The following is a 144179-nucleotide window of genomic DNA, read 5'->3' as shown; positions in this document are numbered from 1 at the left end:
AGCCTTAGAAGGATGCAGCCCCTAAATTCAGACCCAGCCTTTGTTTGTAGCTTTGGGGCTGTGACGACCACACTACAGCAAACAGCAACCGTAATTACATATTTTTTTCCGTTCTTGTTGTTCAACAGAGGAAAAACCTCCTTTATTTAAAACTAACTGACTGACTTCCTGGAATGAGCACAGAGACCTCGGCTGCCAGCTCATTACCATACAGCCACCAGGCAAACTGTCACGGTCACGGTGGAGCAAACACTAATCCGCAGGCTAGGGCTCATCTCAATATTAATAATCAATACTTTATTGATCCCCGTGGGGAAATTGTCTTTATGCCTCCCTCAACTTGTTCATAAGTTGTCTGTGAAGGGCAGCCACCCGTAGCAGCGCCCAGGGAGCTGGGGGTTAAGGGCCTAGCTCAAGGACCCACAGACATGCTGAGGCTGGGTTTGAACCAGCAACCTTATGATTACAGGCACACAGGCTTAGCCCACTGAGCCACAAGCTAACCCTTATTCTACTGAAAATTCATCAGAAAAGACCCCCACCCCAGATTTTTATGAGTCTTCTGCTGGGCAAGCACACCACTGTGAAACAACAGGAGGGGTGGTGGGGGGGGCAAGACTGAGGCAGGAGTGTCAGCACCAAGGGACACCGCCCAAAACTAGTAACCAAAAGATGCCACCCTGTTTCACTACTTTTACTTTTGCCATGATATCCCAAATGTTTGCCAGGACAACTGGAGGAAAAAGAAGCGTGCGGAGGAGACCGTGCTGAGAGCATCATCCTGCCATCAGTGTGGATGTGTGCATTCTGAGCGCCTGTCACATTAAGCCATTCCCCCAACACACACACACACACACACATGTAGGGTATACATATCCTTATGGGGACCGCTCATTCATTTCAATGGGATAAATGCTAACGCTAACTATGACAACCTTAACCCCTACCCTGCCCTAACCATAAGTAACCAAACAAAATACAAGAGTTTTTGCATTTTTAGTTTTTTCATAGCAGTCACCGATTTTTATAAAATAGAGTTTTCCCTTATGGGGACCAGGAAACCGGTCTCCATAAGGGGAAAAAACTGATATTTATCACGTTATGGGGACATTATGTCCCCATAAGGATAGGTAATACACTCACACTCACACTCACACTCACACTCACACTCACACTCACACTCACACTCACACTCACACTCACACTCACACTCACACTCACACACCTTCTGGAAAAAGAAAGTTAGTATTAGAAACCTGTAAAACACAGTTTTCCCCACTTCAGCAAGCCCATTAAAAATGAACAAGCAGATTAATAAATAAACAGATGCAGTCAGTCAGGGTGTAAAATCACACACTGCTCTTATATTTAACTACATGAGAAGAAAGTCTTGGCCATTCGAGCCAATTTCCAGCCTGGTGATCATTCAGCTCCAATGCCAGGCGCTCGGGGGCCGTGAATACACCGACAGCCGCTCGCACCCTCCCTGGGAGCGTCGGCGGGAATGTGACACGGAGGACACTGCGCTTTGCTCGAGTTCCCCATCGCATCCACTCAAGATACAACCACAGACTGATGTCACTGGTAAAGTGTAATCCTAATCAGCTGAAGTGTTTCAGTGCAAAAACAAAGAAAAATAATTTCCTGAAGATTTTAATAAAAAATCTGAACAGGCAAAGTGTTGGACAGCCCTAAGTAGGACATTGCTGTGACACTAATTCCCTGCAGTAACTTCCAGATACAGCAAATGCCTTAAAGTCTGCTACCCCTCTTCCCTTGTGCAGATACTGATGTCAGGTGTTTACACTAAACAAATACCCAAGTTTCGTGATCACTCAGAACACCATGCGCACAGAAACCCACCCATTGCAAAAATCGGGCTGAAAGGCTTCCGCCTCTCTCCAAGGCGAAAAAACATTTGGCTGGACACTTCCAATCACGTGGAGGAAGCCCAAATAAGCCGCTGAAAGGCTCTGCGTGAGACAAGTGTGGGTGTTTGTTTATTTTTTAAAAACAAAAACAGATTCATCTGCAGCTCCCTCCAAAGCCGATGGATGAGGTCGGGGGGGATTCCTCCCGCACTCAGGTGGTTGATTCCATGCGAAGAACCTTCATGGACTCGGAGATCATGGAACTGGTGTCGATTTGGCCGTAGATGCCCACCAGGAACACCTTGTGTAGTAGGATATCGGCGTGCTCTGTAGGCAGAAAGCCATAGAAATGCATAAAATATCACAGACATTTTATATGATGCTCACAGAAAGTCTTGGAATGCTTGCTTAATTCAGTAAAAATATTGCACATTTATTGGTTTTATAACAAAAATCTTTTTATTACCTTGTTTACAAAAATATATGTCACATTAGAAACAACCAGTTATTTTAAGTAAAACATTCAAGTAATAATCAATTGAAACCCAAATTATAGTTCTAAAAGAGCTGTTCCGAGTTAAAATGTTCATTGACAAGCAGACTCACTGGGTGCATTTTATTTAGTAACACCTTTGCAACAACATAAAACACCAAACATTAGTATTTAGTATCACTTTGGGAGCCAATGACTACAACTTCAATAATGTCAGGTAGATATGTGCAGATATTTAAATTGCTTTTCAATGGCCTTTTGTTATGAAACCAGCAAGTTTGCAACATTTTTAGAGAATTAAGCAAGCTTCCCAAGACTGAGAGCACTGAATATTTTATAGAGAAGAACACAGAGTCACATTGCAGGGGACACTGTTGCTACCCACTATGCTAACTAACATTCACGGGACACCCCTCTCCAGTGAACACCCCTCTCCAGTGAACACCCCTCTCCAGTGAACACCCCTCTCCAGTGAACACCCCTCTCCAGTGAATACCCCTCTCCAGTGAATACCCCTCTCCAGTGAACACCCCTCTGCAGTGAATACCTAAAGGTACCTTGACAGAGCAGCACGTATTCCGGAAGGTTCCTCAAGGCCGTGTTGACCACGTCAAAGTTGCCGCTGCCCATGCAGTACATGACGGTGGGCAGGAAATCGGTGGCCATGCTGAAGCAACAGAGGGAGAAGGGTCACGTCGCGGAGTGCTTGGCCGTCTCCACGGCGACAGGCCTACCTGGGGTTGCTCTGGATGCAGCGCAGTGCCAGGTTGAAGGCCATGTTGCGACACAGCTCCTCGGGGGACTGCATGAGCCTCTGCAGGTCGTTCTGCACAGACAGGACGGGTGGTCATCCATAGGGCTTCCCCCCCTAGCCCCCCAGGCTGAGTGGGCCTTACCGGAAAACGCCACTCTTACCGTGAAGTACTGGATTATCTCAGGGTTCCTCTTGGACTTCTCCTCCACTTCACTTAGGGCCTCCAGGACGTCTGCAACGAGAGTGGTGGTTTAGCGGGACGCCCCAGGGGCCCAGGAGAAGGGCACCTACACGGTGCGATCACACACGCGGCGAGACGGGCGTCACCTTCCACGGCTTCACCCATGGAGATCTTCTTCAGGTACTTGGTCATATCGGCGGCAGTAAGCGGGGCAGAGGCCGAGATGCTGACCAGGGGGAGGGATCCCGTGGGGGCGTCCTCTGAGGAAATAAAAACAGACCGTGAGTCCAAGAGCAAACAAAGCAGCTCGCTGGACTCCAACAGAGACTCCTCAGATCTTCAACAGTCACCGAGTCTGTAAAGACTCTGCAAGCAGTGAGCTAGAATGCTCCGCCAGTAACTCCCCCCGTCATTATACCGATCCACTGACTGCCCCCCCATTAGAGAAGATCATTAGAATGATCCACTGATTGCTCCCCCTATTAGAGAGGATCATTAGAACGATCCACTGATTGCTCCCCCTATTAGAGAAGATCATTAGAATGATCCACTGATTGCTCCCCCTATTAGAGAGGATCATTAGAACGATCCGCTGGCTGCTCCCCCTATTTCTGAGGATCATTAGAATGCTCCACTAGCCCCTCTAGAGTGAACCATAGGAACCATAGAAACTCCGGCTGCTGGGATAACACAAGTCTCTCCTCCTGTCATTCCCCACACACTCTTTTGTGCAAATTCATTTTCTAGCAGTAATTAAGTAAACAAATACAGTGAAAAACTAATTTACAGTGATCACGGTAATAGTGATGAACCGCTTTGCCTTGCTGTAGCTGGTCTGCTTCTGGCTTGCTACCTAAGGCTAAAAGAAAGTCATTTTCTCTCAATGACAAATATAGACTCAAACTTATGATAAACCGCCAAAAATAAGCCAACGAGATGCAGCAGCGAAACTACAATAAGCTGTATTTTATGTACAGTACTGTACTGTATTATATTGTGACTGAATTATACACAGTTAAGTAATTTAATTTATACAGTACTGTAATTTGAAAAGCATTTGAAACGACTGTGCTGCATTTTGAAATCAAAATTAAATAGCGACTCTGTCCATTTTACTTTATATTCATGTAATGAATATAAAAATTGTGATTAGATGCTAATCTGCCTGAGACAGAAAGAAGAGAATAAAATTGTTATAACGATCATCCACTTATAGAGATCAATTTCACCCAGAGAGATGTGATCACTATAAGCGGCTTCCACTGTTTACATTATTTTTGCACCTTGCAGCTACAGTCTGCCTACCATCACACACGGAGTTTTGAGGGCTCTGAGATGTTCTACCCACCTTCCCTGTCGTCAGCAGCGCTCTCCGAAGACCCCGCCTTCACAGGTAGCGTGAGGCCAGCAAGCAAAGACTTGAGCTGCACCAGGTCAGGGTTCTCAGAGGAGAGCCCCCTAATGGACACACAGAGAACACTCAATAATCCCCGCACATGCTAATCTTAACTTCCTACAGCGACTCAGTTGTTCCAAACCACACTACAGCAGTAGAACAGTCACTCCACAAGGTAGAAAATCAAGGCAAGAGGCTCAGAAGACTCACTGCAGAATGTCAGAGTGTTTCTGCAGGTAAGGCACAGCAGCACTGGCGTCGTGAGTGATGTACTTCTGAATGAACTGCACGAACTTGTTGACAAAGACAGACAGCAGCCTGGAATACTTCCGGAAGTTCTATGGAAACAGAAGAAAAATTTATTTCTGCGACCGTCTGGAAAGTGGAAGCAGGGCTAGCAGGATGCAGGAAACACGGATGACTGTGCAGTTCATGCAGAGGAGGCCAGTGGAACATAGGGACAGGAAAAGGAAATGGGAAGCATCCAAAAGCACTACTTCCTGTTTTGTGTTGATATGACATCACCTTTTCAGAGGGAATTTTTCTGTGAGCCTCTGAATCAGTGGCCCAAACGCCGGGCTTAAAGCACTCATCACTCACCTGCAGGACCTGAATGAAGGAGAGGAGGGAGTCCTGCAGCGCCTCCTGGTGTTCGGCACGGAAGACCAGCGGCTGCAGCAGGTCCAGGATGGCCAGCACGTCGCTGAAGAAGGTCAGGTTGTTCTGCTGCCGGAACTCCTGGAAGTTGAGGTGGATGCGCCCTCGCAGGAGGGCAGCAATCATGGGCAAGTGCCTGGAGAGTGGGGGGGGGGGGGCACGGCATGATGTTAGCAAAAACCAGGGCAGGATGGGATTTCACCATTGCAACATTTACTGCCAACAACTTTATACCAAAACTGCCAGCAAACATGGTACTAGAATATAATCAACAAAGCAAATTTGTTTAAGGTTTCCTTAATGATAATTTGCTTAATGATGTTTATACAGACACTATCCACCCTGAAAGCCATAGGGTGGACATTTACAGACACCGGGCCGGCACACCTGAGCAGAAGCACAGGGTGGGACACGGCCAGCTTCCTGCAGGCCAGGTTGGCATCCGACACGCGGTTCTCCGCTGATTTGGAGTCTCCAGAGTCAGCCAGCAGCGTGATCAGCCGGTGGACCAGCACGTCCAGCTGGAGAAGGGAGACAGAATGAGCTCCCTGACAGGGTGCGGGGATGGGGGAGTCGTAGGAGAGGGGAGGTCCGGGACCTTGCAGGTGCTGCCATCAGCCTGGCCCTCGCTGTTCAGGGTGCTGCTGGGCAGGGTGACGTGCTGGATGACTTCCGGGAAGTGAAGGTAGATCTGCAGCAGCAGACTCTGACACCTCTTACTCATCACGCTGAAAAGGCAGAGCACCGCTGTCAAAATATACTGAACACAGAGACCAGTCTATATGCTAATCATGCTAAAGACAGTGAAAACATCTGTCAAAATATACTGAACACAGAGACCAGTCTATATGCTAATCATGCTAAAGACAGTGAAAACATCTGTCAAAATATACTGAACACAGACCAGTCTATATGCTAATCATGCTAAAGACAGTGAAAACATCTGTCAAAATATACTGAACACAGAGACCAGTCTATATGCTAATCATGCTAAAGACAGTGAAAACATCTGTCAAAATATACTGAACACAGAGACCAGTCTATATGCTAATCATGCTAAAGACAGTGAAAACATCTGTCAAAATATACTGAACACAGAGACCAGTCTATATGCTAATCATGCTAAAGACAGTGAAAACATCTGTCAAAATATACTGAACACAGAGACCAGTCTATATGCTAATCATGCTAAAGACAGTGAAAACATCTGTCAAAATATACTGAACACAGAGACCAGTCTATATGCTAATCATGCTAGACAGTGAAAACATCTGTCAAAATATACTGAACACAGACCAGTCTATATGCTAATCATGCTAAAGACAGTGAAAACATCTGTCAAAATATACTGAACACAGACCAGTCTATATGCTAATCATGCTAAAGACAGTGAAAACATCTGTCAAAATAGCATCCACACCCGTCACACTGAACACAGGAATCAGCATCCACACCCAACATACTGAACCCAGAAATCATCATCTACAACAGTTTAACTGATAACGAACACTGAAATCAGTATCTACCCCAGGGGTGGACAATCTTACCCAGAAAGGGTCGCAGTGACTGCAGGTTTTCGCCGCATATCCCTAATTAGATTACTAATTAGAGGACTGATTGACTGAAGAGTCCTCACACCTGGGTTTCAACGACTGACTTAAAGGTTACCCCAAAAACCTGCATACACACCGGTCCTTTGCGGATAAAGTCGCCCACCTCTGATCTACACCATCACATTATGAGAGTAAATCTCTGTCGCCGAGAGCCGTGTGGGAGCAGAGACTCACGCCACGGGCGACCATGAGATTCCAACCTTAGCCGTGGGTGACCTTCTTAGTCTAACCCCAGGTAATGTGGAGGACCCCCCCCCCCCCGCCCTCACCCCTCACTAAAGCGTGTTGCCCAGCTCTCAGTGACCTTGCCATCGGGCTGCAGAGACAGGACTCGATATCCTCCTTATAACAGACAAGCCCGTAGTCATTCCACAGCTCCAGGACATTATAAACATAAAAGGTGCCAGATTCAAAAGAAGCAGCGGATTAGAGCAGAAGCACAAGCACAGAGACAGAGGGTAAATAACCGCCTTACCTGTCACCCCAGCTCTTGATGTAGTTGATGAGGTACTCGGACACCTTCTTGACGTTCTGCAGGCCCCCGTGGCAGCAGCTGTGGAGCAGGGGCAGCCGGGACTGGATGAGGGAGCAGGAGGCAGACTCGTGGCCCCCGGGGGCCTGAGCGCTCATCTCCGACTCACACAGGATCAGGTCCACCAGGCTGATGAGCTCGGGTGCCGTCAGGCGCAGCATGAACTTCTCCATGCGTTTCTGCGGAATTTGGGCAGGGTGAGGAGGGGGGCGCTAACCAGGAATCGCGGTGTCCCTGCTCTTTAAAAGCTATGGATTTACACGGTAACGCCAAAGGATTTACTGAGTCCCATAATTTGCCATTTAAACATCAAGGGAAAATTAATGATGCACCGCAAATGCAATTAGCCAGTATGATTTAACTACTGCTTGATAATCACGCTTGTACAAACTCCCCCACCCCAGCAACCGGAACTATGGCCTTCAGAGTCGACAGTAAAAGTGTAGCTCACTGGGTTAGGACACTATGCTTGTTATGGGAAGGTTGCTGGTTCAAATCCCATGGTCGGTGGAGTGATGTCACCTTTGGGCCCATGGGAAAGACTCATAACTTAATTGCTGGCTGACCCTGCTTTTCTTAATCACTTTAAACAAAACAAAAACTTAAATTTAATTTTTGGGGGAATTACAGAAATTCACGTTTTAACCTTTGTCATGGCACCGGGGTGAGCCAGTAGGGGGCGTACCTGAGGTGTTTTCTGGTCACGGCCCTGCCAGATCCGGGGGATGCGGCTGCAAGCCCACAGGAAGTCCAGGGCGGACATGGGATCTAACCTGAGGGACGGGATGGGCCACAGTGAGATAAAGGATGACCAAAGCTCATTTAATATCCTAGCCCAGTGTTTCCCAATCGGGTCCTCAGGGACCCACAGCTGGTCCACGTTTTTGCTCCCTCCAAGCTCCCTGTCAGACAGTCCACATTTTTGCTACCCGGGCACTGGGACGGTCTGAGAGGGAGCTCAGATGGAGCAAAAATATGGACTGTCTGTGGATCTCTGAGAACTGGAATGGGAAACACCAAGCACGAAGTCTGTAAGAGATACTTATACACATTAACAGCTGCTTTATGCTCCTCTCTGGCCCGGAACCAAACTGTGATCCTACCTCAGCTCCTTCTGCTTGCTGAGCAGGGCGCCGATGCATTGGTGTAGGGTGCTCCAGTTGGACTGGTGGGTCAGCAGGGCCAGGAGATAGGGCCTGTAGGATGGGCCCAGCCCCGCCTGGCTGCCCTTACCCTGCAACAGAAAGGCCAGGGGTCAGGTGCTCATCACACGTAACGTCCGTGGGAATCACACACGCACGGCGCCTCTCCCAGCGGAGTCACCTTGTTCAACGCGAAGAGCAGCTTCTGTTGAATATCTGGGCAGATGGAGGTGACCTCAGGGTCCAGCAGCTCCAGCCAATCGACCAGCAGCCCAGAAGCGGAGCCCGCCGTCGTCACCTCGGAGCTGCCAGACAGAGCAGGCACGTGGAAAAGCGCCTCATTCCAAAATACGCAACTTCCCTGGCTGCACGTCTACCTATCTGCCTATTTATAGCCCCCTACGAGAATTCTGCGCACCCAGTCAGACCACATGAAACGAAAAAAAAAATATGGAGGTTACATGATCTAAAAAAAGCTTCATGCTTTCAGTCCCAATGCTGATCATTGACAGAAACTTACAGGTGAAGCTGGTTGAACAGGAAATAGCCAAGAACAAATAAACATGCCAAAGAACAACCCCCCCCCTCGCCCCCCCCCCCCCAAAAAAAACCCAATGCTTGTTTTTCAGACTCTCAGCTTGAGATCATTGACCGATCCCACATCCAGGACCAAACATTTCAACAGACAGTGGCTGCCGTCCATCCAAAGTAAACACGCGCATTGGTGTCATTCCTGGCCCGCCAACGAGCTCAGAGCGCTTTCACATTAACAGGCAGATGGGGCCTCTAACTGAGGAGAACGTGGCTGTGTTCGGCCCAGAGACGCCTGCTTACTTGTTAGAGTCCACTTCCATTTTCACAGCACTCTCCTCGGTCTCCTGGAGGAGCATGGAGGTCACCATGGCGACAGGGCCCACCGTGCTGGCGGCTCCTGTTTCCATGCCGACAGTCATCAGTAAGGACAGAAGCTCCTCCAGGTAAGGGGACCTGGCCGCGATTAGCCCCTGCAACACTGAGGTGGACACAGCATTATGGGATGGAGCAAAACAAACAGCAGGTTTCCCAACACGGCGGAGGACTTTGGTGGGATAAATGATGAACTATTTCAAATGGACATGATTTCCCTAAATTCAAAACTGGCCAAAAATGATTAGGAATGATGCACATGTATGGCTCTTTACACCATTCTTACACAGATGGGATGCTTAACATGCAGGAAATGGGCGACAAATCCAGTGGTTTGCTGAAGCCAACTCCGTGGAATGGGCCGCAAACCTGTACAGGAGCAGCTAAGCTAGCGAGTGCATTCAGCAGAGTGAACCATGGTGGGCAAACACGGCAGCAGAACGCACCAACACCAGAGAGCTTCCAGCATGCCGCATTTCGACAACTGCCTGTCTATTTTTATCATGGAAATTCACAGTCATCTTTCATTGGTTTATCTCAGACATGTGACAGGAAGAGGAGGGCAGAAAAAAAAAAAAAAACAGCTACAGATACCTTTGCTGATGAGCTCGGGCTCCGCGTTGCAGGTGTCCCCAGCTCGCAGGGTGGCGATGACTGCCCGCACGGGCATGTCGGAGTCCCGGCGGTATGCCAGGGTCTCGGCCAGGTGCAGGAAGCCGGCGCGGGCTATGGGAAAAGAGCAGGCTATGGAGTCAGAATAGTGCCATATATACTTGTATGTGTACTTTCCAATTTGCACCCGTAAAATGAAATTTAGAATGGTTTTCAAGTACAAAACCTGTATTGCAAATCCAAGTCCTCTTGCAAATACCAACCTGCGAGTGCAAATTGACACTTGCGCACATAAATAATTTTGGCACTAACATGTACCATACATGTGCATCAGTGGTTTTATGATTGGCTAGAAAATGAATTAATTTGATTGGTGGCTATGCGAGCAAATATTTATCTGCAAAGCACTAGGCAAGTTAGTGCCAAAATTATGTGCGCAAGTGTGAATTTGCACTCGCAGGTTGGTATTTGCAAGAGGACTTGGATTTGCAATACAGGTTTTGTACTTGAAAACCATTCTATCTTTGTAAAAAATATTTTTATGAAGATGTTTGGTTTTGCATTTACAAAAAATATTGGCGTGTATTTGCAAAATGTTTTTCACGTTCATTCACAAATCTTCATATACAAGTACAGATCACGTGACGCATATTTCTGTTCAGTATTTTGCGAATTAAAATTGTGTTCAGTGCAAGAAAATTTCATTTTACGGGTGCAAATTGGAAAGTACACATACAAGTATATATGGCACTATTCTGACTCCATAGCAGGGGCTGTTAGGGAAAGCGGCATCGCAGCTGCTGGAGCAGCACTGCAGGACAGTTGGGAGTATCCAGGGAAAACACAAAAAGCCTGGCAGTGCCATCTAGTGGGAGGGGGGCACAGGTGTTACCCCCAGGAAAAAATAATCCCTTACAGGAAGTCTACAAAGGCAGGTGTTTCCTTAGGAAAGGTAAACAAAGTCTTCCTAGGCAGAAGGAAGATTGCAGAGTAATTCATTTGGTAAGGAAGATTAGGCAATATGTCTGCAGGACAGAATCCAGACCCCCCAAAGGGTGCCCCGGGCATGCAGCAAGCAGCCGGAATCTAAACAGTCTCTAAAGTACAAATAAGACTTGTAACTTGCGTAAAACGTAAGAGATAATATTCTGCCAAATGGTAATAAACAGTTTATGCTTTGTGCTCCATCAGTGGGAGCGTAGAGCGTATGGTCAGACTTCCACGGGGGAGAGGATACAGCTGGTGCAGACGACACTGACAGGGGATTGGCTGGGGGGGGGCAAGGGGGCGGGGCCACCTACCGTCGCAGAGGCGGTGCTTAGGGGAGAACTGCGTGGCGAAGGACTTGAGCACGGAGAGCAGAGGCCCAGCCTCCACCCCGGGGCTCTCCATCCAGGTGAGCATCTCCAGCACCGCCTTGAAGAAGACAGAGGAGAAGGCGACGTCCTGGGGCACACGGCGCTGGGGTGGGATGGGGGGGAGAGAGATCTCTGCATTATCTGTGTTGGTCACATGTCTGCGGGGGGGGTGGGGGGTCGGGGCCATATTACCTGGTACTGGTGAAGCAGCCGCAGAAGAGGGCAGGAGAGGGCATGTTCCCTGTGCATGGCAGCCACTAGGGGGCCGGCGTGGGCGGAGCCCAGGAGGCCCATGAGGGCCTGCAGCAGGTGGGAGGCCACGCCCCCAGGCTGGCATTGGCCCTGGCGAGCACGGGAAAGCTCCTGGCCCAGGGTCTGCTGAAGGGCCAGGGAGAGCTGGCGGGGGGGCGAGGCGGGCCGGCGGGGGGGCGAGGCAGGCCAGCGGGGGTCCACCTTGAGGGGGAAGAGCTGGAGAAAGCGGCGTGCTCACGTAAGGCCCACAGATCGGCGTGGTCACGCTCAGCTGAGAGGAATTCTCAGTAAATGGGGCTCCGGGTGATTAAGGGGCATGTGCGAATAATTAGGGGCATAAGAGTCACTGCTTCCAGTTAAAGCCGCTAGTATAAACAGGAAGTGAATTCCATCTCCATGCCTGAAGGACAGCAGAAAGTTTGCGAAATAACTAAAATAATCACGTTCTGGGGTAAGTGGTCTGAAAAGAATTCTGGGAAAAGTAATGGACCCACCAGAAATATTATTTTTTATATAGGTACCTGAAGTAGTATTGCAGTGAAGTCATCATCAAGACTGATCGCTGGAATTTTACTGGCTGCGCAGATCTTCACCGGGCCCTGAGCCGTCTCCACTGCAACCTTAGCGTGACTCAGATCAGTGGCATCTGGAAGAGTGACACGGTTAAGGAAACCCTGTCCGCGTGCTCATGAAACATGCAGCGCTTACACAGGCACGGGCTCTGGAAATCACATGCTTTCAGGAGCTGCACTGAGAAGCATCCAGAGAATAAGAGAAACACTGACCTCTGCTGGGCGGGACAGAGGCACTGAGCAAGCTGTGGAAAGTGTGCCCCCCGGTGGCCCCTCGCTCATGCTGCACCTCGACCAGATGAGCCATGTAATCTGAGAGGAGACACACCAGCAAATTTACACAACAAACACTGAGCTCCCCAGAAGCTAATCAGCTAGCAAAACAAAAGACACGAAAGCAACAGGGAAAAGGTAACAGGAATAGGGGGAGGCAATAAAGAAAAGCATTTATTTTCTTATTCTTTTATTTTTATTTGTATTTATTTTACTTTCTCGCTCAACATTCATTTTCCTATTTTTACAGATTTATTTTTTTAATCGCACACCAATAACTCCATAGGTAGCATACAGATTAAGGGCAGGAAATGTAGCCTGTAGGTTGTTGGTTCAAGCCCCAAAAAGAAAACGTGTTTGTATTTGTTCACTACATGAGTTTTGCTGCTAAGCAATGCAACAGCCAATGAAATATGAGCTGACAGATTCTGCCACTAACGGACCTAAACAGAGATCCCTCCGGATAGGCCAGTGACTTACTCTTGTCCATGATGTTCTGCTCCAGCGTCTGCGGGTCATGGGTCACGGCCTGGTCTAGGTACTGCAGCAGCTTGCTCATGCTGGACACGGGAATCCCGAAGGACTGAACAAACAGCAGCAGCTGCTGGGGCTCCAGGTCCTGCAGGGCTTTGAGGGCAGTGAGGGTCAGGCTTCCAACACGCCCCTGAAAACCTCAATACCACCCCCAACTCTGCCCCTCCTACCTGCGTCAACCAATCGGGAGACCTCCGACCGGATCATCCTCAGCTTCAGCCAATCAGGCAGCAGCAGGGCCTCCTCCGAGGTGTCCACCAGGAAGGCGGTGGGGAGGGGCTTCTTCTCAGGGAACCAGATGTCCAGAAGGTTGTGGAAATCGCTCTCCCCTAACAATCAACAGGGGGACTTAGCTTTGCAAATATGGAGCATCGAAACACGACTTCCGGTAGGGAAGATACCATTCTCACCCTTAGGGGGGCCCAGCGTCAGCAGGATGACCATGGCGTGGACCACCAGGATGTGCATGGTGGCCGTTTCCCCCGTGGTCCAGCGCAGGAACACCTGGTCCTGGGACTCCGACTGGTGGATGATGTGAGAAATGCAGGTGAGCACATGCCTGACCGTGCTGCAGAGTTACTCTGATCAGCTTTAGAGAGGCAGAGAATCTTACGGAGTTCAGCTAGGAAAGGTTGGTCACCACCCCAATGCATCCATCAATTACTCAATTACTGACAATTTCTAAACTAATAGCTCCTGAAGACACTGACGCTGGGGCCCGCCCACGTGGGCAAGGCTCCGAATGGGCTCCCTCACCCAGCTGTAAAGATCCTCCCCTTCCTTGGTCTTCCTCATCCTCCTGATGTAGGTGGAGAAGATGGACAGGAGGGCGGAGAGCACGGCGTCAGACTCGAGCCGGTACATGTGCTTGCAGAAGAGGCTGTTCATGATAGTGGAGCGCTCCACGATGAGCCGCGCCACGTCCTGAAGGCCCGGGTGGACGGAACAAGGGCGTTATTTCGGCGTCCAATAGCAGTGCTCACAGCGGGTCACATGTTCTTCATAACGCACCAATGGCTGGAGTATTGGAAGGTCATGACCTTTACCTCCGGAGGCATAACCCTGATGGGAGGAACGGCGGCAGGGCTTGGGGGTCACACTCACCAGGGCCAGGTCGTTGTGAACGGCCTGCTGCTCCACCGGTGAGTACTGGGACAGGTAGATGAGGTAAGCGCTTATGGTCTGGGGGTCCGTCTCCATGTGAATGGCCTGGGAGATGAGGTGCAGGCAATCGTGAAACACAGGGCACACTCAATGTGCAGCTCACCTCATCCATTCATCTACCCATCCATCCATCCACTCACCCATCCATCCATCCATCCATCCACCCACCACAGCGGCTCAGGGACCCGGGACACACCACACTGGCCGGGTTTTATTTACAAATCACTAAAACACGCATCCATCCTATAACTTTGTTCAGGGTTGTGGGGGGGCCTGGGGCCTATGGCAGGCAGTACAGGGCACATGCAGTCAAATAATACGGCCAATTCAGAAGCCAATTAGAATAACTGCATGGATACTAGAGTAGCTGAAGGTAACCCACCCAACCTGAGGAGAACATGCTAATAGGGCGCGGCAAGTAATCTAATGTATTTCAGTTGTGATTATTTTGTTTTGATAAATGGTGGAAGCCAAAGTCACGATATAATCATCATTGTCGCTTTGCAGTGATGCTCTGGTTTTATCTGGTGTCATAAACGCAATGCAGCCCTTTCCAGCCCATTTTCATTTGTCAAATTATATATTATATAATTTATTATATAATTATATATAATTCTGACAAATAAGTTGAATAAATTCACAATATTTTCATAGTTAGGAAGTAATCGCGTTCCATTATTGTGAAAGTATTGACCGAAATAATCAAGATTACGATTTTTGAGTAGCCCTACATGCTAACGACACACACACACACACACACACACACTGACACACACACACACACACACAGACCTGCTGCAGGGCGCTGGCGGCCATGGCCCTCACGCTCGCGAACAGCGGCAGTTTCGGCAGGTCTGTCAGCAGCCACTGGTAGCCCGGCAGCAGCTCGGCATCCCGCGAGTCGTCCTCCATGGGCTGCTCCCGCTCCTCGCCGTCCCGTTGGCCGCCCTCCGTCAGCACCAGCGACAGACCCTGCCGCGCACACCAGACATTGGTCAGCCGCTGACAGGGGGCAGGCCTCGTACGCCGGAAGTGCTCTCGCCACTCACACCTCGACGGCACCCTCTGCTGGCCCCCGGACGAAACGCACCTTCATGGCCAGCACCCTGGACGCAGCCTGTGGGGAGCTGAGGCGGCGCAGGAAGTACTCGAGCACCTCGCAGGTGGTCTGCTCGTCCGCCTTGGGGCCCAGGAGCAGGTCCTGGAGACGCAGGAGGAGCTGCCGCTGTTTCTGCTGCCGCTGGGGTGGGGAGGGGAGGGGGGGGGGGGATCGTTGCTACAGCTGTTACAGCTTTACTATTCAATTATATTGTACAGAGCGACAAGACGGATGCTTTAGCTATTAAGCGACGCCATATTGTTCTGCTAGCTGGGTGACACTTTTTAACCACTAGGTGGCGACATCATCTGATGGGAGGGGTCCCACACCTGTCTCTTCTTGGCTCTCTGCTCCTTGCTCTCTGCCTCGTCCTCGTCCTCGACGGGCGGCGACTCGTCGGCAGCGTCGTGCAGCAGGAACTCGCACAGGCACTGCACGGGCAGCACGTCCAAGGACCCCTCGCTGGACTGCACGAGGTCGGCCAGCCAGGGCATGGACTGCGACGAGGCCTGCGGGGAGCGGGAGGGAGTGAGCGCGCTCAGAAGGGACTCCGGGAAGGAGGGGATGGAAGGAGACTGCCGGCAGGACAGAAAGCCCCCCACTGCCCTACCTGTCTCTGGATGATGTTGAGCAGGAAGTCTGGGTTGCGGCTGCGGCAGAGCAGGTGGCCCAGGCGCAGGGACTGGTTGAGGCTCTTCACCTGTTCCTGGATGAGTGGCGGTGGCCTGCGAGGGGGCCCCCTACAGGCACGCACAGAAAGTGCACCAAATAAAAATACCGAACGTGGTATTCCCGCGAGGGTGACCTGAAACCTCAAAAATTGCATAAACGCTACTCCCGGGACGCCATGACGAGGCCTGCGGGTCACCGCACACCCTGGGGGGGGGGAAGGCAGACAGAACAGAATGTACCCAGCAGAACACAAAAATGAAGGAAGAAAAAAAACTAATAATTCTATCTTCAAAAACAAATGTTTACGCAACAGAACAGCAAGTTACTGAATTAATAGGATATCACCCCCAAACCTGAGAGCACACAAGGCCAGAAGAGGTCATTACGACAATGTGTGCTGGATCTTAACTGTGAAATCTAACCCCGTTTATTTAAAAGAATGGAGAATCAGGCTTCATACACGCGGGAGCTGGTTGCCTGGCAACACCTCCCTGCCCGGGTTGAATCTGGCGCCCCCTTACTGCGGGTCCAGGCTGGTCAGCTGCGACAGCAGCAGGCTGTTGCTCTCGGTGATGGTCTGCTTGGTGGACGCGGCTGCCAGGTGGCTCTCGAACGCCAGGATCTCCTGCTTCTCCCGCTGGGAGATCTGCAGCTCGCGGCTGATCATCTCCGTCTTGGTCTCCTCATCAGCCACCGTGCAGGGGGGGTAGGTATAATTGCTGTGTGGAGTGAGGGGGGAGCAGGTTGAGGGGCAGGACGCGTGGGAAGCAGGCCAGGCGGATTCAGAGGGTCCTTCCGCAGACCAAAGACATGTGGTTAGGCTTCTAGAAATTGCCTATGAGTGTGTGGCTACGCCCTGTAGATGACTGTGATGACCTACAGGGGGCGTCCCAGCCCTGAGCCCTGGAGACCCCAAGCAGGATAAGTGGATGGATGGATGGATGGATAAGTGTTTATGGGGTAAACAGAGAGAGGATGACACATGCAGCTGGGGATAAACACCGCGAGCTAACGTTGCGGTACCGTTATGTTACTATTGACTTACTTGGTCATGACCATCTCCATCAGCATCTTCAGGGTGGGATAGCCGTCCCAGGCAGCCATTCCTGCACGAAAGACGCACAGCACTGATGATTACAGTAAGAATCATAACAATCCCAAAAACAGGGCGACTCTAGTAGACTCTGGTCACTCCCTCCACATCCCGAGCGAATGGTACATCCCAGCCAAGCTCTTTGTTTAATACTAAAATACTTGTTTCAAAGGATTTTCAAATTAAATCTGTCAAACCCAATAATGATATTCTTCTTTTACAAAAGAACAGCCCAGAACTTTATTTAATTATGAAGCCATTGTATTTCACAATGCTGTACCCAGGGCCAAAATCAACACAGGGAGGGGCGGAGGGGCACCTTAAAGGCGCAGTTCATCCTAAAATTGGAAAAGATACGTTTTAGAGGGGCTTTGGTGCTCCCTATCCATCTAGATCATTCTGCTCGGAGATGCCTAGTTTTAGAGATATCGCTCGTAGAAATGTTGTATCACTGGGCAGAAGATATGAGCACTGAAGATATGGTTTGTGGAGTTCGGTAGAAAAAAAATAGTTCCTACATTAAGCTGCTCACAATAAAGTCTGTGGATTATCTTGAGTGACCACATCATGATATCTGGGAAGGGACATTGCCATTGAATTTTCCAAATGTATTTTTTGGCAGTTTAATCACCACAGAAAGAATGCCATTCAGTCCCATTATATTCAAGAGAAGACCGACATTTCTATGATCTCCAAAACTAGGCAACTCCCAGCAGAACAACCTAGATGGATAGATACCGCTAAAGCCCCTTCAGTTTTAAGGTGAACTGCCCCTTTAAACCTTCAGGCTATCTTCAAGTTTGAGACGAACAGAAACCCAACCCTGTGCCAGAAGCACCTGATGGAAACCCAGTGGGCGGAGCCTTACCTATCTTCTGGGGATTAAAGGCAGCCACCACAAGCAGGAGGAGCCAGGCTTTCCAGTACAGCGTCGAAATGGCCAGGTTCGGGGGCTGGTACCTTAAAGGAACAGGCAGGATCCACATGACCACACCCCCGAGCAGGAGTCCTGCCCCACACCACCGCACCGCACTGTGAGGACCTACCCTGCAGGCAGCTGGATGTTTTCTGGGTGGTGGTAGGTGCACAGGTTGAGTACAGCCTCGATTAGCTGGATCCTCTCCACCCTAAGCACCTCAAGATCTACAGGGACGGGACAGACACATTCGGGGCCTGAACTCTCACCTTGAACACAGTGTCTAATAGCGCTGCTTGTTGTACAGGATGGAGGAAGGGGGATAATAGAGTCATGTGACCAGGGGGAAGGACCGCGCACCGTCGGACTGCACGCCGGCGGCCCTCTTCACCAGGTGGTCTGCCAGCTCCATGGCGTCGGCGGGGCCTAGGGGCAGCTCTCGGGACAGGCCGATCACCAGGATGCGCATCAGCGTGTCCTCCAGCAGGGGCACCTCTGAGCAGAGGCGCAGGAAGAAGCTGCCGTGGAGAACCAGGTCAAGACGGTCAAAGGAGAACGACCATGCTTAGCCTGCAGCATGTCCTCAGATCACAGCACCCCTAGGGCACCCCGCCTCAGAATACCCCTTTGGGGTGGGGGGACTTAAAGCATCAAGGGGGTCTTACTTTCTGTCGCTCTCTGGGGGCCAGTTGTCCCACTTGTAGTAGGTCTCTGGCTGCTCTGTGAAGAGGACCTTGTGGAGACTGGGGAACAGAGATGGACGCACTTGATGGGTCAGAATCAGGGCCGGGGTCGGACCCTATGACTACCTGAGGCCGACCCTCCACTTTGCTGCACACCTACCAGTGGACGTAGTCCTTGGGGCCCACTTTGCTGATGGTGGGCACCACTGTGTGCAGCCACCACACTGCGTCCCTCTGGATGGCGGCTATCTGGTTCTGGAAGGAACGCAGCACCTCCAGATCTGCGGGAAGCAACATCCCGGTTAATGAAAAGCCACCTCGGGGAAGGTCTCGGACAAAGCCAGGTCACAGATCTGAAACAGGAATGATCACGACCTTCGACCTCTGGACCCACTGTGCCCTTTTGTCAGCAGACATTGAAGCTGTAGTGTTGCACTGTTTATTAGCACCTACGTCTTATTTGTGGATCTTTAAATCGGTCGTACACACAGTACTGTCCAAACGCTGTCTGTGGATGTGTTGCTACAGTGTTTCTATTCACAAAATACTGCGTAATGTGTGGTTATCCACTGATATTGCTAGCAATGGCTAACAATTAACTGGGCTAGAACTGGGGCCTGTTTCAGAAAGTAGGATTGCTTAAGCGGACTACTTGTCGGATTTAAGGTGATCTGGACTAAATGTAAGTGAATGAAGATAAAGGTAATTTAAGCTGGAGTAAATTAAATCTAACAAGTTTTCCGGCTAAGCAAGAAATCTTTCTTTTTGAAACGGGTTCCTGGTTTTGCTAAATGGCTTTCCGACTTGCTTTACTGGAACGCTGTTAACTTGTGTGTGATGTCATTCCCAGTTCCGAGTTCTGACCTCGGAGGTAAGTGGAACGCAGCATAATACCCATCAGCACCGAGGCAGACGGAAGCCAATGCTTACTCTTCTTCTCTCCTTTGTCCCAGGCGATGCCGGCCTCCTTGACCTGGGCGGTAATGCCCAGCATCATGGAGACTGTGAGGAGGTCCGTCACCTGGATGACAAAGCGCTCCTGTGGAAAGGGAGACCCAGATTACAGTAATGTCTGTAATATCTGCCCCTGCCCTGCGAACTACAGAGGAATACTATCGATGACTCTTAAGCCTCTTTCAGCTACACTCAGAAACACACAGATATTATAAATACACATTTTTAAGTTAAAATTGTTGCTTGCTTTATGTGTACATTCTCATTGTGCTGGGGACACGTCTTCTCAAACTTGATCAGGCAAAGATCAACCACCAAAGAAATGAGAGCCCAGTAAAAATGTGCTGTTACAGGTGTGTCTCTGGGGAGCGCCGTCTGCGCTGAGCAGAGCCGGCTTCACCTTAAACTCCATGTCTACATAGGAAGACTCCTTCCGCTCCTGCATGAGCCCCAGGCAGAAGGACTGGAAGTTGATCTCGTGCTTGGTCTGCTTGATGATCTCCCTCAGCAGGGCTCGGGATGCCCGGAGATAATCATCTTTGTTGGTCAGCAAGTCTTGGAACACCATGGCTAGAAACTGGGAAGACGGACACGAGGGGGCGGCATTAAACCCAAACAGTGCCTCGGCACCACGAAGTCCAGTGGGCGTGTCTCACCATCCATCACTACAATTACAGACCAGCAGATGCTGTTCTCCAAAGTGACATACAAATGAGAAAGCAGGATCAGCCTCTCCCAGAATAAACTGGGATTTAGGGTCTTGTTCAAGAGCCCAACAGTGAAATTACTCATCCAGTCAGGGGATTTGCACCAGCAACCTTCTGATCACAGAGTCCTAACCCACAGCCACATACCTTCCATAAACATGCAAACATATTTAGGAAATGGGTGCTGGCACAAACAGAACAAAAAGGCCCTACTATTGCACAACTATGGAAGCCCGTTTCCGCCACCGGGGATAAAAATAATATCAAATTTAAGTCGAAATTATTATATCAAAATAACGAGACAACTCTCTCGAAATTTCGACTTAGTATCTCGAAACAAGTTTCTAGCTTTAATAACTTTTCATGGAATTTGTGACGGCAAAATGGGGTCACAGGCCAAAAAATGTTGGGAACCACTGCTCTAGAGCCACAGAATGTTCATCCAAGCTGACATTCTGACCCTCAGATGTGCCAGGCAGCTTCTTGCCAACATGATTCCCCGCTCACCTTGGGCGCCAGTTCAGGACTGTGCTGCAGGACGGTGTGGAGGACCTGCATGTTGTTGGGGTTCCGTGCATTGGACAGCTCGTTGAAGATCACCAGCTTCACCATGGTGCCCAGGTTATCCCGGTGGGCATTGAGGAGCTCCCTGCGGCCAGACATAAACCTCCCTCTCAAAAAGAACCTTAAAACCCTTAGAACCCTAACCCACACTAAATACAGACGCGCTTACCTCACACAAAGCATATAGTGGTTTAAAAGGACTTTGGGTTTGAGGCGGATCTTGATGAGGTTGGAGACCACCTCCATGTCGTCCGCCCCGTGGCTGTTGCAGTTCATGCAGAGCGACATCAGCAGGTCCTGGGCGGGGCGTGTCAGCTGCAGGAACGAGGACAGGACCCAACGTTACAAGAGCACAATAAAAGTGCGAAAATATCCACCCAACCCTAGAGATTTCCTAATTCGGGCAGACTATTCCGCATTAAACCCAAACAGTTTATGATTATACAAAAGCCAATGAGAATGGCATGTTATCCAGCTGCAACCTACAAATCATGATCGCTCAGAAAGAGCCTAAATACAACCAAAACAATAACATACAATAGAAAAAAAACAACCACCAAGGAAACTCAGGACTGGAGCAAATAGAGGGTTGAGGGACACTGCACCAAAATATCATTTTAATTGGCAAAGATCCATTGAAGTCTGTTTTTAAAAGTGCATATTTTCAAACAGGCAGAAGGCGGTCCTTCTCCTTCAAGGACCCCTCCGCTATGCTCCGCCCTCGGCACTCACCTTGGGGTTCTGCAGCCACATCTCAAGCCTCTGCACAGCCATGAGCCGCACCTCCTTGTAGCCGCAGGTAGCCGTCAGCAAACGTAGCAGGTTCCGCGACACGTTGTCCATGGGCTGCCGTCGGTTCAGCTGGTCACGCAGAACGTCCAGCACGTAGTCCTCCACGCTCTCGGCCAGCTCCTCGTACCTGCGGCCGACGGGGGACCGTGTCACCGTGTGCTGCTTCCCAGTGTCCCATACCCTCATTCTGGACTTTATGTGGGGTTTTTAGCCATAAACCAACATGGAAGTAAGGGGGGGCTGGGAACAGACATACTGCAGAAATGACGATATGATGAATGACGGACAGAGGCAGTCATGGAGCCAATGGGAGGCTGGTCCTCCTAAAATCAGGTCAGCCCCAGGTGCCTCCATTTTCATTGGCCCCAACTGATGTCAATCATGTCAATTAAATGAATCATTGCAGTAACAGGGATTTGTAATGGTGGGGAGGGACAGATTTGACCCACTTCATTTATATTATCATTTTGACTATATTTGGTGGCTATTCAGTGATGCAATGTTTTCGCCAAAGTAATCCGTAAGCTGCACTGGTAACTAACCTCCTGGACTGACTGAACAGTGACTGAACAGCAGCGACGTGGGCTGGAGAGCCCGGCTCTGACATTATGGCTCACCTGGGCATCACCTGTCCATCATCCTCAGGGCTTTGCTTCTCCTCTGCTATCAGCAGCTCTGTCTGGGCGTCATCCTCATCCGGAGTGGAGGGGTGGGGGCTGCTCCCTGCAGGAAAACATTTGTAGGACCGTCTCTCAGCACCTGCATGCAACACCTTCAGGAAAAGCCCCCCAAAGGGAACACATCAAGCAAGTGAGGGCCAGGCAAGTCTTTCATGTCGCAGTTAGCGCACCGGCCTCACCGCTAACGTCGCAGTTAGCGCACCGGCCTCACCGCTAACGTCGCAGTTAGCGCACCGGCCTCACCGCTAACGTCGCAGTTAGCGCACCGGCCTCACCGCTAACGTCGCAGTTAGCGCACCGGCCTCACCGCTAACGTCGCAGTTAGCGCACCGGCCTCACCGCTAACGTCGCAGTTAGCGCACCGGCCTCACCGCTAACGTCGCAGTTAGCGCACCGGCTTCCCTGCTAACGTCGCAGTTAGCGCACCGGCTTCCCTGCTAACGTCGCAGTTAGCGCACCGGCTTCCCTGCTAACGTCGCAGTTAGCGCACCGGCTTCCCTGCTAACGTCGCAGTTAGCGCACCAGCCTCACTGCTAACGTCGCAGTTAGCACACCGGCTTCCCTGCTAACGTCGCAGTTAGCGCACCGGCCTCACCGCTAACGTCGCAGTTTGCGCTGCTCACTAGTGCTGACGGACTTTGCGACCCAGTACCTGCACTGAGGTCTCCGGCAGAACGGCCAGCATCAGCCTGTAGCAGCATGCTCTTTGGGGGCATACGGGTGGCAAATGCTGTCTGGATGTTGTCCACAAAAGTCTTGCAGTGGCAGCTGTCCACCCAAATGCGCTCGCCCAAAGAGTCCTCAATATAAACCTGGACAGAACCACAGCGTGACTGAATATCGGACAATGGACATTTATTATCGAAAGTAGCATACAATTTAAAAAGCAGGGTCAGTCAGCCTTTGGAGCAAAAGATGTTAATAGAACCATTCTGCTGATCTTGGGATTTGAACCACTGACATTCTAACAAGCCCCCCCCCTGCACTTAGGTACACATCTTTCTACCCAGAATGCCACAGGCACTGCTTCATATGTCTTTAAGAAGCATACTTAAATTAAAAAATACTTTAAAAAATCATTAGTGCAAATAAATAGAAATTTGAAGCTACTCCCTGGGAGTTGTGAGGGAGCAAAGACATGGACCGTCTGGGGGTCCCTGAGAACTGATTTGAGAAATGCTGCTTTAAATAAGGGTGTCAAATGGTAAATATGGGTAAACAGTGAATACGCATGCTGTGGCCGGCCCCTCACTTTGACGAAGATCTCGGGCCAGTTCTCATCCTCCTCATAGGCAGCCATGAGCAGGTTACAGGCCAGCACCGACACCAGGCTATTCCCCTTGGTCTTAAAGTTGATGGATGTGTCCCGTCGCAGGAGGCTACACAGGGCCTGCACACACAGAGACGCTGGGATGTGACACGCCCGTCCTGCACCCATGACGCTTGAGGGGGAAGCCAGGCATCTTCCTAAAACTCTCATCTGGGAAACACTAGCAGCTCCTCAGAACTGCTCAGCAGCCAAACAGCCGTGTTACTCCTGAACAAACCAGCCTACTGCTCAACCATCCACCCTGAACACTCGCTATCCTGTCTGCAGTTCTGTTGCTACCCGGTCTACGCTTTGTTTTGTATTCATTATAACTTATAACTTGTGTAATGTGTATGACCAGACATGACAGAACAAATAATTTGTCGAGTATGTACAAGGTAAGGTGATTTTGACTCTGGAAAGGACATAAGGACATGCAACTAGATCAGACCTGTGCAATTACCTTCTTTGAAGAGCCAAATCTGAGCTTCACTGCATCAGCAGTGGCTATTTTTTAATGATTATGTCCCATAAAAGCCACAGCCAATAGTGAGAATTTCCGTTTCCCTTTTTAGAAAATCCATGCAGAAATTAATAACACAGGTGTATGTCACATGTTTAACTTAATTTACATATTTGATATTACTTTGAAGAAAGATTTGTGGGGAAAAATCTGTTCATCTGCATAGACCTGAACATAAAATTTCACCCAGTTTTTTTAAATTAACGTATTTTACTGATGACAGGGAAAAGTAAAAAAGCACCATGGAGTGGATATGGCCACAAGATGGGCTTTTGCTCAGATCTGAACTAGACAGTGGTAATATACTCAGAACCAGCATGCTTCATGATGAAATTCAGCTGTATAAATTACAACAAAGGTGAAAGGTAAAGTGTAACTAATAATAAAATTAAGTTTTAAAAAAAACTTTTATCGTATTTTTTTCCTCCCAAGAACTAAATTCTACTTCCCTATAACTGACCGTGGTCTGGGAAACGAAGGCCCCTCCCGCCACACCCACCTCTATGACGCCTTCAGTGGCAAAGACGTTGGGCTTGATCTTGGCCAGGTACATGAGGCTCAGGTACAGCGTGATGTCAGGCTTGGCACGGTTCATCTTCAGCTGCTTGACAGCTCCGCATAGTACCCCTTCGATGCGGTCGTCGTTACCCTCTGCTTCTGCCGCCTCGATCTCGTCCAGAAGTGCCGCGGGTGGAACTGTCGGAAAAAGCAGGAGGGTGAGGGGAGAGCTCACGCTATCACAGCACAGGAAGCACCGCCACGGAGACAGGATTCGGGAAAGAGAGAGGAGTGTATCTGATGTGTGTGGTGCATCGATCCTTATCCATCAATGGGACCTCAGCACTCACAAATCTCACAGAACCAGCCAAATACATCCAAAAAGCTCTTATTTGTGAGTCTCTCTATAATCAATGCAAAATATTGCAGCGGGAAGACATGTCATAGGATAAGACAATATGTTAATTATTTTTACACAAATTGAGATTAGACAGGAAATCGTTTCCTAATTTGGATGAGGTCTGGGTTGTGAGGTTGTTATGTGCTAGTCTTGTGTTAACTTAGGTAGCACCTTGTTCAGAAAGAAATGCTGTTTCACTTTTTAACTGTGTGCTGAACTAAATGTGTAGGGTGAGAAATGACATTGGGACTCACCTTCAATAGGCACAACGGAGGGTTCTTTTATCGAAGGTGATATGGCTCTCTTGTCCACAGCGGCTACATCAGCCAACCGGCCCAGAGCACTGACTGGAGGAGTAGCAGAAAGCTTGGGCCTCTTGGCTAGTCCAGCTAACCCGGACGAGGATGGCAGCGCCGACGAGGTCTCTCTCTTGCGGTCAGCGGGAAGACCAGCAGAGGTGGGTTTCAGGAGCACAGCTGGGGCCTTCGGCTCACTTGCCTGGCTTTTTGATCCAAGGGCTATAAAATCTCCAGGAGGTGGGTGTCCTGGAATACAGCAGCATCAATAACAAGTTAGGGACTCTTGGCAAATATTGCAGCAAAGTGTGGTAGTATTACTTGACATCCAAAGTACTGTGGCGTTAATCACGTCTGTACCTGATGGCTTTGCAGTACTCGGACGCCTAATTGTGGGAGGCTTCGGTCGATTCATCGTGCAACGACAACCTCAGACCTGTTGACATACGTGCACCTCTGAGCCAAAGACACTGATAAGTAAAATACTAACTGGATATACGAATAAAAAACACAATGCTACTGAATCTACCCCATATAGAAAGCGATTACTTTGGAATAAAGTAGTCAGATGTTGCCACCGTTATCCACAAAACTCTAGAAGCAGCTTGCTAATATCACGTGAAACACCAACTATCTACGCATTAAACCATAAACTATACCAAACCCCACATCGCACTGCTTGAGCTACTCGATCGCTCTTATTAAATAATGTACTAACAATATTTTAAATCGCAAACACAAAACCACTGAAATACAACATTAGCATCCGTATCCGAACTGAATCTAGACAGTTAACTCGGGTAGCACTAGCCAGCTGTAAGTATGTAGCTGAACAATAAGACTTCAGGAATTATATGGGGCTCCACTGCAACGTGTTAGATATACTGCATAATTCATTTTTTAAAACGAATGGCAAGGAATTGTATGCTTACTCCGTCTCTAAAAAAATCATGCGATTAACTAGAACACATTTTGCTCTTCCACTGACTGCAGTGTTTATTTCCGGTCCGACAGAACAGAACTCTCTTCCACGCATGCGCAAATGACATGCTACCGGAAATGCTCCTGAAATTTTGGTGAATATATCCGGTTTTTTTTCGCCGACGCTAGGGGACGGTAAGATTTGTGGCAAAGATTGGTTAAAAACGTGTTTTTCGGTTAAAATTACTCATCTTGTAAGAAGTTTTTAGTGAGGCAAACAGGTTAATTTAGGGATATATAATAGATCGGTTTCTTTAATTTTATATGCAGGTAATATGCAGCCATCGTGTGTAATTTAAACAGGAGTAAACCATGATACCCAGGGCTGCCAACTCTCAGTCTTCTGGCACGACACTCGCGCTGTCTGACTCTAAAGCTCACGAAAGATATCCTACCGCAAATCTGTATTATTCCATTATAAACCTATCAGCTGCCTCAAAACCATACAGACTATTTACAAGGGCATAAAACTGTTACATATATGTAAATGCATGTGCATGTGAACTATAGACACGAATTGAAAATCTCACGCCAGCCAGCTGACCAAAATTGGCAACCCTGTGGCACCTAATAACTCTAAATAAGTGTCAGTTATTTTTGTTGATAATCATCATTGTCATTTTTTTATTAAATAATGAATAGAAGTAGTATTAACTATATTTGTTGTCTGAATGTTCCTAAAACAATAAATTATACATTTGCTTAATAAAAACTGGCGTCCTCTATTTCTTTAGATTGAAAGTTGCAACCCTGCTTGGGGGCTGAGCTTCCCTAAGTGTCAAATCATAGAATTTCCTCTGATGTGAGTTACATGCTTTATTTATATCTTATAAAATAGATGTGTAAGCTTAGATCTTTGAGGCTGAAAAGGACTTTTTAGAAAGCACATTTTAATCAATACCTGATTGACAACTGAAGCACCAGATTAAGTGATTTACTATCTAAATTATTTATTAAGTTTAAAGCTGTGAACACAGCATCCCTGAGCCCTTCGAGTACTGATGTTTTGCATTGCTATCTCATGTATATGAACGATGATTAACTCCTATACAAGCCAGAATATTTCTGGGGGAAAAAGCTTTGTTGATTCTTGTCTACCACTAATGAAAAGCAGGAGCCCATCTGGATGATTTTAAGGCATAAAGCAGTTGTATTTGAGGGGTTTCTGAAAGAGACAATGCAACCTCTGTCTTCCTTTAGTGTTGAGCTATTCTTTAGAAGTATATTACTTTAAACTACAATAAACCAGATGTTTTCAGAATGCAAGACAAAAATGCATCCAACTATCCTTGTTATGCTGTAAATATGTTTATATAGCTTCATGCATGTGATTCGTGGGTGTATGAAGAAGTAATTCATCCTTTTTTTTCTGCATGTCCAATCGAGGGTGACAACAAACTACACCTTCCAGAGACTAATTTGTGGCAACTTTCTGTGAAACTTGTGCTTATTCACATAATCCAGTAATCACATGTTTTACTGAAAAGAAGCCAGCCACTATGTGTAATTCACTAAACTGAATTAAATTTGCAACTCTCGTTGGAATTCTTAGCTATGACAAAGTCATCTTTAGCCTTTTATAAACATTTGCTCCTTTCTAAATAATAGTTTGAAATCCACAGCAGAGCCTCTCTGTATCAGATTATCTGCAGGCTTTTTGGAAAGTCTTAGTGGACATTGCGGTGAACTGGGTCATTCCATTTTAATTCAACAAATGGCCTTTGCATCACCACTTACAACTTTAATAAGATTTGGCATGTGAATTATCCATACCTTCCAGGCCTCAATTTTGTTTATGTTTTAAACATTTTCCCTCTGAGATATAGTGCCTTTTCTGCACTGAGGCTAAGAAAAAACACTGAGAGTGTTGTCTTATGCACTGTATGTTTTTTTTACTATTATTACAGCTGCATGACTCACCTACAGCTTGTTGGAAGGCTCAAATAGTAGTTTTTCATAGTCAACATTTACATCAGTCTGTTTCTATTTTCAAGGTTGAAGTTCATCTCAAACTGCATTTTGTACTACATTTGGTCATTAAACACAGTGAAAGAATTGGAGTAGCTCATTTTTATAATGCAGTACATATTTATGTGTAGTGCATGTATGTGAAACATTGACCTGCTACTTGGTCCCCTTCATGAGATAATCACCCCAAAAACATCCAGTTTTTTTTCTGAGCCTCATAAAAAGGCATTTCACTATTTTGGGAAGAAAGTACTCTACCTGCTTTCAAATAAACAAGCTTTGAATGTTACATTTATTTAGTGCTTTATAGAACCAGTGGGAAGCCTCTTGACCCAGCACTGTGCAGCCCCCACCTGGATGATGTGACAGCAGCCATTCTGCACCAGTACGCTCACCACACAGTAGCTAAGGCGGTGAATGGGCAGTAGAGAATTCACCAATTACATATAGGGAATGATTAGGACAGCGTTCCCCAAACCAGTCCTCGGGGCACACTGGACAGAGCCACATTTTGTTTTATCCCAGCTCCCAGAACACCTGACCATGCAATCAGGAGCTCTGAATACCTCACAGGTGTGCTGGGTACTGGGATAAAACAAAAATGTGGATCTGTCCAGTGTGTGCTGAGGACCGGTTTGGGAAGCACTGGATTAGGAGGCCAAAGTGAGCAATTTTAGCCAGGGCACCAGGGTACCACCCCCACTTTTTTAAAGGATGCCCAGGGATCTTTCATAACCATATATTTATGTTTCTTCTCTAGGACGACTATTTTACAGCACACTGTCCTTGTGATCCACTGACCTACACCAACACCTCTTCCAGCAGCAACCCAGCTTTTCTGCTGGGTCTCCCATCCAAGTTCTGGCCAGGCCCAAACCTGCTTAGCTTCAGATGGATTTCCTAGGCTGACTTGTACATGGCACAGCTGCTGATAACATTTCTTGTTTTTCAACGGGGTGCAGGTGTTACAAGGCCCTGAACTTACAAAAACTGAAACTACATGCTAATCTCACTCTCTTTTAATCCATTTATTTCATAAAAATGGCCTAAAGAATGCAAATTTCTCCTTTGGTGAAGTGTATAGGTATCATTGTAGTGTGGTGTGTTAGGAAGCTGGGACTGTGACTGGAAGCTAACTGGTTTGAATCCCCATCGCATCCCATTTGGTTCTTTGCCCCAGGGACTGGCTGACCCTGCTTCTTCCAAAACAAATAAAAACTGTGTCACTTTGAATGAAAGTGTCTGTGTCTGTAATGTAAATGTAATGGAGACATTGCATTCGTGGACAACTAAATGTTGTATGTAATAAAATACTTAGGTGACTGTTTCACATCAGAGCTGAAACTGAAAAAGCTCATGTATTTGCTATTATCTGCTCTCATAACAGTCGGTTGAAGCTCAAACACTCTGGCACCTGACCTGGTTCAGGGCAAAACGACGTCGTTCAGAATAATTCCTCTAAGGAAGCGGGATTTCCAAGAATCGCCCTGTAACTGATGACGTCAGCCCCAGAGACCAGCATCGCGGAGCTCGTGCCAGACAGACGTTTTACTTCTGAGGGAACACCGCAAAGCACGCGCTGAATGGGCTGACTCTGCCTGCGTAGCTGTGCCAGTGGGAATACGTGGATGTCTGCAAACAGTTCCAGAACATACCGGTTTCACTGACGACAGTTACATCATAATGCATGTCTTATTCCCGGTCTAATTTAGGACTTACAGTAGGTTCAGTGTTGCTCATAATGACTATAATGAAATCAAGGCAAAATGTTCTGCATAAAAAGCCAGTTTCTGACACTGAAATCCCTATGCATTCACTAATATTAATTTTATTACTCAGAGTTTGGTCTTAAATTATTTAAAATTTAAACACAACCTTTTTTTTCAAGGTTCTGTCAGCCTCGCCCATATGTACTCAGTCTGTACTACTTAGTTCTTGTCACATATTCTAAACATTTTAATATAAACCTCCCCCAAAATAACTCAGGATACAGCCCCTGGGACCCACACCTATCCCCAAAACTGAGTACTTTTCGATACAGTCCCTCCAATCGGCACTTAAAGAAAGCATTTTTAGATTGGGTGCATAAATGCTTAGTTGAAATTGAAGCATTCCTGTATAAACCCTTTGTAATGATGCCACTTCCAGGAACACTTCAAAATAAAAGTCACACTGCGTCATTGCAGTTTCACTGGATTATCTAATGTTATCTATTTGTTTCTAAACTGGATGTTAGGTTAGTCATCCTGACATTATAATTCTGTAAGGAATGAGGTTACCGGTAGCAATGGGCAGCGTGTGTATTCCTAAGGGCCGTTTATAGGATGGGGGGTGGGTGGCATATAGAAGGAAAACCTTACTTTATTGGTGAAGTGAAGCAGTTCTGCCATATATAGTTAAGCTCCATGGCGTATTTTCATTGATCAGTTTGTAACATAACTGCAAAATCTCACAGAGCTCTAGAACTCTCCGTCTTCTTTGATCGCTGGGATATCAGTGTCGTTTTTCTGTTGAGTTCTCGTTAAGAGATCTCAGGGGATTAGAGGCAAGAGCAGTGGGTAAAGACATCAGATGTTGTTCCTTGCAGCACCACAAGTATATGGGACTCTACAGTCTACAGTGAGGAGGACATTAACTGCTGCAATAAGATATCACTGGATCTCATACACAGATCAAGTCTCTTCAGTGGAAAGCAGATCAGGTGTAAATATATCCACCTGTAAAACTGTCTGTCATTCTGGCCAGGGTCTCTCCCACTTCAGGCTCCGTGCTTCCTTGGGTAAGCGACCTGCTCACCATCACCCTATACCAAATAAGCAGTGATGGAAGATATGTGGATGGATGGATTTGACTAAAATCCCTTCCATCCATCCATCTTCTGTAACCGCTTGTCCTATTCAGGGTTGCGGGGGGCTCAGGAGCCTATACCAAAGACTGTGGCCAGAAGGCAGGGAACACCAACCCACCATAGGGCACACACACACCATTCACTCACACACCATTCACTCACACACGCACACCTACGGGCAATTTGGTAACTTCAATTAACTGAATAAAAGCCAAAAAAAATAAAAATAAATATCAAGGGAACTTAGCTGACTGCAGTTTTCATTCTTAAGATTAAGATGCCTTTTAAATTGAATGAGATTTAAATGCAGAAACATGTGTAAAAGCAAATTAGAGTAATAATTGCTATTAGTAAGAGCTCTGAGATGGACTGGCATGCCATCGAGAGGGTGTCCTGTGCTTCCCAGGGCAAGCTCCAGACTCACTGCGACCCAGCGTTAGATGCAGATGAAACAGATGGTCCGCTGGACGGATCGACGCAGTTAGCGAGCTACATAGAGACGCAGACGGCCTTTTAAGGAAGCTTGTGTCGTGGGACTTGGAGCTAGGCCTACACTCTGCGGGTTTCATTTTGAATCACTCCACACCAAACCTTTCATTTCTGCGTTGTGCCATAAACTGCAAGGAGTCTGACTAATATCTAAAGTCAAGGAATTCAAAGGGTCATACAAGACTTCCCAGAGAGTCCCTATTATCGGGTCATCAAGGAAGCCTATTACCATTATCCCGATTACCAGAAAATAAAGAAATATGCGCTGATTATATCTTGATTCTGCCAGAAGGAAAAGACACCTTTAATAAAGACCATGCACTCAGCCAAAGACCCGAAAAGGTCATGTGAGTCCATGGGCATGCTCTCTCTGCTAGACGGGTTAATAGGGCAAGCCCATCTGTGAACTCCATAATCGAAAACACAGGGAATGTCATGGGTGCGGACGGCTCGGGTGCGGGAACGTGGTATCGGGCACAAAAAGGGTGGACGACCCACTGGCAGCTCCAAGACAGATGGGGTTTATTTAATCAAAACAGAAAACACTACAAACACAAAACCAAAAGGACCACGAGGCGTCAAATACTAAAAGGGAATTAACAAACACTAAATAACAAAACCTAAATACACATCAAATACTGGGAATCTCTGAAATAACAACCATCAAACACAATCAATACAAACCAACTACAACACACAACAAAATGAACCACTAAGGAACCAAACAGAAGCAGGAACTAAAATACTAAAGGGGTAACGAGACTAACACAGGACAGGTGAGACTAATTAACAAAGACCAGGGAAACAGGGCACAGGTGAAACTAATAACTCAAAGGAACTAAAAAACAGGGAAACTAAGAACTAACCAAGGACACAGGGAAACAGAAACCAACACTAGGGAATTAAACAGGTAAAGACAAGCAGGGGCACAAGGAACAAAACCAAAACCAACTACAAAATCAGACACAAGAACTAAAGAAACTCAAATGAAACACTAGGGAGCAAAATACAAAAACAGAGGAGGGAGGATTCAAACACAGGACAGAAGAGTACACATACAACCACATGCTCAACACATTGAGCCACATGAGCAGACAAGTAACAGGAGAGAACAAAGACTAACATGAAGGACGGGATGACCAGCAACACCTGCTGGTCAAACGGGGAGGGGACACAGGGTGGGACAGCAGGGGCTGACCCTGACAGGGAACGGCAGAGCAGTACGTGCTGTGAGGCTTTTAGGAATTCTCTGGGCATCTGATGAGAAAATCTGGGATTTCGCGATGGGAATGACCGCTGTTTCGTTGTCCCACAGAATCACGAGCCCTCACTGGCAGGACATTATAAATTAGGATCACTTAGTTCGTATATGACCCTCTATGTCCCTGAAAATGCAGCCCAGTGCCCGGGGAAGCAAGGCATCTTGAGATGGTAAGAGTACAAGATTCTCATTCCGATCCCCATTCCACGTCATCCACGGCTTCCAGGTATGAATTACAGGACTGTATCCCGTGAAGAGGGAAAGCACAAATATTTAGGATTCCTCCGAGCGCTTGCCAGGTGAAGACCGGGACTGACTACACATCTGGAAAACACATTTCCTCCAAAACGCCCCAATAAACAGGAAATCCCAGTTACCCACAACGTGACTGCAGAAACTGCAGCTCCATATCAGACAGATTCATATAAAATCATAATCCATTTTATGAAAGACACGGGGACGTGCGTCCCGTGCGGCGGGATGCAGCTCCGGATGCCCCGGATCGCTTCGTTACAGGTGCAGCTCGCAACCACCCAAACCGCTCAAGTTTATCCGATTACTCATCGTCTCGTAACCCTCCCCCCCACCCCTTCCAACTTGAAAGACAGTGAACTCACAGGATCCCACTTCCTCGTAATTAGAAACACATGCACCCCTTTGGCTCCAGTTATTCCTGATACCTTTGCATAAGAAATTAGCGTCTGGAAGGCGAACCGCCAAAAGTGAAAGTCCATGCGGGTTACTCAGATCCTTTCGGAGGAAATAACTAAGGGATGATAAATCACTGGACACTCCAAGTATATGATAAATAAGAGAGAAAGTGGGTGCAGGGATTATTTGAAAAATAGTCACCATTTTGCATTTTTAGTAATTCATTATCTTGACTGTAATCTGTCCAATGCACAGGTAATTAAGTGAGTTAAATCCTTACAGACAGCGTCCCGGCAGTAGGAAACGAGGACAACAGAGTGATTCCTAAAATCTACATCCATAGAGTCTGGACACAGGTATACATATTAAAAAGGGAAAGAGAAATATGAACATTTGCAGTCGTTATGAAATTTTCACAAATTTTTATTTTTTGTGGCACTACACACATACTCCCAAATCAGCCCAAAAAAAAATCCATCAGACGCGGCCCAGTGTGAATCACTGGGTAGCAGTAAAGAGTAATTTGCAAACCAAAGTCTTCATCAGGGAATTGCTGGATACAGTACTGTCGATTTAAAGTAATTTAACTATAAATAAAAATAGAAATATTAAAAGAAATATCTTTTATATTGTAAGTCTAGCAGTTTGTGTTATGACGAGCTACACAAATACAAAAATTGTTATTGCATTCATGAACAACAACGTACAAATAAGCTAAAAATGTAACCAAGGCCAAAAAAACTTGTGTGATCCTGAACAAGGCCGTCGTCTCGGCCAAGGTAACTACAGCAGCCTTAATCAAATTAATTAATTTTCTAGCCAATCATAAAACCACTGGTGTCCTGCATAATACCATAACCATACTACTGGATAATTACTGTATCGTGAATTACTTGTTTTATGTGTTCATGTAACTTAGAATAAAATACTACAGCACTCCTTCTAATAACGTATCTATTCATTATTATTAGATTAGCTACGTACGTTGTAAGACATTAAAAAACAAAACATTCACGGTCCTATTATACTTGGTATGAAACATTGATTTAATAAGTAACCTATAGTTAGCATTCAAAAAAGTTTATTGCTAATTTAACATGCTAGCTGAAACACCCAGCTAAAAATAGAATTAGCATCGGTAAACAAATTAATTGCATCATAGTTTGATAAGGCGTTATCATATCATTACAGCTAGCGTGGCTAATTTATTCTGTACGTCAGTATAATTTTTTATCAAATCGTTGGATTTATTTAAAATTCTGACTACCATCTTCCCATATAAAGTCCTGCTCTAGCGGTTTCATCTTCTTCAGCATGTTTTTTACTGGAAGGCCAGGATTGGTTGTTACCTCACCTGCAGCGTTATGATTGGCTAGAAAATGAATAAATTTGATTGGTGGCTATGCGAGCAAATATTTATCTGCAAAGTGCTAGGCAAGTTAGTGCCAAAATTATTTATGTGCGCAAGTGTGAATATGCACTCACAGGTTGGTATTTGCAAGAGGACTTGGATTTGCAATACAGGTTTTGTACTTGAAAACCATTCTATCTTTGTAAAAAATATTTTTATGAAGATGTTTGGTTTCGCATTTACAAAAAATATTGGCGTGTATTTGCAAAATGTTTTTCACGTTCATTCACAAATCTTCATATACAAGTACAGATCACGTGACGCGTATTTCTGTTCTGTATTTTGCGAATTAAAATTGTGTTCAGTGCGAGCAAATTTCATTTTACGGGTGCAAATTGGAAAGTACACATACAAGTATACACTCACCTAAAGGATTATTAGGAACACCTGGTTAATAGTAATTTCTCATTAATGCAATTATCTAATCAACCAATCACATGGCATTTAGGGGTGTGGTCCTGGTCAAGACAATCTCCTGAACTCCAAACTGAATGTCAGAATGGGAAAGAAAGGCGATTTAAGCAATTTTGAGCGTGGCATGGTTGTTGGTGCCAGATGAGCCGGTCTGAGTATTTCACAATCTGCTCAGTTACTGGGATTTTCACGCACAACCATTTCTAGGGTTTACAAAGAATGGTGTGCAAAGGGAAAAACATCCAGTATGTGGCAGTCCTGTGGGCGAAAATGCCTTGTTGATGCTAGAGGTCAGAGGAGAATGGGCCGACTGATTCAAGCTGATAGAAGAGCAACTTTGACTGAAATAACCACTCGTTACAACCGAGGTATGCAGCAAAGCATTTGTGAAGCCACAACACGCACAACCTTGAGGCGGATGGGCTACAACAGCAGAAGACCCCACCGGGTACCACTCATCTCCACTACAAATAGGAAAAAGAGGCTACAATTTGCACGAGCTCACCAAAATTGGACAGTTGAAGACTGGAAAAATGTTGCCTGGTCTGATGAGTCTCGATTTCTGTTGAGACATTCAAATGGTAGAGTCAGAATTTGGCGTAAACAGAATGAGAACATGGATCCATCATGCCTTGTTACCACTGTGCAGGCTGGTGGTGGTGGTGTAATGGTGTGGGGGATGTTTTCTTGGCACACTTTAGGCCCCTTAGTGCCAATTGGGCATCGTTTAAATTCCACGGCCTACCTGAGCATTGTTTCTGACCATGTCCATCCCTTTATGACCACCATGTACCCATCCTCTGATGGCTACTTCCAGCAGGATAATGCACCATGTCAAAAGCTCAAATCATTTCAAATTGGTTTCTTGAACATGACAATGAGTTCACTGTACTAAAATGGCCCCCACAGTCACCAGATCTCAACCCAATAGAGCATCTTTGGGATGTGGTGGAACGGGAGCTTCGTGCCCTGGATGTGCATCCCACAAATCTCCATCAACTGCAAGATGCTATCCTATCAATATGGGCCAACATTTCTAAAGAATGCTTTCAGCACCTTGTTGAATCAATGCAACGTAGAATAAAGGCAGTTCTGAAGGCGAAAGGGGGTCAAACACCGTATTAGTATGGTGTTCCTAATAATCCTTTAGGTGAGTGTATATGGCACTATTCTGACCATACTTTCCCCTTGAAAAATCCAAAACATCCACTTTTCATAACCTACATCTCCAAATCAGGCAGAATCGGTCCGAAAGAATACAGTCATGCTGAAGCTACAGATCTTCAGGTTACACAAGGACGGAAGTGAAGCATGACCACACAGCTGACCCCTCTGTCCCCTCTCCCTAAAACTGCGATGTGATAAAGATGTGTGCCATTAGTGATGTGTATTAGTTTACCCTATGTGTGGTAAGAAGGCAATCCTTAAATGCTTACTAAGTGCACAAATGCAAGACTTGAATTCATTAACAATAATTTTAAAAGGGTTATGTAAAGCCTTAAACGCTCATCAACGCAGTTTTAATCGCCCCGGGCTATTTGCGGCCAGGCTCCGCTTTCCCGCCAGGATGACGTCAGCCCATAGTTATTTTCATGAATGGAGGGGGGGGGCGTTCATAGGAGCCGCTGACGTCGCCGCTCGCGGAAGCGGGCGCAGGAATGCGGTTACACCACCGCTACACTGTTGTTGTTTTGCACTCGGTCCGCCATCTGGACGCTTCTCCGACTTTCTCGCCGGGATCCGCGATCCACCGGCTCGCCAGCGATCGCAACCGCGGGACTTGCCTAACCCCGAGAGAGCCGTCCGTGTCCCCTAGGTAAGCTGTACCAACTTAATCATCTTCCTATAAGTATTCTGAAGTCCTGCTGCTATTTACATGCGGATGCGTTTTAGGGGCTTATTCGGGGAGAAAGCGACGCTAATTGTACTGAAATCAGTCAGTAAACACGTGAATGGACACCACGGTGTAGCCAGGATAAGAAAAACAATTTCGGCTATATTATAGGTAAACTTCCCAATAACAACATCGGTAGTCTGCCTCCCAAGTAGTGCGAACATGTGCTTACGAGAAGGTCGCTGTGGCCAAGGGGCGAAAAAGTTATGGTAGCACTTTTTTAGACCAAGTGGTGTAAATCCCGCTCACATTTCATAATGTCTTCATACTAGTCGTTTTCTAAACTGCTTTTGATTGCGTGATACTTGCGTGTCCATGCTTACTCTGTTTTCGGAGTATATTTATATTGCACTAAGGTTGCACCTATACTGAGAGCCGTGGAGACACGTTTCTTTAAGTGATCCGGGGAAGCGCCACGCTGTTTGTTTATTTATTTATTTATTTTAGCAACTGCACGCGGAGATCGCACGTGGTCTTTGGGGATCGCGGGACAAAGGGCACGGTGTGGGAGACCACCGGAGGAGACGAGGTGAAGGGGGGCAATACGGAGGGAACGGGTCCATCGGGATACGTCTGATTCCGCGCCGGACGGGCGCAGGGGGGCGTGCTGGCTGGCGCTCCGGTGGGTCGATTAGTGGAGATAAGACCAAGCGCCCCGTTCCCCTTCCTGGAAAAAGTGAGGCGCGTTAATTGTTACTCGTAAAGAAAAGAGAATACGTGCTAACAAAAGTGTTTATAATCATGTCTCATTTCTGTATGTGTTTTACACTGTACATGTGCTTCATCTATCTATATATCTATCTATCATTGGTAATATAATATTATGTACAAACAAAAGTATTTACAAAATGAATTAACATGAGGTTTAAATCCAACCCCTGCTCTGATCAGTATTACTAAGGGGATTGCTGGACAATATCCACCAGTAACCCAAAGCGAAATCTGAATATTGACTGGGATGATCGAGCCCAATCCCCCATTCATAACACCTTCTGACAGAACATACATTCAGTTTTAGGTCCTTTGTGGCTGCAACCTTGGGGTTTGGAAAAACCAAGAATCAATAATCCACATGACAGGAATGTCGCAGCGCATGCACCGGCTGCATTTAAAACGGCATAGGAGCTGAGATGAGTGGACTCTGAGGAACTCTGAGCTGGCATTGAGGAAGGCTGGAGGAGACAGGGCAGAGTGACAGATGCATGGACTCTGACACGTGCTGGGTGCTGCTTTCAGTTCCATAAACTAAGCGATAGGAGCTTGTTGGTTTCCTTTTGAAAATTCATCTGAATTTGTGTGGGTAATGTGCTATTAAAGCGACTGATGTCACTGTCTGAAAGGGCGTCTAAAAGCAGATGAACAGAAGTCTTTTAGCTGGTTTGCATTTGTGGAAACTCTGTAAAAAGCAGCTTGATAATGTTCTCATCTCGGCGGAATATATATGGATGTGTTGCCCTGCTAGGAGCTACACCCTGGCAGTAAAGTTGAGTCATCGCTTGGAGCGATGGTGATTCATCTCCATTTCAGCAGATCGCACTTTGGAGAAGCCAGCGATCAGATATATGAAATTTTCTGCTGTCCTGTTTGCTCGCGATCTTGATGTAGCTCGTTGGAAGTGATCGGTGATGTATGGAGCTGGTTTTGCATGGGGAGACTCGTCGTCTGCTGGACGGTGTGGAAGGCCGCTCCCCGTGTTGTGGCACGAGTCATGGTCTCTTTTCGAAGTGTTCAGTCAGACATTTTCCATTTTTTGTTTTCTTTGGTGTGGTTGGTGTCTGAATTCCAGCAGGTGAACTGTTCCTGTGTGGGGAGAATGCAGACCCTCTCCGTGATCTGCAATACGAAGCCTAGTCAGGTTACAGCCACCCTGTCTCCATGGAAACACACACACACAAACTTGCCAGGCAGATGTCCAAACATGTCTTTCCCATGGTTTCTGTTTTAGCTAAACAGGACGTGAAAAAACACAATGCTTTTCATGTTTCGCGAATGACAGCATGTCTCTGGGCGAAGATCAGATTTTTAAAAATCTCCTCCCTTGAACTCGTGTCGTCACCGATCTGTGTGCAAATGGGACTTTTTAGTCCAAGACAGAAGCAAGTTTGATCGCCCTTGCCTAACTCGCACCCCCATGTTCCGCAGCATGTGCACCATGTGATACCGTAGGAGTTTAACCACAGGTCAACTTCTGTGAATCTTTAAATCGGTCGTTCCCATGAAGATCTCATTGCTTACAAGACACCCCAGGAAAACACATCAATACGTTTCAGTCGACGTTTTTTGTTTTCCTGATTAATTTATGTGCATTTCACCTAAGAGCATGACATCAGAACAGAGGAAACAGTTTAGCTGTAATGTTAAGAGTAACAGAGAATTACTCGTTTTTGTTGTTGTTATTGCTAGTATTTTTTCCTCTGGTTTTAAAAATAATACTCACCCTGTTAGTGATGGGACGTTGTGTGGCTCAGTGGGCTAGTGACATGTGTTCAGAAGGTTGTTGGTTCCAGTCCCACGGTGGGCAGTGCAATCACAATTGGACCAAAGGGTAAGGCCCTTAAACCCAACTGCTCCAAGGATGCTATAAGCTATCAGAGCAGGTGGGACCTGCTGGATCACACTGGGCCAAGTGCAAGTTTCTGCCTCTGGTCAGGAGTGGGATGCACATAGTGCTTGGCCTACAATGGCAAGCTTGCACATGAGGGTGGTACTGGGGGGGGTTAAGAGTGCATGTTGAGGTTGATCTGCAGGAATGAAAACTTCTTGGGGGGGGGGGGGTACGCTCTGCTATGGTCTTAGGGAGGTGCTGCTCACCCCATTATTGGATTTTTACGCACAAATCGACACCCCTTGCCGTGGTGAAGGTGGTGGCATGGTTTGTTATTTATTGAGTAGAACCTGATGCACTGATGCACATTATTTATAGCTTTCTATTTTTTTTGTATATTACTGTAAGTTTTCCTAGGAGAATAATACTTAGCCCGAAAGTATGTCAGCAGCATGTAATTAAGGCGAATCTGGCTGCTTGTGACACGGTCCTGCGTCCCGGGCACCGACATTGGCTGAGTATCGGCGGCTCGCGCTGTAAAACATGCTTGCTGACAGACGCGGGCGGCCAAAGCGTGCGGGGAACCTTCCCGGCCCTCTGCGCTCCCAGCATTCTCTGCGTTCCCAGCATTCTCTGCGCTCCCCGGCCCTCTGCGCTCCCAGCATTCTCTGCCCATCCGTTCTGTGGTCTTGGAAGGTTATGCATCTGCCGCCATGTGGTCCGGAGACGTCGGAGGCAAAATATTGTGTAGTTTACGGTTGGGGGGGGCATTCAAGAAGGTTTCGCAGTGCCACATAAAAGAAGAAGAGGCTAGTTGTCATGGGGGGGACATTAATCCATCTGGGAGTGGGGGTCTTCAGTAGACTGTTACCTTCCTGGTAACTTTTCTGCTGATGTTTTAAATAGTATTGTTTTGTGGGCACAGATTCGTGTGGCGCGCGCCGTGTGATGGACGCAGGGATGACCGTTAATGCGTGTGATGCGTGTGATGCGTGTGATGCGTGTGATGCGTGTGATGCGGGCTGCTGACGTCAGCTCTCTCAAAATGGTTTCCTCTCAGATTAAATCAGGCCATATTTGTCCCCGGTCTGTACATGCTTTACATTCCCGTGAATTCACGTGACTGCCTCTCCTCCCCACATCCTCACCCAACTGGAGAGTAGATTATTCTGCGCAGATGTCACCCCTCCCCACCCCTGGCTTCTGCAGAAAGTGTTAGTGGCCATGCCAACCGTTTCCACGGAGCCCACGGCTTTCCCTGCTGTCCGGTGAAGCGCCAGGGCTTTCCTGGAAACGTCAGACGAGCGCGGCGTGACTCCCTCCAGGCAGCGAATCCCCGTTTCTACCAGTAAACAGTGATGACTCATGGCTCTGCTATGCTCCCCTTTTACAGAAGGTCTCTCCGAGCGGTGCGGGAGACCGCCATGAACACGGAGTGAGGCTGGCTGGGCGGCCGGGCGCATGCCCCTCCCCCCTCGGTGCCGGCACCCCCACATGCAGCATAACACCATTTCTGCTGATCTGACTGTAAAAACAGCTGCGGGAGTTGTCTGTTTTTACACATGCATTCAAACTGGTTTGACAGACGTTCTCCGCTATACAGTCTCACTGCATTTCCATAATTTAGCAGACTCTTCTGCCCAAAGTGGCGCACAAGAGAGGAAAGCGTGAAGCAGAGCAAGATCAGCCAGCAACCCAGGAGCAGCTGGGTTTAAGGGCCTTGCTCTTTGGCCTGATTCTGATTGCTCTCCCCAAAATGGGATTGGAACCAACAACCTTCTGGACACAGGTCACTATCCGACTGAGTTACACAATGTCCCATCCCTAACAGGTGAGCTCTCTTGTGGTTGTAGATGCCGGGGCTATAAATTAAACCTTAATTTTAATTTTTTATTTAGTTACTAAAGGGAATTACTGCTGCTGTGCTGATTTCACTCTGCCCTGAGTTTCACAAGTGCTGTATTGCATTATCCATCCATCCAGAATAACCCATATTGTAGCCATCAAAAAATAAATCGGCAAATAACCAAGTGAATCCACTCGTACCAAGGGCACTGATTCATGAGCCTCCTATAATCCCTTAGGTTAGCAGCAGCATGGTCCCCTGATTGCTGCTGGCATTGATTCCCCTGATTCCTGTGAGTTTTATCTTAGGCCACGCCCTTTGGTGAAGATTGGCCCCGCCCCCATAAGGCTGATAGCAATAACTGCACGGCGTTGTCCATCTGCTTTTTGGGGGCCTTGGCCTGACTGCTGTGGCCTGATGGGGAATATGAGCCATGACTGTCCTACCACATGGTTTCTGTAGCCCACTAAACATCTTATCAGCCCCCTCAGACGCGGTGAGTAAGCTGCTCAGGGCGTGGGCCGTGTGTGACACCTTTTCGCCGTGAACTCACTCCCCCTCTGGGACCAATTCGAGCTCCTTTCACTTGCTCCTGCTCAGACCGGACCGTTTAGCTTGCCGGCAGTTCGTCTCTTGCTCAGTTTTTCCCCATCATTCCTGGCGCTTTGACCAGTTGACACCACCACCGTTAGGTCTTGCGGCGTATTTCCAAGGCCAGTGCACAGCTCAGTGAGTTAGGGGGCTGTGCCCGTGATCAGAAGATTGCTGGTTCGAATCTCATGGTCGGTCAGTAATCCCAGTTGCTCCAGGGACTGCCTGACCCTGCTTTCTTCATTGTACATCACTTTGGATAATCATCAGGTCTTAAACATACCAATCTGTTTGATGGAGATAATTGTCCTCCACCCCCTAATGCTGATCCTTTGACATATGGTGGGTGAAACCAGTGTGTCTCTTACCCAGTCTCCTTTGGGTTAAATCAGACAGTGATTGGCAGCCCCGTGATTCCGCCCACACTGGACCTCGATGCATCACCTCCTCCGTTACCATGTGATGCCGGTGTTTTGTTGAAGCAGTAAATGTCAATGTATGTCAGCCTCAACCTATGTATCTGTGACCTTTTTTGGCCCCCGTCCTCACTCCTTTCCTCCCGCGACCCTCCTGCACCTGTCCGCCAACTCTGTGTCTTTGACTGTGACTCAGAATTCTGGCTCTCTCTCGACCGTGTAATCGCCTTGCCTCAGCAGATTTTTTTTTCTTCATAGAATATCCTGAAATGAGGGGACGTACGGCCTGTGCTTTTAGGTAAACCTTGAAAGAATTTTAAGGAAAGGATGTAACCTCCATCTGTGGGCTGAGAGGATTGAGGTTAATTACATTTTGTTTTGTTGGAAGATTTTACCAGAAAAGATCTGGAAAAATTCTAGGGTCTTCTCATGACACATCCCTTTTGACAAAGTCCATGGCTGTTGTGTAAGAATGTGTATCTGTGTGTTTTTTTTCTGCCGACTTGCTCCAGTGATTTAATCGCCAGACTGCGCACAGCTGACTAGTTAAGGGCTTTTCCCCATTTGTGGAAGAGAAGGAATTTCCCATGTTTCAACAGATCTCTCAGCTGATAAGGTATCACCATCTAAACTTGGGCTGTATTTGAGTAAATTAAGGGTCTGATCATGAATATAGTTTGTACAGTATGATCTGAGCGTGGGAAATTAAGTTGAATTGCTCTGTTGAACTCCTGATATTTCTCATTTATTGCATGACTGAACAAGCTTTAATAATTCATTGCTTCTGTCAGTTTAGCTCAGGAAGAAAGTGAGTATGATGAATAAGTGACCTTCAGCAAGGGTCAGGATCACCAAAAAGACGAACCTGATCTAGAGCTTCGCCCTGAGAGATGGTGGTTATTCCACTAGGACAGCATGGGGCACAGAGGTCATGACCTTTCAGGAGTGCAGAGCACTGTGTGCGTGGGACACCTGTTTTAAGCTTTAATTCTTGTAAAACATCCAGCTTAATTTCCTCCTGAATATTCTTGGGTAACAAATACTTATTGGGAATGATGTCAACAGTGACTGAGTTTCTCAGCTCATGAATATCATGACTAAGTTTGTACAGTCAGTTACGTCATGCTGCATCTTTTATCTGGATGTCCGACGCTACCATTTTGGGTCTTAGACTAAGATGCTCTTCAGATGTCCATCTGAAACTTGGAGGGAAACGCAGGCTTGAGGAATGGCTGGGAATAGTGGAGGTGTGGGAACTGGGGGGCAGAAACACTGCTGTTGGAGAAACTTCAATCCAAGAAACGATTCCTGTGAAATCAAAGCAGGGTCATCATTAACAAAAACTAACACTAAGAACACATTTTTATAAACTAAAATTGAACAAGGTATGAAAATAATAAAACAACTGAACAAATAGGCCTACTATAAATATTGCTTCCATGATATGAAATAAAATAAAAACAAATTACATTTTCAGTTACCATTTTAAAGTAGTGTTAAGTTGTGTAAAGCTAAAGTATTGATTTATCTGTAAATGACCATTAATATTTAATAATGACTGTAACACATTTTGCCCATTTTGAGGACATTATTACATAATGTGCACTCTGGAATTCTTTAAAGATCAGATTACATAAAATAACCCTGCAACTTATATCAAGTATGTCCCGAGAAATAAAAGTAGTGAAACTCAAACGAAACTGAAATGTGTAAGAACTACGTAGAAATGCGTCTTTAAAATGAAAACTAATACAGCAACGTTGAAAACTAACTGAAACGAAACTGAATTTAATATAAAATTTGGAAATCATATAAAAAATTTAATTTTATTGTTTAAAAATCAAAACGATAACGATACTGATATTATATGGAAGTCCGTGTTGTTTGCTGTCCATAGCAGAGCTGTTTGGTTTTCAAAACAGGTACCAAACAGCGGTAGAATAAACACCCACATGCATAAGCGGGGAAAAGTACTCAATATCGCAGTACTTTATGGATCTAATAAATCCCCGTATGATACCAAGGCATCCTCTACCTGCACTAACATGACGGCGAAACTAGATGTAGTATTGCTTTTCTTTTAACTCAGATCGTTTAGTCCGCAAAATTTACCGTCAGCATGTTCGCTAAAAAATAACCGAACCAGTTGAATATCCTCCTGTGCTGGGGTCCGGAAAAGCCGAGGGTAATATAATACTGGCCGGGGGGGCAAACCGCATTGTCTACAGCAGGGGCCATCGGTGTAGGGGTGGCCTGTGTGTTTGAATTACATCAGTTTAATTTAATCTTAATTCATTTCATCTGTATTATATTTACCCTGACGCAGAGCGGTTTATGGGAGGCTTTGTATACTAGTTTAAGTGCGTTATTATTCGTTTTCAGACTTCCTCCTACTAAAGACTTCACCCACCTCTCTCTCCCAGTCCCCAGTCCGAGGGACAACACATATTTAGCTTTCCGTTTTAAAGAAATATTTCCGCATGCTTTTCTTGCATTCCAGATTTTTTAGTAGATAAACCAAGTAGTTCATCTACCCCAATGTCATTTTCTCCCTTACATCACTTTTAAAAATTTTTCGACCCTTATTTTCCAGTGATAGGCTATTTAAATTGCGCAAGAATTTCTAGGCATAGTACGTGGGACGTTTTAAAATAAGTCATGCTTGTTTAAAGAGCAGGCTAACCACTCCCAGGCTGCTGACATTTAGACGACTGACATTTTCGTCAGTTAAACACGCCTCGGCTGTGGGAATATTTCGTTGACCCATTAGTGAACAAATTCACGATAATAAGACAAAATGGAGTCTTAGATTAATATTTCCGTATTATATGTTATTGAATGAATTTAATAATCTTCGCACTATCGCCTTGGAGCGCACGCAGTCGCACACGCCCCCAAGCGTATTACTACTTACTACGGCCACTAACAAAAAACTCACACGTGCAGTCCATATTTTCACGGGAAATCAGACAAAATTTGAGTGTCAGTGAGTGACTTCCCACGAGTTATGGGATTAAACTTCCAAACGGTTGGTCTGAAAGCCCTTGCACAGCATTATACGTACCACGTGTTGCGTTTGACAAGCCTTACATAGCAATACACAGGGCGGGATTGGCGATCATATCACGGCGAACAGCGCCATCTGCTGACAGTTGGCTTCGTTTTGTCAGGCATTAATCCATCATATCCAAGCTCGGTTCTTTCACTCCATTTCAAACGATGTATAACTGAAAATGCCGTTTTGAATGTTTTTTTTCTCTAGGCATATTTCTGAGGGATTCTGGCCAAGTGGATGTATACAGGGTATGACGACTAATGTAAAAGGAAGCAACGCTTTAAAGGTGAGAGTGCATTGCAGTAATCACCAGAGGTGGAGAATTCAGGTCCAGAGAGTTGAGTACTCTGTGACTTTGACTCTTTATACTCAACTGGTTGGTTGAAACAAAATCTTGGTCTGGATTTGTACTCTCTGGACCTGGAACCTCCACCACTGGTAATCGCTAACGGCGTTTTATCGGGTTTTCAGTGCTGAAAAGATCCCAGTTTTTAGGCTCAGTGAAAAGTTTGCTTTGTTTGCTTCGGGTTTTTAACATGACAGCAACTTTTCCTGCACAGACACTTATCCTTACTGTGATACACAAGCTCTAAATCCAGCTTGAGCAGATTTCACATTATGTGGAATGCATTTAAATAACCAGTACAACCAGCAGGCAGATAAGCAGTAACGGGATTAGTAGATACTGTCATTATCACTAATGTAGTTGGGTGTTTGGGGCCCCGCCCCTACCATGTTCCTCCAGGTAAAGAAGGAGGTGGGGGAGAATGCCCCTGTCCTTAGCGATGACGACTTGGTGGCCATGTCGGTGCGGGAGCTGAACCAGCACCTGCGCGGCCTCACCAAGGAGGACGTGGTGCGGCTGAAGCAGCGACGGCGCACGCTTAAGAACCGCGGCTACGCCGCCAGCTGCCGCATCAAGCGCGTCACGCAGAGGGAGGAGCTGGAGCGGCAGAAGGCGGAGCTGCAACGCGAGGTGGACAAGCTGGCGCACGAGAACGCCAGCATGCGGCTGGAGCTGGACGCCCTGCGCTCCAAGTACGAGGCCCTGCAGTGCTTCGCACGGACGGTCGCACACGGGTCGCCTGCCATCGGGTCGCCTGCCATCGGCAAAGGGGGCAGCACCAGCGTCATCACCATCGTCAAGTCGGCTGCCCACAGCCCAAACTCCACACCCTTCTCTGCCCCTTCCTAGTGCCTATGGTTTTTTCAATTGAGGTGCACCTTTTTCCTGGCCCCGCCTCTGTCCCGCCCATGATGATTGTTCATTGGCTGGGGTGAGCCAAGGGGAGGAGCTTTGCCAGGTGACTTCATTGTGACGTTCATTGCTCTCCCACATACTCTGTGTTGTGCACTGTGCTTCAAAATTTCCAGCACCGGCAAGGCAACCGTACTGCTTATGACCTTTTATCCTTATCTGAGTCTTGACAGTTAAGCACTTACAGTATAAAATACTAAAATGCAAATACATATACACACACATGCAGATGTGAGAAAATGTGAATCCTTTGGAATTATCTGTATTTCTGCTGATAGAATCTGATCTATGGCTCATAGATGTTTTATCTAACATAGGAGGCAGAACATTTTGCATTGCAATATCTTTATTGATGAAATCTTTGTTTAACCTGCAAGGCCATCGAGTGGAAGAGAGATATTTAGTAACTAGCGGAACTTCTTTTTTTGGCAATACTCTGAGATGCTTTCTCTGTCTCCTGCTGACCAGAGCTGGGCAGTTGTTAGGGGGATTTTGGCCCGTTCTACACAGTGCTGTTTCACTTCCTGTATATTTTTGCGCAATATCTTCCTTGAACAGGCTGCTTCAGGTCATGCCACAGCAGTTCAATGCTATTAAGGTCAGGACTCTAAAAGGCAGATTGTCTTCCATATGAGCTACTCTGTTGTTGATTAATTCCCGCGTTTTGGATCTCTGTCATGGGGTACCACTGGACTTTCCTTGTGGTTTAGATAAGACAGACATGCTGATATTCTGCTGTCGGATTTTTCCCGATCCTGAACCTTTGAATTCATCGGTTCCTTGGTGATTGCAAGTCATCCAAGCAGCGACGAACCATAATCCGCCCTCTGTCATACCTCACGGTTAGGATGAGGAAGTGGTGCTGGTATGTGGACCTTTGTTTTCTGCAAACATAATGGTGTCTGTTTACCAGAAAGCTCGACCTTTGTCTCGTCTATCAATGGAATACTGTCTAGATAGTGATGTAGAACATGCAGACGCTCTCTAGCAGCCTTCTGATAGGCCATAGTGTTTTTATTCATTTATTTTTGGAGAGCGGTGGTTTCCTCTGTTGATATTACAAGCCGTTTATGCAGAAATCCAGGTAATTCCAAAGGGTGAGCATTTCTTGAATCCCAAATGTGTTGCATGTATTTAATACCCATCTGGTCTCTACAGAGATTACATGAAATGAATTGGAATTAACAGCAAATCAGTGTTTTTGTCTGGACTAATTGGCTGGAATAGTGCTACCTGAAATTTATTACATTACACAGTTCAAAACTTTGTTTTCATTTTACATCGAGGTCAAGGACATGCCAAAACGAGACACTTTGGAAAATCCGAAGATAAATTAGGGGCTGCTTAAATCTGAACGATATTAAATTCAATATTATTTATTATGACTTCAGACTAAGGAAGAAAATGTCATAAGTTAACAATAAAGTGAGCACTTGCTTTTATGTGTTTTGTAAGCTTTTGAACTCTTGCTGTTATTGCCATGATGCGTGGTAGGTAATCCATATTGGATATCATGAGAAGGGGAAACTGCCTTGACATAGAAACACAGTTATGTCCTGTATATTACAGATGAAAACTACTTTCACAATTTTGGTTTCAGCCCAAAAGCAGCAAAACAGCGTCCTGGTTTCAGGCTCCAGGTCCTTGTCATGCCAGAAATCCCTCCCGGTATGGAGCATTACTCCTTAGGTGACGTGTAACCGCCGGTGTTGGTAGCCTTTACACAAGGCGTAATAGTTTCCGGGAGGTGGGAAACTCCAACCCAGAAGGGCTGCAAAACTCCGGGTTTAACCACTCGTATCTCGGGGCGTTTCGCACCAGTAAGTGGTTAACAGCTTGCGCAACAAAAACGGAACGATCCCACGCACCTCCGACACGGAGAACGGAACCTCAGCCCCGCTGCCCTTCAGGACCAGCATTTCTCTCTCTCTCTCGCTTTTTTTTTTTTTTTTTACATCAAAGTCAAGATATGTTTAAAAGCGATCTGTTAATATGCGGTTTATATGCTTAGTTTTTAAATGGCTCTCAAGGCTGTCCACCTTCCTTCTTCACGACACTGTTCCTAGGAATCAAACAAACTCCCCTTGCTTTATGACTAAGCGAGATCATTATCTTTGCTTACCATTTGTACAGTGTATCTGCATTTATCGTTTTGTTCGTTTTGTGTCCTCCTTTTTTAATGAGGGGTTTGTGTTTTGTAGTCCCCTCTGTGCGCCTTTGACTGCAAAGCGTTCTCCCGCATTCCTTCTGCTGACGGTATATATACTTTTGATCATTAACTTAATTCACGACAACTGACAGCTTTTACAGTAAAATAAGAGCATATAGTAGACGTGCAGTCGGTTGGAGACGCAGTGAGTAAAATATAGTAATTTAGCATCTAGCCTCCGTTATTAAAGGCGCCGTTGGGCGGGATTACTGTCACACTGTTCGTATTCACCATAGTGCCTCTGTGTAATCCTGGTACTGTAGAATCTGCCCTTAAACGTGGGGTCTGGTGTCGCAGGCTCGATTTTGCAAAACACCCTGTTATTTATAGACAAAAAAAAATTCTGCTTCTATACATGAAATCAAGCCCGTCGTTTTTAATGCTGTGCTCTTGGAACCTTAACTGTTATAACTTTAAAAATGAGGTGTGCGTTGTAGTGAATATGTTCTTCCTAAACAAGATGTAAGTTATAGATACTGGGAAATTATTTTGCATAGGAATAACATGTTTAAGGTTGTGCTGGTGCATTTGTAGTCTTGTCAGAACAGGATGTAAATGTGCAGTATTTTGCAAGCTCTCCTTATTGCCTTTTATCTGTCACTATTCGTTTCTATTGGCAAATGGTTCGTTCATTGAGCAGTAACTGTGAAAAGCACTGATTAAGGTAAAATATTTGTAACGTCAGAAGCCACCATGTAATGCCTTTAGCAAGCCAGCGTCTTGGCAGCTGTTTTACACGGTGATTTCAGCACATCAAGATGAATCAGTTTCATTAAATAAAAGTCAAAAAGAAAACTTCTAAAGAAAGTTGATAGTGTTTTGTGTTGTGCATTTTGAGATGTGTGAATTTTGAACATGGACAGTTTATGACATTAAGGTGTTTATGAATGGACCATTGATGTCTTATTGTAGAGCTGTTGGTAAATCTGTGTCAACAAAGTTTCTCAGATCCCTCTCCACTAGTAGAGGCCACCGGCACCAATCAAATCAAAGCCCGCCTACATGGAAATAAAGTTATGACGTTTTTTCGCAATATCTTGCAAACGGAGCGAGATACTGCCTTCCTTCGCACGCGTGGCGCCTGTGCGCCAGGCCACGCCCAGGCACGCCCCCTGCGCCGGCCGGGGGGCGGGGCCAGGGGGTGCAGCCACACCCATTGCACCGCCCTCTCGCGATACCATAACTGTAACCATAGTGCGGAAATAATAATAATTATAATTATAAATCTAGTTGGCAATAATATAATAACAGTGTCCTATACATACTTACCTTAAGTCCTGGAGACATCTTTCAAAGCCCTAGGAGGGAAAAATTAAAAAAGGATTATTAAGACCCAGTGGGCATATATTAAGCCTTATGTGTTTGGCAGCGATGCCAGGGGATGGGAGGTGAAGGGGTGGGCACCAGATGGTGTGAGGTAGCCCAGCCCTAACCCTAATCCCAAATCCCCTGCCCTAACCCTAAGTCCCCTGCCCAAACTCATAATGCTGTCGCTCAACAACTTATACCTTAAGAGAACCGCTACAACCACCATAGTTACAGCAGTTATCAGCCACAACTGCAGATTTCACCGGCAGCAACAGTAAACCTCACAATATAAAAATTAAATCCTCTTACCGGCTGCCTCTCCAGTCTCTGATGTTCTTCTGCACAATCTCCCAGAACGGCGAAACAATCAAACATACAAGCCGGCTTCTTATACGCGTCTCCAAACTAAATCGTTTCACCTACTTCCTGCTACGTCGCATGCGTTACGTCACAAGCGATATCACACCCATTAGATCGTAACAGCCTACGTTGTTTGACTGAACAGTGCTGCTGCTGGCCGTGTCCATCCCTTGATGACCGCAGCCTACCTGAGTGCTGCTGCTGACCATGTCCACACCTGAGTGCTTGTCAAATTGTCCCTTTTTCTTTTGTGCAATTTCCCCAACTTGAAAGGAATAACAACATCCACTTGGAGGTATAACTGGATTCCACTCGACAGACTTGGCAAACCCACTATTTCTTTTATCCTTATTTTCCTTTCATTTGGATCTCAGCAAGGTAACCAATGTTGCCACCAGATAACGTAGTCAGGTAGAAAACCTTTAAGCAAAAAAGAAAAGAAATAGACCCCAAACTATTACATACATGTTAAGTCGCGGGCAGTGGAGGAGGCCCTTAAGGCCACACATGACCGATTACAACAAGAGTTTGCTGGGAACAATCCAGTCCTCTATCTGACTCAGGCTGATGAGTCCAATCACTGAGGTTTCACTACAGTTCATTTGCTAGTAGGCGTGAATAGTACAGGTGAGGGATGGGTTTGTTTGGCCCAGGTAATTATCACATGGGCTGCTGATAGAGCATGGGAGGCTGAGGACCCCGACCGCTACGGGGCGCGGGTGCGAGAACTGACTGTAACTGCTCTGCAATGTCGACGAAGCCCTGATAACTACTGCAGGGTCATGATCTCCTCCTCCCGGGACATGATAGTCCAGCGGTCCAGAACCTTGCCTGCAGCATCCTGAAGGCCATATCAAGGGGAACCAAGGACACCACAAGAAGTCATTGATTCTGCATAATTGGCACAGCTGATTAAAGGTACATAGCTGCCTGCCTGCAATGTCCAGGCCTCCTGGAGCAAAGACCTCGTAGATCTTAACAGAGCGACACCGCACACACCCTCCTTCTACTAGCTTCCCTTTCATTCTTCTTCTCCTGTGTCACCATGCTGGAAGTCATTACATTCATGGATAGAGAACAGGAACATTTTCAATCATGTCAACCGTAAAAACAACCTAGGGCTTTGGGGCACTGCTATTAGTCAGTCCCTGCGATGCATGTAATTATAGAGAAGATGACCCACAGAAACACCGCAAAGTCTATTGTTTCTCAGCTGATCCATAGAAATGCCTCACAGAACTACAAATACAATGACTCCCACAACAGAGGAGGAAGACTGACCTTTGGAAGGGGTCACTGCTGTGATTTGTCAAATTCCTGCCATCCACAGAATATATTCATATAAACAATAGCATTAGAAAAGCTTAATGAAACTTTAAAAATATGATTAACTTATATACTAAAATGACACAGTGTTAAAAGAATAGGTGATAAAATCTTTGTGTAGCTTGACAGTCCACCCTGTGAACTGGCATTTTTTAAAAAGGCGCTGTGGTTTAAAAAAACAAGCTGTAGTCTTATGGTCTATCTGAATAAATATTTAAAAATCTACTTTTAAATGTTTACCAACCAGCTGTTAAATTGCGCAGCTGTGCACTAGACCTAGAGTGACCCCAAATAAAGTAACACCATGGTTTCACAGTGCCGCTGACTCAGGTGTTTACCTGTGGGCCGTCTCAAACCCTCTGATGTCACTCTTCTACTCTGCCCACCACAAGTGCGCCTTTGATCTCGGGCTCGCGCTTTTAATGTCACTTTCAGCTGATAGACATTTAGAGGAAGTTTTGGAGGCACCTTTATGAGGCTGGAGGGTGTGACGGGGCTTGTTTGAGCTACACATAGCTGCTCTAATGAGATAGGTGACCTGCGGACGCTCCAGCGTCCCAGACAAACCCTGGGAAAGGGCTGCTGTGTTCAGTGAATCCCTGGGAAAGGGCTGCTGTGTTCAGTGAATCCCTGGGAAAGGGCTGCTGCCTGTGTACAGAGTCTGTGTGGTCTGTGGGGGTTTTCCCCGGTGAGCTGGGTGCTTTAAGCGGAGTGAGTGATCCCCCCTCCCCCCCGATTAAGCACCAGCTCTAATTAATGATTCCGGAGCTGGAGTGTTAATCAAGTTAAAGAGTCTGCTTCAGTGCCATCAGTCACCTGGTCTCATCTCACGTCCCTCTAACCGGTATGTTATGGTTTTGCAGCGGTCCTGTGAGGGTCCTGTTACACTTCTGTGATAGTTACCTACCTGCATTATGCTTCCCAGCTGAATCTCACCTCCGGGCTGACTGAGGGGGGGGGGTGCATCTCAATAGCTGGAGAGAAAGTGGCCATTCAGGGCTGAGCATCGGAACCAAACAGCTACTGGCACCAGCATTCAAACTGCCTCATTATCCTCTATAATCAGAACAATGAGACACAGGTACAGGCTGCCAGCAGTGAGGAAAATGCTTATTTGTTGGCTATGCTGTAAAAACAGATCCGATGACTGAAACATGATTAGAAAATGCTCCCCCAGTGAGGTCACCGATGCACGCAGGCAGACCCTGCGTGGACCACAGCATCAGACTGGGGTTCTGAGGGCCCAAAACTCACCAGTCCCTCCTTCTCCTGCTCTTCTGCTTCTATTAAATTATACAGCATCGTGTTCTGGTGCCAGAGAAGCTTCTGCAAGCTCAACAATGAGCTTCTCTCCAAAGTGAGAAGACCCCTTTCTGGTAATTGCAATACTTACATTCGGCCAGGAGATGGCAGCAAGAAAATAGAAAAATAATTTTCCCACGGTTATTAGGATAATTCACAAGGTAAATTTATTGTGTATTTGTGTGTCTCTGTGTATGTGTGTGTTTTACTACACTTTGGGGACAATTTTATCAAATGTGATCTATGCAAACACACACACACACCGTGTGCTGTTACAGTCCACACACACACAAAGCGGCCACTTAGAACACACACACACACACAGACACAGACACAGACACAGACACACACACAGTGCCCTATTACAGCACACACATGCACAAATTTGCCGCCTGCCGTTCACGGGTTTTTCCTCACCAATCGTCTTATTTGCGCCGTTCAGTCACTAAACTCTATGGCGTTTCAGGAGAGCGCAAGCCGGCACATTATTAGCGGAAAATGTGGAAATGGCTTTTTCTCCACATTAAATGTTTACTTTGTTTTTCAGTAATAAATCAGGGTTCTTGCAGGTTTCAGTAAGTTAAATTTAAGACCATTTTAAGACATTTTAAGACCATTATGAGTAAAATTTAAGACCAACACGATGCATTACTAGAAACATTCGAATGATACCAGAATTTCTCATATTTTATGTCACTCATATCCTTAGCCCAACATCCACATATCATATGTGTTTACAAAGTGCGTTTTAATAAGTTCACATGTGTTTAAAGCATGTGGGAGTGGTATTTTAAGGCTTAAACTATAAAAAGTTTATGTATATGGTCTTTCTATATTGCGGATTTTCACCTATTGCTGATGGGTCTGGAACGTAACTTCCGCGATAGGCGGGGGATCCAGACCCATCAGCCATAGGTGAAAATCCGCGATATAGAAAGACCATATACATAAACTTTTTTATAGTTTAAGCCTTAAAATATATAGTGATCCCCCGCCTATCGCGGAAGTTACGTTCCAGACCCATCAACGATAATGAAAACAACTGGAAACAGCTGATAAACACGGGGAATCCACAAGGGGTTAACGAGGGGGCGTGGCACACGGGAGGAGCGGATGAGCGGGGCAGGACATACTGCACTTTTAATCAGATTTTTTAGATTTTCTAAGCAATTTTCCATCTCTATTTTGCTTTTTTTGTCTTGGTTTAACTTTTTAAAATCTTGTTATTATAAAGCATATTAAATAACCCCTGTGTATGATAATAAAAACTTGCCTTACCATAAGGAGACCGAGAAACGTTCTCCTCAAGACCACACAAACAACTAAAAACTATATCATGGAAACTAAGACATTCACAAGGTAACTCCATGAAAAGCTCTGTAAAAGTAGAAATGTGTTTATTTTAATTATAATTTAAGGTAACGTGAGCCAACTGGCTAGTAGTTGCCTTTTAACTGAAAAAAATCACTCCAGTCATCAGAGAAAAAAGTTACTACACCAAAACATTTACATTGCAATAATGTATGGCATGAAACAAACTTGTAACTATGTCATTCAGGAATACAAAATAATAAAACAACATACCGTTGACATTGGCCTCAAGAACTAAGTTAGCGCTTGATTCGCCTGCACTTCCTGTTGTGGCTGAGCGTGCACCTGGCGTCAGTGGCTGAAAGTGCACGTTCTGCAGCCAGACCCTTCTCAAACTGTTTGCCTAGCTGCAGTGATCACGCAATGGGATTTGTAGTTTTATTACCACGCAGACACCGGTGCAGACCAGAAAACACAACCAACGGATTAGTTTTACAGTGATTTACTATTTTATTTTCTGCGGACAACGCTTTTTGGGAATGAACGGCGGTAAGAATTTTAAGACTTGGGTAAATTGAATTTAAGACCTACTGTAGGATGAAAATCTGGGCATTTTTAAGACATTTTAAGGCCTTAAATTTAACTTTCTGAATAGTAGACTTTTTTAGACTTTTTAAGACCCCGCGGGAGCCCTGTGTATAGTTCACACAGGCACATACCCATAAATTGAGAAGTGAGAGAAACTGAAAAATTTTGCTTGGAGTCAATTTTTTCAGGAGCTGTCTACTGCTGAAAACACGTTCATGAACAGCCTTCATCCAGCGCTTTGTAGGTATGCACCCACACTTACCAGAAAGCCATGACGCAGAGGCTCGCAAACAGTACACATTTTGGGCCGTATGTCTCATGGACCATGGGGGAACTTGTTAGTGGTATCCGTGTGGTCCTCTGGAGGCCGGCAGGGAACGGACGTCAGGGTGTGTTTGAGCACCAATCACTCACCAGCTCCTTGCACATCACGTGAACGGCGAGGTGACCTTCCAAGTGTCCGTTGAATGACAGGAGCTGCACCTCATTACCAGCCAGGAGGCTGCAGGTTGCCCGTCGTCATGGTGACATAAAGTGACAGGTAATCGCAGTTCACACCTGTTAAGGCAGCTGTGCAGCGCGCACAACGGTTTGCCTGTCACCTCTCATTCGGTCCTCTGTGTCCGCTCGGCCGAAAATAGGCCGGGGGTGTGTTTATTTTTACTTAGGCTGAGTTCAGTCCGTCGCTCCATACTGGTAGAAGTGCAGCTAAAACATTGCTCTTTGCCCACGTGTTAATTTCAGCATAGCAGTGTCGGGGGCAGGGGTGGGGGGGGGGGGAGAAACATAAAAACATAAAAAAATTACAAATGGGAGGAGGCCATTCGACCCATCAAGCTGGTTTTGGGAGAACTTAACAGCTCAGAGTTGTTAAAATCTTATCTAGCTCTGATTTAAAGGAACCCAGGGTTTTAGCTTCCGCTACACTAGCAGGAAGACTATTCCATACTCTAACTACACGCTGTGTAAAGAAGTGCTTCCTCAAATTCGTTTTAAAATGTTCTCCCGCTAATTTCCACTTATGGCCACGAGTTGAACAGCATCCAGACCCGTTAGAATCTTATATACCTGGATCATATCCCCCCTTAGTCTCCTTTGCTCGAGGCTAAACAGATTCAGCTCAGCTAACCTCTCCTAAGACATTCCTCTAAGACCAGGAATCATTCTCGTACCCCTACATTGTACCTTTTCCAAGGCAGCAATGTCCTTCTTAAGGTATGGTGACCAAACCTGCACACAATATTCTAGGTGGGGTCTTACCAAGGAATTATACAATCATAGCATCACCTCCCTTGACTTAAACTCCACACACCTAGAGATATAACCCAACATTCTATTGGCCTTTTTTTATTGCTTCCCCACACTGGCGAGAGTGGGACATGGAAGCATCAACATACACACCGCGATCTTTCTCGTAATCAGCTACCTTTATTTCAGTGGAACCCATAAAATATCTGTACTTTATATTTCTGCTCCCTGCATGGATTACCGTACATTTATCTATGTTAAATTTCACCTGCCAGGTATCAGCCCAGTCGCTAATTAAATCCAGATCCTGTTGTAGCCTCTCTGCTGCTACACCAGCCACCTTGGTGTTGTCTGCAAATTTAACCAGTTTACTGTATGCATTGGTGTCAATATCTTTAATGTAAATTAGGAACAATTGAACCCTGCGGTACCACACTATGAACACAGACCCACTGCGACATTGTGCCTCCAATAACTACTCGCTGCTTCCTGTCTGTTAACCAGTTTTTCGATCCGAGCTGCTACATTTCCTAAAATCCCTGCGGCTTTGAGCTTAGGAAGGAAAGGAATTCGGAAGTGACACAGACCAGGAATTTGAGATTTATTCCAGTTCCCCAAATTGCTTTTAATCACTGAGACAAAAGACAAAGCTCTCCTTCGGAAAAATAAAAATAAAAAAAAATTCAAATAATTCAAATATGAATAATGGAGAAGCTTCAGTTCATTCCCTGAACATCGTTTCTCAGGCTGGTGACACAGAGGTCACAGCCCACAGCACAGCGTGAACACACACACACTGCCCCCTTGTGGCAACATAACAGGTGACAATTACAATAAAACCTACAGACATGCAGGCTACAGAGGCCCAGGGCAGCACTGTGTCATGTGATTAACCCGGCACCATGTCGCAATACTGCATAGAGTCAGTCATGCTGCATTGCTACTGCAGCACTGCAGGATCGATACACGAATGCGAAGCAGTCCATGCACATCAACTGTTCACCCAGACAAACGTAGAACAAAATGTAACAAAAGAACACAGGCAGTAGATACTGGCCCCTGTGGCAGATGATACACACTGTGGGCTCTAGAGGGCAGCAGACTCACTCTGCAGTGGTGATTTTCACACGGGGCCCTGAAATGGTGACATTTCATATCCTGAGACCTCATCAGCGAGCTGAAAAGGCAATAGTCTAAACCACTGCAATGTGCTTCTAAGGGGCTCGAACCCAGAAAGGTGTCCCACAGCATGCTAAAATACTTTGTTGGGGGGGTGCATTCCTTAATTGATATATCTTGTTTTAGGTGAAATCGTTTAATACTACGAAGAACCGTCATCATCATCATCACTAGTGTCATAATACCAAAACATCTTCACAACAAATATTATATAATATTATATTCTTTTATATATAATATCATATATAATTAACACCCATGAACTAAATCAGTACCATAACATGACAGCACTCTGATGAATGAGAGATGGGGGGGGGGGGGGTGGCAATTAGGGACTTAATGAATGAAAAGGGGGTTGGGGAAGCTGAGGTACGTTCAGGTCCCTGTCACTGAGTAGTGACACCCACTGCCCTAACATCCGGAAAGGACCCCACCCAGCCTGGATCTACGGATTGTACAGAAATAAACACTGTCTCGGTGGAACTGCTCTCCCACAAGTATTTCTCGCTCTCTCTTTGTAAAAATAGATATAGAGTCATACAGTATTTCATAAACGAATTCACAAATCGTACATTGTCGAAACAAACAAAAAAAAACATTCTTGCGACATTCATAATACTATAGTGTCAGATTTGTGCATTCAGACGGAAATGCATAAGATCAAGCATTAAAAAAAAAAAAAAAAAAAAAACACGCGCGCACACACATACACACACACGGACACACACACGCACACAAACCTAATCCATTCCATTGTGACTGCCACAATGTTTGGTCAGTTGGATCTTGAGCACCATGGAGGGGTGGGGGGTGTGTCCGAAAATACTGTAAAAGGTGGTGAGATGCACCCACTTGTAGCTCCACACATCCATCCATCCATCTGCCGACATCCATTCCGGTGCCTGGAGCAGATACAGGACGTGAAATCTTCCTGGGCCTCGGCTGGTCCTGGTAACTTCCTTCCTCTTCCGAGTCAGATGGACTGTAGCAGTGCAGGATTGCAGGACGTTCGCATGATTCGCTTGTCGTTTTCCGTTTGATCACCCGCAGCTGAAAAACGGTCTTAAGCTGGAGTTCCAGGTAGGTCTGTGCGCTGCATTTCATTCCCTTTGGGACACATCTTTCCCTGGCTCAGGGTGAAAGCTACTCATATTCAAGGAATTGCTTGTGATAAAATAAAAGATACCTGCGGGTAAAATACAGCAATGGGTTAAATTTCTACAAATTAATTAGTAAGAGTATTAATTTAAATGATAACCTAAACACTGAATGCCAAGACTTCCCGGCTGATTTGTGCTAAGTAGTGTTTAATCATAAAAAGTATCCCCTTAGGGATCCCGAGTCAAAATTAATTGCTATTCATAGTCACGCACTTCCTGTTTATCCTACATTGTGAGCACAAACAAAATGGCAGCTATTCCACCGGCTTCTAAACAAGGGAAACATAGCAGTTCTCAAGATTCAAGATTTGGTTTATTGTCAATACAACAATATACACAGTATACAGTGCATTGAAACGTCATTCCACACTGGTCCCGCATGGTGCATTATAAAGATAAAATATACCAAAAAATACAATAAATTATAAATTCTAGCTAAGTTTTTATGAATAGAATACAAAGTGTGCAATTACAGTTAATGCCAGTTATAACAAGTGCAAATTTGGTATGAAGTAGACGTGTTTGTTTTGTGGTTTAACGTTCCTTTGGTGGCAGTGAGTTGAGAGCTCTGACTGCTTGAGGAAAGAAGCTCTTGCAGTGTCTGGCAGTTACAGTTCTGATGCTGCGGAACCGTCCACCAGACGGAAGGAGAGAGAACAGTGCATGCGAGGGGTGGGAAGTGTCCTTCACTGTGCTGTTCGCACGACGGATGATGTGCTTTTGGTACAGGTGGGAGATGGCAGGGAGAGGAACCCCGATGATGCTCTCTGCTGTCTGCTGAAAAGCTCATGGGAGTTTTACACAAAAAAAATGTTCAGAGGGCAGAAGGAAAAATAATTGGTTCAGAGAGGTAACCAATCAGATTGTACAGGAGGTGGGTCTAGTGGATTGGACTCACTTCCCCTACAATCTGATTGGTTACCTCTCTGAACTAATCATTTTTCCTTCTGCCCTCAGAACATTTTGTGCAAGTCACAGGCATCATGATCAGCCCTCTGTTCCATCTCTCTGTGGCGCTGCTACATTGCATCACGTGCGTTTCACGCATCTGACTAACAATACTTCGTTTGGGGCCAGCGGAAATAATACATTGGACATGTTTCATTCTGGGAGACACAGGCATCAGTGCCATGATTTTCTATTTGGTTCCTTTATGCTTGACAAAGGAATGATGTTCTTTGACAAATGAACCATGCTTTTTCAGAGACAGACACCCCACACCGACATCTATGGAGGCTGCCCTGCTGGCCAGGGAAGCCTTTTAAAGCCTTAACTCCCCACCCCAGGTGAAGGTCTGGGGGCTCACCCTTCGCTGTCCAGCACGTCCTTGATGGTGGCCTTCGTGATGACGGCGTCGTCACACTTGAACCACTGGTCCCTGTGCTGGCGGATGAAGCTCGTGTAATGTCCGCTCTCCAGGGTGCCCTGGTGATTGACGACGGCAAATAGCGAGTACCTGCAGCAGAAGGACGCGTTTCATGAAGGTCCTGCAGCAGAAGCAACTTTCTGCATGACAGATGCAGAGACTGCTGTCCTACACACTTCCTGATGCTGCCACCTGTAGCGCATTGATGCAAATATAGATATAAAAGATGACACTGTTTCGGCCAGACGGAAATACCTACTTATTGTCATTGTTTAACGTGTCCAGGGGCTGCTGGTACTGTCCGTTCATTCTGCTCTCTTTACTGCAGAACAGCGAACAGAGAAAAAGGACAGAAAGCATTTGGTGAGTTACAGTGTTTCTGTGACTCCTCTGTACCAGATGGCTTCCCCCTTGACCATCAGAAGTCAGGCATCAACACATCATGGGGGAGTCACAGCATTTCCGTCACTCCTCTACACTGGATGGTCTCTTTCCTGTCCCACTCGAAGTCAAGAATTCATACATGAGGGAGTCACAGTGTTTCTGTGACTCCTCTGTATAGGACCGCATCCTCCTGTACCATCAGAAGTCAGGCGTTAACACACGAGGGAGTCACAGTGTTTCTGTGACTCCTGATGGTACAGGAGGATGCGGTCCTATACAGAGGAGTCACAGAAACACTGTGACTCCCTCGTGTGTTAACGCCTGACTTCTGATGGTACAGTAGGATGCGGTCCTATACAGAGAAGTCAGGCGTTAACACATGATGTTCCTGCAGCGCCCACAAAGCTGGAGGAGACTCCAAGCTGCTGTCCTCTAATGGCAGCCATATAAACCAAGAACATACCCCCGGTAGTCAGGTGGTATGGATGCCTCGCCAACCCCACAATCAAACTCATCCATCTGGGCTTATCCCGTTTGGTGTCGCAGTGGGTCTGGATGCTATTGCATGAGGCAGGGGAGCAGCCTAGATTGGGGTGTCAATCAAACTAATCCTGAACTAATACTGTACTAGCTAATCCTGCCAAGATTTGAAAGTATTAACTGGCAAGCAGTCAGAGAGAAGCTGCATTTATATAAGGGGTAGCAGGAAAGGGGGTCGCATGACCCATTTAACGCACTTCCACTATACCTCGCATGCTCCGCCTTCCAAATACTTTTATGTAGCAGAAGTTGCATTCATTTATTCATTTGATTAGCATACGTATGCTAATCAAATGAATAAATTAATTAAACTATTCACAAAGACATACATTTTTGAGAAAGCAGAGTCAGACAGTCTCTGGAGCAAATGCAGGGGTTAAGGGCCTTGGTCAAGGGCCCAATGGTGACATCACTTTGCCAACCCGGGGATTTGAACTAGCAACCTTCTGATCATTGACGCAGTTTATTAGCCATAACCCCCAGCCGTAACACCGACTGGGCCACAGTAACAGGTCAGTCCTGCATGGTAAGGGAAGGTTCCGGGTCCCAGATCGTGGCCGCACACCTGGAGGCCATGAAGGGCGTCATGTCCAGCTCCAGCGGGAAGGACACGTAGGTGGTGATCTTCCTCCGCAGCTTGGCCGAGTGTTCGAAGCGCTGCCGCAGGGAGAGAGGGAGGATGTGAAGAAGAAAGAAAAGTGACAGAACAAAGAAGGAGAAGAGACGTTAAATAGGAGCGTGACTCACAAGGAGAAGCAGAGCCGCCATGATGTAAACCCAGGCTCTGTGCTCTTTAATAGGAATAAATAAGCGACTGTGACATTTAAGCAGGTTTTAACGGCAAAGCTTAGGAATGTAAACAGACGCAGCCGTTCTGGGCGCCATGGCAACGGCAGAACTCACTTTGAGGTGGAAACATGCCACGATGGGCAGCTTCTTCATCGTCAGCTGCTTGGTGGACTCCTGGTAACTATGGCAACCGCCACACTTGATTTTGGCACTGCTACCGAGGTGCTCTGGTCGCGTGAACCTGCGAGGGGCGCACACGCGTCACCGATTGCACACGCGTCACCGATCGCGCTTCGCGGGACAATCCCCAGCTCCGGCCCTGAGGGTCCAGCGGACTGAAGGTTTAGGTTATGGTGCAGCTCTAAGGAGACTCAGTAATTAGGTGACCAGGTGAACGAGGTGTGCTACTGTTAGGGATCTACAGGGATCTTGTGGATCCTTGGAACAGTAAGTTCATGAATGTGAATGAAAAGGTCCATAGCTGCAAGAGTGAACAGTGCGTGGGTCCTGGTCCTCAAACAGACTGAACCACATGTCAGAATGTTGCACGATGACGAATGGAGCAAGGGCAGCAATCCCACTGAAGGAGCTCACATAGAAGACGGGGTCCTACCTCCGCAGGCAGTCTGTGAGTGTTGTGGAGCCCGAGAGATGACTCTCCCCGTTGACCACATTTCCATCGCCACCGGGACTCAGCGGCCAGAAGGGCATAGAGGACCCTGGCAGGTCCAGGCTGATATCACAGAAGGGGTCTATCGTCGTGGAGACGCCGCTGTATAACGAGAGAGAAGCGTCGGTCAGACAGGAAGGCCAGCATTCATCATCAACTCGATCACAAGACACACGCCCGATCACTTACATGCCTCCTTTTATTTAATTATATGTGCTGTGTTGCATAGCAGCCTATTAAGGGGGCAGTATGTTAGGCCAAATATGTAGGGAGTAAGGATGGGGGGGGAGTGGTACTGTTAATTCTGTTTTGGAATCAGTGGAGCGTTAGATAACATTTATGCCAATGAGTCATGGAGCTACAGTACCCAATGTGTCCACAAGATGGCAGGATAAAGGAACACTGCACAGATGGTGCAGGGCCAGAACAGTGTGATGTAGAAAATGCCTGTGTCTTTAACAACCTGGCTGGTTTCTAGGCTCCACTGTGAGCAGCAGCATTCGTCAGGCCAAAGAACTCTCGATCTGAGCACCACTGCGGTCTAGAGCGATACCCTTGAACAAAAAAAGCCGTACATCACAATCCTGTTCCTGTTCCCACCACCCGCCAGAATGTTGTCATTCCAACCCACATTGCTTTCAACTGGTCACATTCATTATTAGCTGATCAAGGACCATCTGAGCCTGATTAAGGTAGCATTGGAATCAGAACATTCCGACAGGGAGAGGGGAAGGGGCAGGAACAGGATTGAGAACCACTGCTTTTTTTGCTTGAGGATGTTAGTCTAGACCGCAGTGCGCACTGCTTTTAAAGTATAACAGAGAGAGAGTGATCATTTTGTTCACAAGGGATTTAATCCAGGTTAGGGGCAGAGAGAGAGGGAGCGAGAGAGATTTTTCTAGGGCACAGGTGAGTTTTTAATCAAAGACCCTATCAAATGGAAGGCAGAGCAAACGACTTCAGATGTAGCACATGTGACTCTCCTGCACGCCCCACTCAGCGGGTCTTACTGGCAGACTTGGCAGGTGACATCAGACTGCAGGCCGCCCGTGAAGATTTGGTCGATGATGCAGTTACAGTGGTTGGGGTTATTGGTCATCTTACTGTTGTCGTCACCTGGGTGGGGAAATAAATAAATAAATAAATTTTAAAAAATCGGGGACAAAAAAAAAAAACCATAACACTTGAAGGACGACACATGCATCCGCTGCCGGACTCTCCTCTAAGGGTCTTTGATCTTTCCGGGCAAACCTTTCTCAAGTGTCACGGGTGCAATGCATTCTGGGTGGTATGAATGCTACAGAGTCCCTGTTTCCATCACAGTGCTACATTCTGGACGCCCAGAAGTACGACAGGGATTTTAAGGATCCTGTTCTGGGTTCCCGGCGCTACAGGCCGCTCACCCTTGCAGTGCCGGTGCAGCACGTCCAGGGCGGCGATGAGGAACTCGTGGGCGTCCTGCTGTTCGTAGCCAGCCAGGTGGCGTGCGTGCGTCCACACCAGGTGCAGCAGGCGGAAGGGGATGTGGGGCGAGCGGTGGCCCGAGTAGAACTGGGGGAAGGGGGAAAAACAGGAAGAGGCTAGGTGACGTCACACTGGTGCAGCATAAACCCTAAACAGGGCCTCAAGATCACCCCCTAGTGGTGAAGGTCCTCTAACTCCCAACCACACACGAATGGCCACTTCGCATCTTGTTCTGGAGTCCATTTGCGAAAACATCTAATTTGGCCAGGGTATTGAATTAGAGGCAGGATTACACACAATGTCGAAAGCAAAGCCATGCTGGGGCGAACTGGGAGGAAACGCCATAATCTGGCTGCTTGCGACTCCTGCCCCCCCCCTATCACAACATGAGGGAGCGGTGAAGCTGCAGCAGGCCTAAGCCACCCCCACTTCCACACCCACCCCAACTTTCTCAGGTCCAACAGCCCCTAACCCTCTTTTCTTTGTTTGGGGGGGGTGGGGGGGGACACGCCACAGAAATCCCTCATAGGACCGCAGTTCTCTCCCCCATATACTGGAGGCTGTAAAAGCAGAAAAGTACGAGCTGCAGCCAATTAAAAGCTAGAACACAAAAGCAGGTGCAGGCAGGAAGGAGAGCAACAGGGGGCGCTCTAAGCACCTGAGCCTGAGGGTCTTCCATATGACTCGGTGCGGTTTAGTGACGAAAACCTCACAATACTCGATCAGGCACAAGAAAACGAGCACCGACCTCCTGGAAGAGCTGTGACATCTCACAGACGAGGCACGAGTCAGACTGCATCTCGCACTTGTGTCGGTCGGACAGGAAGAAGTCGCGGAGCAGCGGTGTGTGCGTGAGAGCCTGCACGATGCAGTTCATGAAGCACGTGTTGCCAAGGTTGATGAGGCCCCGCAGACCTGCACAGCAGATGGGGGGGGGGGGGCGTCAGGTATGCACAAAATCGGGGATCCACCCCCCACTAGCCAGCAGACCTGCTCCAAGAGCACGACCCACCCCCAAGCCACTGTTACATCACCCAGCCTAGTTCCCTCAGCCCGAGTGATGAACATCCAGCCTGCTGAAAAAAGGACCCCCCCCGCACACACCCCGAAGCGTGTCCCCAGGGGACGCCGAGCCGGAATGACGGCCGCAGCGCTCCAAGCCCAGACCCACGCGATTGGCCCGGTTCTGCTGAGCAGGTGAAACGCAGTGTGGCTCTGGACTGGGTCCAGAAACACCCAGCTGGCCAGTCCTGCTGCGGGACGAAGGGAGGGGGGCACCCAACTGGGGGGGCGGGTTCAATGCTGCGGGCTAGAGTAGCCTCACACCCAGGTCCCAAGCTGGGGGGGGGCACAAATACACAAATGGAAACTCTCACCGATTGTGCAATTGTTAGTGATCTTCCTACGCTTTGGGTTGTGCCTCAGTAGCTCAAGTTCTCGTTTGGTTGGCTCCCATGTTGAGTACTTTTCACCGACACCTGGTGGGGGGGAGGGGGAGGGATGAGTGAAATAATCCAGGGAAGCGGGGGGGTGGGGGGGGTGTACAGAGGGTTTCGAGCTGCACCTTGCATCTTCCAGGCCTTCCTCTGCTCCTCTTTGGCGATCTGCTCCATGTCCTTGTCGTAAATGTAGTCCTGACACACGAAGCAGTAAATGCCGCCGTACAGCAAGTCTATAGCTGGAAGAGGAGGAGCAGCAGCAGTCATCCCTGGCTGATCACGCCGTGCCCCCATGCCCACCGTGCCCCCCGCCGCCGGCAAAACCATCAGGTGGGAAAAAGCAGGGGAGCGTGCAGGTAGGACTACGCCTTGCTGCTGGCTTTAAGTCATCCTCAGGAAGCCCCCATGCATGCTACTCACGTACTGCTGCCATGACGACACCACCATAGTGGAGACCCTGTGTTAATTCCCCAGACTAAGACAATGTGTGAAGGACAGCAATAGGGGAAGATGAGGTTCGGCATGCAAATGTGTGTGTGTGTATGTGTGTGTGGGGGGAAGGTTAGAGCAATGTTCTTTAGTACAACATACGTCTACCGTAAGGTTACCCCAGAAAGGGTTTGCTGTCAGCCAATGAGCAAAGCTGTCATCAGAAAGCATTATGGGTGATCCTGCATCTAAAGCAGCTCTCTGGCCAAATGAGAGACATTTTTGCAGCAGGCCCTGGAAGCACTGCATAAATGTGACATGGGAATCCAACCCTCACGCCAGCCCTCCATCGTCACGCTACAGCTCAGTGTCACCGCGTCACCCGTCACAGAGCCAGGTGCCTGCACTCCTGACAGAAGAAACTGGCCCAGTACTGTTTTTTTTTTTTTTTTTTTTTTTTACCTATAAAAACTGGTTGAATTGAAAGGGGCACCTGCTGCAATGGGTTAGGGTTAGGAGAAATGCAGGCAAACAGAACAGTTAAAACAAGTCTCATGAAAATCATCTGCCTAAATGGACGAATGGTTTTGTTACATTTCTTGGAAGTTGCAATCTCCAGTTTAGGGTGAAATTGGCCACCATGACTGCAAATTGGCAGCAGGGTGGCGACAGATCAGCAGTGTGGCCGTCCCTGAAGCACCCCCTGCGCCCCCGTACTGACACCACAGTAATGTTCACGTAGCCCCCCATTACTGGCGTGAAACTGGAGCATGCAGAGCCAGGGTAGGCCTTCACTGCACACGGACAAGCAGCCGCAGGAAGGCCTTTGACTGAGTAACCATGGGAACCGGGAAAATAAGGCAATAACAGCGCTACAGAAAATAAGGTAGGATGATTTCATAAAGGGGGCGGGAGCATCCATGAGGACAACAGCCCGGAGAAAACACTAATTTGATTAAACACGGCCTATTAAGTGTGATTTTTGCCTTCTCGTAGAGGATTTTCCAACCCGTTTATCCATTACGGAATCCGGGATACTGTGTAAATCCATCACCTAATTATCAGGCCCTTTGTCCTTCATTTGGGGGAGGGGCAGAGAGACAGAGCAAGCAATGTGAAGCATGGATAATGCAACTGCACAGGAATCCCAGCATGCACCAGAAGCCACCCAGAATGGGAGCCAGCGGCGAGCCCAAGGCTGCCCCCTTCGCTTAATGTGATGCGATTATACGAACCCGGGATCATTAGTCAGCTAAGCAGCTTTTGACACAGGCATATGAAACAAAGAGAGCTCTAATGGGTTTACATCACTGATCCCCAATTACCCCCAGCTCCAGTTGGGGAAAAGGGCGCAGACCGGCTGCACACACAATTATCTCGCCCGCTCTCGCTTCTCTGGAGCCAGTCGCCACGCATTGCACGTTTCCGGAAAACACTGCAAAGCAACAGGCTTCTTCTAGGTCATCTTAGGATCGCGCTGCCCAGATTTCTGATTTCCCTCGGTGTTCGAGTTGTGGGTGATTCACTGAAACGGCCAAAACCGTCAGGATGGCACAGGTGAGTGGCCGTGATGAGAAATGCTGACCTTTACTCCAATCTCCCCCGACAGTGAAATGCACTGTGGGGAAAAAGGACAGGCCAATCACGCGAGGACTATGGTATCACCATGGTGATTTGCCTCAGTATAACAGGATACTGTTTGCCACCATTGGTCTCTCTGGGGATTATTAGCACCTCACACAACCACTGTTAGCCACTGCGAATGGGAACATACAACACTTAGAGGAACCCTCCGAAGCTCACTGCTTTTGGGCAGGGGGGGGTTGGACACAAGCCAGTGGTGCCTGGATGAGGGATTTTCCTCCACTGTCATTTTAGTGTTTCTTCACAAGAGGGTGCAGTTGAGCACAGCCCAAAAGGGTTAATCATCTGTGGTCATGTGTATATGAATATGTGTATATGGAATTTCAGTGAATTATTTTTTCCTAGTCCAGCCCATGGGGACCCACATCCAGTCCACATTTTTGCTCCCTACAAGCTCCCTGCCAAACAGTCCACATTTGCTGGGAGAGAGCAAAAACATGGACTGGTCTTTGGGTCCCTGAGGATTGAAGTAAATTTAGTGGCTGGCCCTCTCTCACCTAGGTTGTGCCTTTTACTTTTGGCGTGTTCGTGGATGTGTTTCTTTGTGAAACAGCCGAAGAAGACGCAGTAGAGACAGGAGTGGAGTCTGTTCAGGTGGGCGCCGCACATGTGGCAGATACACGACTTTGCCTGCAGGGGGAGACAGGGAAAAGCGGGGAGGCAGTCAATAAAAGATTACACAAAGAAATTTAAAAACACGAAACTGAAACAAAAGGTAGTGAAAGACATGGTTGAGAGATGGTCTTCATAACGTTTAAGAGAGACTCAGATTCTGTGACAGTCAAAAAAAAGAGTAGAAGGGGATTGGGGGGCAGGGGTCAGACAGCAGAGAATGCGGTTCTGGGTGGAAACATAATCTGGACAGAAAAAAAGAGCCTATGTGAAAGGCGGTCTGAGGAAAAGGCCTGACTATAAGAGAACCTTCTGGAAAGGCCACACCCACAGAGCCAGGGGACTCCAGGCTGAAGCTCAGTGCTGTACCGAAGCTTGGCTGAGCAGTGCCTCCCTCAGCCTGTCCGGGATCATGTTGCCCTCCTCGCAGGATCGGGGACCTACCCGACGGTGGCACCCTTCCGGAAGCGCCCATCCAGATACCGTAAGGGCCCCCCGAGTACGTCAGCTGCCATTTAACTCCGGCAGGGCTCACATTAAACACTGTCAGTTCTACAATGTCTCCAGTCTCAGTTACAGATCAGGTTACACACACACACACACACATGCACGTTACTACTGGAGACAACCTGAAATGGCCCGCAGCACTATAGAGCATTTCTGGCATGTCGTAAGACAAAATGAAAACTCTCAAGCCCCGCCAGTGAGGGAGGTTCAAAATCAGAAATACAGAGCATTAACCAACCTGCCCACTATGAGCACATTAGCATAGTGCTAATGAAAAAATTAGCACGACATATCTTGACTGCGATGCAGCTCCCCCTGCTGGCGTAAGGATGCCGAGGATACGCAGCTTCTCCGAGGACGGCAGGGATGCAGGACGCGGGGAGAGTAGTGGAAGCCGCCGGCAATGATGATCGTGCACAGATGCAGCCCGACTTCCTTCATGGGTGGGGGCCTGAGCCGTCCAAGAAGCAGTCAGGGGAGAGACGACGAGCGCGGCCTCATTACCGACGACGCAAACACCGCGCAGATGAATTACACTCACAGCATGCCGTCGGGTCCGAGTGGTGCAGCTGATTGTCGCATGTGGCCACAAGCGCTACAGTCACGCTCCACCAGGGGGAGCAATCGGGACAGATGGGGGGGGCAGCACGGAACACAACAGCAAGGAATAAAGAGAGTACACCCTCACATTAACATTTCCCATAAAAACCTCCCATTAACTCTGGGATTTTTGGCCCCTTCACTGCCTGAATGCTTGTGACAGAACGTGTTGCCGTCCGCAATGCACCAGGGCACAATAGAAAACAGATTTAAAAAACAGATAAGGAATAAAAGCAGATCTGATATTGCTGCAATCAGCAGCCACACCCGCCCATCCCCACTATGTGTAAAAATCCAATCTGCAGCCTCTATTAATTCTCGGTGTCAGCATTTCCATACGGCATTAATGTCCTATTAGGTCACGTATTGATCAGACACTGGCCAGAAGGACTGGGGGGCAGGGCTGGGGGAGGGATCTCTGGACAGCTTTCTTCAAGCTTGAAGGTTTCACTATATGATTCTGTTTTGCTTACACATTCACTTTGGCTCCATCATCTCACATTCCAGAACAAACCCATCCTGATATGCATCATCAGAAGCGCCTTACCCGATGGTGTCGGGATACGCAGGCAGGAAACCCAACGACAGCACGTGTCACTCACCAAGCAGACCGGAGCGAATTACGACACCACGTGACATTTCTTAGGTAAACAGATGCAAACAAAAGCTCAGTAGGCCTGAATTACACTGACTAGGAAGATGTACAGTTTAAAGAGAACCAGAGGCTCTCCCAAGGCACTAGAGAGACTACCTAGTTTTACTCCAAAGAAAAACCAAGAACTTCAGGCGTTTTGTCTCTGAATTTCTGGCTACACTAGTCGCCCCAGATAAGGGACGATCTGCTCAATTAAAACAACTGCTACAGACGGTCAAAACCACAGAAACACAAGGCTTTCTAGAAGGTTCCGCGCCCAGTCCGGACGGTGCCAAGGCCTACCCACAGCGATCCGAAGGATGTTGGAAGCTGGCAGGCTCGCGGGCCATCACGTGAGAGCACAGGTCGGGTCAGTAGCAGCTCGTTCAACATTTATGCAGACAGTCTTAAGATTTGATAAACGGAAATGCTCCAGCAGCACTGTGCAAGGAGGCCTGGCCTGATCTACAGCCCACCAGGAGGAGTGCTGCCGGGGGCTTTGCTGTAAATGTCACACCTGGGGTTCTCAGCCTGTCCAGGGTAGATCCAACATCCAACACGCCACCCCATCCAGAACGTGTCACAAATAACTTCCTCCTCTTTCAATGCCCCCCCAACCCTTCCCAGCTTCCATTTTAATTACGGCTCGCCTATGTTAACCCCCCTGGGGGCACGGGGCTCCGCTGGATTATACGCTCAGAGACCGATATCTCTCACTGCCACTCACTGCACTGCAGGAACATGTTGCAGTAGGGGAAGTCGGTTGCCATGCCGATATTTTATCCTGAGCTTTTCATGGTTGGTGCCTTGGTTTACAAGGCAATATCAGACCCAGCTTCTCACCTCACCAGGGATAAAAACAGCTACATGCTTCCTGCAGTTATGCACAGATTCCATCCAGTACTCTCTGACAGCGAGGTGACAACAAGCTGTGGTCTTTTTGGGAGCACGATGCTCGAGGAAACAGATCCCCATGCAGGTAATGGTCCAAGACTCTGGGTGGCACAGTCCATCGTCAATCAATCTGTGACCTCATGGGTTAACGAAAGCAGGCCTGGGGTGAGGATGGGGTGCCAAAGACGCAGTGTCATCACAGGGCAAAGTGCCAGAGCACCGCCCAAGGGCTACAATGAAACCACCAAGATGAATCAAAAGGTCTAAGGTCACCAGATGAGAGACAGGTCTAACACCAGAAACATGGATACAATCAAGAGATAAACCATCTATAAAGGTGATCGATATAATCAAACATCTGGGAAGAAAAAAAAAACATCTGGAAGAAAGACTGGAGCTGAGGCATCAGGTTGGACAGAGATGCCTACCATCCTGTAGGCCAAGTAGTTCCTGGACCACAATGACTGGTCACATGACCCAAGCTGCTGCCCATCACACTTGTGCTTACTAAGTGTAGAGAGATTTAATAAAGTGATTTGATCAGAGGTGGAAAGTTCAGGTCCAGACCGAGATTTTGTTACAACCAAGGCGTTGAGTACTTCCTGGACCCGAACTTTCCACCTCTGGATTTGATGAAGCGGTTTGAAGAAGCAACTTTCCTCACAATATAACAGAAGCATATTTTTGTCCCATTCAAATGGTACGGTAACATCAAGAATGCAGGACATTCAAAAGATGCTAAGCATGTTTCAGAGAACACAGGAGCAAATCTTGTACCCAGCTCAACACCAGAGCATGACAATTCCATTACTGCCAGAAAAAAAGAACACAAAGACAGGTTAGAACCTGAAGAAAGTGCCATTGTTCTCACCTCCCTAAAGTTCAGTCTAATCTCCACCTTCCCTGGTTTCTCGCTGCCACATCTATGCTTTCCACACCTATGCCGAAGTTGACTATGACGAAAACAGTGAAAGAACTGCATGCACACCTCAAGAGAGTCATTACTGCAACAACAGCAAGACATGCGCATGACTGGGTGTTGGTGATGCCTATTTTCACACAAGGTGAGTGACTAACAGAGAGCAGGAGGTGGGACCAGCCGCCATCACTCTGGGCCTCGACAGTGGGACCAGAAGCTACCAGGGGCAGGAGAACGATTCCCACTGAACAGTGAGGCCCACAGAGAAAGTCCCTGATCCAAGTGAAAGAGCAATAACAGCGAAGAGGACGTCAGCTAGGCAGAGACAGGCTCAACGACACAGTCACCCTATTTCATACTGCCCCCTGGTGGTCTAACATGCCTTTAACATGAAATGCATTGACAAATTTCATCAACACATTAAGGAACTGGAAAGCAGTTTCCCCCAGTGTTTTGGACCCTTCATCAACTGGGATATGCAGCGTAAATGGTATTTTTACAAAAATCTATGAAAACAATAAAAAAAAAAAACTGAATTAGCCAAAAGCAGAGGTGGAGATTTCAGGTCCAGAGAGTAAAGACTTTGTTTCAACTTACTAGTTGAGTACTCTATGACTATGACTTTATACTGAAGTGGTTGGTTGAAACAAAATCTTGGTCTGGACCTGAACTCTCCACATTTGGTTGGCCACATGGTTAAGGTTAGGGTCATCATAGGGTTAAGTTTAGGGTAATATGCCCATAGAAATTGAGACAGCCCACAGTGACAGGGATATATGACCTGTGTGTGTGTCACCCATTTTCACTCTTCAATTAACACATCTGATACAGACAATCAGGCCCTTCAGTAACACCTCAGTATTAGAGCCATCTTAGTTTTAACATAGCTGACTCCAGTGCTTATCTGTATAAGGTGTGTTAAATTAGGGCTGCACCTAAGATCTGCAGTGTGGCAGTTCTCTGGGAACAGGAATGAGCAGCTCTGCTCGAGACATCAAAAAGGTTCTTTTTTTTTTTTTTTTTTTTTTTTTTTAAAAAGGGGAAAAACCCATTAATTGGTGCTTAAAGGAAAAACGAAATATCCACTCAAACATATGGCAGAAATACATATATTACATTAGCTTGAAAACATCATACATTTCCCACTGGGACGACATCAAGTGTGTTACAGTACAACTGGCTGACAGTTCATTTCTGACTACAGCTTACAGCCAATTATACTCTCCTCTTATTGGGCCTCATTCACCAACCGTTCTTACGAACAGATTTGTTCTTTAACCCCACGTACGCACTTTTTTACGAAGATTCTGAATTTGTTCTTAGCCAAGAACAGAATCTACGCACACTCAAGACCATTCGTACGCACATTTAAGTAATGATAGTTTGTTCAAAATAATCGGTTATAGCAGTTTTGTTCATTCTATAGTTCATAAAATGATAGTATTTGAATAATTTATAAAAGTAAAATATAAAAAATTAGTGTAAAAATTATTTTCATGGTAGGAACGACGATCATGCGGATTACAAATAGGTCTGTTTCTGCGCATTGGGCTTGCTTATCAAAATGGCATTTCTGTTACTTCTTGAAGAGCTTGCCAATCGTGCTCTGAGAAGGGAATGCATGTTTGAAGATAATTTAGATTTATTTGGCACACAGCGTTCACAGAGAAGGTGATCTCTTTCCATGTATCAGCTTGCTTGGGGGCTTTATATCCACTGGTTACGCTACTAAATAACATGTGTGTATTTGCATTTACCTCCTGTACAGTAAAATCCAGTTATAACGGACTTCAAGGGACCTGGCAAAACAGCCCGTTATATCCAGAGTTGCTGTATGCCCAAAAGACAACGACAGGACACCACTTACTCATGCGACACCCCAGCAGACACACTTGTGGTATAGATTATTATATTGTACGTTGTACTGGATATCACCAGCCCGCCAGGCGCCTTGTAGGCGGAGCCTTTATGTCCGTTATAGCAAAACAATATTACAGCTAAAAGCGGCCCTGGGGACCAAGTTGTTTGTCTGTTATAAGCGAAATTCCGTTATATGCGAGTCCGCTATATCCGATACTTTTTCTGCATGTTCTAAAAGGTGCACGGCTGCTACTTCGTCCGTCATAGACGATATTCCGTTATAAGCGAGCCCGCTATAACGGGACTTTACTGCATTAATACTTCTACTTCAGCATTACTGAAGTTTTTTTTCCTTAGTGCCAAGCGGCTCACAGCCTGCGCGCCTCTTCGCCATTCCTTGCACACGGCGCTACGGTCTGATGCCCTTTTATGGGACATTGCAGGGCGTTTCCCTATGCTAATTAGGACAAACTGACAGGCGCTTTTAGTTACGAAGACGTGGGATTCACCATTCTTAAGAACAAAGGTGCGAACAATTCTGCTAATTAAGAACACGTCATGAATCCAACGTAGGTTGTTCTTAAATTTTGTAGGAACAAATTTAAGAGAATTCTTAAGAAAATATTGGTGAATAAGGCCCATTGTTTTCTTCTCTATATTGAATTCCAAGATGTCAGAATCCAATCAGAATCACACCTCAGCCAAACCTAATTAGGAAGAAATCAGGGGGAACAATAGGTTAACTGAACCACTGTCCTCGATCCCCCCCCCCCCCCCCCCTAGAGGTAAGCCTCAACTCAACCCAAGACATCCTCTGCCTTCCATCAATGGGAGCAGGCCCTTACCACTAATTAATACCTCTGCTGTCTTAGCCAATCAGGGATTCCTTGACCCCCACTCCCCATAACTGTTACTTAAAGGCATCTTGACACCTTCCCCAGTCAAACCCAATCTGCTGAAAGCACAGACATAACTTTCATCCGGTAATCTGTCATCAAGGGAAAAAAAAATAGTGTTTTTTTTTTTTTTGGTTCTTTCTAGATTTTTTTTGTTACTTTGACAGTTTTCAGATCCCTTATGAAGGGGAGCGGGACAGTAATGAATATACATAAGAAAGGGGGTTACGAGAGCAAGCAAGATAAAGAAATATACAGGACAGCTATTCATTTCCGAGTCACGGCTCACACTGCTCAACCATTCATATAACCATGAATTATGAATAGGTTTCTGAAAAACGCGAGATCTGCGTAGGCCACACGTGTCACTGCTTTCCGCTCATGCCACCCCCTCACCCGCCCCCCCCCCCAATAATTTCCACATTGAGTCAAACCATGTAGATTTTCACCAGGGCCTTTTGCCTCTCTGTCACTGAGGTAAGTCTCAAGTGCCAAGGTGGAAAAGATAGAAGCTTTGATTTTCAGGGGGCCTAACCCCCCAACCAACCCCCCACCCCCTACAAACTGACCACCACTTCCAGAGAAAAAGAACAGTACAGCACGCTGGAATGAACAATTAAGGGATTAAAAAAAAAGCTTTGTGGAAGTACTCAGGCTAATTAGCTAAGAGTTTCATTCTCGTTAGCGGTGCCCGGGGAGAGAGGCACTCAAAGTGTTTGTTTTCCTGCTCCCCCCCCCCCCCCCACACCCCCCACCACTGGGCCCATCTTAGTCACGCAGGTTTTGTTTCTACTTCCAGTGACATACAGGGCCTCCGACAAGGGGGGGGGGGTTGAAGGCCAGGCTGCGCTGGAGCGCGCAAAAAACGAAGGAATGAATAAATGAATGAAGCGAAAGTATGCGGCAGCATAAGCAGGGACTCTGATGGCTGAGACGGGCTCCTCCGTGTGCCTGCGGGGCACATCCTGTGTGTGAAGGAAGTACCTGGCGAGGAGAGTGGGCAGCCCCGGAACGGAGGACAGGGGCGGTGGCCCGGGGGCTGTTGCCTTCATACACATGCACTTGCTGTTCTCAGATATGGATCTACAGAACTTGGGGGGGTTGCATCTCACCTGTACTCCGTGTGTGCGTTCATGTTCCGCTCATGTTGAGTACTCATGGAAGTTTTACTTGCACAAAAATGTTCTGAGGACAGAATGAAAAATGATTGGTAATGTTTCTGAACCAATCAAAATGTAGAGGAGGCAAGTCCAAGCAACTAGAGGGGGCAGGACCAAGATCTAATTGGTTGGTTCCACCTCTAGTTCTCTCTCTGAACCAATCGATTTTCGTTTTCAGAACATTTTTGTGTAAGGAAAACTCCTACGAGCACGTTGAGTGAAACTTCCTGCTACAGCTAAGCTAAATCAGCCTCTCTAAACTGCCCACTGTGTACGTGACCTGCAACGGACTGGCATTCCATCCAGGATGCGCCCCAGCCTCATGCCCTATACAGCCTGGCACAGACTACAGGTTGGACAACAGAGGAATGGATAGCCTACCGACATTTAAGCCACCATAAGTGACTACCATATGCAGACCTGATCTACTGACCTCAGCTGATGTATGGTTAGAGAAAAGCAACCAACCAGAAAGACCTTACAGAGATCCCTGGAAAACACACAAGCAGAGCCCCCTTGGCCGCAAACATGCAATAGCATTATGAAACGTGGCGCACCAACAGCACTACAGCAAAGAGGTGCACTCGGAAGTATATCTGAGGTGTGTGCGTGCGTCCCCACCTGCTCCCCTCACATCTACGCAAAGAGTCCCAGGCAGCAGCCTGATACCGATTATCGGTTCCATTCAGGCGATGAAACTGATGGCATTTAGTGAACACCTTGCTACTTCCGGCAAGCGTGCTTATTTTTTGTAATTCTACATAACTGAAATATAAAGCGATTCAGTATAAAAATTTTAAATAAATATAAAGCCATTATGTTGACCGTCATGATGTCAGAGCTCCCAGGAGAGGATGCTCTTCAGTAGTTTGAAGGACCCCCCCCCGCAGGCTCACCAAATTTTGTGACAGATATCAAAATTCCACAGTACACCCTAAATACCACAGTATACTGCATTACAGTAATATCACCCAAGCCTCATCCGCGGCCATGAATACCTAACTTATGACGACATCACTGTCGTTCCAAAAGGGATTGCCCATGTCTGCGTGACATCACATGTATTACGATTCCACTGAGGGGAGAACCTATCCTGCTCACAAATGGAGGACGATGTCACGGGACACCGTCCACTCCACCACGGGATCGCTCAACAGGAGAGACTCCATTTGAATAAAATATCAGCTTACAGCAACATGGGGACAACATGCAGAAAACAGCCGGAAGCCAGTTGCGGAACACAACTCTGCGGAAGCCAAACCACGTCGCTCTTCGTCCCATAAAAAGTGCCACACATGCAAGAGGAAGCAAGACAGGTTAACACGAAATTCACAAAGATGTGGCCCGAACTCATGGGGAAGCGTAAAATCCCAACCGTGTGGGACGATCTGGAATAAAGAGGCCCGCACATATTTATTCATTTAGCAGATGCTTTTATCCAAAGTGACATACAGTACAACAGAGAAAGCAAGGGCAGACAGTCCGAGAGCAATGGGGGTTATGGGCCTCACTTAGGGGCCCGACGATGACATCACTCTGCCAACCATGGGATTTGAACCGATGACCTTCTGATACTGGGCAAGCATCCAGAGCTGGTGAGCCTTCCTGCTTACAGCAGAAGCAGCAAAACCTCAGGGTTTGACAACCACAAGTCCACCTGCTGGGGGCAGTGCACACGTTACCAGGGTGCAACCTGGAGAGTCGATCGACCCCATGACCAAAATGTCAAGTCAGCAGATTTAGGGACTGTTGGGCTAGGGCAGGGATGGAAATGTCGAACTGCAGGGCTGTCCTGCATTTCCTGCAGCTGCTGCAGGATTTCAGTCGCTGGCTACTCAGGTTAAACCCTCAAGGCACTTCAACCCCCCTCCCCCCCAGCCAGCAGGAGACCCAGCCTTTAGCCAAACTGAAAGCCCAAGAAGAAAAACAGTAGCCATTTTAAAAAGCAGGGGGGAAGTGGGGAAAATAAGATGCCGAGAGGTGGAAAAGAGCAAGCTGAAGTGGTTGATCAACAACAGTACTACTGGAGCCTGGAATCACCACCAGCCAATCAAAAGCGGTGCATGCGACATTATCCGGATTAGATTGTTATGCGAATGTAGAACTTGCTGCAGGTTTTATTTATTTATTTTTTAGCAGTGTAAGAAGCACCTCACAGAAAAGCCAGAGCGGTTCTTCGAACAGAACAGAAGACATGTGGCATATCGAACGCAGGAATTCCCTTTTCAGAGGTAAAGAAGAAAAAAAAAAAAGGAGGGAAACGGCACGTCACGTCTCGCACTGCTGCCATTTGGGCCGGGCGTGCGGGACATCTGGCGTGGGGTCAGCGTCGAATAAAAAACAAAAGGCCTGTAATAGGCAGGGGCAGCGGGCATGAGGAACAGGTGGAGCCAATCAGCAGAAACAATGACGGTCACCTGACTTGGGCACCCGAGACAGATGGTGGCCCTGCTCTCGCCTCTTCATACACAACGATATCTTCCCCCCCCCCCGTCCTTTTGTGTTCAAGACTCTGAAATCCAGAATTAATAAGGGTCTTCCTATATTATTCTGTCTCTCAGAGGTGCAGGAGTAATGTCAACAGCCAAGATGTACAGACATTCATGTAGATGATGGGACAGACAGAAGACTAGCAGTGAACTATCACTGAACTAAAACTGGAGTAAAGACGCCCATTAGATTCCAAAAGTCTATAAGGAGAACCACTATACATGGAATCATCAGCTTCTCAAACACACACCTCCACAGAAGCCCACATTGCGCAGGGTTACATTGACAGTTCTAGAACATCTCAGCACTGGCTTCTAAGGGACACTGCACAACACCGCTATTTTCAGCTAAATTCACTGCAACTGCTTAAGATAATAATCAAAAGCATCTAACAATCAACCAAATAAGAGATTATTACTTCAGGGCCTTACAATAATCCTGCCAACATCTGATAAATTTACTTCAGTCAATTGATTCTTTATCTAACTGTTAGAAGATTACAAATGACTAATCGGTACGACCAAAGCTGTACATATACTCGTTCCCCAAGCCCTACAATTCCTATTAATTTGGTCTAACTCAATTAGCAAAACCAAATGTCATTCTAGGCTTTTATGCTTAATTCCATTTTAACTTGAAGATTAAAATGTTGAGGGAATCCTCTGAGCTCATTAATAAACAGCCCACACAGAACTGTAAATGTGCTGTGCCTTGAAGATCAGGGTTACGAAATGGACAACACCATGATCCTATGCTACAACTGGTGTTCAGTGACTGAACCCTGCGGAGACCATCTCTCTTACCATATCCACCCAGAGATGTAAAATACCCAAACCCAAGGGGACCTTCCTCACTCATTTTTGACCACCTCCATTACAAGGTGGAATTCGATGACGCATGTGCCCAGAGCGATCATTCCAACCATGATCAAGCAGACACAAACAGAAGGACGTTTCCTTCCAGTTACATCACTTCCTTCCAGTTACATCACTTCCTTCCCATGCTGGAGGTACACAGATGGCCCACTTCCTATGTAACGACATTATTCCATTCCTATTTCACCTCTCCACATCACAGAGGCAAATACAAAATCTTGCAACTGCAATATATTTTGTTTCTATACAAAAAACACCTAAGTTGAGGGAAAAAATTGGTATCATTTATTACACAACAGAAATCTCTTTCAATAAAAATATTCTTTTAAATACAGGACTAAAACAGAAAGATAGGATTTTTTTTTCCTAAAGGGGCCTGGCAATCTCCCAGAGAATCAGACGAGTTTTGTGAACAGCGTTAACCCACAATGTGAGGTACTGGATTCAGTGTAGATTGCCAATCCTATCAGGCGTGGTGGTGCTTCAGGATAGCCAGCCACGCTGCAGCAGAATGTGACGAAAGCGACAGCTAAGTATGACAATTTAACGAGTTATGGCCTGGATAACGGGTGGCTGAGCAGTGTTGCCTCATACCTCCAGGGTTAGGGGTTCAATTGGCCTCACCCCAGATCAGCTGACTGGCACTGCACAACACTGGGTGCATGCCCTGTGATGGATTGGCATCCTGTCCAGGGGGCACCCAGATTTTAGCATTACTCCTTCTGGGATAGGCTTCAGGCCTCTCCCATGACCCTAAGCAGCATAAGCGCTAGAAGACAAATGAACGGGAATGAAAATTGAAAATAAATAAAAAGCACCACCCAGGTATTCAAACATTAATTATGAGACACATAAGATTGAAATATTTGCTGCTTACAAAACCATAACATTAAAACACCACATGGTGCCTGCAATTCATTCCCAGGTGTTTTGCCTTCAGTGGGAGCATAATTAACGTGAGTGTTACGACAAGTGCATAAAATCATCCACCTCAGGGAGTCCCTGACGTGATACACGTGCAGAACTTCCAGACCGACACAGTAACTCTTGGCCCATCACTGGATGCTAGCAGCTGTGGAGTTTCACGGCTCAGGGACCGGGGGGGGGGGGGGGCTCACGGAACCTTCTAGAAAGCACGCAAGAGCCTGAGCTGCTGCTTCACCGGGAGGCTGAGGATGACGAGCGCGTTGCTGGGATAAGTGTGAGAACCTGAATGCAGTGCCCACACGCCTACCGCAGCACGTGGCAGGGGAAGCCGCAGTCATGGCAGCTAGTGGCCAGGCCTGTGAACTGCAATTCGCTATGTTTCAATTAATGGCAAGCGACAGGAACCAAATAAAAATAATAATAAAAACAAAAACAAGTGAGGCAATGCTACAGCCATTCGATGAGTGATGAAGCAGTGACAATATCCAACCAGTCCTGGGGACCTCTAGGCCTTAAGATCTAACACAAACTCATATTGTGCGCTAATCACATTATAGCCATAATGTAGCAGGAGTGGCGATCAAACACTAGGCTGGACCCTGGTGGTTAAATCTTTTTCTGCGAAAGAGTTTTGGAATATAATCAGCTTTCTGGGGAAAAGGGGGGAGGGAGTCTTCAGCTCCCAGTGCAAGGAGAGGAGTTTCGACTCACCACTGTCGTCCATCCCGCATCGATCTGAAGCACCTATTTCATCAACAGTGAAAATAAAAAAATGTGTGACACATGTAAGACATGCTGGCGACACCTTGACGAGAGACAACAGCAAGCTTGATAAGCCGATACAAACAGAATCGTGACAAAAAAAAAAAAACACGCTATCGGTTAATTTACATTAGGAAAAAAACATGTGGACACTACGCATTAACACAGGGCCGGAGGATCCCCAAACGTCACATCAATGGAAGATGGTGAAGGTTAGTGAGGCAGCGATGAAAAGCGGGAAGAAGAAAGCGAGAAAAAAGTAGGACATTAACATCTGGCTGCGTGCATCCCAACCAGAGATGGGATTTTCAACACGGCAAGCAACCGAACGCACAGCTAATACAATAAAGTTTGCTGAAAGCAGGTAACCAATTAAAGTAACTACAAATAATTCCAGGCTAACCTCCGCCTGCAATTAGCCATTTGAGTTGCATAATAGCACTATTTTTATCAAAGGGACACGCGTTTTTGTACGTGTCCAAGAAAAACCAAGAATGAACGGCGGCTTTGGTGCATTGGTTTCGCCGTGCGAGTGTATCATTGTGCGTGGGTGGGAGAGTACAGATGGTCTAACAAAAAAGTGAAAGTGCAAGGGCCTGATGGTGCCCCACGTTAATATAGCAGCTGAATGGACGGCCGAGATGGGGTGCATGGCGCTGCGAGCACCTTTTGAACAATACGGGCGTAGGGTGAAGGATGGGCCGGACCACGGTAAAGGATTAGCGGTCCTGCATCGGGTCCGTGGACGCGGCGACACGCACCGCTCGCTTGCTGACTTAAAGTGTTGCACGATGTTTTCACTGGCCTGCCAGGTTTTAAAAAAGGTGGGAAATTGAGGAAGATCGGGCATTAATGACGGGCTGCGATGCGCCGGCCAGCTGGCTACATTACATCCGACTGGATCGCTAGAGGATTCAGAAGGTATATCAAATGTTATAATAAAAGTAGAAAAATACCGCAGCTGCAACTAAATAAGACAAGAAATTTCGACAGTTAGCTGGCCAGCTATCAGGACTGGATATTTTTCCCATGTTGCCACCCAGAAACAGGTTATATCAGAATGCAAGATGCTGCATGCATTTCAAGCACAGAAGCGGAAGAGCTACCGGTGTGCTGTGCAGTTGTGCTTCTCCTCGTCCAATTAATATCATCATCAATAGGTGTTGCTTTTCCCCGTGAAGCTGTGGTGTCCTTTCGTGATAAGTGCATTCAGATAAACTAAAGCAGCAACCATACTTCAGAGGCAACTGTTATCTCCTGCTTTATGGGGACGTCAAAGTTAAAACAACGTGCTTTTGGCGATCAAGCGATAAGCACTTCTTCTTAAAGGATTTATACGCTGAGCCACACCAAGATAAGCGACTAGGGAAGGATACTTGCGTTTTATCTGCCGGCTGCCCATTCATTTATTCATAAGTTACCAATCCCTTAACAAACAGACACCCAGCGCCTGTTAGGCGTACCTTGGCGCGGCTCTGGACATCCAGACGCTTACACTAGCTAACAAACGAGGATCTGGTATTGTGATGTGTGCTTCAAACTGTGGACTAGCGTGTGTATAGTGTCTATATGAATGTATGCCATTTTGCTTGAAGTCTGGCGTTCCCCTTTCTTTACCTTGCGTCTCCTGGTTTCAGCAGTCGCGCTCCACACAAAGCACTGGTATATGACTCGCAGATTCTGTTTCCAGTTCTCCACCTTAAAACCATTCACATGGGAGCACCCGGCCGGACTCATGACAGAAGCGACATGAAATTTTAGCCAGCAGCCGCACTTTTGCAATTGACAAACGTGTGCAGGAGAATTAGCTTGCTAGCTGTCCAGGAATGGTTCCGATTTACAATGAAACAACTACGGAAAAATCCAGGGTGAACTTGCGCGACATGAAGCGTTCCCTTTTTGTTTTTTTCTTTCTTTTCTGCTTGCTTTTTCAGAAAAACATTTTTCTCCTCAGTGTCCCTTTAAATACCGTCGTGTGCGTTTGTCGTGCCTTTCCTGTTCTTCCACTCTCCCGATTAATATATTTCTTAATGGTCGGCTTTGCAAGGCCCGCCCTGCTCCGGCTTAGATGTGCAAGCGCATAGTGTCCCACCATCTATTGACTCGCGTGGGCGTAGTTTCCCGTCAGCGACACGCCCACCTTTCGCTCAGATACCGCTGTAATTGGCTTAGAACAACGCCTTTTGTATAAGTGAGCGGGAATTCAGGTATAAGAGACATCCAATTGGACGAATGGATGGCCAGCACTGCCAATAAAAAAAAAATCAGTAAATCTGGACCAGCCCATGTTAAGCAGCAAGTACCGGTAGCTTCGGCGAGTGAGCGGTAAGCATGGCCTTGGTATGAGATTTTTTCAATCTTGAAAAACTATTCTACGTCTTGACGGATGTGAGTGACACATTGGCGATTACTTCGCGTGGCGATGGCTAAAATAAATCTCTCGCTCTTGCAGTATTGCATGGTGATGCGTCACTTCCGACTGTAGTTGCTTTCCCCAGCTCCAAAATCTAGAGATTTTGCGCACGCCGACCTCCTCAAAACAATACCCCTGGGCGTGCCAAGTCGCCGCATTCATGCTGCTTTGCTGAAGTTTAGGAAAATCAGTTTAGTCAAAAAAGTCCCGCACCACACAAATGTATTTATCTCTAATATTACAGCACCGAACCTATTCTCACATACGAAAAAAACAAGTACAAAAGCAATAATAGAAGTCTCGTAAGAAAATAAAATACACACAGGTTAGACAGGTTTAAACCGCTTATTGTGTGATGTGTCGAAATGTTTTTCTTCCAGTGTACTTTGCTTTGGTACACTTTCAATATTGCTTTATGTTCCTGCATTGCTGGCTGGTGCAACAATTGCCATGACATGATTAAAATGTTCTTTTATAAACTTCCAATACATGCAATTTAGTACCGTGCTGAATCAGTTCAAAAGTGACATCTAGTGGTTGGATTTTGTTATTAATTTCAGACCGGTAAGGAACCATTTAAATACCTTAATAAATTACTAACGTATGAGTTCTTGTTGTCGTTGTTCTGTTGTTGCTGTGTGTGCACTGTCTTATTGTATTGTATTGTATTGTATTGTATTGTATTGATCTGTATTGTAAAGCGTCCTTGAGTGTGAGAGAGGCACTATATAAACAAAACATTATTATTATTATTATTATTATTATTATATGTAATATTTTAAAAAACTTTGAATTGTCCATTTTTATTATTGGAATAATGGCTCTTTTGCATTGACAAATAAAACACTTTTCCTTTTTTTTGCTCTAGACGTGTGAAACAAATCTTCACTTTTAATTATTATTACTGGCAGTTGCTTCAATGCATTTAGGGGTGTGGTCCTGGTCAAGACAATCTCCTGAACTCCAAACTGAATGTCAGAATGGGAAAGAAAGGTGATTTAAGCAATTTTGAGCGTGGCATGGTTGTTGGTGCCAGACGGGCCGGTCTGAGTATTTCACAATCTGCTCAGTTACTGGGATTTTCACGCACAACCATTTCTAGGGTTTACAAAGAACGGTGTGCAAAGGGAAAAACATCCAGTATGCGGCAGTCCTGTGGGCGAAAATGCCTTGTTGATGCTAGAGGTCAGAGGAGAATGGGCCGACTGATTCAAGCTGATAGAAGAGCAACTTTGACTGAAATAACCACTCGTTACAACCGAGGTATGCAGCAAAGCAATTGTGAAGCCACAACACGCACAACCTTGAGGCGGATGGGCTACAACAGCAGAAGACCCCACCGGGTACCACTCATCTCCACTACAAATAGGAAAAAGAGGCTACAATTTGCACGAGCTCACCAAAATTGGACAGTTGAAGACTGGAAAACTTTTGCCTGGTCTGATGAGTCTCGATTTCTGTTGAGACATTCAAATGGTAGAGTCAGAATTTGGCGTAAACAGAATGAGAACATGGATCCATCATGCCTTGTTACCACTGTGCCGGCTGGTGGTGGTGGTGTAATGGTGTGGGGGATGTTTTCTTGGCACACTTTAGGCCCCTTAGTGCCAATTGGGCATCATTTAAATGCCACGGCCTACCTGAGCATTGTTTCTGACCATGTCCATCCCTTTATGACCACCATGTACCCATCCTCTGATGGCTACTTCCAGCAGGATAATGCACCATGTCACAAAGCTCGAATCATTTCAAATTGGTTTCTTGAACATGACAATGAGTTCACTGTACTAAAATGGCCACCACAGTCACCAGATCTCAACCCAATAGAGCATCTTTGGGATGTGGTGGAACGGGAGCTTCGTGCCCTGGATGTGCATCCCACAAATCTCCATCAACTGCAAGATGCTTTGGTGCTCAATCAAATTACACAAAATGCAGCTTAGACCAGCCCTCGCCCTTCTTCCTGCCCATGTGTTTACTGTGTCTCTGTTTGCCCCAGTTGACCCGATTACATCGTCTTCAGTGTGTTTAACCAATAATATTGGGCTAAATTTAACTCACCATTTGTATGTGATTTATTTAGCAAATGCTTATATCCAAAGAACATACTTTTTTGTGAAGGCAGGGTCAGTCTCAGGAGCAACTGCAGGTTCAGGGCCTTGCTTAAGGACCCAAATCCCAACCCTGGGATTTGAACCAGGAACCTTCTGATCACGGGCACATCGTCCCTGAAACTGAATATCGACGTCTACTGAGCAGTTCCTGGGCTTTTTAAGGATTGATTTGCTGTTTCATATGGAGTGACAGCCAGTCCCATGGTGTGAACAGCAGGATACAGCACTAAAATGTGAGAGATTAGAACTGACCAATGTTCTTAGTGAGGCAGGGTGTCCATTCCACTTTAAAAACAGGCAGCAGAAGCCATAACAATTTATGTGGGAACACTGAAAATGTGCTTTCCAGTCCATGTATAGATGAATATCCTTATTGAATATGATATTGTTGTTCATTTCCCCACTCTGTGTGGCTTTCTTGAGGGGTGGAAGGGATTAGGTCTTTGTTGCTCGTTATCCCAGAAGGTTAAATGTCTTGCCTATTAAACACCATATCTTTTTGCACAAGCTGGCTCTTGAAGCTGTCTCAACTCCAGGGCTTTTGGTGATCCTTGACTCTACTGTAGTTATCTCTCAGCCCGCCTATCGCGGTATCTCCAAAGAACGAAGAGTCGGACCCTAAGACACTAATATGTGATTTACTTTAATGGTGGCAATATTTCAACTAATCGTCGCAGCAATAACAGTAATAGAAGTGACAAGAACCACATGTTCACAGGCGTCTGTTGGTGGATTTGGCTGGCAAATCTATTTACAGTACATGTAAGTTACGCTAGCCAGGTGCATCTTGGGAAGGCAATTCAGTCATGGCTGTGCAAGCAAGCATTTCAACTCCCTTTCCAAACACTCTTCTTTGGTCCCAGTCTCATGGTTGAGATGAAACCTTCCCAGAATCAACAATATGGCACAAAACCAATATAGTAGCTATGTAGCTTGTGGCTGTAGAATCACATTTAGCTCTGGTATTAACACTGTAATAAGAAAGTGCAAAACTGAAAGTAAAAGGAAAAAAGGAACAATCACGTGATCCATAGGCGTGCCCTCATCATGGAAGAGACCGCTATTTCTGCTGGACAGCATTATTGACCTAGCAGGTAATAAACCAATTGAACTCTTATTTAAATACTAATACAGATCTTAAAGGTAATATCACTTTGTACACCTGCGACTATAGATAACGTTAAAAAACAAACAAAAAAAACATTACTACAATATATTGCCCATCTTCTTTACTGTATGTTTATGAAGTTCAGTGGCTTTGAAAGTGTGCATATAAAAATATGGGGAAAAATGCCCAAATGCGCAATTAAAGCTGATTTACATGGGTTTTTTTCAGCATTACTCTGATGGGTATTCAATAGACTGGTTTTATGCAATGATTTTAGTCGTTTGATACAGATCTGTAAAATATATAGCATTTTACAGAAACACAAAAAAAAAGAACAACAACAACAATACAAACGTGGTACTTTGATCCCTTCACAGTAAAAATTCAGGACCGCGTCATATTGTCCCCTGCTGCTGCTAAAAATTGACTCTCTTCTGCCATCTTGTGACATAATGATGTATTGCGTTCATTATGAAAAAAAAAATCATATCGTAATTTATTTCGTAGAACTGCAATACTCTACACATGTTGACGCTGACAACGCTTCATGTTTAACTGACATTTTATATGCTATAATGTAAGGCTTCCTTATGTTGTTCTGCATAACCATGCAGTTAGAAATCAGATTTTTATTTTTATTTTTAAAGAAACTATTTTGGCAACTATGAAAAATTTGCAAATTGTATGTAATCTATTTTATAGCCTGCTGCTGCCGACTAATGGATTAAAGTAAGAAGAAATGCATTAAACTGCAGTACCAGGTTTTCCCCAATAGATGGCGGGCACTGAGCAATTTCACTTTAGGTTCCATTTCCGGGGGGAAGCTCTTCTTTTTTTACTGGACACCATCATGCTGATGTATCTTAGACATCGTATAGTATAGTAGAGCATAGTATACTATTTTAGAGTATTGTCTGACAAGAAGATTGTACGAGGCCCATCGGGAAAATTCCCAAATGTCCTCATGGCCAGTCAGTGCCTGAGCATAAGTGCAGTAGAAGGCCTGAAGAATTAAAATAGTCAAAAGGACAAGAGATGGAGACTGCAGGGAAGTGCCCCTTGTCTGGGGTCACGGATGTCACGTACCAGACCTTTCTGACCTCCTTACAGTGTGCGTTTAACCACAAAAGTCTGGTTTAAGTTGTTTGGGCCAGAAATCTCTGACCAAGCTGTGCCTGTTTGACTGTAATCCATCTACATTGTGATACTTGTCTTTGCAGTAGTTACACCATTTAAAAAAATGTTTGTTAATTATAAATAGTTTTAAATAATTTATGTAATAATTTAAATTTTACTTCAATAATTTATCTAAATAAATCTGTGGGCAGTAAACAAATAGCAAAGAACCTTTCCAATTTCCTATAATGTTTAATCCTTCATGGAAACTCATTAGTGGCAGCGTATTTTGTTCAGAAAAGATGTCAACGTGACAAGTATGACAAATTCTTCGTAAAGCAGGGAACTGTACAGTCCAGCAGCCGTTTGATTAGACTTTAGGCTGCCAGGCCGCAAAAACACCACTCATTATATGCATCATGATGAAACGCGTGAGTTGTAACATCACCAGTGATTTGGGTATAAAGCCTTGCCAATTCATTCAAATTTTTTCGCTCATTCATTCCTACACTCTCTAACTTTCACATGTGCACATACTTGACAGACTTAAGGTTAGGTCTTGGAGTCCGGTACATGGGTAATCCTTTAAAGAAACTCCTTAGCCATTCTACTTAAAGAAGCTCACTTTCTATCTAAAGCAATATTTCCCAACCAGGTCCTTGGAGACCCCCAGACAGTCCACGTTTTTGCTATCTCCCAGCTCCCTGCCAGACAGTCCACGTTTTTGCTATCTCCCAGCTCCCTGCCAGACAGTCCACGTTTTTGCTGTCTCCCAGCTCCCTGCCAGACAGTCCATGTTTTTGCTATCTCCCAGCTCCCTGCCAGACAGTCCACGTTTTTGCTATCTCCCAGCTCCCTGCCAGCAGTCCACGTTTTTGCTGTCTCCCAGCTCCCTGCCAGACAGTCCATGTTTTTGCTATCTCCCAGCTCCCTGCCAGACAATCCACGTTTTTGCTATCTCCCAGCTCCCTGCCAGCAGTCCACGTTTTTGCTATCTCCCAGCTCCCTGCCAGACAGTCCATGTTTTTGCTATCTCCCAGCTCCATTCCAGACAGTCCACGTTTTTGCTATCTCCCAGCTCCCTGCCAGACAGTCCACGTTTTTGCTGTCTCCCAGCTCCATTCCAGACAGTCCACGTTTTTGCTATCTCCCAGCTCCCTGCCAAACAGTCCATGTTTTTGCTTTCTCCCAGCTCCCTGCCAAACAGTCCATGTTTTTGCTATCTCCCAGCTCCCTGCCAAACAGTCCACATTTTTGTTCCTCCTCAGTTGGGAGCAAAAATGTGGACTGTTTGCGAGTCCCTGAGGATCGAATTGAGAACGCTGATCTAAAGGATGCATTGGGAATCGGATGAGCACTGCAATCGCTCTTCATGTTACTTTGTTTTTGTGCCTCTTCATGTCAGGAGGGATCTGCAATATATCCAGCAAAGGTTATGCTCCACTTAGTATTTTGGTGTTAATGTGCCTGAGTGCTGAAACTCAGTAGCGTCTGAAACGATGCCACATTCTCAAAGCCTGATTAAGCCATGAGTTAATAAAGGCCTTTGATGGACCACATATTGACATGCCTGCTTCTGCCTTGTAAAGGACATTTCATTATTTACTGGCTCTGTCGCAGGAGGCAGTATTGACAGATGTTTCATAAACCATTTGCTGTATTTTTTGACTCCACTAGATGATGTCTTACCGAAAAAGGACACAAATCATGCCCCAAAGCAAACCAATAGCACCATCTAGTGGGGTCAAAAAATACAGCAAATGGTTCATGAAGTGTCATTTTGTCCATCAGTAAAATACAGCAAAGCAATTGCTACCTCTTAATCTGATGCTTATTTGGGTATGCTTTCCTGTCTAAACAAACCAAAGCTTTGACAGTTTACATGTGAATGTGGTTAATTTGAAAGTTGGCTTAAATCTTGAAACCAGTGTTCTGGAGGAAAAGTGATGATAGAGATGATAGCCACCATCATGTTCCCCTTGGACTGGCAGAGTACAGGAGCAACACTGAAGAGTTTATTGTAGCTGAAAGCTACAGGGACGAATGTACATCTCTTAAAGAATCCTTAAACTTTCATCATTGAAACAATGATGGTGACCTGACTGTGAAGGAACAAACTTACAATAAAAATGAGAATGAGAGCCAATAAAACATGTAATTGAACAATGATGGTGAGCAGACCAAGGAATCTGCCTGCAACTGGATGTTCTGCGAGGCAGCATAAATTGGGATCCTCAAACTGATCATCACCATGTATTCCCGCAGGCATCTTCATTCTCCAAGCATAAGGACTTCAACAGCATCATAGACTGGAACCTTATGTGTACTTTGTCTACACTGGGTGCATCTAATATGCCTCGTGGAGCCAGACACTTTACCATTTCAAAATTTCAAAGTTTATTATCCTGGAACTGAATGGAGAATGCTTGTGTTGGTCTGTGTTGTGTTGGATATTCTGCTGTATTTCTGTGATGGTAGATGACAGTGTCCATCTCCCTGATGTTCCCAGAGTCTGGGGCTTAAATGCTGGTTTGTAGGTCGCCGTTGAGCAGCGTGCTCAGCGTCTCCGTAGGATCATTCACCATGCGGGATTTGTCCTGCCGGCTGTCGGTACGCTCAACCTCATCCAGTCCACCCACCTTCTTCAGGCACAGGACATTCTGAAAGCTCTTCCTAAAGTTCTCTGAGAGGAAGGCATAGAGGATGGGGTTGGCGCAGCTGTTGGCATAGCCCAGCACCACCACGAAGTCAAAGGTGCTCTTCAGTGCCGGTGTGGTGCTGATGGTGCCCGTCACCGAGGTGACGTTGAAGACGTAGAAGGGCAGCCAGCAGAGCACGAACACAGCCACCACGATGGAGACCATGCGCGTCACCCTTCGCTCTGACTTCTTCCTCTTGGAGGAGCCCACCCGGATCCCAGAGGACTTGACCTTGACGATGATAAGAAGGTAGCAGAGACAGATGACTGTGAGTGGCAAAAAGAAACCCAGGAAGAAGGTGTAAAATATAAAGACTTTATAGTAGTTCTCCTGGGGTTCTGGCCACACAATGGTACAGAAACAGCTGTCTTTCTTAAAGATCAGGCCGCTGTAGATGACAACAGGCAGATTGACCAACAGAGAGATGCTCCACACAGCCAAGTTGATGGCTTTAGCCATTCGGGGTTTCCTCCACTTGGTGGACTTGATAGGGTGGACCACAGCCAAGTAGCGGTCGATGCTCATCACCATCAGGCAGAAGATACTGGTGAACTGATTGAGCGAGTCTACGGTCATGACGACCCGGCAGATCACCTCACCGAAGGGCCAGTGGACCAGCGCCAGCTGGATGGCAATGAAGGGCAGACTGAGCATGAAGAGTACATCAGCCACCGCCAGGTTCAGGATGTAAATGTTGGTGACGGTCTTCATCTTGGCATAACGTAGGATGACATAGATGACCAGCGTGTTGCCGGAGAGGGCCACGGCACAGACCACAAAGTACATGAAGGTAATGACCACGGTGCTGGTCTTGTCGAAGTTGAGATCGGTGACATTCGATACTCCGTTTGTTAGACTGCCATCCAACTCGTCACCCGAAAGGAAGGTGTCTTCGTACATCAGTGTATTGGACAGGTTTGGGGGCAAGGATGGGAAGAACTGTGCCTCCATTACGTCACTATCGCTCATATAGCAGAGAAGCTCCAGGATGACATGACACCTACAAAAGTAACCAAAAAACAATGGAATAAACAGAACCAGAATTACAGTCTATTTTATTAAACAGTTGTATATTAATTAAGCTTGTCTCCTGTGGACGGCGATGGGTTGACCCCACATCCTGGGTTGTTCCCTGCCTCGCGCCCATAGCGTCTGGGATAGGGTCCGGACCTCCTACAACCCTGAATAGGACAAGCAGTTACACGAAATGGATGGATGGATGGATGGGTCTCCCGAAGATTCATAATGTAATCTAATACTTTATTAGAAGTTGTGTAGATCTTTCTCCACTATTGGTTACACTTGTACCTGGGCTCAGTCTAGCTGCACTTACACCTAGTTGAATCCTTTGCAGCTTGTATGTTTGCAATATGTGATTTGCCTCATTTGTACATCGCTTTGGACAAAAGTGTCTGCTAGATGTGTAAAATGTGCACCGCCGCTGAAAAGACGTCCCTGCAGTGGACAGTGAGGACAGCAGAGAGCGTCATCGGGGTCCCTCTCCCTGCCATCTCCCACCTGCACCAAAAGCACATCATCCGTCGTGCGAACAGCACAGTGAAGGACACTTCCCACCCCTCACATGCACTGTTCTCTCTTCTGCCGTCTGGTAGACGGTTCCGCAGCATCAGAACTGTAACTGCCAGACACTGCAAGAGCTTCTTTCCTCAAGCAGTCAGAGCTCTCAACGCACTGCCACCAAAGGAACGTTAAACCCACAAAAGAAACACTGCAAACTGGACGTTCACACTATGCTTATTTGCACACCTCAATTGAATATTTGCTCCAATATGTCTACCTCATGCCAAATTTGCACTTGTTATAACTGGCACGTCTTTGTCTTGTCAACAATTTTCTGACCACAACTTGAACCTGGTATTTTAAATACTACCTGCACATTTCACTGGAACTTTAATTGGACCACTTTGTATTCTAGTCATAAAAATTTAGTTAGATGTATTATTTATGTGAAATGTCTGTTTTATATTTTTTATCTTTATAGTGCACCATGGGGGACCTGTGTGAAACGACATTTCAGTACCCTGTACATTTCAGTACCCTGTACATTTCAGTACCCTGTATATTGTTGTATTGACAATAAACCAATCTTGAAATGTAAATGTGTATATATTTTTAACTTATTACTGTAGGTATTTGACACATTGACTCATGCACTGCTGATGCCCCTATTGGAACTGAATAGGAAAAACCCACTAGAAACTTCTCCTGAGTGGTCAGGATTAATGCCACCACATTTTTCGCGCTTTTTTCATGCTTTGGATGAACTGCCTGACCTGTTCACCCCCACCTTGCCTGGGAGTGATCCTCACTATCGCTTTTATCTAGAACTTTCTCATATGCATGGTGCCACCAGTTTGCCAGGCTGAATTGCACAAGCAAATTGTGTCTTAGGGCTATTGACATAACTGGGTTAACAAACCTGCCCCTCAGCCAGAGGCTGAAAGCCAATCATGTGACTACGAGGGAGAAGCAGAAGGTTTTTGCGCATCAAGACAGTCTGACAAGAAAAGACAACTTTGAATGCACTCCTTCATTCTTTGCTGCAGTAAAATGGTGGTTTCTCTCTCTTCGCCATAATTAAATATGCTTGTAACACTGGTTTTTCTGCAGCTGGGGGGGGGGGGGGTGTTCAAGTTGGCCCCTCCAGCACAGCCATATTGCAGAGAGTACAAATCCAGACCAAGATTTTGTTTCAACCAACCAGTTGAGTGACTGTGACTCTTTATACTCAACTGGTTGGTTGAAACAAAATCTCAGTCTGGATTTGTACTTTCTGAATGTGAACTTTCCATCTCTGGTGCTGCTCCAAGTCATCGATTTCCAGGCAGCTTCATCCTGATGCTTCCCCTGGAAATGCTAATGCAGTTAGAAAGCATTGAGTCATTTATTAGCAACAGACTGAAATTAGTTGAAATCCCTCCCACTCGCTCTGGTTATTATAAACTCTGTGCTTGTCATACATTTATTATCCTGTCACAGATGTGACTGAAATGCTGAGAATGCTTCCTAAATGTCCCATCAGCCTGTGGGCACTGAAATGCTGCAGGAGAAGATTGTAATGCAATCGCGGGATTGTAATGTAATATATGTAATGTTTATATGTACTCAGTGGCCAGTATATTATATATACCTGCTTGTTAGCACAAACGGGCTCCACCAAATAGTGAATTATGTGGTGCGATGAAGAAAAAACATCCAGTCAATGGCATTTATGTGGCTGTTAATGAGAGAGGTCAGTAGCGAATGGTCAGATTCATTAAAGCTAACAGGAAAGCCACAAGTGGAAAAATGCCAGCTCTGTACAGCTGTACATGTGCAGGATGGTTCCTTCTTGTCTGCTCTTGAAGTTCAGGAGACAACTTGGTACTAGTTAGATGTATTAATATAGTGACCAATGATATTTGTATATGTATGTATTACTGATTCCCAAAAATATGCTTCTTGAACCACTGACTGATCTAAATGGTGCTGTCTGTTCAAAGAAATAGCCCAAAATGTGCCCCGAAGCAAGCCAACAGCGCCTTGCGGCCTTAGGAATGGTGCAGCGTAGGGCCACAAGAATGATTCCTGGTCTTAGAGGAATGTCATACGAGGAAAGGTTAAATCTGTTCAGCCTCAAGCAAAGGAGACTGAGGGGGGACATGATCCAGGTCTATAAGACTCTAACAGGTTTGGATGCCGTTCAACCGAATAGTTACTTCAGCATTAGTTCAAATACAAGAACTCGTGGCCATAGGTGGAAATTAGCGGGAGAACATTTCAAACTGGATTTAAGGAAGCACTTCTTTACACAGCGTGTAGTCAGAGTATGGAATAGTCTTCCTGATAACGTAGTGCAAGCTGAATCCTTGGGTTCCTTTAAATCAGAGCTAGATAAGATTTTAACAACTCTGAGCTATTAGTGAAGTTCTCCCCAAGCGAGCTCGATGGGCCGAATGGCCTCCTCTTGTTTGTATAGTTCTTATGCTCTTATCTAATGGGGTCAAATAATACCATAAATGGTTCATGAGGCATCCTTTTGACAATCAATAGTACGTACAATCGGGTTTATCAGGGATAAGTAAAAACAATGTGATTTCTGGATCAAACTGCGTTCTGCACACAGACATCAGTCCAGGCAAATGTTGTTGGGTGGTGTGTGACTCTGTGCCTGGTTCAGTTCCTGTGCTCAGCAGAGAGATTTCACCATTGGGCCCTTGAGCAAGGCCCTTAACCCCAATCGTGCTTGAGACTGGCTAACCTGAATCTCAATTGTGTATTGCTTTAGGATAAAAATGTGTTATAAATAAAGAAATGTAAATCTCACTGTTCCCCACAATAGTTAAATTTTAAATCTTTTGAAGCCCTTTTAAAAAACTTTTTGTGGTAAGAGGGAATCCTAGCAACAGAACTGATCTCCCTACCTCTGCCTGATTGCCCCTTTATATTCTTCTGAGTGGATCACATTATGAGAAAGCAAGGTCCATTCAATACGCCATCCATAATGATCCGTCTCCCACTTATTCCAGGGAGAAGGAGTGTAACACCTGGAATTGGATTCAATTAAACTGGAGAGTATAAATGTGTTAAAGTTTCAAGAGGGCTGAATGAAAAGAGAAGCTGAGCTCTTATGGTTTGCAACGGAGAATGCTGACCAACAGTTGGTAACTTGTTAATGCAAAGACCACATTTTCCCTCTCTTACTCATCTTTAGTTCATGAGATGCTACAGATATCCCCAAAGCAGCACACGGAAATGTAGTAAACCCGAAATATTTTCTTGGTGCTGTGAAAATATGAAGAAAAAATTCCATGCAGGAGCTCCGGAAAAGCTCTTTAAAACCAGGCGGTTAGTAAACGACTCCAGACGAACGAAGAACAAAACGAAAATGGTTTTGATTAAATATTAGTTTCTCGAATAATCATTTCATAAGTACCTTTATTCCCTGGGGCGTGTTTTTGTATTTATAGTGTTATACCAAAATACCGTATGGTGTGGCTTAATTACTTACAATTTCACGGAGCAAAATATTGAGTTGATACATAGTGGTGAGAAAATTGCAGCTTTTAAAAATCGTGTTCTTCTTAAAAATTCCACAACATGGCAAGACACAATAGAATTAGATTCAGTCTATTCGCCAAAAGCGTCAGTACTTGTAATTGTATAATAAGGATTAGGAATCATCGTACTTTTAAATCAAAGGAAATGAACATTGATAAATTTATGCGGAGTTTGGATGCCAAATATTTGATGCCAGATCTACAATATGACAAAGTGTACACTACATTCACAGGCACAAGACAATGTAGTGATATTTTGGAACTTAAATTTTGAATTACCTGAGATGAATCCGGATTTCTAACTCCTCGTTACTGTCAGTTAAGTACGAGTACGAAATAACACGCAGTACTGGTTAGTATCATACTTCCAGCGACATGAGGATACCAACAAAAACACCCTTAAACCAAAAACAACATTAAATGCATTAACAAAAATAATTTTAAACACTTAATAGTTATTTGCCACAAGCATGTCTTGTACAAATTCAGAGAAAACAGAGGAAAAATATTGTATAAATTAAGTTAAATTCTCTCCGAAATTGTAGGAATTCTATAATTACTATAATAAAGTAATACATTGTTCAACTTCTAAGTTATCAAATTCTGAACGTTTAATGCGTTACAATGATAACTATCTATCTAATTATTCCTAACGATAATTATAGCTTTTTTTTTAGTGGAAAAACAAATGGGTCTGCTTCTGACATTCTAAATTCTTACCTTCAGTTATAAACACCCCCAAGGTGCGGGAAACATGAATCTTTTCCCGTAATTTACCGCCGAAGTGTAACTTCCCAGGGAAATCTGCATTCCCGCACGAACCCTGACAGATTCCGTCTGCACCTGTTCATTCAACACCGGCAACTATGTGGCTGATCTTCATCCAAGAGAGAGCTTAATACTCAATACTCATCTGCGTTATTTTCTTTTGAAATTATCTATAGGCTATAAATGAAGTACGTTTTGCACGAACACGCACAGTTCCATAGACAAACGGAGATCGTCGTCGTCCTGTTGCCAGTAACTCCAGTCACTTGGTGGCTATGGTCGGTCGCAAAGACAGCGGTGATGAGAGAGAGAGAGGGAGAGAGAGAGGGAGAGGCGGAGCAGACCAATGATCTGAGTGAAAAAGTGCAGTTTCTGATGCAGTAGGAAGTCGCTGTTGAGTGCCCCTCACGCACTGAAACCTTGGCCACCTCCCTCCGCTTATCAAGGACTCCTTACTTCTTGATGTTGCGATCAAATTTTCTTGTTACAGACAAAGTTGTATGTATTGAAAGGTTTAACGATTGTTAACCGACGTTAAGTTAAACTTGTGTTTATTAACCTCGCTAGAACTATATTTTTAAAATTATTGTTCAGACCTTTCCATTCGCTATAAGCCAGCCACTCAATGCCCGTGCGCTACTTATCTCAGGTGACCTTAAAGTCACACATCATCGGCGTTCTTAGGTCCGATCACTCGGGGCTATAACCCTTAATATTTTAAGCCTAGCCCCAAGTAATTTATCCTTGATGCCAGTCTTCCATCAAAAGCCCCAGGTAAACTTGATTTAACTCCTGATCTTTTCAATAGCTAGAAACCCTCCTGGCACACATTGTAACCTTGGAAAGTCTGATGTTCAGCTGGTAACTTGGCAGCTGTAATCCAAGCAAAGTTCATCTTCATGGATGAAGTGCAAACACAGAGACGTCAATACCAATCTTGTCAGATGGAGAATGTAAAAAATGAAAGAAACTTTTTAATTTTATGAAGCCAGGGGCTGTTCTAGTGGCAGTGGCGATTCTAGGCCATTTCAACTAGGTGGGCAAACTGGGGTCAGTTGTTCTGTTAGGGGGGGGGCTGATGCATTTGACCTTAATGTCCTCTAAGTATTATTTACACTAGACTGCCAGCATTAAGAAACAAAAGACACTTTTGAAAACCCAAGTTATTTATGCAATGCTTTGCAGTCACATTCTACAGTTTTTCCCAATATACCTCACTGTGCTTTCTTGTTTAGATGGTCTTGCTTGCACAAGCATAATTTTTTTTCTGTCGTTAACCTCATTTTCACCAACTGAAGCGACTCGACCACCCAGCACCCCCCGAATTTGGAGTCCGTTACAAAAATGTGCTCATGTTTGTGTGTCCTCTGTTCCTAATGCACATTTTAGCCCACATATATAAATGCAAATAATAATAGTTATAATAATAATATTGCAGTTATTTCAGACCCAAGTACGATATGTTTTGGAGGGGTCACGGGGGTGGCAGGTAAGGGGGCACAGGCATGTGGTCATGGGGGCACTGCCCCCCCTCCCCCGCCTCCTCCTAGAACCGCCCCTGTGTGGGGGGGGCAGGGCATATTAGGGGAACAAGTGCCCCCGTGACAACAAGCATGCCTCCCCCCCAAATACGAATGCTGCTTGACTTTGTAATAAATGTATTATTCTTGCATTTATTATTGTTATTGTTACAAATAACATCGGTTTTCAAAATTGTCTTTATGCTGGAAATCTAGTGTAAGTAATACTTGGGGACTGTTAGAGACAAATGCATCTGGCCCCCCTAACAGAACAACTGGCCCCAGTCTGCCCCCCCCCCCCCCCCCCCCCAGTTGAAATGGTCTTGACCCCCAACTGCATGAAACACTTTTATTTACCCCATAGAACATCTAAATTGTGTGACACAACTGGTCCTATTCTTCTCAACCTCAGTCTATGAATGTAAAAAAAAATATGTAAACATTTAAGCAAAACTTTAAAAAAAAAATGAATGTGATAATGTGTAAAAATTGTACGCTTTGAACAAACAATAGAACAAGGGTCATAGGTCACTTATAACTGGTCGTTTCCCTCGTGGGAAGACCAAAGCATCTCTGCAACATACTGCTGAACAAACGTGACCTCAAAACAAGTCATAATCCTTTATTTACTCTCATGGTGCGTCAGGCTTCGCAAACACTATGTTGCTCAATGCAGTTGTGCTTCTAAACTATGCTGCTGGGGGCATCCTGGTTAGTAATTAAGCCTGTTTTTTCCCCAGAGCACAAATATCCCTGAAAACTAATTCGATTTTGTGTATCTGTCTACAGAATTTGGCATTTATTTTTCAGTAAATGATCTCTATTCATGGATCACCAGCCTGTTAATGTCCATTTAATTAACCTGCTATAACCATTCAGTCAGATTACTATAGTATGGTTCATCTTTTGAGCCTTCATGTCATACTGACTATGTTACTTTATATAGAATCTACTTGTAAATATTCAAGAGAATCATTTTATTGTCTGGTGTGGCAAATTAGCAGTCATGAACATATTTGTTCCTTCATGTTTCATGTTGGCCCCCTATTCCTGAACCCAGTTTTATAAAAAACCTTTTTGTTGTCAATAAAACAAAAAAGTACAGGCGAGAGTTAGTAGCAGGTTTGTCACTGTAAAGGGCAGACTTTCACAGCCAATTTCATTTCACGCCTAGATCCATACACATCAGGAGGGTGGCTTGATCTGACCACTGTGCACTTCTATCTCTGTTTAAGTCACTCAATATACCAGCTGTTTGTGTTTAGATAATGCTCATTAGCAGTTGATAGGGTCGCTCCGAGACACGGGCACGCGAATCGTTGCTGAACACACCAGACCGTACCTCTGTGGGTGGGAGGACCAGCAGTTATGGGGGTCTTGTCCCTGCTGGGTTGCAGTTTCTGAGAGGTGGGACAACTACCAGCAGGGAGGCGCTGTTAACATGCACTGTGCCCATTCTGCTTTCATGGATTTGGCTGCTCAGAGGGTTTGGGCCGCACTGCAGTTGAGCTCACCGGAACCCAGGCTTATCCAGTTATTTGTCCAATCTCTAAATTGGCCAGAGTGTGTGTTTGTGTCCTGTGAGGGACTGGTGTCCCAGCTAAGGTGTTCCCCTTCCCTGTGCTGATGGGATAGACTCCAGGCTTCCCCACAACCCTGTACTGGATAAGAGGTTAAAAGAGGGATCAAGAAATTATTCCTCATCAGGGCCTGTGTTCATCCAGTGGCAGATTCTGGCAGTATGGGCAATATGGGCAATTACCCAGCTATCTTCTGAATTAGTGAACTGCAGATGCCATATCACCCCCCGGGGTCTACACACCCCCCCTCCCCCAGTCAAAAACTTTCACTGACAGTTTCGGGGGGGGGCTCTGGCTGCTAATATGTGCCTGGATTTGTTCGGACAGACAAGCTGCCAGATATATATTGGAATTCTACTAATATCTGCCTCCTTCTTTGTTTAATTATAAAAGCACATAAATTGAATCTCTCAAAAGCACATTTGCTTTCAGTGTGGTATTTAATAGACAGTTATAACTTTAATTAATTTGCAGTTGAACAAAGGGAGTGGGGATCTTTTTTAGATACTTGAATAGATACTATGTCCTGGTGTGACGTGATATGATACTATGAAATGCAGACATATCACACTTTAGGCATATTGATTTCAGGGAGGTGGATGAGGCACAACCGGGGGCAGGGGGGCAGGCGGGTATGGGAGGGATGCTGGCTAGGCATAATACCACAGAATAGCATTGATATATTAAATACCGTCAAAATACCATATATAAAACTTCTTCGTGCCGCTGAAATAACAGATTTCCGAGGCATTGTGGGGGGGGGGGGGGGGTGCAGTTAGGAGAATTCTGATTCTGATTGGCTTCACACTTGGGTCACGGGTAAAGGAAGCGTGGAAAATCAGCAGTGATGACTTAAATTAAGAATGTTGAAGCAACAGAATGCACCAATTTGCCAAATTTCAAGGTATATGTGAAATCAAGGAACACCAGACTACAGAAGTTTTTATTCACAAACCATAAGAACTTTTACCACTGCCCCTCGCCCCTAGCTGTGACCAGTGAGTGTTGTAAGCCCCCCCCCCCAACACAAATAGGACTATACTGCAGGCTTTGCATACCCTATCCACCTTATAAAGGTATCTATAGTGCTTTATAGATGAGAGCTTTATAATGCAGTCATAATGCATAATACACATGGCTATAATGTGTTATGCCTTTTTATAAATATGTATAGCCATGTTTATAATTCTTTATGAATGCCTTATGATATATTATGAACGTGTTCATAAATTACTAAAAACATGGCCTTAATTAAAGTGCTACCAAGCTTCTTATTCTTAATCTTATAAGCATCTACTTTTCTGTAAGATGCTCAGATTTCTTTAGATTGTATATGGTCAAGTGAAGCACTGGTAAGCAAACATCCCCACTAACCACGCAGGCTATTTACTGTGCAGTTCTATAGTTCAAGAAAAGATTTCACAGCAGATACTGCCAACTAAGGCAGCAGTTCATATGCTAGTAAGCTTTTTATCAGACCCAATTATACTGTCGTTGGTATTTGCAGGGTTTTTGCCTTGAAGCTATTCTGCAGCAACTGATTCTGCAGCAGGTGGTAATACATTTTGCATAGTTTCAGGCACTAAACTGGACAAAAGCAGAGCGCAAACTGAAATGAAACGAATTTGTGCAAGAGATGTTGAAAGTGCACACAAGAGAATGACTTACAGGGTGCAAGGAAACGCATGTAAATGAGAGATGCTGAAAGTGTGTGTGAGAGAGCAGATGAATTCCACCACCACTACTAGGAGGAATCGAGTTCCTCAAGACAGAGAACCAGGCCTATGCCAGCAAAAGGCAGAATAATATTATTAATAAACAAGGAACAAATAAATAAATACAAGTAGTGGAAAGTGTGTCTGTTTGGTGTTGATTCCTAGCGTTAGGTGGATTGGTTAGGCTCTGAAGCTAGGGATCTGTCCAGGTAATTGGAAGGTTGCTGGTTCACATACCATGGATGCTATAAGTATTCCTACTCCATTGAGCCCCTCAGCAAAAGGCCATTAACCTGCAATTGCTTCATCCTGGATATGATGTTAAACTACATCCAGCCCTATAAGGAGGTCCTCCATCTTACAGGGGAATTTGGAGGTTGCTGGCAGGATTGACACTGCAATCACTGGAAAAAAAATCAGGTATCACCCACTGTATGGCTGCTCTCAGGTTCTCATCCCTGAGGTGGTTCGCTGGGTACTGCAACGCACTGTAATCTGCATGTGCTCCTTACCTCTTCATTAACAGTATGAAGCAGAGGCAGAGTTACACAGCCTTGTGAAGGATGGAACAGCTGAAATTTAGCCATAAATTTCCTGTTTATTAATTCTGTTTCACATGCTACTATGCAATGATTTGCGGCAGTATTTCATGGATATTAAAACCCGTGTGCTTTCGCTGAACAGAGTGAGCAACCACGCAATTATAATAATCTTGAGCTTAGCCATAGTTTCTTGCAGCTAAAAAATATTTACCTATTGCAAAATCAGCTGCTGCAGAATAGCTTCAAGACATGCAAAAAACCCTGCAAAAACCAGCAACAGCACAACTTGGACAGATAAAAAGCTTACTAGCATAAGAACTGGTGCATTAGTTTGTAATATCTGCTGAAATCTTTTGTGAAATCTTTTCTTGGACCACAGAACTACACAGTAAATAGCCTGTGTGGTTAGTGGGAGTGTTTGTTTACCAGTGCTTCACTTGACCATATACAATCTCAATAAATCTGAAGATGATACCTAAAAGTAAATGTTTGTAAAAACATGCCTAGAAATTTGGCAAATTGCTGCATACTGTTGCTTCAACATTCATAAGTCACCACTATTCCCAAAGTGACTTACAGTCAGTGATTATTAGTACAAACAAATCCTTTTATATGTCATAGCCGCACATTGTATAGGCTACAAAGGACGAGCCTCATCAGAAATCTGGTAGCCATGTGTTCTGTGTATTTCTGATGAAGCTGAAACAGAGAGCATATACCAGGAGGCATGTATTTTCCTATTGGACAGTTTGACTTAAGTTATCCAGCTAACTGGGAAATCCTGTGTTGTGGAATAGCCCTCAGGGCTATTCAAATCACAATCTTCAGGACTGACCAAACACTGCTGATTTTCCAGTCTGCCTTTTCCCGTGAGCCAGGTGTGAAGCCTCTGTGGCCATTAAGAATCAGTTTTATCGTATTTACCCTTTTTAAAGTGAACATGTTTAGCACGCCGTAAACTTGCACCCTCTCTCGCGCTCTAAACGCTCATCTCTCTCTCTGTCTTGCTTGGCTTTTGTCCAGTTTGGCTCCTCCTAGAGGCAGGATGTGGACCACAAGTGGACACAGGACTCTGAGACGGAGGAAATGGGAAGATGCAGTTTTTAATTCAAATTTAATTATTAATTAATCATCAATTATTAATTAGTTATATTGGCTCCAGTAGTATTCCAGTTATACTGTTTGTATCTGACAATTATTATTTGTTAATTGGGATAGTTTGGGTTAAATTAACTGTTCGTCTAATATAAGGGTACTAGCCATTAAATTAGCTGTCACAACTTATTCAAGATCGGTACTAATATTATGAACCGAATCCTTTTCAGGTGTTTATTTAATCTGCCCTCACTCCATTTGCTAGTTTGACATTGTACTTGTCATCTGTAGTTCTGGTGTTTGTAGCTCTGCTCTTCCCTGTGCTCCTACTCACCTGTGCTTTAGTTTTCCCAGTCTGGTTGTCGTTCCAGTGTTTGTGTTTACCGGTAGAAATGGTGACGTGGTAGTACAACGGCAGTGGGGATGGTGGGTCTGTTGGCAGGTGTGAGGCAGCGCAGCGAACCACGTCTGAGCAGTTTGGTGTCTATGATATGCATGTTGTTTTCCTGCTTTTAACTGGTGTTACCACTGTATTATCAATTGATGCCTGGTATATTGGGGGAGGATAAGTAACGCAGCATATTTCTGAGTCTCACTGCCACTCGTACCCCACGTGCTGCTATATGTGAGAAATGAAGTGGAGTATTGTTGTCTAGCTCCCATGAGCCTGCCGGCTAGGAAGGCAACATCACACCTGGTGAAGGCTCCACTTCACACTGGGTGGGAGATGTGGGTGGTTTCCTGAACTTGTGTGGGTGGCAGGTGTGCAGTGTGCTGTGGCCCAACGGCTCCACAAGCACAGGGGGAACACAGAGAGCCCTCAGCGATAATGACAAGAGAAGCCGGTCACATGTGAATGGAGCTTAAAGGTATGAAGATAGTTTTTAAAGGTACACCCAGCCAAGTTATCAAGTCCCAAATAATCAGAATGAGGCAAAAGTGAAATGAAACTGAAAAAACTAGGCAGGGTGACATTTCATGCTAATTTCATGACAAGCACGGATAACCCCATTACTGCATCGGTGCATTATTCGATATAATCTGTTTCTGAAATACCCATGCTATTCTAAGCGATTAAATGTTTCTCTCTTTGTGTTTTATAATTGAATGGATCGGTGGTAAAAATTTAATCCAAATGTGCCTGAGTACAGATGAAATCAGAGTTCTAGTTCACTCCGCCATACCTGTTGAAATCTGGGTAAAAAAAGGTAAGTCTGTGTCAACACGAGAGAACAATTCCTCAGTAGTCTACATTTGTGCTTTTCCTTTAGGGTTCAGTTGGGTTTTTACTGTTGCGTTTTAATAGGTTGATGGGGCTAAAGACCTACAGAGAATGGAAATTATGAGTTAATATGTAGTCATGCTTGAATATTCATGCGTGTTTGCTGAATCTCGATTCCTCATTTGGTTCCAGTTTCTTCATTTTTTGTTAATGTGAGCTCTGAGTGTGTGCATTAGTCGCACAACTGTTGAATTAGGGCAAGGCATTCACAGCCACTGGATTTATATGAAATTCTTCTATTGGCTGTTAATGAGTTTTTTGGTCCATAATGTGTCCAGCTGTTTACAGGGAATAGACAATATGGTGTGTTCCCATTACCTTGGAAGTTGGGAATGACGTCACACCTGAGACTCCATTACATCCCATTACAAGTCAGAAAGCCATTTAACATTACCAGGGAACTGTTTCCAAAACCAGAAATTCTTCCTTAGCCAGACAACTAGTTGAATTTAAGGTACCCTAGTTTAAATGGCCTTTATCTAGGTTCACTTACATTTAGCCCAGACTACCTTAAATCCGGCAACTTATCCGGCTAATCAAGTAATCCTGCTTTCTGAAACAAGCTGCAGTTCTAGCCAGGTTCATTGTTATTAATATCAGTTAATACATACAAAACGCAGTAGCAACAGATCCACTCTTATGGACCACCCTGGGGCTACCCCAGTGAAGTCAAGTGGATTCTCTGCAGCAAGTCGACCACACCTCCCAGGAAATTCTGGTCAACCGGCGCTCAGGGAAACCCTGGCTTTCCAGCAGTCTGATTAACCGGTGTTTGTCCTTTACAGCTGGGGCCACAAAGCACTTAATTGGCGTTGCTATTTAGTTGTGTCTGGCAGGGCCATCAGATGCGAGATCTTCTTAGCTTGTTGAGAGTTCGAGCATTATCTACCAGGTGCCCTTGTCCTGTCTGCTTGTCTGCCTGTGTTCTAGATCTTGACTCTGACCTTTAGACACTGAGTTCTGCCTATCCCACTGATCGTCTACATACAAAACGCCTAACTTCCACCCTGTCAACCCACTCCGAGACCTGCCTAGCCCCCGATCTCTGCCCCTTCATCGACCACGCCCTCAGATCAAGAACTGAATTTTGCTGATCTATTTGGATTGAAGAAAAATAAATCCCTTTCCTTACCCAATAAGCAGTATATAACTAAAGTTTCCACTTCTGTTGATATCGGGTGCAGCCATCTTGAATTCTGAGGTTGGGGTTGTGGAGGTTCCTCTGACTTTCCGAGTTGGAATTCTGATGTCAGGGTGCTTTCCGGTCAAAATTTCTGACTAGATAACTTGGAATTTCTGATTTCCAATTTACTAGCATAAGAACTGGTGCATTAGTTTGTAATATCTTCTGAAATCTTTTGTGAAATCTTTTCTTGGACCACAGAACTACACAGTAAATAGCCTGTGTGGTTAGTGGGAGTGTTTGTTTACCAGTGCAGCATTGGCAGCATGGGGTTAGTCTGTAAAAAAAAAAAAAAAAGAATCCTTCAGATATTTCTGAACTGTTTGCTTGTGTGATCAATCCGCAACAGTCTTTGTCAGTCTGGTGCCTATTACACTGCAAGCCTTAAATTTGAATTTTAACACGGACTGTCTGTAAATTTGCCAGTGGTTGGCAATCCCGCTGACAGCCGACTGTGGTGTAAGTTTTGTAAGAAGGTGAGGATGAGTGGCCTTCAACTCAAGTCTTTGCATGAAAAGACCAACATTTCTGATGTACCTGGGGAAGGATTTGATAACTGAAGTAAAGGTGATTTCAGTTCTCCTGAAACTATATGGACCAGTTCAGAACCCGTGTAAATTTGCTGCTGAGGGTGAGATTTGGTGTCTGACACTCAAGGTCTGGGATCTGGTTAGATATGAAAGCTGTGCAGATCTCCTAGCAACGCACTGGGGGAATGTTAGGTGATAATGAAATGTGCCTGTGAAACGCAGGGCTAATTTATTAATGCATTCCCATTCAGCTCTGTTGGCCTGCTTCTTTCTCAGGAATCAAACATATGATGCATCTGCTGCTCGGGTAGTTCTGGGTTGTTTGCTGATCAAGACCGGCAAGAATGTGTCCGTGTGGCGAGAACTTTCTCAGTTTCTGATTTCATTATGGCAAAGGGTTATCCTTAAGATGGGAAGCAAGGAAAGCCGATATGTTTATGATTCATCCTTTGAATTGGTTTGTGTTTAGTCATAAAGCTAACTGTACATAAACTGTAAGCTCTAGTGTTACATGCAGTCACGCGGGCTGGCGGCCATAACTCTTCCCGCCGTTTTGTCCTCCCTGCTTCCTCTCTGCATTGTGGGAGGAGCAGAACACGAACCTTCCCTGCTTTGAGCAATCTGTGCATCACCTGAACACCACAGCCTTTGATTAAAGGTTCATGACCTTTTTAAATCATGTTTGTCCAAAGTAGGTACACAAGCCTGAAGGTTTTCCATAGTGTGTCACAGCACCCAATGATTTATTGAAATTTGGGTGCCAGTTTTTGGTGAGGTGCTGCTCAACCATAGGCCACACAGGCATGGACTGAGTAGGATACAAGGATAGTTTTACATTGTGGGATTTTTGCTATATACCGCAAATGAGATTGTGGGCAGTGTGGTTACCTCACACCTATGAAGACCAAGGTTGAGTCTCTACCTTGGATCTATGTGGCATTTGCAGGTTCTTGTGGTGCACCAATACCTGCAGAGGTAAGCTGGAGTTGTCTGTAGGTGTGAATTATGTGTATGTCCTGCAATGGTTGATGCCCCTATCCTGGGTTATTCCCTGTCCTGTACCTGATGTTTCTGGATGGTTCTGGACTCCCATGACCCCATAGGATAAGTGATATAGAAGATGAATGATTGGCCAATGCTGTTGATATAGATGTTCAGGTAAATTCTGAGTTATATTCACTGTGCTTCATGCAAGCAGCGTTAATCTATGATGATCACTGGGTTTGTCTCAAAACCTTGTCACAAACCTTCTTGACAGACATAAGCCTCTTTCACAGGCCAATATCTGTCAGTTAACAGATGCTATTTGCTGGAATGGGATTGCAGGTGTCGATTCTCAGGTCCAGTTCATCGCCAGCTGTGTTTTGTGAGACCGAGAGTAAGATCACAAGCATGGCTGCCAAATGAGACAGACCGCCTGTGGTTGGTGGGAGGTTTGACTACAGACCGCCTGCGGTTGGTGGGAGGTTAGACTACAGACCGCCTGCGGTTGGTGGGAGGTTTGACTACAGACCGCCTGCGGTTGGTGGGAGGTTTGACTACAGACCGCCTGCGGTTGGTGGGAGGTTTGACTGCAGACCACCTGCGGTTGGTGGGAGGTTTGACTACAGACTGCCTGCGGTTGGTGGGAGGTTTGACTGCAGACCGCCTGCGGTTGGTGGGAGGTTTGACTACAGACCGCCTGCGGTTGGTGGGAGGTTTGACTACAGACCGCATGCGGTCGGTGGGAGGTTTGACTACAGACCGCCTGCGGTTGGTGGGAGGTTTGACTGCAGACCGCCTGCGGTTGGTGGGAGGTCTGACTGCAGACCGTCTGCAGCACAGGCGGGATGTGCTTGTGTCGCCATCCGTTGACAGGTCGGCTTGCGGTACCGTCACAGCATTCCTTCATTAACTGAACCTCCTGGTTTCCATGGGGGGGGGACGGAATAATGAATTTTAAATGTATCAGTGAGACAGTGTGAAGTAGGACCTGCTTTTTGTTAAATGTCCAGGGAAGGAAAAACCATGTCAGCTTTTACTGCTTGATGTACTCTGAGAAGTTGACATTTACAGCAGATTGGATTAGTTGACGTTTTTATGTTCAGCGAGCGTTTTCTGAAATGTGTAAATTTTCAGACTTCAGACTATAACATTCAGGAACAATCAAGGTTTATAGAAGGTATTAATTCTGTGTTTTTTGTTCATTCCCATCTGCACTATGTACTGGTTGTGCAAACTGCTTTTGTGCAGCAGAAATCTGAATTGCAAAAATTAATTGGTTGAGGTGAGTAACACCTGGATGATTGTCTGATCTTCCAGTATTTAGACCCCTAACGTGTCTACTCAAGCATTTAAGATTAGATACACTTAATTGATCCTAGAGGCAAGGTCTTTAAAATGCTTTTCAAATAGTTTGTACAACTGTGATTTTTTGCTTCTCCTTAGAGAGGTGAGGTGTTGTCTTTACTTAACACCAGGGATGTCAGGCGCATGCTGATTCACAGGGGGGAGTCTTGCAGGGCTGCGGAATGTGATCCCAGTGCAGAGCCATCGGATCCATTTGTACCTCAGCCAGAGAAATCGGAGGGGAAACTCGGTGTCGGTTCTGATCCACTATGCTGCATCGTTTATCGCTGTAACCAGAGGCACACTGACATAGGCAGCGGCCCCTTCAAAGCCCCCCACCACCTCAGAGTATTTTCTTCTATTTTACTAATTTAAGTATGACACTAAATATATTTTTCCTTTGTCTTCCATTTACTGCTATACATAGATTGATAGTTTATTATTTGCCAGTGGGTAATTAATAAAGCATCCATCCATCCATCCATCCATCTATCCAAACAGCCTCTTTAAATGATGATCATGAGTAACTGACCCTAGTTCCCTATCCCTGAACCTCTGTTCCTGGCCACCCCCAGTACTGTTGTGCTCTCTTCACACCCAACTTTCAGCAGCTTCATCGTGAGCTTGGTCAGCCTCCTCCCGGTTTGCGGATCGGTGCACCGATGACCTTACGCTCTTGCCCTTCCGCAGCTCCCTGAGCAGGTCTGACTCGCCACCAGCCTGCTCCTTTAAGACACCCCCAGTCGCTACTCTTTAAGGGTGTCTGCTCTCTGGGAGAGGCTGGCAGATGTCTCCCATGACCCTGCTCGAGGTTTATCGACACCGTGCTTCTTATAGGGGGTGTAAGTGGCCACCTGGGGAATTGATAAAGAGCAGCGGAGGGAGGTGGCCATTCAGAGGCCACGAGTAAGCCGAATTAACTGAATGAGTTGTTACGCGTCAGCCGTGTCGATAGTGAGCCACTGTGAACAGCTAAACGGGTCGATTGAAGCGACGATACTGAGTGGGATCGGGCATCTGTGGGAGAATGCAGGGGGGTGCTGAAGCCTGATTACAACTGAGTGTTTTCCCCCTGCCGGGGCCCCTGCTGCTCTCCCAACATTCCCAGCTTGACGGGGGGATGCTGATGGCTTCTGTGCTGGTTTCATGTTGGACGGGGGTAAGCTGGGAAAACTAATTAAAAAGCGATGGTGCATTTGTGGGGCTGTCACTATATGGGAGAGGCTGCCATGATGGGCATGGGCGTAATTTCCAGGGTCAGATCCAGCCAATATAACCCCCCCAATAATCATGTTTCCCCTGTAATGGGTGGAGACCTCGACCCCCCAATGTTCCAGCCAAAGTTACGCCCTTGGTGATGGGCTTTATAGACTTTGGCACAGCGTGATGCCGACATGGCACCTTTAACAGGAAATAAAGCATGATGTCAGAGGCTGTATGAAAAGGTGTGTATGAATGCAGGCCACGCAGAGAATTTTTAAGGGGCAGATGCTCGACTGGTAGAATTTTCCAGCCGGGGGGGGGGGGTCCCCCTTGTTAAAATTTTGCATGATCATCTGTGATTCGAAAACAGATCTGTGCTAATATGTCCCTCCATTAAAATTTGAAATGGAACATTCCGGACTCAGAAAAGAGGCACTTTGAGATTGAGTTGTGCCGAAGCACACAAGCCCCCCCCCCCCCCCCCCACTGGTAGGTGTATAAAACCTGTCACACACACACATCCTTAGTACCTGGTCATTAATTTTGCCACCTTTGGCCATCGCATGTAGGAGGGTCCCCTGAGGAAGAAGCCATTTAATCTCTGGGGGTGGGGGAGAGGCAGGTCTTTGGGGTCCTCAGAGGGGGTGGGGCACTGTGGGAGGATGGGAAGCAGTCAGATCCAGTCCAGCCACTCTCATCCTGTGTCAGAGTGGAATCCTTCCCTCCTTTAGCATAGTGTGGGGGGGGGGGCTCTGTGCAGCTCCAGCAAACGCCTGCTCAAGCATCTTCAGTGCCTCCCCAGCCGGGTGCTGCTCTGCTTTACATACTGCTGGCATAAATATCCCTCTTTAATTAGGCAAATAATAGCATGTTCCTACAAAGGAGCTCAGCCGACAGACAGTTTGTGTCTGTGTAGGGAGTAATTAATTCCAATCCCCTGTCTTCTGGCATGATTTCCTTCCACAAGCCTGGTGGCTCCGCATCTAGAAGATCTTACAGTAACTTTTTAGAGCAGCTCCTGACAGTCAGACTAAATCTTCCTCCCCAGGTGGGGGCTGCTCTGGGACACAGGCTTGGCGCCCCCACCTACATCCGAAGTCCTTCTCACCTTGGCATGCAGGACCATAGTAAAATAAAGGGTTTGAACCACCCTATACGACTTTGAACCCCCTTGGACAGCGAAATCTACGGAGCCCCCCCCAAGTCGGCGGTTAAAGCGTCAGGTCGCCAGGAAAAAGGCCAGAAAAGCACCTTTGTTTAACAGACAATAAATGTTATTATAAACATCTTTTACTATTATAAATATATAACTTTATTATTACATGTATACCTATTATATTCAATTGTTAGAAAGAAACTATAATATACATAATATACAATTATAATATATAAGAATTTTGTATAAGGGCCACACACCTTCTTTGTACCGGGGCCAGGATTTTCTCTCGGTGGCCCTGGGTTTGCCAGACTGTTTTCAGCGACCTTGTTTTCCATTGAACTCCTTTGCTTTAAAGACACAACATTGGCCTTCTGAAATCATTTTTATATCGCAGTGTTACATTTTCAGAAGGCAGATGATGGATTATTAAGCGATTTGGCCCATCCTGGTGTAACTGGGAAAGGCGGATGTTGATGCCTGAATCCTGCCGATCGCCTTACAGGCGGGGGGTGGAGGTTTCTTCCCGACTGGCTTCTGGTGAACAGAGCAACTGGGCTATATTCCCTGTCCCCACCCCCCAACCCCACCTGGCCTCCCACCAAGGAGGCCCGTCTATATCAACTTCCTAAGTCCAGTGTGGTTCTCTTTTTCTTGAACAGCCCGTCATTTTTTTGTCATGGTCACATTAAACAAACAGTAGTGATGGCAAAGCAGCCATTTGGGAGGTGTGAGCTTCCCAGAGGGAGGGGGGCACTCTCCCCCCCCACGGTCTCACAGACCCCCAATCATAAACTCATCCCGCCCTCTCCCTGCTCCTCTACCCCTGGCCCAAGGTCACCCACAAAAATTAAATGACAGAAACATTGTCTACTGTTCATCCAGTTCACACACATTCATGTTTGGTCTCATTTGACTGGTCTCAGTATGATGGTACAATGCTCTCAGTCTTCAAACAGTATATCATAATATTGTAAAGTTAGAGAAATCTTGCCTGTACCCAGAAATAAATTTTGTGGTTGTCAGGGTCTGTACCGCTCAACCCCACCATGTCTTTTTCCCATTCAGCCAGTAGGTGTTGCTGGCCATCCTGTTCTTCACCCTGTCTCTTGTCCTTCCAGTCCTTAGTGTGTTTTCCCTACCTCTGCTCCTCCTCCTGCTGCATAGCTCCGTGGGCTGAGTGTGTGGCTATAAGCCAATAGGTCATAAGTTCAAGGCCAGCCCCCCCCAGTTGTTTGTTTTTATTGGATTTTTCTTTTCCCCAGTGCTTGTTACTTTGTTTTGTTTCCCAGTCCTAGGTTTGCTCTGCTTTTGTCCTGTTCGCTTCCATTCCTGTTTGTAGCTTGGTTCCATGTCACTTATCCTAGTGTAATAATTCCCAGTGTGGTTAGTGTTCCCTAATTTCTGTGTTTGTTTGAAATCCCTGGTTCTAGGCTTGTAATTGTAATTCACCCCACCTGCTGCTTGTTGCTCTGTGTCTTGGTTGATTGGTTAGTTGTCATGTTCCACACCTGTCCCCTTTTTAGCTGGTTACCTAGAACATAAGAAATTATATTTGTATTTGTATGTACTTGTATTTAAGTGTCTGTGTCTGCTTTGTTCTCTAGTCAGTCATTGTGTGCTATGCTGTTAGTTTCTCCTAGTGGCTTTGATGAAAAAAAAAAAAAAAGCGTTTTGTGTCTCTATCAAAGCATGATGCCCCTGGAAAACCCCATCTTCTATGTTGCAGTTTTGGACATCAGAGGGTGATAACGTGCTCTTTCCACAGTTAATTGCATTAATATTCTCACTTTTATAAGAGTATGCAAATTCAGCTGTGTAATGAAGATAATTAAAGCATAACTAAGGCAGTCAAATAAGCTCTTAACTCTTGACTTTAATTTGGCATCGCTTGCCCAGGGAGGAGACTCTCTCTCCTTTCGGATTTCATTCTGAAAGGAAACCAACCATGACCTCGTTTAGAGGGTCTAAAAAGCAGTTATGATTGGAGTTAAATGTTCAATATTTTAAAATTAGCTAATCTCTCTTATCTCTGTTTGACCCTAGACAGAATTGTGAATCGAATCATGTATTAGATGAAAACATGGTTTTGTTTGTAATCGGTCAAAATGAACCGGCCGGTCGGTCCTCCAGTCCTGCAGGGGGCTCATTTTCTGAGATGAGCTGAGAACCGCAGGTGTTGCTGGGCCACCACTTCCCCATTCCATTTAGGGAACATTTCCAATAAAAATAATAAAAAAAAACAGCTGGTAATCCACTTAAAACGCACAGTGTGTCCTAATGGGATTTGAAGTTATTTGCTTGTAAGTGTTTCCAGTATGGACCTAAGGTGTGACAGTCCTGGCTGCATTAACACTGCTCATCAAACCCCCCACAAGGCTCACAATGAATGTGGCACAGGTCTGAAAATGACTCTCTGCTGCTGGCTGAAGAAAAAAAAAATCATTTTTTGTCTGATTTTTACATTTAGGATTTTGTCTTTGGTGCCGGAAAAAGTATTAAACACCTGCTGAGATCCTTCAGTAAGTCGGCATGTGGTAACCAGACAGGAGTGTCAGTATTATAGGCTTGGAAATGCCCATCTCATCCCATTTAGGAATATGGAAACTGAAATTTCATAAAACAGGAAAAACCTCCTAGAGCTGAAAGATGTGCAGATAGGCTAATTAACATTGTGCATGACTATGTCTGTGTTTGGACCCTATGATGCACTGGAGTCCCATTCATATATACACTGTATGTGTTTCGTAAAGTTTTGGTATACTGTCTATATATTTGCTTTAGCTTTGGTTTATATGCATTCCAGCATCGAGTTTGCACACGTGTGTGAGAGTTATAGCTCATTCTCCTGCCCATCCTTGTGTTTTGAGACCCGGTCACTGGGCGATACTGAACGAATTGGCATGACGATGCATTATTCGAATAAGAATGATTCAGTAGCCCCCGGCCGCCGAGGAAGCCCCCAGGCGGGTCCGCTGGCCCCGTTGTGTTTCTACATACTTTTATTGAGTCAAGTCTCTAAGCAGTGAGCAGCAGAGATGAATAGCTCAGGTCCAGAAAGTAAAAATCCAGACCGGATTTCGTTTCAACTGACCAGTTGCGCACTCTGTGACTGACTCTTTATGCTCAGCTGGTTGGTTGAAACAAAATCTTGGTCTGGATTTTTACCTTCTGGACCTGAACTAGCCACCTCTGGTGTATGGGCATGAGGAGTGGTAAACATGGGCTGCTGGCTTGCCATAGCACTGTGCTGGGTCTCACTTATGGATGTAGCGTGAGCATTTGCACTGAAGTAATATTCCATCACTCAAGTCTACCTACTGCAGCCGATGCCCCCCAGGAGGACAGATATCCCCATTTACCTCCTGAATAAAGCATCTCTTCTGGTGATTTGAGCGATATGAAAGTGGAGCATTTGTGTTTTCTTTTGTTTATAAACAAGCTTCGGCATTAAAAAAAAAAAAAAAATTGTAAAAGCTCTATGAAAGCCAATGGAGATGCTTTTTAAGGATACGTATGGGGGGGCGTGTGAGTGCACTCGTGATGCAGCGCACAGGATACAGAGTGAGGGGAGAATGACAGCCCCGCCATTAGTGTCCTCGAGAGCTGGGTCTTGAATCCAAATGAGTGATTTTATTACAGTGATGCACCGCAGAGGCTGACATGCGGGGCAGAGCCGGCACTGATTGGAGAGGCTCTTGAGGAGGATACGGACCAGGCTCAGAGCTCCTTCAGGGCTCAGACAGGCTGGGCAAGGTGACAGTGAGGCCCTGCATGCTGACCGGGTGCTGGGGCTGTAAACATGCTCTCCCTGGAGTTGGGGTTAGGGGTTAGGGGTAAGGGTGGGGTGATGGTTAGGGTTCCCCCATTCCGATCCTGGAGGGCTGGTCTGCGACAGTTTACATGTTTCCCTGCTCAGACTCGCCTTATTCAGCTCCCCAGCCAATTGCCTGGTTTAGTAAGTGTGTCTGAGCTGGGAAACTGCAATCTGTTTTGCAGACCGGCCCTCCAAGCTATTTCAGAGGGCTGTTGAATAGATCTGTAACTGTACGATAGATAGATAGATAGAAATCGTGCATTCCATTTGCCTCGGATTCCGATTTTCGGAATCCGAGATTACGTCACATCCGGTAAAAACTCGGAAAAACCGAGTTGGATACGTTCCATTTGCCAAAGAAGTAGCAATACCATCGACCCATATGAAAAAGCAAGATTTTTTGCTTAGCCGGACAACTTGTCGGATTTAAGGTACCTCAGTTTAAATGGCCTTTATTTTCGTTCACTTACAATTAGCCCGAACTACCTTAAATCCGACAAATAATCCGACTAATCATGAAATCCAATTCTAGACCGGTTAATTGGTAGCCATTGTTAGCCATATCACTTGATAACACATTACGCGCGGTGCTTCACGTATAAAACTCCGTAGCAACACGTCCACAGATAAGTTGGACGGTATAGTGTGTGCGACCGATTTAATGAGCCAGAAATGAGAAGTAGTGCTTAAACAGGATAAAACTACAACTTTCCCTTCTGTTGATAAAGGGTGCAGCCATCTTCGATTCTGAACTCGGGATCCTCTGCGTTATCCGAGATCATTCTCGGATCTCCGAGAAACGGGAGCGCGCATGTCGTCACTTCCGGCTTTGAAACTCGGAATCCAACTCGGAATCCGAGTTCCCAGGGCAAATGGAACGCACCAATAGATAGATAGATAGAATTGCATAGAATTCCATATCAATGGCTCAGAAATAAGTAGTATTGCTCAGTGGGCATGCATGCATGCATGCATCCGTCCATCTGTCCATCCATCCATCCAAACACTTACCCTGTGCTGGGTGCTGGGAGCCTGGGACCAATCCCATGATGCACAGGGCAGGGGAACATGCTGTCACACAGTCACACTGCGGGCAGCTTATAGATGCAAGTTTAGATTCCCATGCAAAGCAAGGCAAAGCCATTTAAATTGCTTCAGAAACAGATGCGATGAGACGCTTTAAATATTCAGTGCTTCCTGATCCCCGCCTTTCAGGCACTGAGGGAACTGCCCTTACAGGTTCTGCTATGGACATCCAGTAAGTCCACATCTGCATAAACTGCATAAATGAGCAAACATGGGCTGCGGTCCATTTAAATGCTGCCGGAATGGGGCTCTTATTGCCGACTCCGTTCTTGGAAATTGTATCCTGCGGCAACAAAGATTTCATATACCAGTGGCTTTTCCGTGAATAGGAAAGGGGAGTGTGGTTAAATTTTTTTTACCTTATTTATGGTGTTATTTAAGGTACTGGGGTCAGATGTTGCCCTTTTGGTTTCTAAGCCATAATCAAATTGGATTTTCTTTTTTTGTCATTTTATCTGGTGTTCATTTGAAAGGTGCCTTGAACTGTCATTGGCCCCTAGAGGAATGAAGGTCATTGATTCTGGTGTGTGTGGTGTGGATGGGTGGGGGGTGGGGGGTGGGGGGGGGGGGGGGTTTGCATGGATCATGATTGGGGACCAAAATGCCCCCAAAATGTGGTGAAACCTGAAACTTCCTTACTTTTGGGGATTTTTCAGGTCCCCATTTGGATAACCTCAATTTTATAAAAATGTGTGAATGTAATCAAGAACATAAAAATGCCGAAAGTCTTTTTTTATGGTTAAGGTTAGGACTGGGAAGAGGTTAAGGCTATCGTGATTGGGATTAGGGTTCTTCCCACAGAAATTATTGGAAGGTCCCCATATAGATAGGTATGCCGATGTCTGTCTGTCTGTTTGACACAGTACCATGTATCCTCGTTGGTCATGACTGGGAATGACCATTGGAGTGTAACAGTAAAAGTTCTCGTAACTGGCAGTGTGATGACCAAGGCACTGCCAAAATAGTTTAATTTTCTGGATAGTTGTATGATACATATTAGTATCTCCACATTTAAATTCAGTACTGCTCTCTTCCTTCTGGTTAGAGTTGCCATGACGAGTGAACCATGGGGCTAGGATGGATATTTGAAATTCAATAGAACACAAGAGACCACAAGGTGACCAGTGGTTGAACATGCGTGCTGCGCTGTAGCCATGTGTGGGTGGGGGTGCTGTAAAAGGCGGGGAAAGTTGCGACAATCCCAAAGCCCCCTGAGGACAGGAGAAATTGGAACATAACTGGGTTAGTCTGCGTCGGGGACCCAAAACCTCTAGCAGCGTCTCTACTCAGCAACTGATATTTTAATGGCACAATGTGTTTTTAGTGGCTTTACTGTAAATTTGTAATTGAATAATATTATTACTTATTATTCTGCATTTTGATTGTTATACTGATATTTTTAAATTGTGCCATTCTATGAATGCCGGATACGAGACCTGAAATTATGTTTAAAAGTAACTGAAGTAAAGGATATTAGGAATGTGAGTGTTGTAACGGAACAAGCCCCACTCGAGGTGGTGAACATATTGTTTAATGATGACTGGGGGAACATTGTATTCTATTGTAAAGGAAATATTTGCTCTATTGTAACCTACAATTTATGGCATGCCATAATATGTATGTTTAATCATAAGCTGTGTATGTGTAAAAAGGTTCCAGATTTTATCTGTAGGAAGAGAAAGGTCAGAGGCATGGCAACAGGGCAGACATTGGCCTGGGGCCCCGAGCTGGGAGGGGGCCCCCAGAGGGTGGCCAATTCCATAGTACTTTGCAATGACAAATCAACTTTATTTGTACATTCTGTTTTTCCACAGTAGAGTGAAAATAACAGTCTTGTGTTTATTAAATTCTGTTTGTTGATATTATAAATTTACACTTCACAATGACACAGGTAATACATTTTACCGTGCCGGGGGAGGGGGAGTTGGGGGGGGGGGGCATGGAGTTTTTTTTCCTATTGTCCCCAGAGTCCCTAGAAGCTTCTCTGAGTAAGGTTATGAGAATGGCAAAAGTTTACGATCACTTGTGGCTAATGACAGAATGATGTGTGACTAGCCAATAGAACAACTATGGGGAGTCTGGAGAAGGCCGCCACCTTGGCAGGAGAGTCTTTTGTTGTAAGTGCGTATAAGACAGGATATGCCCTTCTGTTCTCTGGAGACTGTTACGGTCCCCAGGCTAGGGTTGGAGACCGTCAGAAAAGGAAAGGGAAAGGGGAGACGAGACAAGCGGGGAACCGGGGAAATGAAGGGGATCTTTTTCTTGTTTTTTATTTTTCACAAACACTTCACAAACAATAGGTGTAACAGACTTTGGGAGTGACACAGGCCAAAATAACAAACAAAACACCGGCAATTAATTAAACCCAAGCTAAACTAATCCTACGTGAGATAAACAAAATACAAACAAAACAACAATACTAATTCCTAGCTCCCTAACCAAACTGACAATTAAGCCACGTGTCACGCAGACCAAAAAATGGCAGTCACTCCGTACACACCTAGGTACAAACACACAGCAAGCACACAAAACCGAGCAACGACACCAAAGGGAGAAAGCAAAAGGGTAGAAGATAAACAGGCGGAGGTTCAAAGCAGAAAAACGACAAACCAGGGCAGAAGCAACAGAAAAGGGGGCGAAGCGAGAATCAGAAACCAAAACCAAAACTGACAAAGCAACAATAATCCAAACAATAATCCAAAACAATGAGCAAAGCTTTCGAGGTTACAAGCTGGGCCTTTTCTTTGTGGAAACAACAAGGAGGCAGGCCCCAGATGGGAGGGGTGTGGCCAGGTCTGGGAGGCGGAGCCGAAGGGAGCAACCGGCGAATGGCGACAAGGGCAGGAAGTCCGCAGAATCTGCAAGGACCTCCTGAAAACACTTACGGCATGTAACAAGACGTTTGATGACTGTCTGTGTCACGTTGCGGCAAGAAGGCAAGCAGGGAAGCAGGCGAACGAAGCCGTACTTACGTGCAAATGGGGTTTTAATAGGCAAAAGACAGACAGGTAGGGACATCTACGGACACTACAATGACGGATCTGGGGAAACTAACTGAGACACGGACTAAATGCACAAGACAGGTTGAACATAACAGGCAACAGGTGATCACAATCGGGGATTCACACGAGGTAATGAGGGGGGCGTGGCACACACGAGGATCGTACGGAGCTGGGCGTGACAGTCTGAAAGTCCTCCCTGTTGCTGCAGAATAACTAATAAAGAAGTAGAACCTAACACAAGTTTCATACTCATTTTTAAATTCCACACTATCCACTCCTTTTTGGATGCACACATCAGATGCTGGTAAGTTGACATCGGTGCAAGTTGCAGCCCCATCCAGAGAAGGTGGCGCTGTGTGAACAGAGCCTCGATGCCCGTGGCTCTGTTATCAGCCTACGCAGGCCTACAGCTGCGGATAAAAGCCATATATCTGTGTAATTTGGCCGGTTCCGGACGTGAAACTTCAGTGGGAAGAAAACGTCCTCTTGATTTATTGCGGATCCATCCCGGTAGCAGCGGCATGATTAAAGAGCAGGGGCCACCAACTCCGTATTCGCTCGGTAATTTATCAAAACACCATCCTGTTGTTTTCTTTTGAAATATTTATTTTACATTTATTTCAATTTTACCCTAGGTATGTGTGTCAAATCGAAGGAGACGGGTGGAGTTTGGAATGGTTTTTCATGTTTTAAAATATTTAGACTGTATACATTTTAAATGACCAATAATAAATTCATGAAAAAAACAGAACTGACGAGTCAACGTTTCTAAAAATATTAGGCCAAAAAGAAGTATTCTTATGTTCTGTGGGTGGCCAATAGCAAAGGTGCCATTTATCAGCTGCTGTCTGTATGTCAGGGGTGGGGGGGGGGTGGGGGGTGTCTGACTTGTCACTTTTGGCCCACTTAACACCACGTTGGAAGATGTGAACATTAACAACGTGAAGTGTTCTGGCAACTGGCAGTTGTCATCTCATGAGAAATTATGCCTGGGGGCGGGCCACATATGTGACATCATTCATTGAGCTCCGCCTTGAAATCAGCAAAAACAAGGCATTTTTATTATCTAGCAACAGGTACAGTTTCCAGGGGCATCAATTAGAACTGCTTTATCCCTCCCCAAAATAAATCTACACTAATTAGCTTCATTTAATTAAAATTATCCACTTAGTAAAACTTAGCCCCCTTTTCGTAAGTCTCTGGTGACGCTCTTGCTGTATTCAATTGAAATTCAAATGAATTTCTATATACTTTCAGGATCCATTTTTTAAGTGGGGAAGAACTCAAAATATATATTTTGATGGCAGTATTCATGAGAGCCGATGAAATGTGACCCACGTAGCTCTTAGTTTCACACTGTCCCCCTTTTCACGCTGTCATGCCCGTGCTGTTTGAGGCATCAGATACGGTTCTGCCGTTGACTCCTGATAAACGAAGCTAGATGCGACGCAGAAGGACTTTACGCTGCTCGGCAGATCTGCAGCTATCCACATAATCTCCTGGACAATACTCATGCTCGTTTTACCTCAAAAAGGCAAGTCATCAGTTTTTATTCTGCGACGCCTCTTAACAATTAAGATTGTCACAAAGCCGTTTTTTTCTCCAAGAATCATTTTTTTCTTTATTATCTCAATCATGTGTTTGTCTAAGTAATGGCTGTTTCATTCTGTCTTACGTGCTGTGACCATTTTCTAGGCAACACTCTTAGACGGTGAGGAACAAACCACGTTACGAGTTTCTGTCTCCGAATGTCATTGTCAATAAATCCCCATCCATCTTTGACAGTATCTTTCACAGATCTCCTTTGACTATCCTTTCTGGAAATTTCAACTGGAGTATCCACTCTCCACAGGGCCTGCTGTCACCAACCATAGTTCATTTAGGTTGCTGCGTGATCACTTGATGCATTTCTGAGAGTTGCACATTGTTTTGTGGGGATTAACTTCTGCTGTCGGTATCGATTCCCATGTTTCGCTGCTGGTTTGCAGACACGTTTCCAAGTTTCTAAGTCCTGGGTGCAGGAGGGAGATGTTTCTGGGAACGGCTTTCCGCTTTCATGGGGGTCGAGTTTTGCACATAGCTCTCTGCATTTTTGTTGGGGTGCTAATTAAGAAGATATACATGAGTTCAGCTTACCACTTTTTTTTTTTGTATTCATTTTAATAAACAACAGGTCATTTCAACTCCTGCTAACTGTGAGTGTCTGCTGGAGAAGCTATCCTGGATAGAAATCTATAATTTTGTGCCTTTTATTTCACTGTTATTAAAGCAAAACTGAAAAAATAACCTGTTTTGGGGTAACTGAATGGATATAGAAGGTGCAAAATGGATTCAACATTAAGCATTAATGGTGGTTATGCCATCAAAACATGTGAGTGTTTGGGAGGGATTGGAGCTGCTTAATGTGCCAAAAAGCAAGCCAACGAGTTCAATGGAGCCTCTCTGTGCAACATAAAAATATAATAATGGCAAAGCCAAAATGACATCTGTTTTAGGGTCTAAAAGGCATCGATCGGCGTAAACACCGATGGCAGATTTTGCTTTTAAAGCGTGGGTCAGGGAGAGGCATCCAGAATGATAGCGTCCTACAAAAACCTGGCCTGACGATTAGTCTTTGGGGTGCCCCCCCCCCCCACATCATGCAGACAGGCAGCATGTTCTAACAGCAGCCATAGGGGCATTTCACCATTTCTGAGCCGTCGTGCAGTCCTGACAGCATGCTGCTCTGTCCCCGACAGGCAGTGTCACAGCACAGTGCCGTAATGTCCGAGAAATGCGACGACAGTCAGTCGATGCGTGTGAAAGACTGTCCCTGACATTTCTGTGACCCCAAATACAGCATGGATACATGTATGTGTGACTCACATTCCCATTAAACATGCCATATTTAAATAGTATAATCTATGGCCAAAAGTATGTGGACACCAGTTTGTCCAGCGTCTCGTTCAGAAACCATGGGTATAAAGTTGGTCAATCCATTGTTGCTACTGGTGGGATTTGCTGCCATTCAGGTTGGGTGTTAATGTTGGGTAATCAGGTCCCTGTCTATGAGCTTCTGTGCCCTGGCACTTCATCGCTGAACCTGCACCCTGTTGTCGCTTTTCCATGCAGCTGCCGGCGGCCGGCAGCCAGATCTTCCTGCCTCCATCCCTGCATTCCATGAATCTCTCCAGTGTGCCTTTTCCATGCCATTATGATGTATGAGCACTTGGACCGGATTGCGTGTCTCCTCACATTAATATGCTGATTCCTTTTTGTTCACGGAGAGTAAGACCCCCCCTGCCCCTCCCCACCCATGCAGGCTTCCAACCCCGATACAGCAGGGGTGCGTGTGAGATACGTTCTGCCTCAGCCGAAGTGATTTCTTTTGATTCTTTTGAAGGACTGACAATGTACTGTAAGATTAATTTTGTAGAAACTGTTCAAATTATTGAGTTGCATTATCTGTTTCTTTAAATATTAGTGTTCTGCGGTCTGCTGTTTTAAGATTTGTTTATCTGTATAACATTTATTTGAAAGAAAAATAATAACAGGAAGCAGGGTGTTTTTTTAGTTGCTGGTTATTTTTAGAGAAACGTGTGGATCTAAAGTAAACGCAGGGTTACAAGCTTTGGTCAGCTGACTGGAGTAAGGCTTTCAACTAGAGAATAGTCTGCGTGTGTATTTACATGTATGTAGCAGTTTTATTACCTTGTAAATAGTCTGTAGGGTTTGCAAACTACCCCATCACTTTTGTAGCTAATTTTAGATTTATAATGGAATAATATAGATTTGCTGTAAGATTTCTTGCATGAGTGCAAGAGTCTGAATGCATGAGTGGGAGATGGGAACCCTGTGAACAGTTCATAATAGAATTTGCCTCCATCCCTGGCTGATTATTTGGGAGTCGCTCCATCCACCTATCAGGTGAAGCCAGAGCTTTCTGTCTGGATGGTGCAGCTGAGCTGTGCGTAAGGGGTAGCCTGAGGAGTGTGGGACGTGTTCCGTCAGCGCCGATGCTTTAAGGGGTAGCCTGAGGAGTGTGGGACGTGTTCCGTCAGCGCCGATGCTTTAAGGGGTAGCCTGAGGAGTGTGGGACGTGTTCCGTCAACGCCGATACTTTAAGGGGTAGCCTGAGGAGTGTGGGACGTGTTCCGTCAGCGCCGATGCTTTAAGGGGTAGCCTGAGGAGTGTGGGACGTGTTCCTTCAGCGCCGATGCTTTAAGGGGTAGCCTGAGGAGTGTGGGACGTGTTCCGTCAGCGCCGATGCTTTAAGGGGTAGCCTGAGGAGTGTGGGACGTGTTCCGTCAGGGCCGATGCTTTAAGGGGTAGCCTGAGGAGTGTGGGACGTGTTCCGTCAGCGCCGATGCTTTAAGGGGTAGCCTGAGGAGTGTGGGACGTGTTCCGTCAGCGCCGATGCTTTAAGGGGTAGCCTGAGGAGTGTGGGACGTGTTCCGTCAGTTATTGTAAGTATTGCCAGTCATATTATTCTTTATTCATTTTTGTGGTATTTTATATGTGTAAAGCACTGGACGTCTAAATTTTCTTCAGGATCAACGAAGCATCTATCTATCTGTCTCTCTGTCTGTCTGCCTGTCTGCCTGTCTATCTATCATCAATCAGCACCATGTCGCTTGTATGTACACACTTATCCTGCTTCCCCATTCTGGGATGTCGCCATGGCAGTGGACCCGCTTCCTCTGCTGGGAGGTTCTAAGGGAGCCTGAAAGGGGAATCGCTGTCCCGCATTAATTTACATTCCATCGACTTGTTCATTCTTCTTCTCAAAGAAGAACAGAACATGTCTGACAGCAGGAAGGCAGCATTAATTTGTCTGCTGGTGCTGACAACATGAGGCCTTCGATCCAGCTGCTTTGGGGCGTGTGGATCTGACAGTTTTTCTGTTACAAATATCCCCCCACATATCAAGCCCTATTCAGTACGTAACACAGACCCCTGGGAAGGGTGTTTTATTATTAAGGACTATTTGTCTGTCAGCAGTGGGCAGGTCCATTAGATGAATGTCTGGACTGCAATGTCCCGCCGATCAGGCAATGCTGTGGACGACCCCTGCAGTGTGTGGGCCTAGTGTGATTCCTGGCTCCTGGTACTGCCCGGTACACCGTTCAATCCCCCCCCCCCCATTACTCACTGATACACAGGGCTCTCGAGTTTGGAGTGAGATTATATCTGTTAGGGGCACAGTGTGGTCAACAGTCAACGCACCCTGCCATTTTATTGCTTAATAGTCACTTTAGGCTTAAATATTGAGAATACACTTTTATAATACTAAAGGTAATTACCTTTCCTTTTTTTTTGGGACATTTTACTTGAGGGGGCACAAATAATGTAGTATCATGCTCTTACTTATATACTAATTTACCACAAACTAAGTTTTAGTTACATACTGATCTCGTGTTCGTTCATCATTAATGAATCGTGATGCATCTTTTATCTCAAGCAGTGATCCTGTAATGTCACCCTGCAAACTGTCGAGGATCATCCTCAGCTTCATCAGGGATTGGTACCAAAGACAACACCCACCCCCCCAAAGTTTTCTATTTTTATGCTATTAGTTGAGTTCCCCTGCTGGAAAATCGGCTAAAGTTTAGCTGGTCTAAGATGGTCTAAGATTGTCTTAGATTGTCAGCTGTTGGTAGCTGGGTTTAGCTGGTCTAAGATGGTCATGTCCCAGCTCTTGCTGCTCTTTGATGGTTTAGCTGGGTGGGTCACCAGTTGGTCATGCTGGTGTGTCCAGCCTATCCAGCTTGTTCTTGCTGGTATGACCAGCTACACCAGTTAGAATGACCATAATAAGTTGGCATGACCAGCTAAACCATCAAACCATCATACGAAATCATACCCTAAGCTGGTCAACTATCATAAGTTGCTCAATCAGTTTAACCAACTCAAGTTGGTCAAGTTGTCTTTTTCAGCAGGCCCAGGATCAGCAACAACCTCCATAATGTTCTGAAGCCTTTACATTGTTTATTTTTATGCTGATCTTTTTCCTGAGAAAGGCGGAAGCTGTGGTGGCCTTGGTGCCTACTGTACCTTCTCCACTACGACGGCCTGCAGTGATGGTGTCGTGAACAGCAGAGGTGATATTTAAGTTCATTTTGCTTTTTATTTGAATAATTCTGTCCCAAAGTTACACTGGAGTTGTAGTATGCAGATACTGCTGATTGGGAAGGTTTGTTCCAGGACAGATCAGTTGCTTCCATTCATCTTGCTCACAAATTCAGGTGTTTTGGGGAGATATACAGTACTGTGCAAAAGTCTCAGGCAGGCAAAGAAAATGATGTTCAGATTATCCTCGTGTTGGTGTAAAACTATGATATTATGCCTGTCAAAGTGTGTCAGCGTAGCCATTTCAGAACCTCTGCTAAAATCACCCCAGTATTTGCAGCGACCGTCCAGTGCAGCCATGTATTTTTTGACTTGGCCACTAGCTCACCTCATACAGCAAGTCAATCTCTCACTGACTTTTTAAACCAATTCATTTAATTATTTAATTGAGCTGTTGGTGACATTTAACAAAATCATGGAACGGCTGAGGTGCCCCTGAGGAGAGGTTTGGGAACTGAAGCGGTGTTCATCTAGCCATCCAACTAGGTATCAGTAACTTTTTAGAAAACAGAAGAAATTATTACTAGTTTTTATTGTGTTACTCTTAATTTGCACATGTTCTAATGTTAAATTGTGTTTTTTGTTCTAAGCCAAAGTACACTTGCTACCCAGATAAACAGCTTTAAACATTTCTTTGGACTGCCTAAGACTTTTGCGCAGAACTGTACATGCACTCCACGTCTACCTGGGTATTGCGAGCTGACCTTTGATTCTGCTCGCAGAAACCACAAGATCCATCAGGCCTCTTATGCGACACCTTTGCTCTCTCACCTTGTCTGCCTCCTGCCATATCGCTCCGTCTGATGTGAGATAAGAAGTGCCTTCGTTATGCTGTACAAGATGCAGCGAGGTCTTCCTTCTACTTGAATGGTTCACCTCATCTGTCATATTAAAAAAACGTCCAGACTTCATAGCTCCTAAAGTGAAAGTATTTTTATAAAAGGAGAACTTGAAAATCCACATCCTTTTCAGGATGAAAATAAAAATTGGTGGTGATTGAAAAGTCTTTTCAGTTGGATTCCATGCCACCCACATTAATTCCACTGATGAATTGGATTACATGCTGGGAGAACAGTGTTTTGGTGTCGGTGTACTGAATGGACAATCTTTGGACCATCAAAGGACATGTCAGTCAGCAAACAGACCCCTTCCATCTGCAAACAGGAGCACTTAGTCATCTCATCACCTAAGACAGGGCTATTCATATCACAGTCCTCAAGGACTGAGCACTGCTAATTTTCCATTCTTCCATTCATTCCCTTGCGAGCCAGGTGTGAAGTCTATGATTTCCTGAAGATAAGAACTACTTTCTTGGGGATCCTGCTGTCGCTTCACATTTTTGGTCCTTATCTGCTGTGACACCAATACTGTCCAGTCTGACTTAATTTCTCCAGAGGTTTCAAGACGTCTTCAGCGAGACCAATGCGGCTGCTCATCCCCCGCCTTCGTCCCTGGAACTGTGCCATCAACCTGTTCAGGTGGTCAGTGTGTCCATCTGCAGCTCTTTCTGGCCTTTGCTAATTTTCTAAGGTTCATCCTGAACTTTAGCAGAGTCATAGCACCAGTAACTTTCCTCTTTCTGAAAGGAGATCACAGGGAATGACTTGCCTAGCACGGCTATCCATCAAGAACCTATTTATTTCAGCTCTAGCGCATATTTTTTCCCCAAAATATTCCTCTGTGGAATGAAATTAAGATATAGGGAACAGGAACCTGCCTGTAATAAAACTGGCCCTCAAGGAATGGTGACATTAGCTGGAAGGAGTAACACATTCATTCCTGGTGCTGACAGATCATCTGAACCTACAATGCGTCAATGAATCAAAGAAAGTAAACTATGCCCAAACTAGAAGGGCCCTGTTCTTTACTTATTTCAAGTATGTGCTTGGCTACATATTGATACCCACTGTTTCATACCACCCAGGTGCTAAAAGTACCAAGGCAGATGCGCTTTCCTGTCGTTTGGAACCACTTCATAATCTTTCATTTCCAGAAGTCACCTTTTCTGCCTCTGTTATGGTAAATCCTAATAGATGACAGATCACGCACCTGAAATTCACTGTGCTCGTCCTTCCAGACACACTCAATAAGATTTTCTTTCGTTGCCCTCCTCCTACTATTGAAGTTGTTCCTACACCCAAGAGAATATTGATCCACCAACAAGATCAACTACAGCCTATAGTAGACACAAAATTCACTCTTTCATAGTTCATTATGCTTAGCCCTTTTCCGATGTGTCTTAGGGTACTAACCACCTTTATTCTCGATGGAAAAGAGATGTCCAACACCCTACTCATTGATTAGTCACTCAGCAGGAGTACTCTAGTGTGCTGCCCACTCCAAGGCTGTTGGGACCCTGAAAAGACTTGTCGACTGTTGCTGCAGTTCCATTCTCTTGCTCAATACCAGAGATCAATCCACTCATGACATCAAAGTCCATCTCCTCTACAGAATCCTCAGCCCCAGGTATACATAGTTCTCGGGAAGAATAAGTAGGATACTTTATTGATCCCCCATGGGAACATCTCTTTTCACCTACTCCATCCTGCTCTCCATTAGACTCACATGCAGGTGAGAGCAAGCCTGGGGTCACAGCAAATTGTCAGCCACTATTTTGGTGCCCGTGGAGCTGGGGGTTAAGGGTCTTGCTCAAGGGCCCATGGACATGTGACTGTTCTGCCAAGGACGGGCTCAAACCAGCAACTTTCCAATCACAGGTACAAAAGCTTAGCCTGCTGAGCCCCCACACTAACCAAGAAGAGTAATCCTGTCACTTGTTGCTTACGTTTACCCTTCACCAGAGGTGGAAAGTTCAGGTCTAGAAAGTAGAAGTCAAGACCAAGATTTTGTTTCAACCAGCCAGTTGAATATTCTATGAAGGTGACTTTTTAAACTCAACTGGTTGCTGTGGTGGATCAGCTCCTCCCAATGGTGTCTGATGTCACTCCTTTGAGCAAGTGCATTATGGGGCTCTTTGGGTGTCTTGTCTGTTGTCTCAGTGTTGCTCCAACTGCGGTGAATGATGCCTCACTGAGGGAGACATTTTATTTGCAACTTCGCTTGGTGGTTGATGGATGCCCACGAGGTGACACTCCTCTTGTCATGGGTGACTTCAGTGCGACCACAGGCACTGGCAAGGCTGGCTTTGACGATTGTGTCGGTCCCCATGGATATGGTGCCTGAGGTGGAAGTGGCTCCATTTTCCTTTACTTTGTGAAAAATCAGGGGCTGCGGGTTGCTAGATCCTGAGGGTTGTGTTGGTGTTGCCAATGTTCCCAGAAGGAAGTGTTCCATCTCGTAGTGCATCCTGGATATTATCAAGAGGAGTCACAGCGCAAGGCTTGGTGGCAACTCCAGTCTCGGGAACTGAGGAGGATGGCTGTAAGGTTTCTGATTGTGGATAAGGAGGCATTTGTTAGAGGAGTCTATGATCAGGTGACACACCATCTGTGGTCTAGTGACCCACATCCTCTTTACAGAGTAATCGAAGCATTACACACATCTAAATCTGTCCCTTGGAGTCTCGGATCATCTGCGTACCACCTAGTCTCACCGAGATTAGGGAAGGCCGCAAGGATCTGTGGTTTGTGAAGTTTCACCTTCAAGGTGCCTTGAAAAGACCCGAGAACTGTCATGTTGCTGGTGTGGATAAGACAGTATTTTTCTTTTTTTCCCAAGAGCTTATAAATGATTTGGGTAGACAAACATCTTCAGTGGCCCCTGAGCTCCACGTATTTGCTGTTATCTGCTCTTCTGTGCCCCAATCTCACAGGAAACCATTTTCCATCTCCCCTCTCCCCAAAGCTGTTTCTTGGAAAGCTGATTATGGGCCAGACATACCTTGTGTTACGCAGCGTGAAGCAGATGAACCGTGTGAGAATTGCTGATTCTGTGGGTAGCACTTTTCAGTAAAATATGATTTGCTTTTTTTTTTTGGATGTCTGTGATTATGCATGTGGCCAGTCGTGCTTCCCATCTGTCATGAATCTCAGCATGTGCTGTGACTGAAGACAGCATCTAAGGAGCCACGATACGCTGGGAAGTGTGACGGAGGCGATGTTGGACGCGCTCTTCAACAAAGGTCCTTCTGGGTGGCCATGTACTGCCCGCTAATCAGCACTCAGGAGGGGGGTTAGGTTTGCCTTATTCTCAGGCCCTTGGGCGGCGGTGGGTGGATTGGGGTAGGGTGGGGTGGTGGTTCGCGGGGGGGGGGGGGGGTGTGTATCATAACATCCATCTGGTGGGGGGAGGGGGGGTGCATTATGACATCCATCTGGTGTGACCTGTGCTGGAGACGCGGAGTCGTCATCCCGGGAACGTCGCACCAGTTTCTGGGTATTCAGGTGTTGGAAAGGTTAGGAACACAGACTAGTGTTTTATGCAGATTCGAGAATAGAACTGGCCCATGTTACATCAACCATGGATGCCTATTCAATGTGCTATAAGGTCACCTGCATATATTATACAGTTAATCTGTTACTGGGGCAAGATGGGGCTGCCTCTACTACTTGTTCTCAAATAAATAATGCCAGGAATCAAAGGAGTTTATGTGCATGAAAGATGCACTTTGAGCCACCAGGAGAGGAAGAGTGACTTTGTGTTCTTGTCCATTGATGTGGAGTCGAGTATTTCTCCAGTGGCATGCAGTTAAAGCGTTACCCGTGTTTGTTGATGATTACCTCTCTGGAGAACATTCTTTCCATATTTTCTTCCATGGGTCAATGAACTGGTCACTGTTAATTGCCCTTAATGTGCTATAATGTGTTTTTGTTAGGGAAAAGTAGATACTGAAATTGAAAGGCCTGTTATATTCATGCCTGTGATTGGCTATTGCGGTGAGGACTGTGCCTTCAAGGATCATGGTTGATATTGTCATTTTTCATTAGTATAATAGTACTATACATCATTTTCAGACTGAAATGAAGGCAGACGTGAATGCTGACGTGAGCACAGGGCTTGGAAGGAGGCCAGGTGTTGGTACCTGGACTTGTTGAGTTGCGACAGTGCTCTCCACGCTCGACTGAGTTCAGTGCACCCGAGATGACCCTGAAAGTTCAGGTTGGGCTGTCCTTGACCAGGGAAGGGGAGCATAAACAACAGGAGGCGATTTGGAAGAGTCCACAAAGAGGCAACTTCCAATCTGAGAGACCGTGAAGACCCACATTATGAATAAACTGCCATGGTCGCTATGTCTGCTGTGTTCGCTCTCTTTCGCTTGCATTGGTGAGCACTAGCTTGAGATTTCCTTGCAGTCAGTCTCTGTCAGTGTTTACTGACCTGCTGGCTCCAACAGCACACTCTGAACTACAGAGGCCACATGAAGCGCCCGTGATCGATTCTGCCGCGCCGGCTCATGCTACAGGTTATCTGTGGCTGTCTGGCCTCCAGCTGCCTGATGAGGGAGTTCATGAAGGATCTGTGACTGGCCTTGCGTTTAATCATCCGGGGTGGATTTCAGAGATCCATTGGGGAATGTCTAGCTGTTCCTGATCAGCTCTCACGTCCTAGTAAGTGTGATGCTGTCAAGGCAAAGGGAACTGGAGCTGGAGCAGTCATCTGCACAGAACCTCTTTCTCCCACAAATATGCACAGTGACATAAAACTGCAATCTATTTAAGCCTGGAATAAGCGTATGAGTCTGAAGAGAAATCCCTTTCTCCTTTCCTCTGAAGCTGATTTTGAGTTTATATCGCGGGAGAACCTGCCACTCACAAATTTCCATACCGCGAGGCTATAATTGAAAGATGGCCGCGAATGACTTTTGTTTTCCTAGGGAAGCGCTGATGCAGTAGCCATGGTGGCCAGCTCATGCTATGCACTGCATTATGACAAATAGAATCTGAATGATCTAACTGAAAACACTATAGAACACTGGAAGATCTTGGCACCACTGTGACATACCATGGCAGTCCGGCTTTAAGGATTCAGCAGCTGTCGTCTTTTTTTGTCTTTCCCCAGCTTGTCCCATTCATGTTTCTTGGCGTTTATTCTCAGCGATGTTTTTCAAAATGATTCTACATCTGCAAAAGCCTGCAGTGTGTGGCCCTGTTTGTAGTCTACTTAAATCTGCTGTTGCTGTTCTGTTCGTGTAATTCATGAGTGCTGTAAATGATAGATTAAGTAATAAAGAATCTGCTTTAGCTATAATTTAACCCAGTTTGTTTATGAATGAAGCAGTAGAACTTCAGAACTTTTTTTTTATCCTTTGGTTGGAGTGATTTGCCTTTCCAAATTTATCGGCAATAAAAAATGCTCTGTGTACACAAGCACCAAGCAGCTGAAGAAATGTGACTGCTGGAGGAAGCAATGAGCTGAAAGCAAATGGCTGTATGATCAGAGGAAATAATTTATTTCATAAAAGGCCCAGCAGTCCAGCTCTTCTTGTGATCTGCTGTTGGCCATGATATTTGAGATGCTACAGTAGGATGTTCTGAAATAGAAACCCAACCATTTAGCTTGTGGGAGTTTTACTTACACAACAATGTTCTGAGGGCAGAAGGAAAAATGATTGGTTCTGAGAGAACCAATCAAACTGTAGAAGAGGTGGGTCCAAGCAACTGGAGTAGGCAGGACCAAGACATCTGATTGTTTGATCCCACCTCCTCTAGTTGCTTGAACCCACCTTCTCTGAAATCTGACTGGTTATTTCTCTGAACCAATCATTTTACCTTCTGCCCTCAAAACATTTTTGTGCAAATCAAACTCCCATAAGCAGCCTTTGAGGAGCAGGGAGCAGGCAAACCAATGACAACGGTGTTGGTGGCATAAAAAACAGGCCTGATTATCTCCCGCACAAATGGCTGTCAGAAATATAAGTCCAAGACAATCAAACGACTCCCTTGTGGCAGAACCTGGAGAATAATATGCCTGAAAACCAGCGAAGCTAAAGTATCAACAAACTCTGGATGAAGAGGGTCAGGAACTCGCCAAAGGAAATAAAAGAAGTATGTTTTCCAAAGTTGTCTAATAATACAATTTATTCAGCAGAGGCATAAAGTAAGATGCAACTTCAGCTCAGCTGTACATATCATTTCAAATTAAGGTCATGCATGTGTGTGCACACTAACTGCAGTGATTTCAGCACTGAATGCTATGCTGTTGTTCACAGCTTGTGATACTTTATTATTTTATTTATTGTTTTATTTCTACAGACAGTTGCCAGGAGAACAAGCAATCCAGTGTAGTGGCAGGTGTTATGTGTCATCTGTGTTGCGTGACATGAGACCAGGTGTGTGTTTAGGCTGATGGGAATACGAATGTGTGTGTGTGTGTGTGTGTGGCCATTTATATGTAACACTGTGGGGACCAAATGTCCCCACAATGTCATAATAACCCGTTATTTTGACCCTGTGGGGATATTTTCTGGTCCCCACAAGGGGAAACTCAGTTTTATAAAAATCTGCGACTGCCATCAAAAAAGCTCAAGATGTCAAAAGTCTTTTGTTTGGTTTCTGTTGTGAGATTTAATCCCACATACAGCTTTCGCTCCAGGGAAAAGATACTGATCACTCATTAACATTCATTTCTATTGTATCAAATTAAATTAATCATCAGATGGTGGAAATATCGTTCTGATTGTAAGGTCTCCAAGCAACATGCCTCTTTGTGGTGTTATTGAGGATGTACTGATTGCCTCAGTGTCTAAAAGATCTTTTGGATTTTTTTCTTCAAATCATTCATATAAAATTCATCCAGGCAGAAAAAAAACGGAATCTGAATAATCTTAACTGGTTTGGATACTTTTGAAGGCACTGTGCAAGTCTTAGTTTTCCCTTGTTTTATTGCTTTTTATGAAGCTGTTAGAATTCGTTAGCAAAATTGTGTGAAGGTAATTAATCTTAGGTTTGTTGTTTCAGGTGATAACTGATTCAAATTAATTTCATTATATTATCAAAATAATCATCTCAGGACTTGGAGGTTTGGGATGCCATGAGAAGCTGATCTGTGGTGAAGACCATCCAATAAAAATCAGGGGTATCAAAGAAAATCCAATAAAAAGCAGGGGTGTAAAACTAAATCCTCATGGTCTACAGGAAATTCCAGCTGAGTTCTTTGTTACTCTGTTTGTTTTAATTGAACATCCTTCTGGTAGTAAAAAACTGGACAGTGAAAATTATATTCAATCAAATGCTTTGTTTTGTATAATTTCACATTAATTCAAACTGTGTTTGTTGTCAGTAGAATGTTATAATCATCCCTCACTTAACTGACTCTTTGTTAAACTTAAGTGATATAATAATATTGCACTGAAATTCAGATATGGATGACTATACTGTAGTTGTATATTTGCCCGTTAGCTAAAAGTACCTACATAATCATTCCATCCATCCATCTTCTGAAACCACTTGTCCTCTTCAGAGATGCAGGGGGTTCCAGAGCCTATGGGCACAAAGCAGGGAACGGCCCAGGATGGGGTGCCAACCCCTCGCAGGGCACACTCACACACCCAGGAAGGGGCGCCAACCCCTCACCTCTTCAACCCGCTTGGGACACAGCAGGCGAGATGCACTCGTTAAAAATCTGATGATGATGCTCAGGATTTTGCCAGCACTACAGCACAGCCCTGCGAAAAGAGTGACAGTCGGTCAAGATGTTACCGAGGCCGTTACCGAGGCTGCTACCGAGGGAGGCTGTTACCGAGGCTGTTACCGAGACTGCTACTGAGGGAGGCTGTTACCGAAGCCGTTACCGAAGCCGTTACCGAGGGAGGCTGTTACCGAGGCTGCACGTGTGATTGTGATCGCCGGTGAAAATCTGCCTGATCTGAAAACGGTTATTTTAACTTTTATAGTGGATATATGAGGCTTGAGAGATTAGTAGGGCTGATGGTAAGGCTGGGAAGTGAGAAACTGCGACCCCCCCCCTCACACACACACTTGTAACATATTTTTATAATTTTAATATATAAATATTTTCTTCATTTTTTTGCGAATGCAAAACTTAATTCTTTTTAATTCCCCTCGGCAATGCGAGAGCAGTCCAGTGGAATCATGACATCATGCATGTGGCTTACAAATCGTGACCTTCGATCTGTCCGCACGGAGACCTGACTCATTGATGAACTTTGTCTTTGACCCTGACTACAGCCTTGCTGTTATTAAAGAAGATCCATTTTCCCATCTTTTACAATGTTATCATGCCCAGGGGGGTTGGATAATCAGCTGACCTTGGACCCCCAGAGGTTTTTTATTCCCTCTACTTGGAGTTGTTTGTTCCTCTCTTCTGTTTTCTTTCATTTCTCTCTCTCTCTCTCTCTCTCTCTCTCTCTCTCTCTCAGTGATATATTACCACACCCCCATGTTGGGCACTTTGGGCCACTATATATGAGTTATCTATAGTTCTATATATATATATATATATGACCATACATAAAGACGCTATATAAGAACAATCTGAATTTAACTGAATTGAATTGTATATATCAACAGTATTGTATATGACCATTATCTTGTCTTCACTGTGTCTGTACCTGTGTCTGTATGTGACCCACTGACATCCAGAGACGCATTTCCTGTTTATGTGAACATACTTGGCCAGATAAACCTGTTTCTGATTAGTGTCTATAGATCTCACATTAATCATGGGTAAATTAAGTGAGGGGAGCATTAGATGGGTGATTGCAAACCTTCAATGAGTGTCACAATCCATCAAGCCCTCCTTCAGACAAGTGTCAGGGCATGTGATGTGCAGAGTCACCTCAACTGCTGATCTCCCAAAATAACATCAGAGGCTCGTGGAAAGGTTAGGATCACGATCAGCCCAAGGATAAAAGGAACATCTTGGCCTAGATGAGGTTTTTAATGGATGATACGAGACCTCGGTGACCATTACAAGCGTCCCATCAAAACCAAAATGAAAGGACTGCTGACCTCTCTGAGAGCCATTTTCTGATGATGATCAATGGTCTTCAGGGTGTGTGGAGTCAGTCTTTGGAGAAGATCATGCTTTGTCTCTCTGATTATCTGTTTTAATTTCTTAGAGGAACATGGCATAGTATAAGACACTGTTACCTACCTCATGGATGCCGTTTCGTTAATTATTCATCACTGATTTGGCGACTGAATGATTCAGGTGTTAATGTTTCACCTTAACTGAAATTATTTTGCTGAACAGTAACGCAAAATAAGTTAACTGAAATTGGTATTGGGAAGAATTACAGCACTCATTGTATGTTTCTAAATATCTTTTGCCCTGAAATTGTAGAATGTCCATCATTTATTCATTTAATTTAATTAGTCGTTACTCATCTGTAGCCTTTGAACAATTAACTGACTGATTAATAAGCCTAATTACGTTTAGGAACCGTTTTCCATCACTGGGCACATGCATCAATCAAACATAAAGGCTGGTTTATATAACTGCATGGTATTATTTTAACACTATTTAAGGTATTATTTTAACAATAACAACAATTCTTCCATCCATCTTCCAAATACTGATACTGGTCACATAGAGTCTATCACAGAACACATAGCGCATAGCAATTGGACACTGGATAGCAGGATATATATTTAAGCACTTAACATTATTATAATTTATTATAACCTTTAATTAATTTTTTAAAAAATGGAATACCCAGTTAAACCTATAATTCTAAGTTACGTAAAAACAATACGCAATATTCTGTTAAATTTCCAGCAAGATGCTACTGTTTTCTGGAACTGAGTGCAGCCGAGACTGTATTTGAGAGGGGCCTGTCACCCAAGAGTGGAAGTCCAAATCGATTCAGTATGAAAAGATGTGGTTCGGCACGCCTGGTCTGGGTCTGCGCTTCTCTGATGGAAAGATGGGGCATTTGGGTGTCATATTGCACCTGGGCTGGCAAGAAAAGCAATTTCGCAGGAAGCCTGAGTCCGACATGGCGGTACTTATCGAGCGTGACCTGGGGCGGGATGAAGACCTGTGTAGCCTGAGCCGTCAATGCATAAAGTGGATCGGCCGCCCCGCTCTCTTTCCAGGTTGAGCTTTTTTCACGCTAACAAACCACTTGCAGGGATGCTATTTCACCACTAGGGCGAGCATCAGCAAGTTGCTGCATGTGACTTTTGCCCCCATCACCGATTGGTCCAGTTACCTATTGAGAGATTGAGGTTGCTCTGTTTCTGTGAACATAGCTGCACACCCTTGCAGGCACTGAACACTTGAAAGATGAAATCCCAGGAATGATATACCTTATCATAATTTCAGCAAATATAAGCTTTCATCATTTAATTCATACTTGGGGCCTGCAAACAATCTTTCTCTGACACGTGGTAAAGCTTCAGTGTTTGCTGGGTCATTGATCGTGGATTTCAGGGAGGGCAAGAGAATCTGAGAACCAAATGATCTGCTTTTCTGTGTCACAGAGTGACCTGAAGAGCAATTTACGTGCATGAGTTTCAGTATCTGGGACAGAAGAATGAGAGTGCACAGTCACCAGATTTAACGCTTACACGCTCCTACAATAATGATGTTACTATGAGAAGCCACCTGACGTTGTGGCCGCTGAGCTGTCCTTTTCTTCACCGTCACTTCAGTGCTTATGACTTTCATGCTATACCAAAACAGTAGCATGGGTCCATGCTCTGCTAACCAAATATAAAGATGTGCCGAATTTGTACAGATTTTGTATGAATTTGGGCACCACAATATGCATCTCTTTAACATTTTCTGCTAAATTTCCTTACCAAATTGTTGGCACAAGTAAACACCTGTATGTTTATGCCCGTCAAAAGCCCTGTTGATTATTGTGCATTCTCCATGTAATTATATCTTGATGTGATATCGTGCAACCCTACCTCTGACATGTAATATCATCTTAACACCCTGTCCTCATTATCAGCAGAGTGGCGGCTCTGAGGCTATGGATCTGGAGGTGTGAATCCCGTTAATGCTAGAAGTGATTCTACTCCGTTGGGCTCTTGAGCAAGGCCATTAACCTGCAATTGCTTCGACATGGGTGGGACGTTAATCTACATCCAGCCCTGGCAGCAGGTCCTCCAACTTACAGGGAAAAATTTGGGGGTTGGTAGCAGGATTGGCGCTCCGGCCACCAGAAAAATCTTCACACTGTTCCATTCCACACAAACTGGTGTGGTGCTGAGGTATCACCTGCAACACGGTTGGACTCGGTTGCTCATCCCTGACATGGTTTCTTGTGTGGTGGGTGTGGCAACCTGTATCAGCATGTACTCCTTACCTCCTCCTTATAGTATAGCAGGACTTAATAGAGTAGTGTGTATAGTATGAGAGATACAAGCAAAAGCATAATGTACTCCACAGATGAGAAAAATTAATTGCTGGTCTTAGGAGGACAGACTTACTGCCATAAATCTGTAAGTTGCTTTAGGTAATACTGTCTGAGCAGCCTAATCAACTAGCTATAATTGTAACAAATCTGTGTATGAATTTGAACGGCACGGGGGGGGTAAGATTCAGTGGCACGCTTCTCATTCCTGATGCGTCTTCTGTGAGAGACACTAATATTTCTACGGCTTCCTCATTATGATGTGGCTATTTCTATTCACGGTCGTCATGGTGATTGCATCCTCTCTGCGGATGAGGTATAGCTCTCTGTCTGAAAAAGATAAGAAGTGCCCAGATAAAAGTGGCTTTTACTGTACACTGAAAGGAATTACCAATGACAATTTTGCATGTTTTCAGCCAAACAGTATATAGGATTATGGGTAATTTTAGCTCATATCATAGTATTATTTCCTTTCTGAAAATCAGGAGATTAAGATAGCAGTGACTAATATGATTCTATGTTGTCCCACTGGTAGATATCCTCATAAGTGGTTGTCTAGATTGATATGTTCAGCTGAATGAGGTACAATAATTGCTTTGATCTTGGAAGCAGCTGTAAGTCGCTTCATTGTTGGTCTGAAGCATTGAAAGTTGCTGTCCTGAAAAATGTCACACTGAGGTAGTTTGGAAACAATGTGAACCCATGTGTGTCTCTTGACCAGGACATCACAACATTTTAGTATTTTACAGAGCCCCATCTGACCTTCCAACCACTTGAGAAATCCTGAAAGATTAAAGATATGGGGGGGGGGGGGTGTCACATTTTTGCTTTGTCAGCAGTTTAGGTGGCGTCAGGATCCCGCCTTCTGCTGCCACCCTTTCAGAAACTGTCTGTCTCGTCTCGAGGTTTAATTAAAATCCCCAAATTGTTTCAGGGGACGGGCTGCTTTACTATGCAATCATTTCAATTTCCTTCAGGATCGAATTTGTGCTTTAGGATTGGTCATGCCCATTTAACACTTGAGCTGACTTTCTGCGATGTAAAAATGATTTTCTATTACCTTTCTCCTTTAAATTCTTAATTTGTTTCATGAGTACGAGGCAGCAGGGCTGGACTAAGATTAAAAATGGGCTCTGGACTTGACAAAATTTCACGGCATGCAATCTCATCAGCCTGCCCAGTATGCTAGATCGTCAGTCCAGACCTGCAAGGCAGGAACATAGTGGTTAAGGGCACCAAGAGCCAAGGGCACTGAACACAATTCCATCCATACATTTTCCATAGCATGTGTCCAACATTTGTGAGTCTACCTCATGTCACGGAAACAGACTCAATTCTTTCCCAGTTTACAGACACCAATTCACTCACTGCATGTAAATATTTAGTTCCCAATTCAAGGGAACGACAGAAACATCTTGATTTGAATCTACAACCATGTTCCTTCACTACTATCCTGACTCATGTCTCAAACCCTGATTGTGAGTGTTGTCTATGGAGTGCTCTGAAGTGCACCATTCACACCAAAGCCGGAATGGCTTGGTTTTCATTATTTTCCACTAGGATTACAGGCTAAAGAGCTCTAAATCTCCGCCTATTATTTCCTAAGGCCAGCTGTGCTTATTGTGTGATAAGACTGACATATCCCCTCCCCCCCATCCCTCCGCTTCAACAAAAAGATTGATCTTCATGACACTGTGAACTACGACATGCTGTATGGCCTGGCATCACAGAGAAAGATTGCAGAGGGATATTGTGCCATGGGTGGAATATTTGGGGACCCGTAGACAAATGGCCTGGCGCAGATAAGACTGGCTTTGTTAGCAGTACAACAGGAAGACAGACCTCGTCACGGGCATCTGTTAGACACGATGAATTAGGGTTAGTGGTTAATTGCTACGTTGAAGCTTGGCCCTTGGGTGTAAGGCCCCGGAAAATGCCTGCCTGATGGTCACTGATGCTACATACTCACCTCCAGAGCCTGAGGCTTTGAGCGGCTATCGCTAGTTCCACAGTAGCCAGCTCTGCTGCAACACCTGTTTCGATAAATAATCACTATCTCTGTAAATCGCCAGTTTTTTTTTCCCCATCAGATCCTGTTTCTTTCCTTCAGGAACTAAAGCCACAATGCATTTATCTGAAGGATAGAGATAATGATGGCCCAGCCATTGTTACACCGCGGTCAGATGTCAGAGTCTATTTAATAAATGAACGTGTACGCGATCCAGGCTCCTGCAAGCAGATACTTTTCCAGCATATGGCCCTCTATGGCAGCCGTGCGGTGTTTAAAGAAACGGCGCTAAATTTATCACTGACACAACAGAAGAGCAATTACAGCCCCTGAAGGCACGAGTACAGCGTGTTTAATTAACTGCTAATTAGCAGCAGGTGATGAGCCGTCCTGCCTCTGTGGTGGAAGAATTAGGAGCCAAAGTGGAATTGTGTCCCCACACCCTCTTACTTTTTCTGTCTTTCTCCCTCTATCTCTCTCTCTCTCTACCTACTGCATTACAGTTCACTTGCCCGAACGCCGCCTGATATGGACAAAGCACTGTAAGTCATGGTTTCCGCACCCGCTTTTATTTGCTGACGTATTACTTTCCCTCCCGCCTTTGATGTTTCAGAGCCGACAGCGTTTTGCCCGTTAGGCGAGTTCAGTCTGCAGAGCTAATTACTGAAGGTCTTGTTTTTCCCAATCAATTTGTCCAATGCTTTTCTAAGGTGTGATTTGGTTACTAGAGTGTGTGATGATATCTGCGACGGCTTAGGTTTCCCTTTTGCTGTTTGTGATGTGCGTAAAATGCTCTTTTTGTGTATCCTGTGTGACACTCCTCACTGTCAATGTTGTGTGTCTGATAAGCCTACTCAGTCCATTAAACACTAGGGGCCTGTAGCACGAAGCCAGACGTCTTACGTAGCCAGATAACTTGTCTGATTTGAGGTAGTCTGGGCTAAATGTAGGGTACCTTAAGTCTGAAAAACTTATCCAGCAAAAAATCTGGCTTTGTGATGTAGGATCCAAATCATCCTTGTCGGCACCAAAATGTGATCCGTGAACTTGTTTGAATAACTGCACTACATGTGCACTACTTTCTGGATTGTGATTCCACTTCATTGCTGTTGAACTGGGATTTTAGGACCTCACAGGGTAAACTCTCCTGATTTTACTCTGTATGATCAGATCCTGAAGAAATACTAAGGATGGCTCATTGTGTGAAGTAGCCAATCTCCGCACGGCTTGGTTCCTGTTCCTTACCTTATTTGTTTTCTGTATCTTCTCATTGTGTGAAGTAGCCAATCTCCACACGGCTTGGTTCCTGTTCCTTACCTTATTTGTTTTCTGTATCTTCTCATTGTGTGAAGTAGCCAATCTCCACACGGCTTGCTTCCTGTTCCTTACCTTATTTGTTTTCTGTATCTTCTCATTGTGTGAAGTAGCCAATCTCCACACGGCTTGGCTCCTGTTCCTTACCTTATTTGTTTTCTGTCTCTTATTGCTGCCTCCTGGTGTCTGCTGCTCCCTGGAAAGTTAAGTAACAACCAGGAAATGCAGGGAGAACAAGATCTTCTCCACCAAAGAGTCCTGCCTAACACTACTTGGGTATGTTGACTCCAGGATAGCAAAGATGGAGTTTATGGCGATTGCAGTCGAGGCACAATTTCAGGTGATGCTTTTCTTGACAGAGATGCTGCTGTATGGAAATGAAAAGACCAGTTCTCCTTTTTCCCTCCAAAATGTTGAAGAAAGCTGTGCAAAAGCCAGATGGGGGTTTTCATTGAAATAGCTGACGAAATAATCTTTGGCACTAGATCATATTTGCCCCAAGGCTTTCTGTATTGCATGAGATGTATGAGTTTAATTTTATGGATCCTGGTTCCCTGTATCGCTAAAACATTCAGTCCTTCTTAATTATACATGCACTGGCTCCTGACTCTTTACTATAATTTATTTTTGTTTGTGCACCTCCCCCTCCCCCCCCCACACCACACACACAGGTTTCTAATTATGTCTTCATGGGGACTCTCCATTCATTTCAATGGGGAGAACTCTAATCCCAACATGACAACCTTAACCCCTACCCAGTCCTAACCTTAACCATGAGTAACCAATCAAAATACGAGACTTTCGGCATTTCTAGTTTTTTGATTGCATTCACAGATCTTTGTGGGGACCTGAAAAAAATGGTCAGCACAATGTCAAAATAACTGGTTTTTATCACATTCTGGGGGCGTTTTGAGCCCCATGAAAGCACATCATCTTCAGGCCCCCAACCCAGACCAATTCAATTATGCTTTAGGGCCCCTAACCTTTCTCCCCTTTATGGCACCCCTGTAAACAAGAAAATGGATACTGATTACAACATGACAACACCATCTCCACCCCCCCCCCCCAGAGCTAAGTGGCTGCCGACGACTGTGGTTAGTCCGCATGTAACCCAGATTTTTATGTCTAGTGCAAACCTTGTGCATAGAGCTGGGCGATATCATATCGATATTATATCGCGCGTGTGCAATAATCACTGGGGCTTCAGATGACAGACGAAGCATTTGGCCGGATGCCATCTTTTCGGTGCTATACGGACATTTATTTACGCCCATAATTTGGTAAGAGGATTAGTAGTGTGGCTTAAATATTAATGAGATGCATTTTATGATACCCATAAGTTAGTAATCTGTATAAACCTTATGTTTCTTAAATTTGATTAGCGGAGCACACCACATAATACTGTTTTGGTATATTACGGTTTGGTATATTATGGTTTGGTATACTACGGTTTGCAATACGCACTGAAGTCGCGGTGAAGAAGAGCAGCCACGACATCTTTTAAAAGAGGAGATCTTGTGGATAACGCAAAAAGACGTCGGCGGTGTGGTGGTACTTTTTGCAGTTCAAAGTCTGACACATTTATTAAATATAAGGAAATGCCGCATTTATACTAACAATGACTTTTAAGCATCATACAAAGCCTCATTAATATTTTAGCCGTACTACTAAACTGCTTAACAAATTGTGGGCGTAAATAAATGTCCGTATAGCACCGAAAAGCTGGCGCTTGGCCAAATGTTGCGCCTGTCATCTGAAGCCATTACTGCACATGCGCGATGCAATATCGATATGATATCGCCCAGCCTTACTCGCGCATGAACTGCGCATCTGCAAGATAATTGATTTGGCGCTTCCAGTAGGTGGCAGTGTTGTCTGTCACACATCAGCAGTCAAAAACTAAAATGTAGAGGAAGAACAGAGGTCATTGTACTAATTATGGTGAACAGGTACCTGCATATCTTTTTTTTCATACTGTCCAGATGTTTTACCAAGGTATGCAGTATTTTAAAAAGCAACACTACTTCAGCAACTGTTAAAACTGTTCATAAAAAGTTTCCCTGTTTCACCACACTGCAATACATCTGCCCTCTCCTGGTCTGATGGAGTATCTCTACTGTATGCATGCACTGACCGCCGCCACCTACGTCTGCAGCCCAATGTAGTAAGAAAACAGGCTGCCACATGCACAGCCGTATGTAACCCGAAAGTACACATGGAAAAGTTAAGTATGAATTGGCCTTAATGGTGTGCCAGACCACGCCCCACCCCCATCCCAGAAAAAGGCCAGTCCAATCATTCCCAGAGGTCTTACCATGTGATGCTGTGATTTGCTGAAACTTTAAAACTGTGGAAGAGAATTGCTCTAGTGATCTCCTGGCCCAGTAATTCTTACTACTGTGGGGTTTACATTCCCCCCTCCCCCATTTGCAGACATTAATATAAAATCACCCAGCTGTGCGAGCTGGTGTGACTGAAGGTGCTGTAGGTCTTATCTTATGGTGGCTGTCCCTCGCAGTGACCTTTCGGCCTCGCTTGCTTCCAGCTGGACTGGCGAGAGAATGTTGCTGTGCCACGCTGAATGGGGTCAGGCAGATCGCGGGCATGCAGGGCACTTGATGGAGGCCCGAATAATAGATTGGGGGTGTGTTTAATGAATGTGGCACCCAGCTGGATCCGGGAGGCAGAGTGAGCGACTGAGGCTTCTTCTCAGACTTCCCAGGCTTCTGTGTCTAGGCTTCATTGACTTTGCCTCCTAACATGATTACAGTACAAGTGCATATTGTCCTTCAGCCAACCTCGTCGCCTTTGTTCTTACTGGCAGGAGTTGCACTCTTACCACCTTACATTGGTGCATATATCTTGGCTGATGTAAGGAAAATGTTTCACAAACTTCAGTCCAAGTAGTTGAACTACTGTAGGAGAAACAGCTCTGGAAAAAAATTGATACCACTGCAAAATATTTGTTCCACTCATTTCTCAATTTATGGGACTTCAATCCTGCTTCTAGGAGCATGTTATGAATTGTCCTAGCAGTGCATTTCACACATTCCCATTCTTTTTGAAGGTCACTTGAAGTCATCCTCTAATTCATGAGAAACTTCCGGATATGCTGACAGTCACTTCTGACATTAGAAAGTCACTTCTCACCTTTAGCTAACTGGTTTCTGGTTGTTCCCAGTGACTCCTGCTTCACATTGTTCTTGTGAACTGCTGTCTTACTGAGCCTGGAAGCAGACTCCCTCGCAGTGCAGATTTATTTATTTTTTTAATATAGTGGTCTCTTAATTTTTTTCCAGAGGGTGTATACAGAGGCAAAGTCAATGGACCTAGAACGTGTAGGGCAGTGTGCGGCTCTGTAGCTTAGAACTCTGTGGTTGATACTGTAGCTCACTGGTTCAAATCTCGTGTCTGACAGTGATGTCCCTATTGGGCACTTGAGCAAGGCCCTTTACCCCAATTCCTCCAGGGGGCACTGAACGGTGACTGGCTCTTTGACCCCAAAATCTTGCTCATCTGTGTATATGTCTGTCTCATGGAGAGCATGATGGGATAGGTGAAAGATACCTGGTCCTCCCATAGGAACGATTGAAGTGTCTCATTTCTATAATTATACAACTAGATCCAGTTTTTACATACCAGCCAAAGCTTGGAAACAATTATGATATGCTGGGGGGCAAAAAAAGTTGTGGGTTGAGTCTCTGGGCCGGCTTTATGTGTGTGGAGTTTGCATGCTCTCTCTGTGTTGTTGTGGGGTTTCCTTCGGGTAATCTGGTTTCCCCCACAGTCCAAAAACATGCTGAAGTTAACTGAAGTTGCCAAATTGTCCATAGATGTGAATGGTGAGTGTGCCCAGCGATGGGTTGGCACCCCATCCTGGGTTATTCCCTACCTTGTGTCCTAAGCTCCTGGGGCTCCACGCCCCTCCGACCCTGCATAGGACAATGGATGGATTGGTGAATAGGCTTGGCTTCAGAGGACCTGCTCTGCTGTTGCATGAGCTGTGAAGATAACCCTGCATACCTCATTGTTCCTAAATAGCCTGGTGGGGCCCAGGCTGTGCCGTCAGCATCAGATCTGCATCAGAGCTGGAGAGAGAGGGAGCTCTGATTCTGTGCTTTTGAATGGAACCCCCCCCCCCCCACCCCCGCTAACCCTGGCCACTGACAGAAGGAAATCCAATAAGCAATAGACAGGTTCTCATTTCATAGTCTGAAAGCCTATCTGGTT

The 144179-nt window shown here is 45.5% G+C and overlaps 4 protein-coding genes and 2 long non-coding RNA genes across 9 annotated transcripts; 2 read left to right on the top strand and 4 right to left on the bottom strand.

The window, feature by feature from the left end:
• Nucleotides 1–1336: 1336 nt before the first annotated feature.
• On the bottom strand, nt 1337–26518 carry ints1 (integrator complex subunit 1). Its single transcript, XM_023798585.2, has 48 exons — nt 26429–26518; nt 25857–25932; nt 25455–25745; nt 24802–24998; nt 23723–23860; nt 23123–23282; nt 22408–22513; nt 21731–21917; nt 21168–21313; nt 20942–21083; nt 20128–20304; nt 19704–19812; nt 18934–19054; nt 18756–18833; nt 18451–18608; nt 18221–18317; nt 18043–18134; nt 17127–17187; nt 16603–16800; nt 16020–16149; nt 15739–15918; nt 15401–15550; nt 15103–15282; nt 14251–14355; nt 13903–14070; nt 13557–13668; nt 13317–13475; nt 13093–13239; nt 12553–12651; nt 12289–12413; nt 11708–11983; nt 11459–11618; nt 10140–10271; nt 9474–9651; nt 8821–8944; nt 8601–8731; nt 8183–8270; nt 7441–7676; nt 5951–6080; nt 5740–5873; nt 5296–5488; nt 4906–5033; nt 4648–4757; nt 3446–3559; nt 3280–3350; nt 3099–3190; nt 2922–3031; nt 1337–2198 (listed from the first exon to the last, which is right to left on the bottom strand). Exons 2-48 carry the CDS (start codon nt 25909–25911, stop codon nt 2083–2085), a joined length of 6591 nt encoding a protein of 2196 aa, XP_023654353.1. The 5' UTR covers nt 25912–25932; nt 26429–26518; the 3' UTR covers nt 1337–2082.
• Nucleotides 26519–26563: 45 nt separating this feature from the next.
• On the top strand, nt 26564–29631 carry LOC111836913 (uncharacterized). The gene is made up of 3 exons (XR_002836516.2): nt 26564–26612; nt 27212–27279; nt 29206–29631. It is a non-coding gene; the product is annotated as an uncharacterized lncRNA (long non-coding RNA).
• Nucleotides 29632–37140: 7509 nt separating this feature from the next.
• LOC111836796 (transcription factor MafK-like) lies at nt 37141–50140 on the top strand. Of its 2 annotated transcripts, XM_023798369.2 has the most exons (4): nt 43077–43109; nt 43324–43427; nt 46074–46152; nt 46612–50140. In XM_023798369.2, exons 2-4 carry the CDS (start codon nt 43399–43401, stop codon nt 47059–47061), a joined length of 558 nt encoding a protein of 185 aa, XP_023654137.1. In that variant the 5' UTR covers nt 43077–43109; nt 43324–43398; the 3' UTR covers nt 47062–50140. The 2 variants fall into 2 exon arrangements, with proteins under 2 accessions (XP_023654136.2, XP_023654137.1); XM_023798368.2 differs by lacking the exons at nt 43077–43109; nt 43324–43427 and adding an exon at nt 37141–37335.
• LOC111836798 (uncharacterized) lies at nt 43548–51061 on the bottom strand. The gene is made up of 3 exons (XR_002836496.2): nt 50951–51061; nt 50603–50631; nt 43548–44119 (listed from the first exon to the last, which is right to left on the bottom strand). It is a non-coding gene; the product is annotated as an uncharacterized lncRNA (long non-coding RNA).
• A 6302-nt stretch (nt 51062–57363) lies between these two features.
• LOC111836839 (ubiquitin carboxyl-terminal hydrolase 22-like) lies at nt 57364–83075 on the bottom strand. Of its 3 annotated transcripts, XM_072704965.1 has the most exons (14): nt 82594–83075; nt 80926–80958; nt 68338–68470; nt 65893–66006; nt 65705–65806; nt 65077–65243; nt 64268–64415; nt 63875–63980; nt 62808–62966; nt 62309–62435; nt 61971–62062; nt 60741–60803; nt 60422–60571; nt 57364–59141 (listed from the first exon to the last, which is right to left on the bottom strand). In XM_072704965.1, the coding sequence occupies exons 1-14, from the start codon at nt 82711–82713 to the stop codon at nt 59099–59101; spliced, it is 1557 nt and encodes a 518-aa protein (XP_072561066.1). In that variant the 5' UTR covers nt 82714–83075; the 3' UTR covers nt 57364–59098. The 3 variants fall into 3 exon arrangements, with proteins under 3 accessions (XP_072561066.1, XP_072561067.1, XP_072561068.1); XM_072704966.1 differs by lacking the exon at nt 80926–80958 and having other exon boundaries at nt 82594–83074; XM_072704967.1 differs by lacking the exons at nt 80926–80958; nt 82594–83075 and adding an exon at nt 81643–81725.
• A 3055-nt stretch (nt 83076–86130) lies between these two features.
• LOC111836803 (somatostatin receptor type 2-like) lies at nt 86131–96548 on the bottom strand. The gene is made up of 2 exons (XM_023798380.2): nt 96207–96548; nt 86131–91426 (listed from the first exon to the last, which is right to left on the bottom strand). Exon 2 carries the CDS (start codon nt 91393–91395, stop codon nt 90247–90249), a length of 1149 nt encoding a protein of 382 aa, XP_023654148.1. The 5' UTR covers nt 91396–91426; nt 96207–96548; the 3' UTR covers nt 86131–90246.
• Between the last annotated feature and the right edge of the window lie 47631 nt (nt 96549–144179).

Source organism: Paramormyrops kingsleyae, chromosome 22, assembly GCF_048594095.1.
Source record: "Paramormyrops kingsleyae isolate MSU_618 chromosome 22, PKINGS_0.4, whole genome shotgun sequence".
Classification (NCBI taxonomy): domain Eukaryota; kingdom Metazoa; phylum Chordata; class Actinopteri; order Osteoglossiformes; family Mormyridae; genus Paramormyrops; species Paramormyrops kingsleyae.
This window is presented reverse-complemented; position numbering and strand designations above follow the sequence as displayed.

Excerpts from the sequence above, each read along its gene's own strand:
- ints1 (XM_023798585.2), bottom strand. The coding sequence starts at position 25,911 with ATGAATCGACCGAAGCCTCCCACAATTAGGCGTCCGAGTACTGCAAAG. Across the intron at positions 21,918-22,407 it reads GATGGACAGGTGATGCCCAG|GTACGAGGAGCTGGCCGAGA; the intron begins GTGAGCCATAAT and ends CGTCGGCCGCAG. Across the intron at positions 3,351-3,445 it reads CATGGGTGAAGCCGTGGAAG|ACGTCCTGGAGGCCCTAAGT; the intron begins GTGACGCCCGTC and ends CTCTCGTTGCAG.
- LOC111836796 (XM_023798368.2), top strand. The coding sequence starts at position 37,178 with ATGCGGTTACACCACCGCTACACTGTTGTTGTTTTGCACTCGGTCCGC. Across the intron at positions 37,336-46,073 it reads GAGCCGTCCGTGTCCCCTAG|GCATATTTCTGAGGGATTCT; the intron begins GTAAGCTGTACC and ends TTTTTTCTCTAG. Across the intron at positions 46,153-46,611 it reads AAGGAAGCAACGCTTTAAAG|GTAAAGAAGGAGGTGGGGGA; the intron begins GTGAGAGTGCAT and ends ATGTTCCTCCAG.
- LOC111836839 (XM_072704965.1), bottom strand. The coding sequence starts at position 82,713 with ATGAGTCCGGCCGGGTGCTCCCATGTGAATGGTTTTAAGGTGGAGAAC. Across the intron at positions 62,967-63,874 it reads GTCACCTGCCAAGTCTGCCA|CGGCGTCTCCACGACGATAG; the intron begins GTAAGACCCGCT and ends CTCGTTATACAG. Across the intron at positions 62,063-62,308 it reads TGGCATGTTTCCACCTCAAA|CGCTTCGAACACTCGGCCAA; the intron begins GTGAGTTCTGCC and ends TCCCTGCGGCAG.
- LOC111836803 (XM_023798380.2), bottom strand. The coding sequence starts at position 91,395 with ATGAGCGATAGTGACGTAATGGAGGCACAGTTCTTCCCATCCTTGCCC.